Source organism: Zea mays, chromosome 10 (assembly GCF_902167145.1).
Source record: "Zea mays cultivar B73 chromosome 10, Zm-B73-REFERENCE-NAM-5.0, whole genome shotgun sequence".
Classification (NCBI taxonomy): domain Eukaryota; kingdom Viridiplantae; phylum Streptophyta; class Magnoliopsida; order Poales; family Poaceae; genus Zea; species Zea mays.
In genome coordinates, this window is record NC_050105.1 from 145588271 (window position 1) to 145730208 (window position 141938).

A 141938-nucleotide genomic window follows, 5' to 3' on the forward strand; every position below is an offset into this window, starting at 1 on the left:
AGCCTGGCGAGCTGCAGCCGCTTCCTCTGCCCCATGGAGAGCATCCTGGCCTTCTCGTTCATGAGCCTGCCGAGGCCCATGAGCTCGATGGCTGGGCCCGACCTGCTGCCGTCCTTCCCCTCGAGGAGCTCGAACCACTGGACGTTCTCGAGCACCGTGAGCTTCTCTTTGACGGCGTCCTTGAGCGACATCCAGTTGAGCTGCAGCTTGTACTGCTGGAAAACGCCCGGGGAGGTGATGTCGTGACCATTCCAGAGGATCTCCCCCGCCGAGGGACGCGAAAAGCCCGCCAGCATGCGGAGGAGGGTGGTCTTGCCGGAGCCGTTCGCACCGGTCAGGACGAGGGCTGTGCCGTCGTGGACGCTGAGGTTGATGTCGCGGAGCACCGTCTGCGCGTTCCGCATGCACGAGACGTTGTTGAGCAGGAGCCGCGGCGGCGGAGGCCGAAGCGGCGGCATTCTGCCGAGTGGTCGGTTGTGCGGGACCGCTGAGCTAGATGGGGGCGGACGGGTGGGCGCAGCGAGGTCGTTTGGTGGGCCCGTGGGTGGATGCGGCGGCGATGGCGATGGCAATGTGGCGGCGGGCGCGGAGAGGCCGAGGTTGGAAGGACCCGAGGAGGGCAGGTATTGGGCCGTGCAGACTACCGAGGTGTTTGTTCGGCTCAAGAGGGTGCGAGGTAGTTGGGCCTGGGCCGAGACGGAAGGTGAGGTAGTTGGACCGAGTGAGGAATTTGTTTGGGGGAAATCATTTTTGCTCTACAAGCATCTCCAAAATCTACAGAATTACTTCGTATAAAAATGATTATACCAAGCATACAAAATGAATAGGAAGCCATTTTAGTTTTTTATGATAACTTGCAATGGTTAGCTTCCTAAGACTCAAAAACCAGGTAGTAGGGAAGGAAACCCGTGGAAAAGGGGCACATACACTACAGCAAAAGGCAAAAGCAGAACGCATGAACAATTTATAAGTTGAGGAAGAGATTTATCAAGCACTTATCTTCAAAAAGTTCAAATTCTTGTGAATGATATTTTTATTTTATTTTTTCAAAAGAATGAATGAGGGAACTGTTTTAGAGAGCTTTTGGAAATGCTCTAAACTATGGCCATGATCAAGTATTCCTTCTTGAACTTCAAACACCAGACAAACTACCTCTGTTTCCTACTTCTGGATAGAAGTAGTTTTGTTGAGGTTGTTGGCTTTATACTAAAGTTGTTTGTTTGTTGCAACTGTAATCTATAGAGACAAAAACATTGTAAAATTAGTAGAAACCGGTACGGATTAAAGCCAAACGAACAAACTTGTTTTTATTTAGAAATTTGCTAAACACTTAATGATGTTTATAAACCACAAAATGTGTTTAAGCTTGTAAAATGAATTTTGCAGAATTTGTTTTTTTACCTGAATTTTGCAGAATTTATTGTTATCTTTGTTATGGTTTATTGGTTAGCGATGCTCTTATAATCGCTTGCATCCATAGTATTTGTTTCTGTTTGCCAGAGTATGTCATGGAGCTAGCCATGGATAGAATTAGAAAAGAGACCTAGCGGGGAAAATCTTACTTGGTTCATCTTCAAAAGTTTAGATAAGGGTGTGTTCGTTTGTTCCGGAATCATGACCTAGAACCAATCGAACCAGGAATGTTTATCTAATTTGTGTAAGCTTTGATTACCTGGAACCATTCCTGGCCACAGTCAGGGGCGGAGCCAGGATTACAATATAAAGGGGGCCGACCAATTCATCAATACTATATAGTAAAAAAATATTGTATGATGTTATTAATCTTAAGCACTCGATATGAAATAAAAATTCTAGTTCTTTATAAATTATCTTAATCCATGAATCCATTTTCTAGCTAATTGATATATTGAACTAAAGTTGTCGCGGTAACAATACCAAAATAATAAAGTTAACTATATTTGGATCTAGTTTTGTAGTTGTCGGCGTTTCGAGACAGGGGGTCCCTAAGCCGACGAGTGAGTGTGCTGCGTGCCCCAGCCCAGATGGGTCGAGCGCGTGGGCGAGCGCGAAGGGGGGAGAGGCGAGGTGGCCGGAGTCGGGCGTGAGAGAGGTGTAAGTCCCGCGGCCTTCGTGTTCGTCCCGCGCCCAGGTCAGGTGCGCTTGCAGTAGGGGGGTTACAAGCGTCCACGCGAGTGAGGGAAGCGAGCGGCCCCAAGAGAGCGCCTGTCCCGTCCTCGGTCCCGCGCGGCCAACCTTCTCTGAGAAGGCCCTGGTCCTTCCTTTTATAGTCGTAAGGAGAGGATCCAGGGTGTTGTTTGGTTCAAAAAATGTAACGCAAATGGTAATGGTAATGGTTTCGGCTCGATTACTGGCGGTAACAAATTTGAATAGGCTGGTATCAAATTTTAGTGTGGTATCTGATTACGGTTGGACTAAAACAAACATGATTTAACGTTATCCGTTACCCATTACGTTACAAATATGTGAACCAAACGGCACCCAGGTGTACAATGGGGGGTGTAGCAGAGTGCTACGTGTCTAGCGGAGGGAGAGCTAGCGCCCTAGGTACATGCCAATGTGGCAGCCGGAGAGATCTGGGCATCCTGCTGGCGTGATGTCGTGGCTGTCGGAGGTGCGGCGGAGCCTGATGGAGGGACAGCTGTTGGAGCGGTCGAGTCCCTGCTGACGTTGTCCTGCTTCCGTAAGAGAGCCGGGGGCCGCCGTCGTCATAGAGCTTGTGGAGCGCCATCATTGCCTCTCTGACGGTGCTGGCCGGATGAGACGCCGGTCTTGTTCTCCGTGACCCGAGTCGATTCGGGGTAGGATGATGATGGCGCCTCCTGTTGACGTGGCGGTCTGTGCCCTAGGCAGGGCGACGTGGGGGTTCCTCCGAAGCCGAGGTTGAGTCTGCCTTTTGTCGTCGTGGCCGAGCCCGAGCCAAGGGGTCGGGCGAGGCGGAAGTCGTTCGGCCGAGGCCAGGGCGGAGTCCGAGCCCTGGGGTCGGGCGAGGCGGAGTTTCGTCGTCTTCCGGGTCTTATCCCGAGTCCGAGCCCTAGGGTCGGGCGGAGCAGAGTTCACCGTCTTCCGGGTCTTAGCCCGAGTCCGAGCCCTGGGGTCGGGCGGAGCGGAGTTCGCCGTCTTCCGGGTCTTAGCCCGAGTCCGAGCCCTGGGGTCGGGCGGAGCGGAGTTCGCCGTCTTCCGGGTCTTAGCCCGAGTCCGAGCCCTGGGGTCGGGCGGAGCGGAGTTCGCCGTCTTCCGGGTCTTAGCCCGAGTCCGAGCCCTGGGGTCGGGCGGAGCGGAGTTCGCCGTCTTCCGGGTCTTAGCCCGAGTCCGAGCCCTGGGGTCGGGCGGAGCGGAGTTCGCAGTGGCAAGGCCTGACTGCCTGTCAGCCTCACTCTGTCGAGTGGCACTGCAGTCGGAGTGGCGCAGGCGGCGCTGTCCTTCTGTCAGACTGGCCAGTGGAGCGGTGGAGTGACGGCGGTCACTTCGGCCCTGCCGGGGGCGCGTGTCAGGATAGAGGTGTCAGGCCACCTTTGCGTTTAATGCCCCTGCAACTTGGTCAGTCGGTGTGACGATTTAGTCAAGGTTGCTTCTGAGCGAAGCCAAGGCCTCGGGCGAGCCGGTGATGTGTCCGCCATAAAAAGGGGGCCTCGGGCGAGACGGAAGTCTCTCGAGGTCGGCTGCCTTTGGCCGAGGCTAGGCTCGGGCGAAGCGTGATCGAGTCACTCGTGTGGACTGATCCCTGACTTAATCGTGCCCATCAGGCCTTTGCAGCTTTATGCTGATGGGGGTTACCAACTGAGAATTAGGCGTCTTGAGGGTACCCCTAATTATGGTCCCCGACAGTAGCCCCCGAGCCTCGAAGGGAGTGTCAGCACTCGCTTGGAGGCTTTTGTCGCACTTTTTTGCAAGGGGACCAGCCTTTCTCGGTTGCATTTCGTTCCGGTGGGTGCGCGCGAGCGCACCCGCCGGGTGTAGCCCCCGAGGCCTCGGAGGAGTGGTTACACTCCTTCGAGGTCTTAATACTTCGCTTAACGCTTCGGCTGGTCTGGTCGTTCCCTCATGCGAACTGGCCGTAGCCCGGGTGCACGGTCGGGGCCCATGCTCTCGGGCTGGTATGTTGACGCTGTCAACGATTTGGCCGGAGCCAGTTTTTGCGAGAGCAGCCCCCGAGCCTCCGCACGGGGCGAGAGGACGATCAGGGACAGACTCGACTTTTTACATACGCCCCTACGTCGCCTTTCCGCAAGGAGGAGGGGGGAGTGCGCCATGTTACCCTCGATGGGCACCGAACATGGTGTCTACGGTGAGCTGCAAGCGGGTAATCCGAGTGGACGTCCGTGCCCCGTTCGTTGGGGGTCGGCTAGGGGCCCAGAGGCACGCCCAAAAGTACCTGCGGGTGATTTGCCGGACCCGGTCCCCTGGCGACGGGGTCCGAGGGCTCGATGCCTCCCTCCGATGGGATTCTGTTACAAGATCGTTCCCGCTGGTCTCGGAAATGTCCTAGGGTACCTCGGGAGCGCAGCCCGAGCCTTGGTTATGTATCGAACGTACCCCTGGTCATCCCTCGCTCGGTGTCTGAGGCGACTGTGAACCCTTCGGGGGCCAGCCTTCGAACCCCTGATCAGTAATGGGCGCGGAGCCCGAGTAGCCTGAGGCGGCCATGGAGCCCTTCGGGGGGCTGGCCTTCGAACCCCTGACTAGTAGTGGGTGTCGGGCCCACGCGATCTGAGGCGACTGTTGAACCCTTCGGGGGGCCAGCCTTCGAACCCCTGATCAGTAATGGGGGGCTCGGAGCCCAGTTCCTTCGCGGAGAAGGATCCCTTTCGGGGTATCCCCCTTTCCCGGTCCCTGTTGCAAGAGATAGAGAAAGAGGAAAACGAAAAAGGATACGAAATCGGATGACGTGGCGTACCTTTTCTGGCGCGTTTATTACGGCGAAGGTGAAGCGTCGCGCGCTCCTCCTGCCAGGGGCGCCGCGTGTCCCGCCACGGAGTTAATGCGACTGGGCGAGTGGTTGGCGGGGCGGCCGTTGTGCGCGTGCGATCCGTTCGAGGAACGGGTCACGGGTGCACCGTCTTCACGCCGTGAGAGGAGGCTCTCTTGCTGTCTCAGGACGGGACGTGAGCCTGGCTGACGATGTGACCGCTGCGCCCGCTCGCCTGCCACCGCTATTACTGCCGGCCCACTTTCGGTCGCTTTGACCGACGCGCCAGGCTAGCGCTGTTGGGTCGCCTCGAGTCGTGGCATAGGCTTCGCAACCGAAGAGGCGCGATGGTGGAACAAGTGGCGGTACGGTTGCTTGCATGCAGCAACTGGCGCGCCGGTTGCTCGACGCGTGGGCCTGGGTTCCCAAGCTGGCGTGTCAGAAGTCGGAGAAGCGCATCCATCTGGCGCGGTTGCATGCCGCCTGCATGGCTGCCCGCCCCTTCTGCTCATTGGTCTGGGCGAAAATGGGGGGTCGCCTGTAACCGCCGGACGGTCGTGCGCACCACGCGCGGCGGTTTGGCTTCTTCTGCCCTGAGCCGGCTTGCATGACATGCGGGACCCAGCCCCCGAGTCGCAGGGGAGGGCCTTGGAGCGTGTTGGAGAAGACTCAGCCCGCGGCGCCTGGGGGCGCACGTAGGGAGAGTTGCCTTTAAAAGGAGGGAGACTCCTTTCGTAAGGCAACCATGTCTCCTTCCTCCCTCAAGCGTCGTGTCTTCCCATCTTCCAAGCCCCCGGATGGGGGGTATCCGCCGCCTTTCCGCCTCCTTGTTGGAGGAACGCAACTCCATGGGAGTTGGTACCTCTCAGCCATCGTTCGGCTTCAAGGATTTTCATCACGCAGCCCGGTCGCACCCCCTTACCGGCGGTCACCCGAGATGGCGACCTCCAGCTTGATGGTGGGGGAAAGCGAGCCGGGCTGCGGCCTCTGCCCCTTCCTCAGCCTCAAGGATTTTCATCACCAAGGCTGGGGAGGGGAGAGTGCCGAGTTGGGGTCGGCCCCTGCGTGGGCAGTGGCCCGCTCCTTCACTCAGTGATGGGGGGAGAAGCGGGCATTGCCCGTGGCGTCCGGCAGCTGCAGCGTGTCCGGTCTTCAGCCGCGAGTGGCTTCGGGGCCACTTGCGGCGCCGGCGTCTGCCACGGCAGCTGGAAGAGGTTCTTTCGCCGGCGCGGCGGCCGGGACCGGCCATGGGCCGACCTCCAACTCCTACGGCCTTCTGCTCGTCCTTGCCTCACGAGTTTTGGCATGGGCGGGGGCCTCCTGGCAGCGGCATCCACCCTGAGGTCAGCGTTGCCGCTGTTGGGCCCCCCGGAGCAGAAGTCGTCGTCGTCGCCGCTGCTGGAGCAGGTGACGGCGCGCCGTTCGTCGGCCTTCCGTTGCTCCGCAGGCCTTCCCTCTTGGAGTGGGGTTGTTCGTACCTGCGGAGGGGGAACCGGAGTTCCGTTTGTAATGGCACTTCGAATGCCAGTGGGTTTGTTCATTGTGGCTGTCGAGGCCTGAACGTGTATGTAATTTCGGCACAGAGCCGTGTTTTTTCCTCATTTTCGAGCATTAAGTCTCGCCTGTTGATTATCTGAACCGCTTTACCAAGCATGAGTTGCCCCGTGTCAAGGTGACGGGTGAGGTATCCGTATCCCGGAGGCGTAGGAATCCCTCGGCCCGTTCGGCCTTGTTGTCTGGGGCTCCTCTAGCTTAGTTAAAGAGACCCCTCGGCTGCCCTTCGGTGGACCGAGGCCAGGGGTAGCGATATCAGTATGAACAGAGGCGGAGTTGGCTCGAGAATGGGAACCTGGTTGGCCGGAGTCTAGCCGTGTTGTCCGTCAGCGGAGCCGACGCCAAGGTCGATCAGCCGATGCCTCGGGTTGGGCTGGCGCCCTTGGAAGCCGGTTGACCGAGGCCCCAGGGGTAACCGGTTGAGCCGCCTGCTCGGGCCGGATTCCCGGAGGAGTCCCTGGACCGCGGCGCCGCCCGAGGCTGGGTCGGGCTTTGCCGAAGACGTCGTCGATGCCGAGGGTGCTACGGCTTCCTTCAGCGTGAAGACCCGAGCCTGCAGGATCAGATCATCTTGTAGCGTGTGCTTTCTGCGGCCGCCGGGGCCAGAAAAACACACCCTCGCCGCGCTTGCGAAGCTGCGTCTTTTTTCCTCTTGTTTCGAGCATCTGGACTCTGTCGGTAACAGGGATGTTTGTGTGAGCGAGAGCTGCTTTTCGCGGAAGGGACGAGTGAGGTATCCGTATCCCGGAGGCGTGGGAATCCCTCGGCTCGGTCGGCCTTGCGGCTTACGCGTACTTTCACTCGTCCATGAGGCCCTGTCCCCGACTTAGTCGAGAAAGCTTGAAGGACTGCTTCAGCAGGAGAGCTTCCGAGCGTGATGACTCGTTTGGTCCACGGAGTCGCTTTATCCGAGCGCAAGTTACTTATCGCAGAAGGTGATGAGTGAGGTATCCGTATCCCGGAGGCGTAGGAGTCCCTCGGCTCGGTCAGCCTTGGCTGCTTACGTGTACCTCGTCGTTTCCAGGATCCGCTTTCCGAAGTAGTCAAGAAGCACGAAAGGAATCCTGCCAAAAAGAGATCCTTTTTCGAGGAAAAATTCGACGCAGAGGGGGTCTCCCCCCTTTTAGCCCCCGAGGGAGGGTCGGGCTTTGCCGAGGCTAGGCCGACCCTTCCTTGACGACTAAACTTTGCGTAGGTGCGAGGTATATGAACAACTTTGAAAACATCTTAAGGGTAGAAGCGACGTAGCTGTTTGATGTTCCAAGCGTTGTCGTAGATCTCGCCTTGATTGTTGGCCAGCTTGTATGTTCCGGGCTTCAGAACTTTGGCGATGACGAATGGCCCTTCCCAGGGGGGCGTTAGCTTGTGCCTCCCCCGGGCGTCTTGCCGCAGCCGAAGCACCAAGTCGCCCACCTGGAGTTCTCGGGACCGGACCCCTCGGGCGTGGTAGCGTCGCAGGGACTGTTGGTACCGCGCCGAGTGTAGTAAGGCCCTGTCCCGAGCTTCCTCCAGCTGGTCCAGCGATTCCTCTCGGCTAGCTTGGTTGCTTTGTTCGGTGTAGGCCCTCGCCCTCGGGGAGCCGTATTCCAGGTCAGTGGGCAAGATAGCTTCAGCCCCGTAGACCAGGAAAAACGGCGTGAAGCCCGTGGCACGACTCGGCGTCGTCCTTAGGCTCCAGACCACCGAGGGGAGTTCCTTCATCCATCGCTTGCCGAACTTGTTGAGGTCGTTGTAGATCCGAGGCTTGAGCCCTTGTAGAATCATGCCATTGGCACGCTCTACCTGCCCATTCGACATGGGATGAGCCACGGCGGCCCAGTCCACCCGGATATGGTGATCCTCGCAAAAATCCAAGAATTTTTTGCCGGTGAACTGGGTGCCGTTGTCGGTGATGATGGAGTTCGGGACCCCGAAGCGATGGATGATGTTGGTGAAGAATGCCACCGCCTGCTCGGACCTGATGCTGTTCAGAGGTCGGACCTCGATCCACTTGGAGAATTTGTCGATGGCGACCAGCAGGTGCGTGTAGCCCCCGGGCGCCTTCTGCAAGGGACCGACGAGGTCCAGACCCCATACAGCGAAGGGCCAGGTGATGGGTATTGTCTGCAGGGCCTGAGCGGGCAGGTGTGTCCGCTTCGCATAGAATTGGCACCCTTCGCAGGTGCGGACAATTCTAGTGGCGTCAGCCACCGCCGTTGGCCAGTAGAAGCCTTGCCGGAAAGCATTTCCGACAAGGGCTCGGGGCGCTGCGTGGTGGCCGCAAGCCCCCGAGTGTACTTCTTGCAGCAGTTCCCGACCTTCGGCGATGGAGATGCACCGCTGGAGGATGCCCGAGGGGCTGCGATGGTAGAGCTCCTCTTCGTCGCCCAGCAAGACGAATGACTTGGCGCGTCGCGCTACCCGCCGAGCCTCGACTTGGTCGAGGGGTAGTTCTCCTTGACGGAGATATTGCAGGTACGGGGCCCGCCAATCTTGATCTGGCGTGGCCCCGCTCTGCCCTTCCTCGACGTTCAGTGCCCCGCCCTCGGGGGCCGAGGGTACCTCGGGCTGAGCCGAGGGTACCTCGGGCTCGGGCGCGTCGTCGAGCTTGACGGAGGGTTGATGCAGATCCCGGGAGAAGACGTCCGGGGGGACTGTCGTTCGCCCCGAGGCTATCTTAGCCAACTCGTCTGCGGTTTCGTTGTAGCGCCGAGCGATGTGGTTGAGCTCGAGCCCGAAGAACTTGTCTTCCAGGCGCCGAACCTCATCGCAGTAGGCCTCCATCTTCGGGTCGCGGCAGTGGGAGTTCTTCATGACTTGGTCGATGACGAGCTGCGAATCACCGCGAGCATCGAGGCGTCTGACCCCTAGCTCGATGGCGATCCGCAATCCGTTGACCAGAGCTTCGTACTCGGCCACATTGTTGGACGCCGGGAAGTGGAGGCGCAGCACGTAGCGCAAGTGCTTTCCGAGGGGCGAGATGAAGAGCAGGCCCGCGCCGGCCCCCGTCTTCATCAGCGACCCGTCGAAAAACATGGTCCAGAGCTCCGGTTGGATCGGGGTCGTTGGCAGTTGGGTGTCGACCCATTCGGCCACGAAATCCGCCAACACTTGGGACTTGATGGCTGTCCGAGGGGCGAACGAGATCGTTTCGCCCATGATTTCCACCGCCCACTTCGCGATCCTGCCCGAGGCCTCTCGGCACTGGATGATCTCCCCCAGGGGGAAGGATGACACCACAGTTACCGGATGGGACTCGAAGTAGTGTCGCAGCTTTCGCCTTGTCAGGATCACAGCATACAGCAGCTTTTGAACTTGTGGGTAGCGGATCTTAGTCTCGGACAGCACTTCGCTGATGAAGTAGACCGGCCTCTGAACGGGCAATGTATGCCCTTCCTCTTGCCTTTCGACCACAATCGCGGCGCTAACCACCTGAGTGGTCGCGGCGACGTAGACCAAGAGGGCTTCTCCGTCCGCCGGCGGCACCAAGACAGGCGCCTTTGTAAGGAGCGCCTTCAGGTTGCCGAGGGCTTCCTCGGCCTCAGGGGTCCAAGCGAAACATTTGGCCTTCCTTAAGAGGCGGTACAGAGGCAGACCTCTTTCGCCGAGGCGTGAGATGAAGCGGCTCAGGGCCGCGAGGCATCCCATGACCCTCTGTACCCCTTTTAAGTCCTTGATGGGTCCCATGCTGGTGATGGCCGCAATCTTCTCCGGGTTGGCTTCGATGCCTCGCTCGGAGACGATGAACCCTAGGAGCATGCCTCGGGGCACCCCGAAGACACACTTCTCAGGATTAAGCTTGACTCCTTTCGCCTTGAGACACCGGAATGTCACTTCAAGGTCGGAGAGGAGGTCGGAAGCCTTCCGCGTCTTGACTACGATGTCATCGACGTAGGCCTCGACTGTGCGACCGATGTGTTCGCCGAACACATGGTTCATGCACCGCTGGTACGTCGCGCCTGCATTCCTCAAGCCGAACGGCATGGTGACATAGCAGTACATGTCGAACGGCGTGATGAAAGAAGTCGCGAGCTGGTCGGACTCTTTCATCCGGATCTGGTGATACCTTGAGTAGGCATCGAGGAAGGACAGGGTTTCGCACCCAGCAGTGGAATCCACGATTTGGTCGATGCGAGGCAGAGGGTAGGGAACCTTCGGACATGCTTTGTTGAGACCAGTGTAGTCTACACACATCCGCCATTTCCCCCCTTTTTTCCTCACAAGCACAGGGTTGGCAAGCCATTCGGGATGGAATACCTCTTTGATGAACCCTGCTGCCATTAGCTTGTGGATCTCTTCGCCAATCGCTCTGCGCTTCTCCTCGTCGAATCGGCGCAGAGGCTGCCTGACGGGTCGGGCTCCGGCCCGAATATCCAGCGAGTGCTCGACGACATCCCTCGGTATGCCGGGCATGTCCGAGGGACTCCACGCAAAGACGTCGGCGTTTGCGCGGAGGAAGTCGACGAGCACTGCTTCCTATTTGGGGTCGAGCCCGGAACCGATCCGGATCTGCTTGGTGGTGTCGCCACTGGGGTCGAGGGGGACGGCCTTGACCGTCTCCGCTGGCTCGAAGTTGCCGGCATGGCGCTTCACGTCTGGGACCTCCTTGGAGAGGTTCTCCAGGTCGGCGATGAGGGCCTCGGACTCGGCGAGGGCCTTGGCGTACTCCACGCACTCCACGTCGCATTCGAACGCGTGTTTGTACGTGGGGCCGACGGTGATGACCCCGTTGGGGCCCGGCATCTTGAGCTTTAGGTAGGTGTAGTTGGGGACGGCCATGAACTTCGCGTAGCATGGCCTCCCTAGCACGGCGTGGTAGGTTCCTCGGAACCCGACCACTTCGAACGTCAGGGTCTCCCTTCGGAAGTTGGAGGGTGTCCCGAAGCAGACTGGGAGGTCGAGTCACCCGAGGGGCTGGACGCGCTTCCCAGGGATGATCCCGTGGAAGGGCGCAGCGCCTGCTCGGACGGAGGACGGATCGACGCGCAGGAGCTTGAGGGTCTCGGCGTAGATGATGTTGAGGCAGCTGCCCCCGTCCATCAGGACCTTGGTGAGCCTGACATCGCCGACAACGGGGTTGACGACGAGCGGGTATTTCCCCGGGCTCGGCACATGGTCGGGGTGGTCGGCCCGGTCGAAAGTGATGGGCTTGTCGGACCAGTCTAGGTAGACTGGCGCTGCCACCTTCACCGAGCAGACCTCCCGGCGCTCTTGCTTGCGGTGCCGAGCCGAGGTATTCGCCGCATGCCCTCCATAGATCATGAAGCAGTCGCGGACCTCGGGGAACTCCCCCGCTGGGTGATCTTCGTTCTTGTCGTCGTCGCGGGCCCTGCCACCCTCGGCGGGTGGCCCGGCCCTGTGGAAATGACACCGAAGCATAACGCACTCCTCGAGGGTGTGCTTGACGGGCCCCTGATGGTAGGGGCACGGCTCCTTGAGCATCTTGTCGAAGAGGTTCGCACCTCCGGGGGGGCTTCCGAGGGTTCTTATACTCGGCGGCGGCGACAAGGTCCGCGTCGGCGGCGTCACGTTTCGATTGCGACTTCTTCTTGCCTTTCTTCTTGGCGCCGCGCGGAGCAGACGCCTCGGGAGCTTCTTCCGATGGGCGGCCCTGGGGCTGCTTGTCCTTTCGGAAGATAGCCTCGACCGCCTCCTGGCCAGAGGCGAACTTGGTGGCGATGTCCATCAGCTCGCTCGCCCTGGTGGGGGTTTTGCGACCCAGCTTGCTCACCAGGTCGCGGCAAGTGGTGCCGGCGAGGAACGCGCCGATGACATCCGAGTCGGTGATGTTGGGCAGCTCGGTGCGCTGCTTCGAGAATCGCCGGATGTAGTCCCGGAGCGACTCCCCCGGCTGTTGCCGGCAGCTTCGAAGGTCCCAGGAATTCCCGGGGCGCACGTATGTGCCCTGGAAATTGCCAGCGAAGGCTTGGACCAAGTCGTCCCAGTTGGAAATCTGCCCCGGAGGCAGGTGCTCCAACCAGGCGCGAGCAGTGTCGGAGAGGAACAAGGGGAGGTTGCGGATGATGAGGTTGTCGTCGTCCGTTCCACCCAGTTGGCAGGCAAGGCGGTAGTCCGCGAGCCACAGTTCCGGTCTCGTTTCCCCCGAGTACTTCGTGATAGTAGTCGGGGGTCGGAACCGGGTCGGGAATGGCGCCCGTCGGATGGCCCGACTGAAGGCCTGCGGACCGGGTGGCTCGGGCGAGGGACTCCGATCCTCCCCGCTGTCGTAGCGCCCCCCACGCCTGGGGTGGTAGCCTCGGCGCACCCTTTCGTCGAGGTGAGCCCGACGGTCGCGTCGATGGTGCTCGTTGCCGAGGTGGCCCGGGGCCGCAGGCGCGGTGTTGCGCGTGCGCCCGGTGTAGACCGAGGCTTCCCGCATGAATCGGGAAGTCGCGGCATGAGGTTCCGAGGGATATCCTTGCCTTCGGGATGCAGTGCTCTCGGCCCGCCGGGCCACAGCGCCTTCCAGGAGATTCTTGAGTTCTCCCTGGATTCGCCGACCCTCGGTGGTTGACGGCTCCGGCATCGCGCGGATGAGCATCGCTGCGGTTGCCAGGTTCTGACCAACCCCGCTAGATGCGGGCGGCGGCCTGATCCTGACATCGTTGGCGACGCGGTGCTGGAGACCTTGGGGCAGATGACGTATTTCTCCGGCCGGGGGTTGGCCCACCCATGCCTGTCCGACGTCCCGACGGATCGGCTCAAGCGCTCCTGTTCCCTCGTTGAGCCTGGCCTGCGCCTCGCGGACTTGCTCGAGTTGTGGGTCGTAACCCCCCGCCGGAGCGGGGACCACAGCTAGCTCCCGTGGGATGTCGGCGCGAGGCACCGGCCTAGGGAGATCACCATCCTCCGGCATGCCAAGATGGTTGCCTTCGGTGGGATCCCCTAGCTCGATGTGGAAACATTCGCGGCTTGGGCCGCAGCTCTCGTCGCCAAGGCTGCGGCTTCCATCGGAACAGTCGGATAGGCAGCAGTCACATGCGGTCATGAAGTCCCGCACGGCACTGGGGTTGCCAAGTCCGGAGAAATCCCAACCGATGCCGGGATCGTCATCTTCCTCGGACCCAGAGGGCCCGTAGGTCGAGACGTCCGTCAGTCGGTCCCAAGGCGACCGCATACGGAACCTCAGTGGGGTTGCACTCGCCTCAATGAGAGCGCCCGCCAAAACGAGGTCGTTTGGCGGGTTGAGGCCGAGTCGAAATGACGCAAGATGGGAGTTAGTCGTTACCTTTTGGTCGACGAGGAGCGACGTAGTCACATCGGGGACTGGTTGCGCCGTCATCTCTGGTTCGAGGGCGACGTCCTGCAGGCTTTCCGCGAGCGCGCCGGCGTCGTCTTCTTGCTCGGGGTCAGCGTGCCGCGGGGGGACGGCGCTTGCCTCCGTCTTGAACGCGAGGTCAACGTCCGGCGTGCCTTCCGTCGGGGCGTCGGGGGCGTCGATTCGCTCGACGGCCGACGAAGCGCGGCCTCCCGTCAGGCCTTGACGGCCCCGCCTCCTCCTCCGTTGGCGGGGGAGAGAACGGAGCGAGCCCGAATGTTGCTCTTCCACCACGCGGGGAAGACGTCGTCGATTCCGCCGCCGGCGGGCGGGTTGTCGGCCGCCATTGTCGTAGTCGCGCGGCGGTGGAAGAAGTGTCATGTCGTAGCTGCCGTCGAAGGACATGAACTCAAGAGTCCCGAAACGAAGCACCGTCCCGGGCTGGAGAGGTTGCTGGAGACTGCCCATCTGGAGCTTGACGGGGAGCTGTTCGTCAGCACGCAGCAGGCCCCTACCTGGCGCGCCAACTGTCGGCGTTTCGAGACAGGGGGGTCCCTAAGCCGACGAGTGAGTGTGCTGCGTGCCCCAGCCCAGATGGGTCGAGCGCGTGGGCGAGCGCGAAGGGGGGAGAGGCGAGGTGGCCGGAGTCGGGCGTGAGAGAGGTGTAAGTCCCGCGGCCTTCGTGTTCGTCCCGCGCCCAGGTCAGGTGCGCTTGCAGTAGGGGGGTTACAAGCGTCCACGCGGGTGAGGGAAGCGAGCGGCCCCAAGAGAGCGCCTGTCCCGTCCTCGGTCCCGCGCGGCCAACCTTCTCTGAGAAGGCCCTGGTCCTTCCTTTTATAGTCGTAAGGAGAGGATCCATGTGTACAATGGGGGGTGTAGCAGAGTGCTACGTGTCTAGCGGAGGGAGAGCTAGCGCCCTAGGTACATGCCAATGTGGCAGCCGGAGAGATCTGGGCATCCTGCTGGCGTGATGTCGTGGCTGTCGGAGGTGCGGCGGAGCCTGATGGAGGGACAGCTGTTGGAGCGGTCGAGTCCCTGCTGACGTTGTCCTGCTTCCGTAAGAGAGCCGGGGGCCGCCGTCGTCATAGAGCTTGTGGAGCGCCATCATTGCCCCTCTGACGGTGCTGGCCGGATGAGACGCCGGTCTTGTTCTCCGTGACCCGAGTCGATTCGGGGTAGGATGATGATGGCGCCTCCTGTTGACGTGGCGGTCTGTGCCCTAGGCAGGGCGACGTGGGGGTTCCTCCGAAGCCGAGGTTGAGTCTGCCTTTTGTCGTCGTGGCCGAGCCCGAGCCAAGGGGTCGGGCGAGGCGGAAGTCGTTCGGCCGAGGCCAGGGCGGAGTCCGAGCCCTGGGGTCGGGCGAGGCGGAGTTTCGTCGTCTTCCGGGTCTTAGCCCGAGTCCGAGCCCTGGGGTCGGGCGGAGCAGAGTTCGCCGTCTTCCGGGTCTTAGCCCGAGTCCGAGCCCTGGGGTCGGGCGGAGCGGAGTTCGCCGTCTTCCGGGTCTTAGCCCGAGTCCGAGCCCTGGGGTCGGGCGGAGCGGAGTTCGCAGTGGCAAGGCCTGACTGCCTGTCAGCCTCACTCTGTCGAGTGGCACTGCAGTCGGAGTGGCGCAGGCGGCGCTGTCCTTCTGTCAGACTGGCCAGTGGAGCGGTGGAGTGACGGCGGTCACTTCGGCCCTGCCGGGGGCGCGTGTCAGGATAGAGGTGTCAGGCCACCTTTGCGTTTAATGCCCCTGCAACTTGGTCAGTCGGTGTGACAATTTAGTCAAGGTTGCTTCTGAACGAAGCCAAGGCCTCGGGCGAGCCGGTGATGTGTCCGCCATAAAAAGGGGGCCTCGGGCGAGACAGAAGTCTCTCGAGGTCGGCTGCCTTTGGCCGAGGCTAGGCTCGGGCGAAGCGTGATCGAGTCACTCGTGTGGACTGATCCCTGACTTAATCGTGCCCATCAGGCCTTTGCAGCTTTATGCTGATAGGGGTTACCAGCTGAGAATTAGGCGTCTTGAGGGTACCCCTAATTATGGTCCCCGACAGTAGTCTATACGGATGTCCCGGTTGTGACATGTGATTCTGGTGATTGATGTTGTTGGACTGTTGGCGCTCATTCTGTTGTTTCGCGTGATCACCTTCTCTGGACTTTGGTTGTGGGGCTGTGGAAGAGGCAAGTCAAATGGTCGGCGACAATCGATAGCTGCCCAGCCAGATGATAAGATGGATCATAAAGGGGTGAGGTTTAGATATCAACGTCTGCAAGCGAATTAGCTTTGACGTCTCATACTCTCATATCATCGATTGGTTATTTAACGAGTATTTTATTGTATATTATGTTTCTTTTAAACTTTGGTTGACATACTACAATAGAGTTATGGATCATATATTAGCAACCACTATATTATGTCTTTGATTAATTATGCTGCACAAAATCTAAATTATATATATTTAGACTACACAAAATTTAGAGTAACTGTGTGTCCGTAGCCTTGGGCGGGGCCAAGGCCCCTGCTGGCCCCCCTTGGCTCCGCCCCTGGCCACAGTCATGAAGAAAAGAACGCCTCTGGAATGGTTGTTAGCCGGATTACTTCTCTAATTTATATAAATTTTGATGAGCCGGAATGAATTCCGATTCAATCCTGGAGAAACGAACGGGCCCTAAATATGCATGCATTTTGGGCGTATTGCATTAGCATAAATGTAAGGGAAACAAATTAATCATGTAATCTACATAAAAGAAAGTTCAGGTGGTGAAAAATCATTATTATTATTGATGTCAGTGTTCATTCTCCACCATGCCGTTCCTGATTTTTTTGAGGCCTGAGACGAAATACAATATGGAAGGCCCATTAACCTGTATATTTATATGTATATATATATATATTATATACGGCCATGTTCTCCACATTTTGATACGGGTAAAACAATCAATGCTGAACAAGTAGCTAAAAACCATTTTGCTCACAAACAAAGTTTTGAGCGTGAGGATGAGGTGTTGCTGTATATCTGTTTGACGCATGCATGCAAATAATACAACTAGTGGACCAAATCCGTCGTAGATGGGCTGGGGCGAAGGTAAGTTCGTAGTTACAGACTTACAGTTTAGGAGGCACACACGTAAAATAGAAAAAACTAGACCTGGTTTCACAATAAATATAGAGTGTGCTTAGAATTGCTGCATTTTCGAGCTCCGGTGTGGAACTATAAATAATTTTAAATTTTTTAATCTAACTAATAAACAAACTACTTATCTAAATATTTTTAAAGGCCTATATTTTCAACTCGTTTTCTAAAGCACTTAATGACCTGACAAGCTCTACTAAATTTTTTAAAGCTGGAGTTATCCCAAACAAGGTCATATCTACATAGACCCGTTTGAATACTTTAGTCACATGACTAAACTTTGGTCATTAAAATATATTGTTTGGTTCCGGTGACTAAAAATGACTAAATAACATTAATTATTGTACATACATTCTCAGCATTTCATTTTGCTCAACGAGGCCTAAGTTACGTACCTTGTCATCATTTCATTTTGCTCTAGGGTCCTCGCTATCGCTAGTCATGCATAGGTAACGGCGTAACGCATGCATTACATTTTCAGAGATACTTCTCCCGTGTTATGCACATATGTTGTCGTGCCAAATCACAGTGCTAAAAATTTCCATGTGAGGCCTTTATCGGTTATTCCTATATCGTATAGATTGGATGTGATTGAAAAAAATTAGTAGAGATTTTGACTTGCTATGGATTAAAACCCATCCAATCCTTTCCAATCCACATGGATTGGAGAGAAAACGAACAAGCCCTGAGTAATTTTTTTCCTTTACAAACGACGGTGGTATTCAGTAGGGGTGTGATAGATGAGCGCACGTCATTATTAGCTTAGCTAGGCGAGATAGACGATCGACGACGAAGTGGCGGCGACGTAAGCGGTGATGCATGCATGGCGTATGAGACACAGTAGCGAGGTTGAGAGGAAGGGCAGATGGACATGTGGATCCCCCGATCTCTACTACTACCGCTGCTAGCTCTCTACTACTCGTGGATGGATCGACATGAACGAACCAAACGAACGAACTAAACAATGGTCCCATCCCATCCCAAGGATTCGGTCGCTTCAGATCATATCGCTCCTGATCGCATGGGATCCTCGGATTAGCTAGAATGCCCGCGAGGCCGCGCGCCACCACAGATGCACAGACGTGCTCAGCTCCTCTCGATCGTCCCTCTCCGACCCGATCGATGTGACGTGACCGGTGACCGCCGCCGCCGCCGGCGCACCACGTACACATATACTCCGATCTCAATCTTCCCTTAATTTCCCGTTTAATTTCCCGGTGACGTGACCGGTGGTCGTTCTCCAATCGGATCCTCCCCGATCGCTGCAACTTTTCGCCATTATTACGTAACTGCTCTCGGCACCACGTTCGGTCCAGTTCTAAAAACAAGGCAAAAAAGAGGCGACGATCGATGATGTGGACTGGGCTCCTTCAACAACCTGTTTGAGCTGTTCAATGAAGTGGACTGTGGACCTCTCTCGCGCGCTATACCCAAACGTATCATTGCCCGGAGCTGATATACATCCCAACCACCACACGTACGCTTCCTTCGCCACAAAAAACAAAAACTTTCTTCTTCTTCTTTCTTTCTTTCTTTCTTTCTTTCTTTCCTTTTCATTCGAGGACTAAAGAATAAACAATGGAATGCAATGGCGGTTACCATGCATAATAGTCGGTTGGTAGGGGAAAGACTATCCAATGGTATTATATCAAGAAAAAGCTCAATCGACTTCGACCGACAAAAGTCACGAAAATTACCCCCGTGCAGCATAAGGATCGGCTAAATCCTTATTCGTGCTTTGACCCTGCCAGCCTTACACAATGAATTGCCCTCTATAGGCCAGTCCATCTCATGTGCACACGACCAAGGGAACCAGCAAGAGACTACCCATATAGGTCAAATTTTTACTCGTGTTTTGATTCATCTTATCCTTACATGAGCATCTGTCTTCCATAGGCCAGTCCATCTCGTGTGCACACGACCAGAGGATCTAACAAGAGACCACCCTCTATAGACCATTACTCGCTCTTTGAGCCCTCCCAGCCTTACATGAGGATCCGCTAGACCCATCTCATGTGCGCACAATCAGAAGAACTAGCGAGAGACCTTTTGTAACCTAGTTCAACATAAAATTTGCTTCCACTCGGATTCAAACTCAGCACATGAAAAGTGTTACTCATACTCCCTTTATAGTTTCCTATTAGTTGCCGTTTAGAACAGCGACACGGTTCTTAAAAAAATAATTTTAACCAATATTTTTTTCGTTAAAATACAAATAAACTCTTAATACATTTATACTTTTATAAAAAAAATTAAGACAAATCAATACATATAAACATTAGGTTTTAAAACTAAATAATAAAACCGTTATTTGTAGTCAAAATTTTATAAGTTTAACTTAAATCTTTTCCAAGTACCAACTAACCAACTCAGTTAGAGTACCTTTTGCTTACCATACATAACAATAAAATACTTTCTTCATTCTTTTTTAGTTGTCAATTTTAGTTAAAAATGAACTTACGGGGCGACACAAATATTCGAGAACGGAGGTAGTACTGTATACCACTGTACATGTACATATGCGTGCGCTATACTATATACGAATAGCATAGAGCCAGTCAATAACACACGCAACTCACAAGAAGATTCTCAGGGAGGGATTTCTCAACTGTATTCTACTCGCAAACAGTTTAAATATACATACTCATGTGCTGCTGCCGCTGCTACCGACTAGTCGGTTCATCCACTATAGGAGTAATAGGACCTGTATATATATCCACAGACTCTAGCGAACGTTCTTCACTCCCATCCCATATTCCCATCCGGAAAACAAAGCAGCACCAGCACAACAGATCGATAGCAAGAGCTGCCGCTGCAACTCCTACTGTTTCTTCCGGCCGGGCACTACCGGTCAGAACAATGGATAACAAATCAGCCTCCTCCTCGTGCGTCATCACCCCGGCGGCCACGTCCACCATGTCATCAGCCGGCGGCGAGAGCAGCTGGGCCGTGCACATCGCGAACTTCCTGGCCTCCATGCCGCAAGACGACATCGCAACGACGGATGATCCGCAAGCGGCGGTCTCTGGCGGCGGCGGCAGCTTCTCTTCTTCCTTCGATTCCTTTGGCGACGCCGACGCCTCCTCCTTTATCACGTCTCAGCTCATGTGCGGCGGCGACGACGACGAGTCCCTACAGGACACCGCCTGCTCTTCTGCAGCTGGCCAAAAGGTTAGCAAGAGATCATCCTCTTATTTTATTTCAAACAGCACAGCAGACAGCACGGTATGTATATAGCTTGTCTTGTAAGTTGTAACGTGGTTGTAATGGACTCTCCTTGTGCAGATGGCTACCATGGAGAGTTTCGGCTTGAAGCAAATGGCAGCCATGGATGGCGCGAAAGAGTCCAACATGCCCCACCACCTGCAGCTCATGGTATAGTACGCTTGCTCGACCTAGCTACACAGCCCTTTATTATTGCATCTAACTTTTTGGAAAATGGTGGTTATTTCCTCCCTTGCTGTACTCTTACACCTGTTCTACCTTTTTGAAACATTGCAGGCCAAGTACGTGGAAGCTGTGGGTTCAAAACAGCAGGTGACTGGCGTGGGGGATCAACAAGCCATCAACAGTTCAAGTAATAGCGAGAAGGCGCTGCTGTGTGAGAGCAATGAGCTGAGGAAGAGAGGGCTTTGCTTGGTCCCTATCTCTATGTTGATAGACTATCTCGGATGATTCTTTCTCATGTATAGTATACCACCAGCAGTATATTCAATACAGCGCGCTGTTATGGTTCATACATCACGCCCTTCTGTCAGCTGACAGGGACCTACTCCAATATAGCTAGCTGTTGAGCTGTCTGGTCATATATATACCTTTCAAATAAAAGGACAAATTAAAACATATATCCAACTACTATTGGGAAACAACAACAAAAAAGCAAAGCAGGTATTAAAGTTGACGCACTGAGGAAAAACTTCGTATAGCGGACCATACTAAGGGTTGATTTGGTGATCAGGGAATTGGAGGAGATCCATGGGGAGGAATCTCCTTGTTATTCAATTTTAAATAGCAAGGGGATTTCTTCCCATGAATCCCCTCCAATTCACTGGTCACCAAACCAGCCCTAATGTTTCGGTAAACCCTCCAGTGCAATTATTTGTCAGCTTCCATTCCATGCAAGTAACTGATGAAAACATATGTACCTCGTCTCAGCGATTAGTAGATCAACATAACAGCTTAATTAGCGCTAGGGTGTGAACTAACAAAACGAGCAGTTTAAGAAAGTAATTAGCTGCAAGGCTCAGTCGACCAGTCTGCAGTCCACATGGATAGAGGGATGATTCCCTTACGTTACGTCTGTCCACACTCAGTAGTTGTATGTATGGTGACCAACGAACTAGACGCGAGCTGTAATAATACTGACCTCATGTCACGAGGAAGCTAGCAGTTCTTTAATGAGTGGCTGATGCCAAAAAACCCGCTCAATCAGTCAGAATAAGCACAAGGGGCATCGCTGACCTTCCAGAAATACTAAGTCCTGACTAAACCAAAACAAGCAATTAATAATAAGTGCTCATCGAATTAGTTCAGTTCAATAATTTTACATACCTTCTGCAGAGGTTGCAACTAGCCAACGTACGTACTTCTGTAGCAGAATAAGATATTTGCATGTGCTATCACAGGGAGACAGTTAGCATCCACCGAGTGGACCTGGAATTCTGGACAGTGCAAGAATATTCTGCTCAGTGCTCCTGAACCGTATGGTGCATTTCTCATTTTATAGGACGTGAGTGCAGTAGAGACACGCTTCACATTAACCTTAATTATTTGAGAATTTACAATATTTCCGAATCTCTGATGGCTCAGAATGAGGGTGGGCAACTGGCCATCTGCACCTATGCTCACGATGTATTTTCCGTTTTTTGAGGTCTTTGAAAAAACATTGAGCTTTTTTTTCCTGAAAGGAATGTGTGTGTACAGTATACTAACTACTGAAAATTAGCTCAAAATATAGCAAACAAGTGCATCTCTTTAACATTTTAGTGCGGCATGGATTGTGAAGACAAATACATGGCACATTTCTGTGCATTTGTGATCTGTCAATGCACAAGATGCTTATAATACTGACTGTAGCTGGCTGGAAAAGGCACGGTTATTTTATTTGTCAAGTCGTGACTATTTTTCTATTTCATTATATAGCCCTACTCCCTAGTGTTTCCAAATAGTCACTCTCCATAGAGGAACTCATTGGATAATAAGTCTTTATTAATAAAAGGCCACTTGGCATGTCTGACCCTTATCCTCAGTATTCCATCTATTCGATGGAACTTTTCAGTGACAACCAAGCATAAGTTTAAACACCACAGCCGTTGGGCACTCTATCCTAAATGTATCTAGACATAGTGTAAATATAAGTGCATAGCAAAAAAATGCTTTGTATATATAAAATCCAGAGTGTAAATATAAGTGCATAGCAAAAAAATGCTTTGTATATATAAAATCCAGAGTGTCTTATAACTTTGAATAGATGGAGTATATATGTATCAAGAAAAGCTAAAACGACCTACAATTTTGGAGAGAGTAATACATAACCACCTCCAAAATGTACATGGTAATAACCGGCTTAGAACTGAACTTAAAGTTCCAAATATACGAATATTGTGAAGTTTAGGAGATATTTAATAAAGTGGAAATGTATCGTTCAAAAATGAGGAAAATGATAAATGGGCAAGGAAAAGAAGGTAACTATGTTTCCTTTAACTGAAAAATTATTCAGGGCACATGCCAAGTTAGACTCGAACTATTGGCTAGTTCCAAGTTGTAGAACATCATGCATATGATTCTTCTCCATCTCAATAGAATTCATGGTTCATTGCCACATTACTACTGGTTGGGTAATGGAATAGTATTACTACTAGGTGACCTTGATGAACATGCAAGTGAGAATCTAATTAATAATTACAGTACAGGGCAGTGACAGCTGACGATGTCGAACAGCCGTTGCAAAATTTCCTCGCATAATCGATCAAATAGGAAAAAGGTTTACCTACTTCCTTCTTCTAGTTAACCTGGCGACAGACCACCATAATATTCCAGACAACAGTAGTATGATATACGGAGGAGGGCAGGTTCACAGAATGCGGCAGTTCCGGGCCAACCAGAAGCATTTGGAGTGGGCAACGGCTATACGGATCAGCAGCTCCGAAACAGACAAGGACCTATCACCTATATGTGTTGGAACTGCTGCAAAATCATGCGCATAAAACAAAGGAAGAAAGCCTTGCAGTAGTTAGAACTTCGTAACCTTGTGCTTGTGCATCGTTTGAACGAATCTCGATCCCCTCGCAAGTTGCTCCAGGCTTTGTACTTTTCTGGGGGCGCCGCGCACCGCTGGAGCCTGCCGCCGACGCGCGACCATACGCGCTGGCACATGAGTATATATCCCACTGCCGCAACGCCAACGCCGCCCGTCGAGCGGCGGAGCGGTTATCCAATTGCAACATGTAATTGTCTTTCCAAATGTCTTGGCTCTCCACGCAAAATTTTAGTCCCTCCACGTCCCCACTCGTCGAAACCCTAGTTTTTAGCAAGTTGCTCGCCAATCTGCAAGTTTGGTGGCGGGAACAAGTGGCAGCAACTAATCGAGGTCGTCTCATGGCGATACCACGCGAAAAAAAGAAGAAGAGGACATGGGGGAAGAAAATAGGATTTACTGCTAGGAGCGTTAGTGTGGAACTCACTTACGCGCGCCCAGAGATTTCCAGAAGCAGTGGGTGGAGTACCACGCGACGGAGGGAACGCCGGCGGCTTGGCGCGCTCTGGTTCTCCGCAAGACCGCAAGTCCGCAAGATTCCGGCGAGAGAGAAGCAAAGGGAGGGGATTTGGGCCGGCCGGGCCACACGAGCCTGGCCCATCAAAACAAGTCGACATGGGCGGGCGCTAGCAGCTCCAAAAGGTCACTAAGGTCTAAGGGCGAGGCTCCAAAATGCTCGGGCTCCGATTTTCTTCCAATTGCATTGGCTCTGGCAACGGAGCCACTTTCTTGCTGCTCTTGGGAGATAGTCATTTACTGTGAGAGCATATTTCACGGAATTAACGGAGCCGAAGCCGCTGCATTGTTTCTCGCTTGCGCATATAGGCTGTCGGATGTTGATTGGCCGGGAGCTGGAGCTCCCCGGAGCCATCCCAAGAGGCATTAAAACATACCCTAAAACCCATTTTGGACTTGAAAGAAAAAAAAACATCCAACAGCTCTCCTCATTCCCCCAAATCTTTTAGCATTATGCATCCAAGACTTCTCATCCCACAAATTTCCGTGACGTGATTCTTCCTCAATCCTTCGACGCGCGCTGTCATGGTTTCGGAAACCAGAAGACAATGAGACTTGTATCGGGCAGGGAATGCTATCGCGGACTCACTCGACGATAGATCTGAGACAAAAGGTTAATGCATCTGCAACATCTCTTAAGATGTTCCCTAACTTAAAATTAAAGGAAAAAAGAAAAATCAGACCTCCAATAGGTCTCATAAACCTTTCCAATTTTTTCATGGCCCTAAAACTTCACAATATGGAGCTACAAATAGAGGTGGGCATTTTAAAACCGAAAACCGAACCTGAATAGATCGAATTGTTGGTTTATTCGGGTTTTCGGGTTCGGATTCGGTTCCTATATGTGCTATATATCGGGGTATGGGTTCGAGTTCGGTTCATAACCTTTAAAACCCGAATAGACCTAATAACCCGAAATATAAAAAAACTCTTAATATGTGATGGTATTATTATATGATTTATGAACTTATTAGCTAGAAATAATGATATCATTTTAACGATAGTATATATATCGTTGTATGCTAATTTTTATAGTCAGTTGATGTAGTGATAGTACTTTCAATTAATTATCAATTGTATATATTTTAACAAAATATACTAGTCTCTCTACAATTCAGGTCTATTCGGTGGACCGAAGAGACCGAACCAAAATTGTGAGTCTATTCGGGTTCGGTTTCTAAAATATTTTTGAAAATTTCAATTCTCATTTTTGAGAACCCGAAATTTCACAAATCCGAATATACCGAACCAAATTATCCTAATAGACCGAATGCCCCGCCCTAACTACAAACATAGGCTTTTTTGGTTCCCCAAACATTCCCGTCGGCCCATCACGCTTATCCCGCCGGCCCATTCGCCCAGCAGCACGTGCTTCCACTCTGCCGTCTCCATCCCTATCTCCAAAATTTCTCCGCCCCTGGCCGACGGTGCGCCACCACGTCGACGTGAGCAGATCCGAGGAAGAACTCCACGGTGGAGTTCGTAACGAGCGATCAACAGAAAAAGATAAGTGGAATCTATTTGGGATTGTGTTTTCTTCTCATTTCATGCCCCAATCGAAACAGTGCTTACAGTATTTACTAGGTCAGTGCCCGTGCGTTGCAACGGGAACATATAATATCATTATAATTTATATATAAATGTGTTATATTGTTATGAGAAAAGATTTTGTAATCCATTGGTGATCCTGGCTATACATATAAATTTTGTTATTTTAATTTACCTGTTTCACCACTACATTGCAACCATCAATATCATGCAGACATATATATATATGATAGTTAGGTGTCTGTGCGTTGCGACGACTCACAAATTATTAATAAAACGCGAGTGCAATTACATGAAAACAAACAATATATCCACAATCGTACACTAAACTATTCCAACTTATGAAACATGAGTGCTCGTGGCGTTGCAACGGGAACATATAATATCACGATAACGTATATACAAAATGTGTATTATACTGTTATGAGAAAATGTTTCATAATCCATTTGTGATCCTAGCATACATAAATTTAGTTATTATAATCTAGCTATTTCACAACTACATTGCAACCATCAGTATCGTGCAGACTTCGATATATGCCACGATTTGCATGGTCTCATCATTGGAGAGCACGTCCCACACCTATTGGAAGAAGTTATCTCGTACATCGTCAGTCATCAGGCACACACCACCATACGCGCTTGCTTAAAAAAGGCAAGTGTGTGTTTGCGAAGAATATTAAAGGCAAGCGGCACAAAAGTTACCCCGACGGTGGCGAGGATGACAAACTGGTCATTGTTGTCGGTCCTCCTCTGCGTCTCCTCCGGCGCCGAGATGATGCCACGGTCCTTGATATATTAGTCGTCGAACGCGCTCGACATGGCGAGTACATATGACTCTTGGTTGGACTTCCAGACGAAGTGCACCCCGGGCTCATCAGCGAGTTAGTACATCTGGCCGTTGCACCACCGGATGCACTACTCCTCTACATACAACATATTCGAGGAAATTCACACAACGTCAACAACGACCGTCGTCCCATCGCACAAGAATTCATGGTCGGTCAGTAGCGACTTATGTGGCAGGTTGGGCTTCAGGTGGACGATGAGCTGGACGGTGTGATGGCGGTGATGCTGCCCAACTTTACCGGTGGCGGCGCTTCTTCTCGATTTCCTGCGTGCTTGGTGGCTCATGTTGCGTGGCTCACGGAATTGGGTGAGCAGAAGGGCAATGGGCTCGGTCCTTTATATACCCGACACTGCAGGTCGAAGGTCGACAGATGCTCCTCGATTTCCCCGGCGAAGTCAGCATTGATTGTTGGGCAGCGGCGGTGTCTGCATGGAGTAAGGGGGAGGGGTAGAGCGCCGACACTCCAGGCCCACAGCCAGCGAGGCGCGCACGCAGCAGGGCCAATGGCCGAGTCGCTGACCAAGCGGCCCCACCAGTCGGCGTAAAGGATCACACGACCCGGGAGTCTGGGCTGAGCGCGCGAAAGGGGGAAGTGGACCGATAGAGCGCATTGGGCCCAGGCGTAGGTTTGACCTTTCCTTTTCTTTTCTTTCTCATTTTCTTTTCTTTTTTTAAAAATTTCAATATACAAACCAAATTCTAACTTCTGTTTTGAATTTCAGATGCACAAAATAAAACTTTAGTCCGATGTGCAATTATTTGTTTATTTATTTATTACTGCTATTTTATTTAGGTAATGACACCACATTTTCATAAGTATGAGATGTCCACTCTTTTATGTGACTTTTTAATATCTTTAATAGGTGAGTGCCCGTGCATTGCAACGGAAACATATAATAATATAATATCGTATGTACAAATGTGTGTTATACTGTTAAGATGGAGGACGACGTCCGCGACACGTCTGAGATGATGTTGAAGTGAAAATCGGGTCACGGTCGAGCGCATCGGCGCCGCGACATGAGGCCGCCTGTCTGTGAGGAGCTCGGACTTTCATTTCTCATAATTTTAAGAAAAAAGTCATTTCATAAAGATTCGTAACCTATGCTTGTTTACAACAAGGCACTGCATGACAATAGCAGTAGCAGTGTGCTGTTACTGTACAACTACAATAAATCGAGCCATTTCTTTCTACGAAAGATTTTTTAGTACTCGAAAACGAAGAACCATTTTCAAGTTTTTGTTTCAACTATTCTTTACTCGAAATTATTTTTGTAAAAAAATATCACAAGCAAAACACAACTAAGTCCAAAAACAGATATATAAGATTTTTGGTGACACTTTTTTTGTGCTCTACACAGATATTAGAGATATTTCAACTATACTCTGTTCAACGATACAAGGCATGTTCCTGGAAACAAAAGGCGAACAGGCTAGAAAATTTCAGTCAATGCTAACTAATGATCAGTTCCAGTTTGCATTGCCAGCACGGGAAATGAGTGCTGAAATAGCAGCACATGGAACATGCTGAATGCCATTTGAACTTCGAAGCATTTCTGTAACTTTCAAGGAAGATGTCATTCGCACTGGTTCAATATGGATAAAATTTGAGGTACCCAGGACCTTCATATACATTATATTAAGCGAAACTTAGCATCTTTCATCAGCAAACCACTGGATAAATCATGTTCTGTAACCGATACAAAATATATAAAAAGGAAAAGGGGGGAGGAGAAGCAACAACAGGAACTGCAAGTTTGTTGGCTGAAACCACGGTTTCACCCCTCATCATGATCACACACGAAAACTTTTGAAAATGAACATGCGGTAGCCTAGTTATCACTTCACAACCAGAGCACACTCCTTGATTCAATCCTTTTGTGGCAGATGCCAACCACACAAAATTTCGCCTGCTTGTTCTGTTCAGTGGCCGATGCAGGCGTTCTCATCCACCTCCTCAAGAGGAAGCCTCTTCCCTTCGGTGACCTCCTCTTCCTTTACATAATGAATAAAGAGTAAAGAAAGATTCACTAACGACAATGCTGAATGAGTGCACACGAGATGAGTCAATTAATTTCATACCTTTGCAGTAATGATATATTTCTTGTGCGTGGCTTTAAGCTTCCTGAGGCTTATGCTATTATAATCCTGCGGTTGCTGCTTCTGCATCTCCTTTGATTCTACCTCTGGATCCAGGGACTTCACAACATTGTCAACCGCTTCCATTGCTTTTTCAGTAGCATCAGCCTCTTCAGGACCCTCCTCCTCCTGTCCTGTTTTTAAGGCAGACCCATCCAGGGACTTTGCAGTTTTTGTTGCAGATACAACATCATCCTTGTTTTCCTCGAGCACTGGAGGAGCAATGTCACTCTCGGTTTCAGCACCACTGAATATCATGATATTTTCAAACTCTGGTGGTAGGTCGCCACTGACATCATCATCATCATCTTAAGTAGAGGCATCTTCAGCTATCCCGGTTCCCTGCATCAGTTGGACTGCATCAGAGGTGTAACTATCCTCATTGGTCTCATCAGGATCAGATCTTCATCCGTCTCGTCAGTAGAGCCAATTTCCTCAGTGTTCTCATCATCATCTGAAGCCCATTCCTCATCTTCATCGAGATCGTCTTCTTCACTGGTCTCATCGTCTGTGACCCTACAGCATCTTAGCAGCAGTCCCTTCTTTCTCTTCACTTAGGGCATCTTCATCTTCTTCACCTGTTTCATTGTCTACCAGCTCAGAATATTAATACCTATGGTACAGAATTGTTGTATGATCCAATGCCATAACACTACATACCTAGCAACCATCAAAGTGTAAGAAAGCACAAGGTTTCATAAACAAGAAAAGTTCTAGAGATATACTCCATCTGATTGTACATATAGTCGTCTTAGGATTCTTGGCGGTCTAATTTTTTTCTAGTGTGATGCATAAAGAATTAGGTAGATTGAGAACATAAGGTCGATGTTTGTAGATTTAACATGAAGCTAGTTTCATAATATACAACCCTCTTATTTTAAATATATGACATTTTTATGAAAATTGCTAGTCAAAGCTCAACATAGTAGGTTGTATCAATGTACAAATGACATATATTCACAGTTGGAGGGAGTACTTATTAGTTATTACAAAAATGAACCAGAAACTATCTTGAGCAGTTATATCAATACTTGTCCAGGATCAGGATGAGACCATGGCAAAAAGGAGATAAAAAGGTTTTGTTCCAATGTGCGCACAAAATTATATAATGAAAAAGGAGCCCCGTGGGACACTCATCTTATAGAAATTCCAGCAATGCATAGACAAATTGAAGTACCTAGACCAGTTCAGTGTTAGTTCTGAGTAGTGATCGAAAATCCTTAGCAATAGAGGGGTTAAGAAAGAAAGACCTGATTTGCCTTCAATGTGTTCTCAATGAGTTGATGCAGATCATTAACATGCGCTGAAACTGTAAACATGTGATTTGCTTGTCTCTTGTTGTCAAATAGAATGGTCATGAGCCAAATAGCAACTGTCAATTAATATGAAGTAAGCAAAACTGAAATAGGTATTCATAGGCCATATATATCACACACACGTAGTTTAAAATGCCATTGTGTTACTTAATTTTCTGGACATTTCCTTAAAAGTATCACCCAACTAAATTGAAAAGAATGGCACAAAAATGAACTGTTGTAGGTATCACATACATGTAGTTTAAAATGAGCTGTCCCAGCCTCCGAGTGCTCGTGGGACCTTGACCACACGTGCGCCGCCGGGTTAGCAGGGAAGCAACACTGGGTTGTCACAAGCCACGCGACAAAAAAGACAATTTATTAGCTGTTCAAGTTCGGAAATTATGAAGAGAAGTACTCCTACTGGCAAAAGAATAGAACTGGAATGCAGGATTGGCAGGCAACCAGGTTGTCAGGTAGAGATGACCAAAATTGTGTAAAGCGGCTTGGCCTTAGTGGAAAATAATTAGCATTTAGGCATGGAAATATAATGGATGTTAAGATGACAGGGGTATGGAGTGCGTTGTCTTGTAAACACAGGGTTATAAGACCATACATGTGCAGAACTAATCAGCATTGTTTTGTGATTGTAGTTCTAAAGAACTAATCAAAGTTGTCCTGCATAAATGAAAATGGATGTCTTTTGTTTCTGTGTGACAGTGAATAAACCAAGCATATGACATATTGGCTTGCCTACCAACAAATGACTACTTGTAGTTTCCACTTTCCTGAGACAAGATGTGTACTGAACAGAATAACACAAATACAACATGTAATATTGAAATTCCATAGTGTGATTCCTCGGGGGAAAATCCATAGTTTGTTGTCTGTTTCTTTTTATTTAAACACAAAGTGAGAAGCTGAACCAAATCCTATTGTACCAAAGCTTATTAGAGGTACCAATCTATGAATTAGTATATGATTATACCAATTAAATCTAAAACAAAAGAAAAATATTATGTGATTGCTAATAATGACATAAGCGATTCAAAGTGCAGGGGTGATTCACAGATAGAAAATATCCACATAATATCCATAATCAGGATACATGAATTGCCCATATTAAGTATTCAGTTTTATGGTTACAGACCTAAGCTTTCGAGTCTTTGAGTAGAGATCACCAGCTACGCGTTCGTGATCTTTGCCACTACAACCATATCACTTATTTGTAAGAATAATTGTGAAGGAATCAATGAGGGTTAGCTGGAATACATTGCCATGGCGTTAGCACAATCATATACTTACTACCATTCTCATCTGATTTAGGCCACCGTTTGTATCAACGATCAGGTAACCAACAGCTGCACTATTTTCCCCTGGATTAAGCATGTCCTAGTTAAGAAAGTGTAGCTGAATCTGAATCTAAAAGGAAACAGAGCAAAAGATGAGTGGTAGGAAATTACTGTGGTGATTCTTCAGCCGTTCAATGCACTAATGCTTCTCTGTATAATTGACGATGTACTTCAACAACCGATATCCTATGACTAATGCTTCCATGTACAATTGTGCAGAAAAAATTGTAACATGCTAGGATGGATTATAAAACGTGGGAGATGATAAGTTGCTCTAATATTATACGACCGAAGCAAAGCATACATCAATTAAAGAGTATCCTAGGATCGAAATCTAGTGCATCAGTAAGGATGTCACCAGTTCATATCAACCATGGAAGTGAAAATGTTCAAGTGAAACCATACATGACCTGGCTAGCGAGCTCATCAAAACACATGCCACCAGGACAGAGGCAGAGACAATAAGTATTTCAAGTTCTCCAAGGGTATAAAATCTCATGCAGAGATCAACTGAACGTGACCTAGCCCAACAATTGTCAAAATAAATATAAAAAGACAGGACACCAGGAGTATGAATTTGGCAACAAAGATAGCAGAGACAATATGAATTTGGCAACAGAGATTACAAAATGACACCAGGACCAATCCCTTGCTTTATAGCTGTCATACAGATTAGAGGCTGATCAACAGTAATGGAGGAACCGAACAACGAACAGATAGAGACCAACCTTTTTTTACTTTGTGGCGTAATCGAGGAAAGAAATATAGGAAGAAAAAATAAATTGAAGGAAACTTACATAAAACCATGCAGAAATATCTATCGCCTCCACTGCGTTTACCAGCGCACAATCATCATGAGGGGAAGCTAACCTTCATGCGATGATGGCGCGTCAACCAGCAAGGGAAGCAAAGGCAGTGGAGGCTTTAGAGTTTCTTAGTTGTCACCATCTTCATTTTTCTTAGCCGCCACCTACCTGATCTAACACCAGCGATTAATAGATTAGAAAGTTAAAAATAGTTGAGAGGAAATTTAATAACCCTACATACTCTTTATCCAACGGAATGGTTGGGACTTCAGAGTCTGATATTGCTATGCTGCACTGTGCATTCTAGTTAGCTAAAGAACATTGACAATTCTAATGCGATGTTTTTCTGTTTTAGGTCCAGAAAAGATTGTTCCAACTAACAGTTGCTGGGAAAGTAATATCATAAATTGGTGTATCCTCTAAATTAGCGAGCTTCACTGGTTCTATGTCGGGGAAACAGGGGTTGCTGCAATGTTACTGGATTCTGTTATAGTTCTTGAAAATAAAAAAAGTCATTTTTCCAGTTAGTTATGTCTTCAGTTGTGCCGTGATTTTGGTTCACAAGTTCTTCATGTCACACAGCTGTAGGTTTAGGCATTAAAGGAGTAGAGATGGTCTCTATTCAAACAACAACAACACCTAGCTTATAGGTAGAAATGACTTCTTCCTCAACTTCTCAGCCGACCATATCAACTCCAAAGCACTGCAAAACAGGTAATAAAGAATCAACCACATGACCATAAGGACAATAAAAGGAAGAAAGAAAGGGATAAGAAAAAAGCAATCCTAATATGCGGTTCCTAGCCAAGAAGAGCAGCAGCAAGGGAAACAAAAAACAAAGAACAAGAGGGGAATCGACACTGCTTCATGCGTACTGTGTGTCGCCACTTCACCTCACCTGGATGGCTTGCATATATCGATGATGAGGACAGACCGACTCCTCCTGTGCTTCTCATCCCTCGTCTCGCTTTTGTGTCCCAATCCTAGCCAACAACGTTGGTTAGAGTGCCTGTCTGCGCTCTATACGACAGCTCAATGCAGAACTCCCTTCATAGCAAGTAGGTGAGCCATGAATTATCTGTTACTGTTTTCATCAGTTGAAAATTGGAGCGATAGAAGAATGGTCATACCTTGTACACTACTCCGTACTCACCCTGCCAAGTTCTCGTTCAGTTGAAAAATTGCATGTGATGGCTTTCAAAAATTCTATTGGCAAACATATTGGTTCTGCAGTTGGATCCTGCAGCTTCTTCTCCAATTTTTCACATTCAAGTAACTCCACTATCTGTTCCTGATTGCTCAAGCACTTTTATAGAAAAAACAAAGAACATACTTATTTCAGACATGGATGAAGTTCCATTATATTATTAATACGGGAGCTCCAACTACAATTTCTCATAAATGCATCTAGCAGAATACGGAGCGAGCTCTCTTGTGGGCTAGCAAATTGATATGAACTGTTTTGAATGAATCAATAGAAAATTATCAAAACAAATGAGGAATTTAAACAGAGAACTGTTGCACTACTTCACAGAATGTTATGAGTCATTCCCTGCTGCCAAGCTGCACTACCTGCAATTTTATTTTTCGAAGTTCACTTTATCTGTTTGCTGGCCTTAAAAAATTCAGCAGTTTTATCGCTAAGAAGTACAATATAAAATATTGTAAAGAGGGAGCAAGAAACAGGCCTTGAAACAGCGCATACATAACATGGTCATGTGTTGACCCAAATTCCACCCCAAGACCAGGTGCAGATAGATGAGCTGTATCTGCTTCGACGTAATCCACGATCTTGTAGGTTCGAGAGGAGACCAGCGACAATATCGTGGTCATCGACGGACTGACCGATGGACTTGAGTTTATCGGAGGCGGCAGACGCGCTGGACTCCAACGTGCCAGGTAGCAAACAACACTGATCTGTATCCCACACCAAGGCATGTTATTTTTGTTGCAAAGACCAAGGAAATGCAAAGTGAAGAATTTATTGACACTACATCAGTATGTGGTTTCAACAGGTCCAAAACAAAGACAAGAAAAATGTAGAACCGTAGGATAGACTCACCATCTAATCAGCAAGCATTAGTACTATTTTAAGTGAGAACTTTCTGCTACAGTAGTTAAATAAGCCCTTCAGACTTGGACCAAGCAGATCAATCACCATGACATTGTACTGCCCCTCCACCCCAAACCACTTAAGATGTGGAATCCCAGCTGCAAATCAGGGCATAAAAAGAAACAAATCAGTAAAATAACAGTGTAATTGGCTAACCAAATCCTACTGTGGTTGCACTTACTTCCACCCTACAATACTTAGTTTGTATAATAACACATTAATTGATATGTCAATTAATCATGCCACTAACTTAAATCATAAAATGCCATTAGTTTGGCATCACGCTGTAGAGCTAATTTAATGCTTATCTGTCTATGGATAGTGACATTCACGTACCAATGCCCAGTGTTGAAAATAAGAACATCATGGAAGCTACATGCCTCTACCCATGTTTGGTCAGGAATATCCACATCAACTCTGTAACCTTGCTTATATCCAAGAGATTCTAGAGGGACTCCATTTGGATTTCTTGACCACCTACAAAATGAGTGACATTGGGTTTGATAAAAAAATGACCAATAGAAGGCAACAATATCCTACCATGAAAGAAAATGTTCTGAATCAGCATTTAATTAACATAAAAAATCGAAGGAATCAAATAGGCAAAACCTAAGAAACTTTGTGACTGATAAGAGCACAGTTCTATTAACATTAATCCACTATTGCTTAAACCAGGTAGCGAGAATGGTCGACTAGGAGATAGTTCAATTTCAGTGCTTCCAAGTTACACCTAGAGTTCTAAACTGAAAGCAAGATATGCAGAGCTGAAATAAAGTTCTGGCATAAATAACAAAAGTTAAATATGCTTACTTATTCACAATTGCAGGCCATATGTCCGAGTAACCATTTTTTATGCTAGTATTAAATATGCTTACTTATTCACAATTGCACGACACAAATATCAGTAGAATGTATTCGCAGTTCACACTGGTAACCTACACAAAGCAAATGTCGACCAGTAAAAAAGTTAGGTATTAGTCTTCCAAAACTGGCAAAGTACCTCTTGCTGAATCTGAAGCACATAAGGAACAGCAAAAAGCTAAAATGATTTCCCTAGATAAGCTTCTTAGTTATGTTTAGGAAATGGAAACTAAAACATATAGATTCATCAATTATGTTCCCATAGTCACACTATTACATGCCAAAATGGAAAAATGGGATAAAATGGAAAGCAGATCACATACCACTTGTTATATCCTTTAGAGAAGTCCCCTGTCAGGGAGGTCAGGAACCGTGTTAGGGGTGGGCATCGACGGTTTGGGATGCGAGGATGGCAATTGTCATAGAGGCAAATTCGCAGTGGGGGCGCCACATGCTACAGAGGGTTGAGGGATGACCGCTGTCAAAGGTGAGCACCTCCTGATGCTTGGATTTGATGGGTGGGAGGCACTCGACCCTAGGCATACGGTGGAAGGAGATGGACAGGTTGGCCAAGGAGACGCCGGTGAGGAACGACCCCGCAGCGCCCGTGCTTTAGGGAGGCTCGAAGATGGCGGCGATGGCGAGCTGCACTCTTTCCATCATTGAAGCAACTTTTTTTAAGTACTAACCCCAAGAAAACAAGAATTGCGACCAAAAATGCATGAGAAGGAAGAACTCACCCCAACGCCCTCGAGCACGTTGACAATGTCGTAGATCCGGCGCCTCTCCACGCCGAGGCATTTGGCCGCTTCGTCCAGCCCGATGGACTCCACGTTGTCGCGGTTGTAGAGAACCATGAAGCTAAAAGCAGCACAGAGAATTGGGTCAGAACAGAACAGCAAAGAGAACTCAGTAGCTACAAATGTCCAGACGTGGCGAGGCATTAGACAGGAATAAGAACATGCAAATTACATCTGTTTAGATAGGTAGACCTGGTCAGTTCGGTCTTCAGCAATGACATGACTGAAACCATCATTCTTGAGCATCTAGATAATTTGGGAAACAGATGTTTAATTAGATCAAATCACTTGTATTAAACATTAACCACGGACACAAAATAAGATCAGGTAAAAGCTAAAAATCACCTGTCCACAGCCTCCACATCATGGAGATCATAACCCCTTCCCTCCCCTCCTCTATCTTCCTTCCCCTGCTGGATCTAACCTCGGGCTCCACCCACGAATCCAAACCCTAGCATGGACAAATTCGTCTCTTGGTGTGCGGGGAATGTGAGGAGGGAGCGTTGATGGGGGAGGAGGGAGCACGTGATTCAGTGAGGGGCAGGGCAGGGCTTCACCTCGAGCAAGTGGTCGATCTCCTGGTCGGGGCGCTCTCCATCTCCGCGAGGAAGGCCTGGACCTTGCTGTCGTCCTCCTCGGCGTTGGGTGCGTGGAAGGAGAAGGAGATGAGGAAGCTGTCGGCGCCAAGCTAACTACGGATGGGGACGAGGACGCCGTGGGGGTCTCGCTCCCGAACCCGCTGCCACCGCGCGCGTCGGAGTCGGAGTCGGACTCCGTCGCCATGCGTGAGTCCACGTCCATCGCCGCCAGCCAAACTTCACCTCCTGCTGCTCCTAGGGTTTCGCGAGCTAAGCATGGGGTCCTCCACGGCGGGGTAGGGGCACGGTGGAGGTGTGCGGCGGGGGCAGGCGGCGCAGTGATGGGGAGAGGAGGAGGTACGGTGGATCCGCGGCGCCTTCGGGCGAGATCCACGGCGGGGGAAGGGGCGCGGTGTAGGGGTGCGACGGGGGTAGGGGCGCGGTGTAGGGGAAAGGCAGAACCGCGCGCGTCGGAGGGGAGGCGGGGGAACGAACGCGGGCGTGAGCGGGCGAACGGTGTGGATTCACGCAAGCGAACGGACGGTGCAAATTCACCGAAGGCAGAACACAAAAAGGCAGACTACTATTGTTTACTTAATAAGTAGTAGAGATAGGCTCGCCATTAGGCCCGGCCATCACACTAATCTGGCTATTAAGCCCAACAAACTCCCACAAAGCCAAGATTACAGCCCAACAGTTAATCTCCTTTACATTTCACTATTAGTAACTATATCAGTACTTATTGCGCCACCGCCGCGTCATCGGTCTTCCCCCGCCACCCCTTCCACCTTTCGCTGCCGCGACTACTTCGCCTGACGCCGGTGCCTCCACGGCTATCGGCTACTCGGCTCCTCCCTGTTCTGTGTCGATTTTTTGCAAGGGTGTGATGTGTGAACCACATTATATGCAGCAACGATCGTGATTAATTTAGTTAGCCTGACCACGTCCCAGCTGCTCTGGCCATGGACCGTTTTGTTAGCAGGACTGCATTTAATGTCCAGTAAAACTAGATGAGATTCATATTGTTTGCTTCGTATTAAAGTCAGTTGTTGTACTGTTATATCTGTAATCTTTGGAGATAGAAAAATGTAAAAATAGTAGAAACCGGTACGGATCAAAGCCAAGCGAACAACTTGTAAAGAAAACGATCCTAGGAGGATAAGTACATTTCTTAAAAAAACAAACCTGAAATCTAATATTTCCTTTAACTACTGCCTGTTAGCTGAATTATCTTTGTCTGCTGCATTATCTTGCAGGATGAAACTCTGAATTGTTTATGCCTGGTGATAATAATTCAAACTTACCAATTGGTTCGCTATAGACTTGTCGAGCATATTATTTTAAATCAGTCATTTGTCATATTTTTCCTTGTTCTCTGAATGATTTCTGCATGCTAAGGGAAGAGACAATTTTTTGACAAATTTTGGTGAAGCGAGGTACCTGACGGCGCAGAAAAAAAAAATTGACGGCGCAGTAGCCAGCAAAGGCGGCGCAACAAAATAAATGAAGAAGCCTCCAATCTCGTTGGATAAGAGCATCTCTCTAAGAGACTAGCTAAATAGCTTGTCAAACTAAATTTTAGCTAATTAATAGTAAAATAGCTCTCCAATAGACTAGTCATTTAGCTTGCCAAGTTATCCGTCTCTCTAAATTGACTCCCTCACTAGCTAAATTTGGCTAGCAATTCTCTCTAACCAAACTAACTTGCATGTTCGAGATTATGTTGATTGAAATGTTATATATAGAGTTTAATCTTTATGGAGAGATAAATAAAGAGTTAAACAGAGAGTTAAAAATAAAGAGTTTTTTTTTATAGATGCTCTTAATCTGGTAGGTACTCCAACTGAGGAGCGACCAGGCCTTTCAACGTGTTCACATGCCGCTTCATTTTTTTTTTTTGCAAGATGGCCACAACTGGGCCTCCGCTCTTCACCGTCGGCCCAATCTGAAAATTTTCATGTGCTTTTAGGCTAGTTTGAGAGCTCCATTTTCTCAAGGATTACTATTTTTCTAAGAAAAAATAAAATATTTTTCCTTGGAATAATGAGATTCTCAAACTACCCTTACGTGGATTGTTGGAGGTACGTTGGAAAAAACCTCCCTACGTTTTTTGGCTTCTCCCGAAAACAACACTTTGGGGATGATTTTTAAGAGAGCTTTTGGAGATGTTCTAGTTCAAACTTGCGCCCTATTCGAGTGTATGCTTATCGTAATATTACTTGAAGCGTGTTACAGCTGGTGTGCCTGTGTGTAGAGAGGAGATGGCCTTCCCTTTTATATGTCAAGGGACAGACCTTACATTGATATCCGTCTTTAGAGAGGGAGAAAGAGAAAGAAAGAGTCTTCTAGTTGTCGTGATGGGCCCCCCTTTAGGGTCGTGCAGAGTAATGCTTCCGATATGGCACCATCCGTTGCACCTGTTCCTATGGTGAGTTCGTGGGCGACATCCATGCAACAGCACCCGACGGGTCCTATACAACTCAGCCTCGTGGCTCGATTTATAAAGCGTGGCTTTCTCCTATCGTCATGGGCCCTACATCATCCTTCTGTGCACACAGATTTGCCCATTCGGTATGGTGCTCCGTCCTGTCGTTTCTGCCATACTGGCTATTATGGAGACTTCTCGATGTATGCTTGCGGCATGGGTCCAGGACCTAGATTTGCTCGGGGGTACTTGGTTGGCCACTTCGTTTTGCAGACTTGTTCGGCAGGGACTTGGTCGCTCCTCCTCGTGGGATTGCTCGACGAGTACCTGGTCGGCCGCTCTACCTCGCAAACTTGGTCGATGGGGATTTAGTCGACCACTGCACCTCACAGACTCACTCAACAAGGACTTGGTCGCTCCGTCTTGTGGATTTGCTCGGTCATCCCGCCTCGCATACTTGCTCGGCAGGAATTGGCGGAGTGGGTTGGAGCAGAGGTTACGGGCTTACTCTGGGTACCCTGTCCCTAGGTATCCGACAACAGCCCCGAGCCTTTGTGTGACTACTTATAGTTGCGCAGAGGCTTTCTTTTGATGAGTTGAATTTCTTGGCGCGCGCAAGTGCATCTATTAGATGTAGCTTACGAGTAATCCATGAGAATTGCTTGGGGGTTTACATAATTTGTGTGCATTTTCAGGGACGGACCCTTTCTACGATGGTATCATGCGCTGGGCATGAGTCCATTTGTTTTAATGCCAAGTCGTTGTTTGCAGGGGCGGTTCTTTAGTTTGCTATTCATCTTTTTCATGCACACATGTCCCCTCGAATAGGCTTCTCCTTGAAGTCCTTCTTTTGACGAGAGGTCCTTCCTCCTCCTACCTGGTCGACGCGGGGAGGGAGGACGTCGAGCTACAAGCGGGTTATCCAAGTGAGATCCGACCACCCTCCGATAGGGTTAGCCTGACCTCGAGATGATCCATGCGGCCATAGTTGTTGCCGCGCATGTGCCCCTCCCGCGGTGGATACGACAGCTGTCTCTTTGCCGCAGCCGCCACCGGTGGCGGCCGGTGCGCCTGGAGTGGCGGCGCTGGCTGCGGCAACCACCGATTCCCGGACTCCGTTGCCGCCACCACTCATTGTTTCCTCCTCCTTCACTATGGCTGTGCTACCGACGTTTCTCACTCCTGGTCGGGACCTCGGGAACCTCCCCCATTCATCCTCGAGGGCTCGGAGGGGGAGGAAATGGAGGCGGAGGAGTGGCACCTAATCGAGGCGGCTTGGCCGACAGGAGTCTATGGGCATCACATTTGGTCGAGTAAACAAACAATGATGTGGCTTTGTATTGCAGTTGATATACTGCGCCTTTTTAGATTCACATGTAAACAGATATTGCGCCACATCGAATTTTATCGAACTAATTGATTTGGAAAATAAAGATAGAATTTGGGTGTTATGTTTCTTGTAATTTGCAGCACCTTTTGGAAAAGCTAAACACTATATTAGGAGATTGCCGGGCCACTCCAATAAAAATACAAATTGCTACTAACGTTTAGGCTATCTCCAGTAGCTTAATCATTCTCATATCTATATTTAAACTTAACTCTGTGAACACTACAGTCTGCAGTGCAAAACGGTGTTTTTGGGTAAACTTTAGATAAATTGCTGCAGAGGGCCTTAGATATGCAGGAAACCACCAAAAGGGTAATCCTCAGTGGATATGAACGCTAAGAGCTTGTTCAATTCAGTGCTAATGATTAGGTGTGTTTAAATTCATAACAAGTCAAAACCCTTCTTAATTTTTTTTCCGTCCGCTTCAATCTATGTAGGATGAGAATAACCGAACAAGACCTAACTAGGCTGTGAATATCAAATAACGAATTGTGTATTGTATAATAGGTATTTACAATCCATGAAAAAAGGGTCATGGAACGGATTTATTATATACCTAGCTATGTTGAGTGAAGTGATCATTGCAAGCTACGATAGGTCAACTACTGAACTGAGGAATTGTGTATGATCTGACAATGACTTAGGCGCCAAGTCTTACAACCAAAAGCTATCACGTTTCAGTTACTCAATTAACAGTTAAATACTGTTAATGTACATGTAAGAGTTATAAACGGTCTTTGTGTAAAAGAATATGAATAAAGAAAAGCGTGTGTGTGCTGAATGGAGAAACACAACAGAAGCCTTTTCCAAAATCAATATGGCCGGTTGAAGGACCGAATCAAATGGCCAGTGCAGGTTAAATAAAAACTAATCATTTTTTTTTAAAAATGGACACTGCTCAAATAACACTGCAAAATATTAAATCTAACAAGTGAGATGTCCTCCGGTATAGCTAGAGAACACGACGAGACACTCACAACAACGGAAAACCGAACTCTTAAGCGAGACGCTCCCAAACTCAAAAAGGTGACATGTTCTCAACTTCAATCGAATTAAAGAAATAGCATATATATACACTCAAATCGCCTAATCAAACTAATAGTTTGATGACTTGGAGAAGTTCCTAGGGGACTTAAAAAAACCACTAGAACGAACAAATAAATGAACCGAAGAGTAAATCTAGTGGAAGATTATGTTGAACCGACTAACGAGCTTATTAGCTCTGATGAGGAGAGGGTTTGGCACGTCATAATCTCAGTCATGGTGGCATTATTATTCGCATACGTGTCACCCTCGGTCAGCAAGGTAATGAAAGCGCCATGCACACTGTAGCACAGATATGGAAGACCTTGGGTAACATTATCTACTATAGGAAAGGGAATGTGATGGCAATGATGGAGATCATTCAGGGCAAGGGCACATGAAGTGAGGCAAACAGAGCAACCAGTTGAGCCATATGCTAATGAGATGCAATACTTGTGGGGAGAGTTTGGACCACACTGTGCTCCACTCCATATGAGAGATCCACAATACGCTCGAGGTATTTAGAAGTGGGAAGAGGATAGGGTGTGGTGATCTACTACTCATTTCCTAAAGAACTTGGATCCTGAGTTTGAGAGCAGGAGGGCTACCTTTTTGTCATTGATCACTATGATAGGATAGACTTCCTAGCTCCTACCAATCTACCATGGAGGAGACTTCTTCAATTCGAACGACTAACCTTAGGTAAAGTGAGACATAGTTAGCTACAAACCAAACATGCCATAACACCGTCGGCGGCGATGCACAATTCGTTGGTAAACTGTATCCAGACCTCAACCGCGCTATATGATCGATAATAATCCTGTGATTAGTTAATTAATTAATTACCCACCGAATGTAATATGCTCCACGTGGATGCCCGATCCAAGACTCGAACGCCGCATTATTGTTTCAGATCCTATACATGAACACATATAATTTTTTTTTTTTGAAAACTGGCAAGAGAATTGCCTGTTATATTAAAAAGAAGGTGAGAGCCAGCGAGGGCTAAAATATACAAGTACATCACACTAGGGAATGAGACATTAAGTATGGTGACACAAATGTTCCAAAACCAACCCCTCTCCTTCCCCAAAACCTACACCAGCCTTGCTAAGTGTTTTGCTCCTCCTAGAATCCACAGGCGAATTTGCTCCTTAATCATCGCTATAGTCTGTGTCACGGTCTTCTCTTTGTGCTCAAAGATTCGCGAGTTTCTCTCACACCAAATTGTCCAAGACACGAGGATGATGAGGGTTCGCAATCCCTTCACGCTTCTCACTGCGGATGTTGCAAGATTCGACCACCATTGGTGCACCGAATCTACAGGTTGCCAAGAAGAATGGTGGATCTCCGTAATTGCAGCCCAAATACTCAAATCAGCCCAAATATGTCTGGTGAAGCAACATTCAGCAAAAAGATGTAGTCCAGATTCTGGGCATGAGGCGCATAGGACACAGCGCGGATTATGAGGCCATCCCCTTCTTGCCAACCTGTCTGCTGTCCAAACTCTATTTTGAACAGCAAGCCAACTGAAGAATTTGCACTTTGGTGGCGCCCAAGCTTTCCAAATTATACTATTAAAATTCCTGCATGTGGAGCCATAAAATTGCGCTTGGTAGGCTGACTGAGTTGTGTACTGGCCACTCATAGTAAACTTCCACTTGATAAGGTCGGGGGTATTGTGCATTAAGCGAAGCTGATTTACCTCGCACCATAATTGACAATATTCATGTATGTGCGCGGCAGAAAAATCATTGTGATTAAAATGTAGGTCCTGAATCCATCGGTTGTTTGAGAGAGCCTCATGGATGGATCTATTTTTGTCGTTAGAAATGGAGTAGGTCAAAGGGAAGGTGTCTCTAGGTGTCGTACCCCTTAGCCAGGCACTTTCCCAGAACAAAGAAGACTTACCATCCCCCACCCTGACTGAGGTTGCTGCTGCAAACAGTCTCCTGTCCAACATATTGCAAGGTATATCTTTCGTTATCCTCTGAGTATTTAACAGTTTGGCCTCCTGCCACAACCATCTGAGGCGTAAGGCCCGCGAGAAAAAACCAAGGTGCAGAATGCCTAAACCACCGTATTGTTTTGGTCTTGCTGCACAGACCCAGTTGACTTTGCATTTACCGCCGGTTAATCTCTCTGAACCAGCCCAAAGAAATTGCTTACGTTTTGAGTCAATGAAATCCAACACCCTTTGGGGCGGTTTTAGGGCTAGGAGCAGATAGGTGACCTGCGAGGTTAGCACTGCATTGACTAGCGTGAGGCGGCCAGCCGCCGAAAGGTTTTTCCCGCTCCATGTACTCAGCTTTGCAGAGACTTTGTCAATCCATGGCTGGAAGTCCACCCGTTTGAGTCTGTTCATGGACAAAGGTAGTCCAAGGTATTTAAGGGGGAAGGAAGTCCTCGAGGCCGGTAGACCAGATAGAACGTCAGAGAGGTTGATGTTGTTACACTGGATTGGCACTACTGTGGACTTGTGGAAATTTGTTTTTAGGCCTGTGGTTTCACCAAAAAGTTCCAGAATCCTTGCAAGCATAGATACCTCACCTTTTGTGGGCGTGACAAATATGACCGCATCATCCGCAAACATCGATATGCGCAGGTCGGGCGAGCGACCATGGAGCTTGGTGAGCATTCCGAATTCAGTTGCTACTTCGAGGAGTCTTTGCAGGGGATCTATTGCAATGACAAAAAGAAGAGGAGATAGGGGGTCGCCTTGCCTTAGGCCTCGCCCGTGCCAGATAGGGGGGTTTGGTACGCCGTTAAGGATGACTCTTGAGGTTGAGGTGGAGAGAATTGCCGCAATCCATTCCCGCCACCTTATAGGGAAGCCTAGGTGCTCAAGGAGGGTGAGGATATACTCCCAACGTATCGAATCAAAGGCTTTTGCTATGTCCAATTTGAACAAGAGTGTTGGGGTCTTGTTTGTATGAAAACGACGTGCCGCGGTACGCACTGCCAAGAAGTTATCATGTATGCTCCTGTTCTTGATGAAGGCGCTTTGACAAGTGGAGACGATCGCGTTCATATGGGGCTGAAGTCGTAATGCCAGTATCTTGGAAATAAGCTTTATGAAGGAATGTATTAAGCTTATCGGTCTAAAATCACCCACTTCTTCGGCCCCTTCTTTTTTTGGGATTAGGATTACATTAGCGGTGTTGATGAGTGATAAGCTGCCACAACGTAGAGCATGGAAAGCGTTGGCCGCCCTTATGACATCCCCTTTTATTATGCTCCAGCACGTCTTAAAAAATAACCCAGTGAAACCATCAGGTCCCGGCGCCTTGTCAATGGGCAACAGATCAATGGCTCTTTTGATCTCCTCCTCTGAGAATGGAGCAGCTAAAGAAGAGAGATCATGGTGTCGTAATCCAAGCGTCGCCCAGTTGAAGTCTATTCTCGGAGCGGGTGGACGACTCAACATATTTTCAAAGTGAGATTGTATTTTCGCGGCCTTGCATTCATGTGTTGTTGTCGAGCCATTTTGGTCTTTGAGGCAATGAATGAAATTTTTTCGACGCCTAGAAGTGATCCTTCGATGAAAAAATCTAGTGTTAGCATCCCCAAATTTTATCAAATTTAGACGTGCAGCCTGTTTTTTCCGCGCACGTTCGATGACCGCAAGGCCCAGAATTCTTTTCTTAAGTCTGCATCTTAGGAGCTCCTCTCCAGGAGAGAGAGCTCTCAGCTCCTGTGCTATGTCAAATCTATGGATTATCTCCAAAGCCATATGAAGTTGCAGCTTAGCATCCGAGATAGTGTTGAAGCTCCACTGTCTGAGGGCCCTTGCTGTAGCCTGCAGTTTGTGATAGAGTCTGTGGAAAGGCTCCTGGTGTGTGCAGTGAGCGCACCAGGACCTCGACACCACTTCCATGAATCCTGGGAGCATGGCCCAAAAATTCTCAAATTTAAAAGAGCGCGGGCGTCGGGGGCCAGTTTGGTTAGAGAGCAGCAGTGGACAGTGATCCGAGAGCGAAGAAGATAGGCCGTGCAGCACGTGGCTATGAAAAGCTTGGTCCCATTCAGCATTTGCAAAGACCCTGTCAAGCTTAATAAGGGTTGGGTTTGTACGCTCGTTGCTCCAAGTGAATCGTCTATTTTGCAGGTTAATTTCCTTCAGGTCACAACAGTCTAGCATATCACTGAAACGGCTCATTAGGCTAAGGTTCAGACGCCTCTTATTCTTGTCACTAGCTTTGTAAATTAGATTAAAATCTCCCAAAAGCAGCCACTTAATTCCGGATTGCGGTTTCAGATCTTGAATTTCTTGGAGAAAGGCTGTCTTCATGCTATTGCTTGTAGGCCCATAAACCACAGTTAATAGGAAGGCAGTATGGGACGCTGTTAGCTTGGCCTTTCCAGAAATATGGAAATCACCAACTGTAAAATCAGTCAGCTCCACATGGTTGGTATCCCATAGCAATGCAATCCCTCCCCGTGTGCCGCTGGGGCCTCCAGCCGGTTTGCAGAAGAATTTGTCTAGGTGGTGGCCTCCAAGGTGCCAGGCTGTTGTTTGGTCGAAGGAAGACAATTTAGTTTCTTGCAAACAAGCTAAGTGACACCTCGATGAAGTAATTGTCTCTCTGACCGTGTCCTTCCGAGCCTGGGAATTGAGACCCCTCACATTCCAGCAAAAAACCTTAAGGTCTAAGTCTGTCATTGGGAAAAAAAGGAGGTACCCCTTGAATCATAGTTTCCTGCTCTCTCAGCACAGTGACAAGACAGTGTGCATGGAAACTGAAAGGGAATTAGGCTTACACCTAGTTCCTAAATAGTTTTGGTGGTTGAATCGCCCAACACAAACAATTGGACTAACTAGTTTGCTCTAGATTATATGTTTTACAGGTGCCAAAAGTTCATCTATAACTATGCTAAATCGACTGTCCGGAATACCGTAGATTATTCCGGACAGAAGAAGCTTTTTGGAAAAACAGGCCAAGCGCGGACCGTCCGGGCCCTTGCGGCGGACCGTCCGCAACACTAGAATGACTCTCGGACAGAACCAATGCAAAAATACAAGTTTCCATTACGGACTGTCCGAAGGAAAAGCAAAGACCGTCCGAGCCCTCGCGCGGACCGTCCGGCCTTAGGCGCGGACCGTCCGGTCGGTAAGAAACCGAAAAACCCGAAGGTAACGGGTTTGGAGAAATGAATTATAGGGGGCCTCGCGGACCGTCCGGGGTGCACGACCGGACCGTCCGCGACTGGCTCTGTCTGACATCTGACGACGCATTAAATGCAATATAGCCGTTGATATAGCCGTTACTGCTGACCGTTGCATTTTCAGCCGTTGATCTACAGGGGCGGACCGTCCGCACCAGGAGGGCGGACCGTCCGCGCTCAGCAGAATGGCCCAACGGCTAGGAAGTGGTTGGTGGCTATAAATACAACCCCAACCACCTCCATTCACATCATCCAAGCATTCCCACCGTCAACATTCAATACAAGAGCTAGCAATCCATTCCAAGACACATTCAAAGCCTCCATCTCTCCAAGTTTCACAATTGAGAAAAGAGATCATTAGTGATTAGTGGCTTGAGAGAGAAAGTGATCCGTGTGTTATTTGTCGCTCTTGTCGCTTGGCTCTTGCAATCGTGCTTTCTTGATTCCTTCATTGCGATCAAACTCACTTGTAATTGTGGCAAGAGACACCAATCTTGTGGTGATCCTTGTAGGAACTTTGTGTTCCAAGTGATTGAGAAAAGAAAGCTCACTCGGTCCGAGGGACCGTTTGAGAGAGGGAAGGGTTGAAAGAGACCCGGCCTTTGTGGCCTCCTCAACGGGGAGTAGGTTTGCAAGAACCGAACCTCGGTAAAACAAATCCACGTGTCACTCTTCATTTGCTTGCGATTTGTTTTGCGCCCTCTCTTGCGGACTCATTCATTATTACTAACGCTAACCCCGGCTTGTAAGTTGTGTTTATATTTGTAAATTTCAGTTTCGCCCTATTCACCCCCCCCTCTAGGCGACTTTCAATTGGTATCGGAGCCCGGTGCTTCATTAGAGCCTAACCGCTCGAAGTAATGTCGGGAGATCACGCCAAGAAGGAGATGGAGACCGGCGATGACAAGCCCACTACAAGCCAAGGGAGCGCTTCATCTTCATCGGAAGAGTCCCGCACCAAGAGAAGAGAGAAGAAGAAGAAATCCTCCAAGCGGAAGGAGAAAAGATCTTCCTCTTCTCACCATAAGGAGAAGAAGGAAAAATCTTCTCACAAGCCGCATCGGAGTGGGGACAAGCACAAAAGGATGAGGAAGGTGGTCTTCTACGAGACCGACACTTCATCGACCTCCACCTCCGGCTCCGACGCGGCGTCCGTCACTTCTAAACGCCAAGAGCGTAAGAAGTATAGTAAGATCCCCCTACGCTACCCTCGCATTCCTAAACATACACCTTTACTTTCCGTCCCATTAGGCAAACCACCAACTTTTAATGGTGAAGATTATGCTATGTGGAGTAATTTGATGCAATTTCATCTAACCTCTCTCCACAAAAGATTATGGGATGTTGTTGAGTATGGTGTACAGGTACCATCCGTAGGGGATGAGGACTACGACACGGACGAAGTGGCCCAAATCGAGCACTTCAACTCTCAAGCCACAACCATTCTCCTTGCCTCTTTAAGCAAGGAGGAATACAACAAAGTACAAGGGTTGAAGAACGCCAAGGAGATTTGGGACCTACTCAAGACGGCGCATGAGGGTGATGAACTCACCAAGATCACCAAGCGGGAAACGATCGAGGGGGAGCTCGGTCGCTTCCGTCTTCGCCAAGGGGAGGAGCCACAAGACATGTACAACCGGCTCAAGACCTTGGTGAACCAAGTGCGCAACCTCGGGAGCACAAAATGGGATGACCACGAAGTGGTTAAGGTTATTCTGAGAGCCCTTATTTTCCTTAACCCTACTCAAGTACAATTAATTCGTGGCAATCCTAGATATACACAAATGACCCCCGAGGAAGTCATCGGGAATTTTGTTAGTTTTGAATGCATGATTAAGGGCTCCAAGAAGATCAACGAGCTTGATGAGCCTTCCACATCCGAGGCGCAACCCGTGGCCTTCAAGGCAACGGAGGAGAAAAAGGAGGAGTCTACACCAAGTAGACAACCAATTGACGCCTCCAAGCTCGACAACGAGGAGATGGCCCTAATTATCAAAAGTTTCCGGCAAATCCTCAAGCAACGGAAGGGGAAGGACTACAAATCCCGTTCCAAGAAGGTTTGCTACAAGTGTGGTAAGCCCGGTCACTTTATTGCTAAATGTCCATTATCAAGTGACAGTGACAGGGACAACGACAAGAAGGGCAAGAGGAAGGAGAAGAAGAAGTACTACAAGAAGAAGGGCGGCGATGCCCATGTTTGTCGGGAGTGGGACTCCGACGAAAGCTCAAGCGACTCCTCCGACGACGAGGACGCCGCCAACATCGCCGTCACCAAAGGTCTCCTCTTCCCCAATGTCGGCCACAAGTGCCTCATGGCCAAGGACGGCAAAAAGAAGGTAAAATCAAAGTCCTCCACTAAATATGAAACATCTAGTGATGAGGATGATAAAAATGAAGAGGATAACTTGCGTATTCTTTTTGCCAACCTTAACATGGAACAAAAAGAAAAATTAAATGAGCTAATTAGTGCTATCCATGAAAAGGATGATCTCTTGGACTCCCAAGAGGACTTCCTAATCAAGGAAAACAAGAAACATGTTAAGGTTAAAAATGCTTATGCTCTAGAAAGAGAAAAATGTGAAAAATTATCTAGTGAGCTAAGCACTTGCCATGAGATTTTAAACAACCTTAGAAATGAAAATACTAATTTGTTGGCTAAGGTTGATACTCATATTTGCATTGATCCTAGAAATGATGATGTTGATTTGCTTGCTAGGATTGATAAATTGAATGCTTCCATCGCTAGCCTTAGAAATGAGAATGAGAAATTAATTGCTAAGGCTAAGGATTTTGATGTTTGCAATACTACTATTTCTGACCTTAGAACTAAGAATGATTTGTTGCATGCTAAGGTTATTGAATTAAAGTCTTGCAAACCCTCTACATCTACTATTGAGCATGTGTCCATTTGCACTAGATGCAGAGATATTAATGTTGATGCTATCCATGATCACCTTGCCTTAATTAAAAAACAAAATGATCACATAGCACAACTTAATGCTAAAATTAGAGAGCATGACTTAGAAAATGAAAAATTTAAATTGGCTAGAAGCATGCTCTATAATGGGAGACGCCCGGGCATTAAGGACGGCATTGGCTTTCAAAGGGGAGACAATGTCAAAATTAATGCCCCTCCTAAGAACTTGTCTAACTTTGTTAAGGGCAAGGCTCCCATGGCTCAGGATAACGAGGGTTACATTTTGTACCCTGCCGGGTATCCTGAGAATAAGAAAATTCATTCTAGGAAGTCTCACTCTGGCCCTAATTATGCTTTTATGTATAAGGGTGAGACATCTAGATCTAGGCAACCAACCCATGCCAAGTTGCCTAGAAAGAAAACTATTAATGCATCAAATGATCATGCCATTTCATTTAAAACTTTTGATGCATCTTATGTGTTGACTAGCAAATCTGGCAAGGTAGTTGCCAAAATTGTTGGGGACAAACACAAGGGCTCCAAGACTTGTGTTTGGGTACCCAAAGTTCTTGTATCTAATGCTAAAGGACCCAAAACCGTTTGGGTACCTAAGACAAAGAACTAAACTTGTTTTGTAGGTTTATGCATCCGGGGGCTCAAGTTGGATACTCGACAGCGGGTGCACAAACCATATGACAGGGGAGAAAAGGATGTTCTCCTCCTATGAGAAAAACAAAGATCCCCAACGAGCGATTACATTCGGGGATGGGAACCAAGGTTTGGTCAAAGGTTTGGGTAAAATTGCTATTTCACCTGACCATTCCATTTCCAATGTTTTTCTTGTTGATTCATTAGATTACAACTTGCTTTCTGTTTCCCAATTATGTCAAATGGGCTACAACTGTCTTTTTACTGATATAGGTGTCACTGTCTTTAGAAGAAGTGATGATTCAATAGCATTTAAAGGTGTGTTAGAGGGTCAGCTATACTTAGTAGATTTTGATAAAGCTGAGCTCGACACATGTTTAATTGCTAAGACTAACATGGGTTGGCTCTGGCACCGCCGACTAGCCCATGTTGGGATGAAGAATCTTCATAAGCTTCTAAAGGGAGAGCACATTTTAGGACTAACCAATGTTCATTTTGAGAAAGACAGGATTTGTAGCGCATGCCAAGCAGGGAAGCAAGTTGGCACTCATCATCCACACAAGAACATAATGACGACTGACAGGCCACTGGAGCTCCTACACATGGATCTATTCGGCCCGATCGCTTACATAAGCATCGGCGGGAGTAAGTACTGTCTAGTTATTGTGGATGATTATTCTCGCTTCACTTGGGTATTCTTTTTACAGGAAAAATCTCAAACCCAAGAGACTTTAAAAGGATTCTTGAGACGGGCTCAAAATGAGTTCAGCTTAAGGATCAAGAAAATAAGAAGCGACAATGGAACGGAGTTCAAGAACTCTCAAATTGAAAGCTTCCTTGAGGAGGAAGGCATCAAGCATGAGTTTTCTTCTCCCTACACGCCACAACAAAACGGTGTAGTGGAGAGGAAGAATCGAACTCTATTGGACATGGCAAGAACCATGCTTGATGAATACAAGACACCGGACCGGTTTTGGGCCGAAGCGGTCAACACCGCCTGCTACGCCATCAACCGGTTATATCTTCACCGAATCCTCAAGAAGACATCATATGAACTCCTAACCGGTAAAAAGCCCAATATTTCATATTTTAGAGTTTTTGGTAGCAAATGCTTCATTCTTATTAAAAGAGGTAGAAAATCAAAATTTGCTCCTAAAACTGTAGAAGGCTTTTTACTTGGTTATGACTCAAACACAAGGGCATATAGGGTCTTTAACAAGTCCACTGGACTAGTTGAAGTCTCTTGTGACGTTGTGTTTGATGAAACTAACGGCTCTCAAGTGGAGCAAGTTGATCTTGATGAGATAGGTGAAGAACAGGCTCCATGTATCGCGCTAAGGAACATGTCCATCGGGGATGTGTGTCCTAAGGAATCCGAAGAGCCTCCAAGTACACAAGATCAACCATCCTCCTCCATGCAAGCATCTCCACCAACTCAAAATGAGGATAAGGCTCAAAATGATGAAGAGCAAAATCAAGAAGACGAGCCACCTCAAGATGATAGCAATGATCAAGGGGGAGATACAAATGATCAAGAAAAGGAGGATGAGGAAGAACCAAGACCGCCACACCCAAGAGTCCACCAAGCAATCCAACGAGATCACCCCGTCGACACCATCCTCGGCGACATTCATAAGGGGGTAACTACACGATCTCGGGTTGCTCATTTTTGTGAACATTACTCTTTTGTTTCCTCTATTGAGCCACACAGGATAGAGGAAGCTCTCCAAGATTCGGATTGGGTGGTGGCGATGCAAGAGGAGCTCAACAATTTCACGAGGAACGAGGTATGGCATTTAGTTCCACGTCCTAACCAAAATGTTGTAGGAACCAAATGGGTCTTCCGCAACAAGCAAGATGAGCATGGTGTGGTGACAAGGAACAAAGCTCGACTCGTGGCCAAAGGGTATTCACAAGTCGAAGGTTTGGATTTTGGTGAAACCTATGCACCCGTAGCTAGGCTTGAGTCGATTCGCATATTATTGGCCTATGCTACTTACCATGGCTTTAAGCTCTATCAAATGGACGTGAAAAGTGCCTTCCTCAACGGACCAATCAAGGAAGAGGTCTATGTTGAGCAACCTCCCGGCTTTGAAGACAGTAAGTACCCTAACCATGTCTATAGGCTCTCTAAGGCGCTTTATGGGCTCAAGCAAGCCCCAAGAGCATGGTATGAATGCCTAAGAGATTTCCTTATTGCTAATGGCTTCAAAGTTGGCAAGGCCGATCCTACACTCTTTACTAAAACTCTTGAAAATGACTTGTTTGTATGCCAAATTTATGTTGATGATATTATATTTGGGTCTACTAACGAGTCTACATGTGAAGAGTTTAGTAGGATCATGACACAGAAATTCGAGATGTCGATGATGGGGGAGTTGAAATATTTTCTAGGATTCCAAGTCAAGCAACTCCGAGAGGGCACCTTCATTAGCCAAACGAAGTACACTCAAGACATTCTTGCTAAGTTTGGGATGAAGGATGCCAAACCCATCAAGACACCCATGGGAACTAATGGGCATCTCGACCTCGACACGGGAGGTAAGTCCGTGGATCAAAAGGTATACCGGTCGATGATTGGTTCATTGCTTTATTTATGTGCATCTCGACCGGACATTATGCTTTCCGTTTGCATGTGTGCAAGATTCCAATCCGACCCTAAGGAATCCCACCTTACGGCCGTAAAACGAATCTTGAGATATTTGGCTTATACTCCTAAGTTTGGGCTTTGGTACCCTCGGGGATCCACATTTGATTTAATTGGTTATTCGGATGCCGATTGGGCGGGGTGCAAAATCAATAGGAAGAGCACATCGGGGACTTGCCAATTCTTGGGAAGATCCTTGGTGTCTTGGGCTTCAAAGAAGCAAAATTCGGTCGCTCTTTCCACCGCCGAAGCCGAGTACATTGCCGCAGGACATTGTTGCGCGCAATTGCTTTGGATGAGGCAAACCCTGCGGGACTACGGCTACAAATTAACCAAAGTCCCTTTGCTATGTGATAATGAGAGTGCAATCAAAATGGCCGACAATCCCGTCGAGCACAGCCGCACTAAGCACATAGCCATTCGGTATCATTTTCTTAGGGATCACCAACAAAAGGGGGATATCAAGATTTCTTACATTAATACTAAAAATCAATTAGCCGATATCTTTACCAAACCACTTGATGAACAATCTTTTACCAGACTTAGGCATGAGCTCAATATTCTTGATTCTAGAAATTTCTTTTGCTAAGCTTGCACACATAGCTCTTTTGAATACCTTTGATCATATCCCTTTTATATGCTATGACTAATGTGTTTTCAAGTCGATTTCAAACCAAGTCATAGGTATATTGAAAGGGAATTGGAGTCTTCGGCGAAGACAAAGGCTTCCACTCCGTAACTCATGCTTCGCCATCACTCCGAGCAACTCTCTCGTCTTTGGGGGAGAAATGAGCATCAAAGAAAAAGACTTCATCCTTGGGGGAGAGAGTAATAGCTCAAACGCAACAGGACTTCGTCTTTGGTATAATCTTAACTCACTTATTTATGACCAAAGGGGAAGATTGCACTTCGAGGGCTCTAATGATTCCGTTTTTGGCGATTCATGCCAAAAAGGGGGAGAAATGAGCCCAAAGCAAAAGGACCACACCACCACCACCAAATTCAAAAACTTAGTGCTTTCCAAAAGTCTTTATCATTTGGTATCCTATTGTGTTCAAAAGGGGGAGAAAGTAGTATTTCAAAATGACATATCAAAAACCCTCTTGAACACTAAGAGGAGGATCTCATTTAGGGGGAGTTTTGTTTAGTTAAAGGAAAAGCATTTGAAACAGGGGGAGAAAATTTCAAATCTTGAAAATGCTTCTCAAAATCTTATTCATTTGCCTTTGACTATTTGCAAAAGAACTTTGAAAAGGATTTACAAAAGAATTTGCAAAAACAAAACATGTGGTGCAAGCGTGGTCCAAAATGTTATATAAGAAAGAAACAATCCATGCATATCTTGCAAGTATTTACATTGGCCAAATTCCAAGCAACCTTTGCACTTATATTATGCAAACTAGTTCAATTATGCACTTCCATATTTGCTTTGGTTTGTGTTGGCATCAATCACCAAAAAGGGGGAGATTGAAAGGGAATTAGGCTTACACCTAGTTCCTAAATAGTTTTGGTGGTTGAATCGCCCAACACAAACAATTGGACTAACTAGTTTGCTCTAGATTATATGTTTTACAGGTGCCAAAAGTTCATCTATAACTATGCTAAATCGACTGTCCGGAATACCGTAGATTATTCCGGACAGAAGAAGCTTTTTGGAAAAACAGGCCAAGCGCGGACCGTCCGGGCCCTTGCGGCGGACCGTCCGCAACACTAGAATGACTCTCGGACAGAACCAATGCAAAAATACAAGTTTCCATTACGGACTGTCCGAAGGAAAAGCAAAGACCGTCCGAGCCCTCGCGCGGACCGTCCGGCCTTAGGCGCGGACCGTCCGGTCGGTAAGAAACCGAAAAACCCGAAGGTAACGGGTTTGGAGAAATGAATTATAGGGGGCCTCGCGGACCGTCCGGGGTGCACGACCGGACCGTCCGCGACTGGCTCTGTCTGACATCTGACGACGCATTAAATGCAATATAGCCGTTGATATAGCCGTTACTGCTGACCGTTGCATTTTCAGCCGTTGATCTACAGGGGCGGACCGTCCGCACCAGGAGGGCGGACCGTCCGCGCTCAGCAGAATGGCCCAACGGCTAGGAAGTGGTTGGTGGCTATAAATACAACCCCAACCACCTCCATTCACATCATCCAAGCATTCCCACCTTCAACATTCAATACAAGAGCTAGCAATCCATTCCAAGACACATTCAAAGCCTCCATCTCTCCAAGTTTCACAATTGAGAAAAGAGATCATTAGTGATTAGTGGCTTGAGAGAGAAAGTGATCCGTGTGTTATTTGTCGCTCTTGTCGCTTGGCTCTTGCAATCGTGCTTTCTTGATTCCTTCATTGCGATCAAACTCACTTGTAATTGTGGCAAGAGACACCAATCTTGTGGTGATCCTTGTAGGAACTTTGTGTTCCAAGTGATTGAGAAAAGAAAGCTCACTCGGTCCGAGGGACCGTTTGAGAGAGGGAAGGGTTGAAAGAGACCCGGCCTTTGTGGCCTCCTCAACGGGGAGTAGGTTTGCAAGAACCGAACCTCGGTAAAACAAATCCACGTGTCACTCTTCATTTGCTTGCGATTTGTTTTGCGCCCTCTCTTGCGGACTCATTCATTATTACTAACGCTAACCCCGGCTTGTAAGTTGTGTTTATATTTGTAAATTTCAGTTTCGCCCTATTCACCCCCCCCCTCTAGGCGACTTTCAGAAACCACATATCTGGTGAATGAGGTGCGTCGAGACATTGATGGTGCAGGGAATGCAAAAGGACCATACAAGAGGTGTTCACGCCATACATCAAACACATGCAGTCTGAAGCCTCCGCACACAAGCGAGGCAGGAATTCAAAGCCTAAAGTTAACATGATAGAAGCAAAAGACCCTTAAGCACAGATCACTGGCTCATGCTGCTGACTGCAGCTCCTCAACGCGCAGACTCCTGATGCCATCTTGCAAGTCTGCAACTCCGTCCCCCATCATCGCAATCATAGCATCCTCGAAGCTCTTCTCTGTCGACCCTTCGAGGTTGAAGGCGGACGTTAGGGCTGCAAGTGTCTCCTGTGGCAGAGTCCCCTGGAACATGGTTAGGAATTTTTGTAAGGCGGTCTCAAAGTTATTTGATTCGTCATTTAGCAGCCCGAGCTTTCTACAAAGGTTTCGTTGGGCACGCTGGATTACATGCATAGGACGAGATTTTGCGAGTCGGACGCTGCGTCGTACCGTGGTCGTGCTGGCCGGATGAAGTCGACGACGCAGTGCCGGGGTTGCCTTGCTTGCTTCTACTTCAGTGGTTACTGTCTTCCTTGTCTCTTGTATGCCTGCAGTAGTCGTGCTGGGCAGAATCGCCCGCGCGGGCGTCCTAAAAAGGCGCTGCAATATCTTGTCCGCTGCCAGGTCAACAGAACGATGCTCACCATGATCAGTTGCAACATCCAGTAACGGCAATGGAGGGCGGGCATCAGGATGCTGCTGCTGTACGCCTTCTGCACCCCTCTTCAGACTCCTAGGATCAGTTGGAAGAGAGAGGCGCTGCAATATCTTGTCTGCTGCCAGGTCAACAGAAAGGCGCTCACCATGATCAGTTGCAGCATCCAGTAACGGCGATGGAGGGCGGGCATCAGGGTGCTGCTGCTGTACGCCTTCTGCACCCCTCTCCATACTCCTAGAATCTGTTGGAAAAGAGGTCCAAATTGATTTGAACACATCTTGTATTGGAATCAAGCACCTACCAGCAGAATCATTGTAGCAATTCTCTTTCCTAGATGGGTCAGGGCGCACATCACTCAAATCATTTGCAGGTAAATGCATACCAAGGTTATTGTCGACGTGCTGCGCGGAAGCCTCTTGCAGTTGTGTGGTGTTCACCATTTCTGTGCACAAATTTGGGTCAGCACGCATCCTTGGAGGTTGTGGAGAGGGGTGGTGGGTGTCACCCGTGCCTTCGCTGCTCCCCGGGGCAGTTCGGGTCAAACGACTGGCGCGCGTAGGGGATTTAGAACGGCGCTCCACACGTCTCCAGAGGCGACGTACGCGGCTGCGGCCTCGTACCCTGTAGGAGCTGGCAGCAAGCGTCGAAGTCGCGGCATCGCAGCGACCTTCCCAAGCTCGGCGACGACCTGGGTGCTCGACGTCGCGGCGGCGACCATGGCGCGATGACGAGCGGCATCGCTCACTAGGAGCGCGTGAGAGGCTCCTGAAAAACCTGGCGCTCCAGGTGTCTCCCTTGCGGCTCCTACGACCGCGACGTTCACTGTCATAGTCATCACCATCCTCATCATCTCGACGGTGGTTGTCGAGGCGACTTGATGGGGGTGGGTCGTTGCGGTCCCGTGGTGAACTTTCACCATCCACGATGCCATACTTCCAATCGAAGCGACGAGGAGCACGCATACGCCCATCACAACTGGGCTGCTCCTCCACCAGGTCCAGGTGCACAAGGACCCTAAAAGTCAGGCCACGTCGGGGAGCAGGGGCCATGCCATCGCGCGAAGACGCAGATCTGCATGTCAATGTCAACCAGGTTACCTTGGGTATGCGTTGAGGGTCTGTGGTCCAGGCCCACATGTTTAGTGTCCTCGCATCGCGACGTTGAAGGGAGTCAGCGTCGATGTAGTGGAGGTCGCAGGAGCTTGCCACCACGCGCTTGGCGATGCTTTCATTCCAAGCGTGAAGTGGAATTCCTTCAAGGCACAAACGAACATGGTACTTGAGGTCGTCGTGGTCACCATGTATTGGCAGTTGCCACTGCCTGACTCGGATGTCGAGATTGCCGTGCTGAAAATCTCTACACGCCACTGCTGCATCTCTGTGGTGACGATGGACGAAGGTGATGAAGAAGTCTTCTGGGTAGTGTCTGGCCACCGTGATGTCAACCGGCAGTACAGCAAATCTAGAGCAGAAAGCTTTCTTGATGACGTCGATGCCGATCGCCGGTCTGTCTCGCCCCAGCCATGCCCAGACAGCATGAGAGGCCAGATGATCCAACTCAATGTCCATGTCGCCGCAAGAGTGCGCCACAGCGAAAGACTCCTCTGGGCGTATTGCGGTGCTGCTTCTGAAGGCCATCGTCCAATTGCCAAGAGGCGGGAAATTGGAATGATCCGAGGGAGGAGGTGCTTGTGGCTGTACTGAGGGTGGTTGTGGAGTTGTGGTCTTGGACGCCTTGTAGTTCTGAGGGCAGTGCCAGCTTTTATGGCCCGAACGACCACACTTGAAGCATTTCACCGGGTCCCTGCACTCAGTTGCACGGTGACCCCGAGCAAGGCAACGAAAGCATTTATCCTGCATGCTTGCCAGTAGCCCGCTGGTTGCTCGAGGGATTTTAAGAGAGGCGCTGGTTGTTGGGCGTCTTGAAAGTACCTTTGAATTTGATGTAGGTAATGCTTCACCCGCCGGACGGAGTCTGCGCTTGTAATGAACAGTTGTCCACCTAGAACCGGATTGGTCGGGCAGAGTGGAAGGAATTGAATCCCCGGGAGCAGCAGCGGTATGGTCAGCGCCGTTCACTGCAGGAACATCCTGCCGCCCAAATCTGAGGCAGGATTTGGCCGGTGGCGGGGAGTGAATGCTTGCAGGAGAGGATCCCCTTCCTCTGACGAGATCAGCAAAGCGCACGCGCTTGATTGACGACTGTTGATTTGTCGAGCGCAGGATTGTTGCCATCGAAGCAGCCGAACCATTCGTGGCGTGACAAAGGGAGGTGCTGTAGCCGGCTAGGCTATGATGCTCCACGCTGTGAGCATCAGGGTTCAGATCTGCTGAAACGGAGCCTACAAGAAGCTGTAGATCCGCGACGGGACCGCTGCCTGGGAGAGGTGTGGGTCGGCTACCTTGATTGGATCTTGACTTGCTCACCGCCGGAACAGAGTGGGATACGAGGGACGGAGACGGGGGCAGCTTAGCGGGTGGTGGATGTGGGGTCCTCTTACATACCTGCTCGCCGGGGAGGAAGTCCCGTTTGCTGATGGCGGAGTGGTCGCCAGTGCCGCCGCCGGTAGCAAGCGCCGCCATCCTGTTGTTAGGCCTCTAACACACATATAATATAGTGCTCATGAAATACTGATCCCCAGGCACACACGATCGACTAGTTTAACTCCAAGCTAGCTAGCAGGCCACATGCATGCATGGTGGACATGATCACATCACATCTCGAAAAATAAAGAATGCAACTTCAAGGCTGTACGTACATCTTGGCTTCTCTATCTGTAGCCACAATATATACCAGTATACATACACTGAAGAAAATGCATGGCTGCAGGCTTACTGTCATTTATGTGCAAGCCAAGCAACTGAACTATAAAGCAGGCCGGCTGCAACAAGTTCGAGTCGTTCACCCCACAAATCAGCAAGCAAGAGAGCAACTAACCCTACCCTACCCTCGCATTAATCATCGTCATGGTCTCCAGGCTTCTCTTCGGACTCGTCGTCCTTCCTCTCTCCCTACAATATTCCTCATCGGCGCTATCCAATCCACCAGAAGAGTTCGGCGGCGGCGGGCTGCAACAACCCTCGCCGCCGCCGACGTCGTCGGGGCTGCGGGTCGGATTCTACCAGTACACGTGCCCGAACGCGGAGGCCATCGTTCGCGACGAGATGGCCAAGATCATCTCCCGAGTCCCGAGCCTCGCCGGGCCCCTGCTCCGGATGCACTTCCACGACTGCTTTGTGAATGTAAGCGTACGTGCATGGTCATGCTCATGCATCGCATGCATTTTAGTACGTCTGTTCCTGACGACGGACGAACTGCTAGCAGCTAGTTGCTTTATTCTCAGCCGAGTTCATGCATGCATGTGTTTCCGAAGGATTGTTCTGAAACGACGACGTACTGAAGAATTATGTGTGATATATGCAGGGATGCGACGGTTCCGTTCTTCTGAACAGCACCGTGCCAGGGCTGCCATCCGAGAAGGAGGCGATACCGAACCTCACCTTGCGAGGCTTCGGCACCGTCGACCGCGTGAAGGCGAAGCTGGAGCAGGCCTGCCCTGGAGTGGTGTCGTGTGCTGACATCTTGGCTCTGGTAGCCAGGGACGTCGTTGTGCTGGTAAGACGAAGCTCGTAGGACGATAGTCTTGATCCTTCAACTAACTTAATTAGGATGATTATTGGCGTTGGCCTAATTATTGTTTCCTCTGCTACTGTGTACGTGCAACGTACGTACGAGTACGACAGACCAAAGGGCCTCACTGGGATGTTCCAACAGGGCGGAGAGACGGGAGGAGATCGGTGAAGCAAGATGCTCTGGACAACCTCCCCGCGCCCTTCTTCGACGCTGGTCGGAACCTGTACCAGTTCTTCATCCCCAAGGGCCTCGATGCCAAGGACCAGGTTGTTCTGCTAGGTAAAAATTCCAGGATATATATGCCTTGATTGCATTGGTACTGCTGGATCTTTCTCGCCTGGTCGTTCTTGTAGACCATGCAATGCAAATGCAATGATTCTCTTTTAGAAACCTGTGTCATCAGCAACATTCCCCGATAAAGGCGACCATCTGTAGTTTAGTAACTAAGAAGCAACTTGTTCGTGTGAAAGAAGGCAGCATAATTAACAAGTCAACTAAACTAAACTAATACTAACGTGCATGGTACAGGAGCGCACACTCTGGGGACCTCCCACTGCTCGTCGTTCGCGGACCGGCTGTACAACTTCAGCGGCACGACGGCGGCGGACCCGTCCCTGGACAGGCGCTACCTCCCGCGGCTGAAGAGCAAGTGCGGCAGCCCCGGCGACACGACGACGCTGGTGGAGATGGACCCGGGCAGCTTCCGGACGTTCGACGCGAGCTACTACCGGCGCGTCGCCAGGGGCCGGTCGCTGTTCGCCTCCGACCAGACGCTGATGAACGACCCCGCGGCCCGGGCCTACGTCCAGCGGCAGGCCGGCGCCGGCGCCGGCGCCTACCCCGCCGAGTTCTTCGCCGACTTCGCCAAGTCCATGGTGAAGATGGGCGCCGTGCAGGTGCTCACCGGCGCGCAGGGGGAGGTCCGGAGGCACTGCGCCGCCGTCAACTAGCTAGCGCGCGCTGCTAGCCGGACGCCAGCTGAGATGCATGCATGTATATTACGTCGTATATATGTAGCTCCATCTCCGTTGCTTTGCTTAATCATTAGAGTACTGATGTGATGCATCTGTAAGGAGGATTTGTTGGTGATTATTGCGTATTAATTAGGTAGTGCTCACTTTTTATTTCTTCCCATGCATCCATGTGTAGAAACTGCTAATAAAGGTGCATGTGAAATCAGCTCGTTTACAATATTTCCATGGAATCAAATCAAATAAACTTTTTTGATTCGTCCAAATTAATCCAGACACTCAGTGAATGATATAGTATATTTTATATCAGTCCAAGTTAATCTCAGGTGTTTAATTTTAGCTACTGATCGAGCATCTGTATCAGCGTGTTTAAAAATGTCGATTGACCGGCTGCGTGCAAGAGTAGGGAAAACCTGAGGATGAAATGTGCTTTCTGAATTCTGATGGGGATGAAGCATGCATATAAGAACACGTTACGTACACATGCATATGCGTCCAATGGTCAACTGCTCAACCTTGCCTCGCACTCTCCCCAGCTGTGTTGCACTTTCCAGCCTGTTTTTTCTTGCTAACATACATCCAGTAATCCATCGGCAATTCGACGCGTACGGTTACTTTTCGCTGTGGACGCCACCATGAATAATGGTAGTACAAGATAAGATGTGCTACTACACATAATTGTGGCGATGGTATTATGGTGTTAGAGAAAGATTGTCTGGCCTGATGATCCCTGGCCACCAAACCAGCCATATATGTTTCCTATGCAACATTGGACTGAAGTAGTAGCTCAGTTTATTCTTTCAACCGCGAGTCCATTTGCAACGAACTGGTATAGCCACTAGGGATGCTATTCCAGAACCAGAAGTGTCCAAGATCACCAATAAAGCATGCCTGCAACATTACAATTAGCTTAGCTCTGTTTTGGGCCGCAGATCTGCAACTACATCTGCAACTACATCGAGCAACTGTACACACATGGAACCAAGTCAGGTACACCTACCAAACCTCTGAGGGCCTGTTTCTAACGCAGGAATTTCACAGGATCCACCACCCAATCCTGGCTGGGGACTGGATCCCACTGGTTGGGAGCCAGGACCATCCCCTGAACAAAACTGCATCCCATCATTGGTTGTTCAGAGTTCAGGGTACACAATCTGGGGTGCCAAGTTTTCTGGGCCAGCAGCAGCACGTCATGTATTCATGTTTATAGGCAAAGATGCAAGGAACAGAAGTTCCAGAGCCATATCGATAAACAGAGCACAGTATGACCGTAACCGCTTTATCTCATCCAATCTCGAGTGCAAACAAGTGCCTCAATGGTCTTGATGCTTAGCATGCTGTGGTGCTTTGGAATTACTGGTCCACTGCTTGTGAACGCTGCTTCTGATGGAACAGCAGATGCTGGCATCGCCAGGATGTCCTGCACGATAGCCGCCAGTGTCGGGTACTTTGTGGCGTGACACATCCACCAGTTCAGGTTATCGAAGTCATCCTTCCTTGGAACCAAACCGTCCGCAAGGTAGTTATCGAGTTCCGTGGATTTCTGACTGCTCGCTTGCTCATTGAGGTGCTGGTCCCAATCTTCAAATGAGTCGTTGTCATCTAGACTAAAAGATTCGCTTTTTGGCACACGCACATTCGGCTGATCCACTGGACTGCAGTATTCATTGAAGAGTTCCTGGAGTGTTTCACGTATGCCAGATAAGTAGCTTGCTGATTTTAATCCAAAAGCTCGTTTCAGACGGAACTCAATGAAACCGAACTTGAATCTAGGGTCTAGGATAACAGGTATGCATAACCATAAGTATGAATGTTGCCAGTACTCATTGAATGTTTCCTGCATCTCTGCGACCATCGCAGTGATTTCTGCATGCTCACTTGATGCTTCTTCTTGCAAGACTGTTCTCACTTTCCATATCTCATTGAAGTACATGTTTGCTGTCGGAGAACTAGAGGCAGAAATGACTTCAATAACACGATAAAACGTCCTCAAAATCTTGCAAATAGACTCAGCAACTATGACATGCTCTGGAGATGCTGCTTCTTCAAAAGGAAATGGCTTATTGAAATGCAAAAAAACTTCAAGCCGAAAATAAAATTTGTACCACCACTTAGCATCTTCTTGTGGACACTTCAGACTCATCTGTGAAATGACTTCCATAAGCTGTTGTTGATTCAACGATGAAGATGTATGTGCAACAAAAAACTCTGTTACCATGTCACCGACAAGGTGAATGATATTTTGCTGCACTTTGGAAGCAATAGTGTTAAGGACATCATCAACACAAGCAACATCATATAGCTTGCCTCTGATAGGAAGGCATTTTTTCTCCACAAGTATTTCCTTCAGCTTTGAGGAACTTAAAGCATTCCTAACCTCACCAACAGAAGTCAAGCTCAAAATCTTCTGATCAAGATTCCAATCTCTAATGGCATCCCATATGACATTATATGCTCCACATTCAGACTCTGGTACACAAGCCTCCTTATGATGTACCATCCTTTCCACATCAGTAGGTGAGGACCGAAACATGCCAAACTTGATTATCATTCGGTGAACTTTCCAGTTTTTATCAATAAAATGTGCTGTCAAACAAAGGTAATTTACTGTTGGTTCGGCTCCCTCAGGAGTCCATATGCTTGCTGACAAAGAGACACGCCGGGAGGAAAGGGTCAATTGATCTTTAAGTTTTGCCTTTTCCTTCTCAAATAGAGCACAGCAATGTCCTTCTATATCATTGTGTGAGACTGCATCTGCATGAATCATAGGGTTGAGGCTCTTTACAAATCTTCTCATTTCTTCATGCTCTACAATTGATAAAGGATAACCATGCGAAACTATCATCCTGGCTAGTTCTTGATAAGCTGTTCCTTGGTCAACCTTCCTTATGTCACTAGTTGTGGTTGTAAATGAGGTTCTCTGTTTCCCCAGGCTTGGAAAATCTTGTGATGGCAGAGGTTGATGCGCCGACACTTGAATGGGCCGGACAATAGGGGAAGTGTCAGCAGAGCTACTAGACCAGAGATGTTTGCTGGAGTATCCTGCTATGTGAACCTTCCCATTTGCCAAGGCAGGTGAGAGCTCATCTTGCCCAATGGACTTCAAATCAGGAACACTAGAAGGGTAAAGCGTTCCCTTCTGATTATTGTAGCCCCTTCGTGCCTGACAGGTCTGCAGATGTCGACTCAGATGGCTTCTTCCCCCAAACTTATTTGCACTGAGGCGTTTGCGGCAATGCACGCAGTCAGCAGCCTGGAGCTTACCCTCAACATAGATAGGTGAAAACTCTCTCCACACCTTGGATTTGAATCTATTGGGAATTACTGAACTTATGTCGTCAAGTGTCTCTGAAATAATCTGATTCACCGAATCACCTGGTGTAACCGGTTCACTCTGATTCACCAAAACTGCATAAAAAATCTAGATGCTTACAGACATGCGACAAGTAAATTGTTTTTAAGTATCTATGCAACTAGTACATGTTAAAGCTACACCATGCTAACTGAAACAACATACTAGATGATGTGGTGCATCTTAAATCCATTCCTCAAATTTGGTGGAATGACTCCATTCCTCGTACTAGTACCAGTTAATAGCATGTGAGGAATAAGGTGATAACGGATCAACCCATCCCATTCCACAATCCAAATAAAAAGGGAGGAGTAAGGAGATGCTGGACTAACTCATTCCTCAAACCAAACGTCCTATAATAGACTCAAATCACTAAGGAGAACGTCATGAATCATCTAGGAACTAATGCACGACTTCTGAATATGCAAAAGCGAAGCATACCACATGGGAAGTAGGAATCCTTGAGCCGCCGAAACACCACGTCCCTCTTGCCAGGGCAGATCTTCTGGTGCCGCCAGAGATGGCTCGTTCCATTGGAGTCCTTGCAGCTCATGCGGCTGTGGCAGTACAGGCACTCTGCAAACTGAACCTTCCCGTTCAGGAAGATGGGTTTGTACTCCTCCCACACCTTGGACCTCTTCTTGTGCTTGTACCTGAAAGTGTCGTGATTGTGCACCCCCTCGAATGCCGCTTCTGTTCCCATGCCATCCTCCTCCTCCTCCCCCTCATGCTCTCCGACTTGCTGAATTATATGGTGCTCCATAGCTGAACACAGTGCAACATCGAAGTATGAAGTAAGTGGATATCATCGCCAGCATGAGAATAGCTACTGAACGTCCATAGCAGAGCAAGAAATCTCGAACGAAACACACTAGACAGTTAGAGGAACAGCAAGATCTGCGTACGCATAGCACTCCGCAATATTCACCAAAAAAATACCGGATCGCATCACAAGCGGCGGGCGGCAAGCCCAAATCGTTCACAAACACGGGTATACATGCCGCTTGGCGAAGAAATCAGCTGAAAAATCCTACGGGATCGAGGCGGAGGGGTCACCTGGAGATGGAGAACCTTGGGGCTTGGGTCCTCGGTCGGAGGGGAACGAGACTCCGGTGGGCACGGTTAGGGCATCGAGCTGGGTCTGCGTGCGGGCGGGCGGGCGGGCAAGGGTAACCCATCCGTTAGATTGGGCCGGGTATCGGGCTGATTCGATCTGGATAGGGTTTTCACTGGCCTCGGGTCCAGTTCAAGTACCTAACCTGTTGTGTGGGCTTTGGCTCATATTAGACCGGCCTTTTTCACTGTTTCTTAGCTCTTTAGGGCTTATTTGAGAACTTTGTTTCTCAAAACAACAGTTCATAATACTATAGTTTTAAATTTATGTCATGATATAACTGTGTTATATTTTATATCAGTTCAATCAGCACTTGTTTGAAGACATAATATTTTAGTTATAGGGTAGGAGAAGACTGTAGCTACGTACAAGCAAAAAAATAATTTTGGTCTGACCCCAAAAAATACCACGACCGTGGTATTATCAAAATCATGGTTTAAAATACAAAATTCTTGTATATGCTCCCAAACGACTTTTGGTATAAAATACCATGGTATGATCAAATATCATAGTATTGTCTTGGAACTAAGAAAATATTTGTTCCCAACATACCCTAAGAAAATACCATGCTCCCAAACAGACCCTTAGTTTTTTTTCTTGCATTTGCTAATATATTGCAAAGACTTCTAAAAATGCTAATATATTGTAGGATTAGGGTGCTCATTAATCCTATCGATATATCAGGGACGAACCGCATAGATGAAAATATCTAAGTGCATAGATGAAAATATCTAAGTTATGCAGTCACTAAGACACTACTGCTGACAAAAACGGTTGATTACCTGATATCTATTCCGAAGAGGAACTCCACTAATTTTGAGAATTTTTAATTAGTTAAAGTGATTCACCTACTATGGAACATTTCAGAATGGAACACGTGCAAGTTTTATCTTGATATCGATCTTTTCTAGTTTATTAATTTTGTCTAATGATTAATTGTGAGTAAGAGGGTTCACCAGGTCCACTGAATATTTGACAATACGGCACGGCAAGAAACACTTCGATAGTTGACACAAGTGGCATATAAACACTTCAGTGACTTAGGAGGAACAAAGTTTTTGTGCGCGAAAAGCACGTTCTGTGCACATTTTATACATACAATGATATAAATGGCACTGCACTCTTCTTAGTGACCCGTTTGATCATATGATGCCGTGCTACAAAGCATATTTGCCAGTACCAGCTGCCTACAAAATTTCCTCCAGCTGCCTATCAACCGATTATTCCACCCCCCTTAATCTTTACACACCGCCTCCCAAGATATATAAATGTACACAAAAGAATAACTCAACCAGCCACCAGGAAGCAGCATTTGCCACTTCCGAGTTTGAACAGAACGACCTTGTGTACTGTACACAAAAAAAACCATGCACAACTCAGATAGTCAGATCAAATGATCAAAGTTCTCAATCGTGTCACCAACGATTGCATGCTCTCGAGCTTTTCGCTAAGCTGCCTGATGTCCTCGGCACGGTTTTGATCCTCAGTGCTGCTTGCCTGAGAAATCAGTGCCATACATTTGGCCTTGGATTCGGAAATCTCGCCTTGTAATGAGGAAATAGTTGCTTCCAGTGTGGTTTTCGAACCCATGACGTCTGCAATGGCTTGCATAGTTGGAGTCCGAGGAGTGCCTATGCTACCAAAACTGTTCTGCCTGCTGAGCCTCCTGGGTGAAAAGATATTGTCCATGCCTCCACTTCCTGTAATAGCACAATTCATAACGAAATTTGAATCCTCTAGGAAAGGATAGTTGTTGAGCTTTTTTTTCTCGGTAAAATGTTTCCAGTATAAGGGGAGCGATAGAATAGAAACAATAAGCATCGATAAAGCTATAGCACTGAGAACAACGAAAAAAAAAGTTTGCAGTATGTTCTTTTCAGCATAAAAAAGCATGTCATGCCAATGTTCTGAAAACATAGATTTTCGACATGCTTGCAAAAACCATACTGAGCATCGTTTTTCTTTTGGTGAGAAGAGTAGAGACCAACATAAAATGCAACAGTGTTACATGCCAAACCTCGAATAAATAGCAAACAGCTACAGAGGACAAAACTAAGCTGAAAAGAAAATTCTGGATCCCAGAGAATGTACAATCATATCATCTAGATTACTTTAGGGGAGCTCCATACCTAGGTTACGTAGTTGTTCTATAGTTCCTTGCCCAAGAGATTTGTCAAGTTTAAGGAGACGAAGAATTCCAGCAGTGATCCTCCCCATTGCATCAGCCTCAGATCTGCAAAGCATCACAAGGTGCTCTAGTTCTTCTTTTGTTGCAACCGCCTCGATCTGCAAAGCTCAAATGGATAAACAGTTCAGAAAGCAGATTCAAATTGACAGGTTTAGACAATTGACTAAAATGAGCTCATACTGGTTCTTTGACAGAAAATTTGACATTATCCATTGTCCATTTGGCACCCTCAATCTCGTCTTCGCCAATGACCATGGTAGCTTCGACATCAACTCCATGGTCACCAACAGAACTTGAACTATTAAAATCTCTGCCCATCTCATGATTGTTTGATGGTCCTTTTTTAGTGCACTGATCTCTCAGACGAGGTTTTATTGCCTGCAAACCTTCAATTCCAGCCTGCAAGCACAGAACATCAAACAATTAAACGAGAGAGTGCCAAGCTGAAACACAACATTATGACAGTCATGTATGTTGTACCGTAAAGCGTTCCACTGGAAATGCCTTTTCGGGTGACACCTTTCTTCTGCCTCCCAATTTAAGTCGGTCACTGCTCTTGCCAGAGATATGTAGATTCCTGAAGGTTGAATGCCAGCATTTTTCTTCTCTACTGATACCATCACCTCCACGAGGAGAAAAAAGGTATCCTACTTCTTCAGTTCCTTCAAGTGCAAATAGCCAATTTCTAAGTTCAATTGATACATCAAGATCATCTGGCACCCCGAGATCAAACTTTGAATTGTGATCATCAATTTTGGACCTTTCATCTGTAATGTCAGGGAAAAGAAAAGAAATCCATAATTGATGTAATGGAAATGCAGCAAACCAAAAGGTTGAGAAACTTGGTCTGCATCTAAAATAAAGATAAAGCATTTTCTTCATAAATTATTTTTTTCTCGAACGACATAGTGGAGCTGCGTGTCATTTCATTTAAGGAGGAAAACAGCGAGAAAAGGTCAAGCGACCCAACCCAGGTACATTATATGGCCATGCAAAACACTGTTTTTGCACTGATTTATACTGTAGACTGCACTATTTACAGAGCGAAGTTTGAAATGAGAGATGATGATGAGCAAGCTGCTGGAGATAGCCTAAGAGGGTTTACGTAAAAAGCAACATAAACGACCAGGACTTCCAGCACCTAAACAGCTGGGTTCAGCAACCTACTAAGAAGCTCATGCAACTTAGAAGCTCCAGCGGCACACCAAAGGAGACCCTCACTTCATATCCTATGGAGAAGGAGTTGAACATTTGGCTGGGTGCCCTCAAACACACAGGTTTCTGAATTTCTAGATTGCCCAGACATCTAAAATACAGAGAGTGTTAAACCCCTTCCGGACTATTTTGGGCACCAGCTTGACAGAGCGTGCCCACCAGGAAAAAAAACGTGAATCAGACACTGAGGGGGCAATGTCAGCCAAGTTCAAAGATTGCAGAATCAAGACCCAGATCTGCCTAGAAAAGACAACCGATGAGAATGTGTTTGTGGGTCTCATCAGCTTGGTCACACAAGGGACAGACCTCTGGGTGAGGGAGACCACGTTTGGCAAGACGATCCGCTGTCCAACATCGATTATTCTCAGCAAGCCATAGAAAGAATTTGCACCAAAAAATGCCCAACTTTTCCAATTCTTCTCCATGGACCGAACTTAATGGATCCCACAAAGAAAGCAAGGTATGCTGATTTGCTGGTGTAGCACCCAGATTGGCTAAACTTCCATCCATGCTGACCAGACCCCTCTTTAAGGACCACCTCTTCCACCAAGTCCCAAATCTGAAGGAACTCAGCCAAGAGCTGCACAGTGATGGCTCCCCCAATATCCGAAACCCAAGCTCGAATGTGAAGAGCCTGGATCATCTTCATACACTATTTCAATAGTAATAGTTATTTATACTTAAGCATATTTCAGTTAAAAACGGAAATACACTTGGACTGAGGTGCAGACAATCTATGGACGGTGGAAGTGAAAATGGTTATTGAACTGAAATCATCGGTTTTGTGAATTAAACATAATCATATTGTGGAGAAGTTGGTCAGCTCATGCTAAAATATGTAGCTAGAATTATCATGGATACCCAAGGGATGTTGGATATACCTATCACATCTTAAATCATGACACAGGCAGTTTCCCTGAATTATACAACAAAGTAAATGGCACAGTTGCGAACACTTTACCTTCCTTTTCAGTGAGGTGAGAGGATTTAAACAGCTTCGCAAGTGGGCCTGAAGATAAATCCTTCAAACCCCTCAAGAGACCTTCCCCTGGACCGCCATCAGGACCCAGGATACCAAATCGATGCAGTAAAGACTCAGTGTAAGAAATTCCACCCCCAAGACGAACACCAGATACCTTAGCTGATACATTCAAGCTATGGCACTCCATATCCTGGATATCGTAAGGCATTACATGAGTGATGTTTATATCAAGGAACTGAGGTTCTTTAACCTGGTGTTTGCTCCTATGATCAACCCAAAAGACAGCTCTCATCTTGGGGTGCCCATTTCCATGCACTAAAATGCTGTGTTCACCAGTCACTGCAGTGCCATGCTCACAAACAATAGCACTTTCTCCTTCTAAACAGTTCACCGAAACAGTTGTCCACATCAAATTAGTCGTGACTGCAAAGGCACCACCTAGAGTGCGGTGAGAAACTTTCAGGAACAGATCCCCTCCGCCAAACTGAACCAAGGGCATATGTACATCACTTGCTGACAAAGATTCTAAGAAATTGAGCTGGAGATTATTCATAGTTAAACTCACAGCTGTATCACTTGGCAGTTTATTCTCCGACTTGTCAGCCGATGACTTCACTGACTCAGACTTGTTAGCGTTGCTGACCTTTGAGATACGTTCTGCTACTTGACCAAAGTAAGTATAAAAACCTAACACAAAAAACAATTGCTCAACTGAGGTGTTGGACTTGAACTGTTGGAAAGCAACACCAATTCTTACAACACCCTCTGGAGGTGGTACATCCAACAAAGGCCCACCATCTGCTGTAACCATAGCTACCTCAAATCGGATATCATCTAGTTCAATACATTTCCACAAATTAGAATCACTGACTGCTCTCTGTCCATTTGAAGTGCTAGAAGTTTCAAGTGAGAGACTTAGGTGAGAAGACCAAGTAGCCCACTTCATCTGACTCGCATCAACAGGTTGATATTCCCACAGAAGGAAGCAAGCTGGATCTCTGTCAAGGTTTAGCAATGGACACTTAGTTGATGGTGACTGGCAGAAGTATAGGTCTTCCACATGCAGTCTTGCACCCGAAAATGATGATTGGGGGTTAGTATTCTTGGTTCCACTGCACCTTGCGATTTCATCAGTATCTAATGGAACAGAGAGATCAAACTCTTTAAGTGAAAATGTCAGGCTGTTGATTGAAGACTCTGGCAATATGGCACCACGATTGGGTACAACTCCATCAGCCAAGAATGAAGCAATTCTTAAGCACGATTGCTCCTGGAGGGTTACCTAAGAATGAAAATCACAGGCAATATTTAATTGAGCAGAAAAGGCCAAACAAATATGCTTCACTGTGATGTAAAGGCGACGAACCATGATAGACTGGCATGTGATGACTGTTTTTGAAGCAAACTTCGGAGGTGATGGAGAAGGGGTGGTCTGAAGACAATAGAGGGAAAACAAAGGAACTCCAGCAGCAAAGTCTAATAGTTGATTGCCAAATGGATATATAGGAGGGCAAAAATTTTGACCTGATAAAACCATCAAGATCAGAATCAAGCCCAAGTGGATATCTAATCTGATAGAAGAATTACAAATAATTTACTCACCGAAGTCAGGCACAGGTGGAGGTTCTTGTGAAACTGCTTGCATAGACGGCTGTATCAATGTGCATGGAGGGCGAGAAAAGGTGTCTCTGCAGTAACATGAATACATGAGGCCCGTTGAAGGTTCTTGAATCATTGTGATAGCTCAGTTAGATCCCAAATTGCCTTGTTTTAATTCAAATTAATTTTTGAATTATCCTGTTTTCAACATCATATGCACCTTGAGTAACCCAAGTAATACAGTCTGGTGCATAACCAGCATCTAGCCACCGTCAAGCACATCTTTCGCTACATCGTCGGCACAGTCAACTACGGCTTTGTCTACCCCCAAGCGCTACAAGCCTACAACACCGACAGCAGGCTGACAGGCTACATGCTCACCAGGTACATGGACAACAACTTGGGGGAGACATCGATGAGAGGAGAATCATCTGCAGTGTTGGGGGACATTACCGGCATCAAAAACAGAAGATGGTGGCCCTTTCAACGTGTGAAGCAAAGTATATGGTGGGCATGGCTAGAGCATGCTAGGCTGTGTGGCTCGTGTGGTTGTTGGGGGACATTACCGGCATCAAAGTACAGCCACGGCTACAAAAGATGGACAATCAGTCCACAATTGCACTCAGCAAGAACCATGTTCTTCATGATCGAAGTAAACACATCGAACTAAATTTCATTTCGTTCGTGAATGTGTAGAGAACAGGAAGATCTACGTGGATCATGTGAGCACTGAAGAACAGCTTGCAGACATTCTAATGAAGTCACTCGGGTGGGCACGGTTCACCGAAATTCGTGACAAGATTGGCATTGTCAAGGTCAAATAAAACGAGACAGGCTTAGAGGAAGATTGTTGCATAACCTAGCTCGGTTTTCTTGTTTCCTTCTTAGTTGATTGGTTAGTTTCCATTCTTAGCTAATTGATAGTTGATTGGTTAGTTTTCTTTCTTAGCTAATTGATTGTTGATTGGTGCTGTGATTTGTGGTCGTGAGCCTTTGTAATTGTGTATACAATCAGATCAATAGAATACACCTAAGGCGGCGGTGTGGTTTGGTGCTCAGTGTGTCCTTCTAGTGTTCGTGTTGATTTTGTGAGCGCTTGAGTGATACAGGGATCATCTTCTTCGTCTCCGGCAAGGCACGCCAGCATGTAGAAGCAGTGTTATTAAAACTACGTTTAAACGTTGTTTAAACTACGTTTAAACGTCAAAACTCTAATTAGAGGTTGAAATCACGTTTTAGCGTTTTGGCGTTCTAAACTGTAAAACGCAGTGTTTTATGCATTTTAGACCATTAGCTATTTTTGGCCCTTGTCTATTAGTTACTTTTAGGGTTCAATCCAGCTCATGGGTGAAGTTTTGGTAAGCCACTAACCTCTCTGTTTTGGTATTTAACTTCATATTATTGTCTGAAATTATGATATATTGATATTTTTCCTATATTGTTTAAAACTACGTTTAAACAAAGTTTAAACGTTTAAAAGTCAAAATTTCACCGATGAGCGTTCCAACGTTTTATCGTTTTAATAAGCTTGTGTAGAAGGCTACATTCATTGTTAATGACGGTTTTATGCCATTTGATACTTTTGACACGGACAGTCCCAATATCCTATATTCAGAACCGTCAGGAACCTCAGTTATGCCTTAACCAAAATAATATTGGTCTAATGCCATTCAATACTTTAGGCGTGAGGGGTCACAATGCCTCAATTTGTAAGTGAATGACAACCATCAGGACTTGTGTAGTCTTGAGTAACAAGGACAGATATAGTACCTCAGAAACATCCCGCCGACCTTGATGCAAGATAAGTTCTTTGAGCATTCGCCGTCTGAAATGCTTGCCTTTAAGATAAAGAAAAACTTGTAATTAAATCCTCTATGAGGTCATGCATTCTAAATCAAGCATATCATCAGCGGACTGTACTAACAGTGAACAAATCATACTGTAAAGTATAACAGCAGTTGAAGTCTTGGAGAAAATTACCCGTGAGAAGAACAAAGACTGCATGAGAAGTTCAAGTTGAAACTCTGTTTGCACCAATGATTTAACAAACAAGTCACCGTAGCAGGACAAAAAGGTTGATATCTGAAATTGTTTGGCACTACTACTAACCAGTATCTTTAATGCAGAGGAATATGTGATCTACGATAATGGACACCAATGAAGATCCTGCTGCTTCTGCAAGCTGGCAGACAGGTAGAGTAATAAGGAAAGAAAATGGAATAAGGATATAGACATAATCTATCTTACTGCAGGCAACACAATATCAAAAGCACACAGAAGTAAACCTGTTGAGCTTTTGGATCTATATCTCCCCTGTTTAGGCACACAGATACCCCAGTCATAAATCGAAGAAAGGCCCGTAAGCCTGTCAAAAATATTAGTTTAAGTTCAATTTTTTGCAAATAGTAATTGAAGTATTGAACCGAATGGTCAAGCTTCATAGATAGGAACTGGTTACCAGGTTCACTTAAGGCAGGACAGACAGCTTCTGTAATATGTAGCTGAACCTCAAGCCCAAGTGGATTATTCTGTTCTGTCCGCTGGACCGTGATCTGACGTTCAAAGCAAAGTGTGAGCCAAGAAACCCAGGAAAAAGGAAGTTCAGCAAAAATGAACAAGTTAATAAGTTACACAACATGTTATAAAAATAAAACTCAAACCACTAACGTTAGCCTCTCCAGATATTCCTTCCAAAAATCTTTCACCACCAAAAAACATTCGTTTTGCACCATCATCATCTCTTTTGTCGTCTTGACTACTAGAAGAGTTAAATCTTGCATCGGCGAACATATCAGGATGAGGCAACAGATCAACTGACAGTGATTGCCACTCCAGTTTCTGTGCATTTTAATAGATATATGTGAGATCATAAATTCTTTGAGCTTGACAGTCTTAGTTTGCAATAACCACGAAACAGTAAAAGCAGGTATTAATCTTCTGGAAGCAAGTCAGGAGCTTCAAACCTTAAAGACATACCTTAAAAACATAAATGAACCCTTTGTTGTTGGAGAAATCTCTTGCTTCTTTCAAGTTTACTACCTGTAAACATGGCACTCAAATCAGGCAATGCCATATAAATTGTTTACTAAATTAATTGTAGTTTTGCAATCAGAATGAATACCTGCCATTTTTCATTTGTTGTGTACAATACAAGATCACGGAATGTGATTGCTGCTAGTGGCGGTGACCTGAAGTTAGAAGAGATTAGCATTCATTTTTCCAAGCACAAACATTGCAGCGAACTATACTTGGTGGGATAAGTTTAAGACAAACAAACAAGAACCTAGATATGCAAAGGACTAATAAAAGTAAAAAATGAGCTAAATCGCTGAAATATAGGTAGATACCATGTTGCATCCCCTTGACGGTGAGCCCCTCCATGTGTTTCCAGTAGCAGGTTAACAATCCCTACTTGCACTGTCATTCCGTCTGCAATCTAAGCCCGACATATAAGGTTAAGTTCAGTTCTTGCAAGTGTATATATTACTCAAAGTATCTATATAGTCTAAAACATAAATAATAGTAAAATGGCAGAATATCAGAGAAGAGGTATAATCACAGAGAAAACGGGTAAGTTGAATTTCAGCTATCATGGAGCTGGCATTCCAGTAATCAGTTATCACAGAGCAAGCATCAGGACATTGTACATGCATAAATATGTGGAAAGCGTGTGTGCTAAACATTTAGCGCAAGGAAACATACCTTGTCAGCGTAACCATATCCACTGCTCTTAGTTGCTGATGGAGATGATGCAGTGCTAAAAAGGTAATAGATAGAAGTACGATTACAGAATGCTCACACGGTAGTTTTAAATCGCAACATAAAGACATGAAATGCACCTGCTAGGGCTGGAAAGATTTTCAGAATCGTCCTTCTCTACAAGCACGAGATCGAGCTTGTCAATGTTCACCTCAATTGGCTCTACTTGCACATTTGATAGAGATGGTAACTGCAGTGGTGAACAGAAGAAATCCGTTACCAAAACTAACAAAAGCAAGGTTATTAACCACACTGTGACGCCTAAGGATTGCAAATTGAGCACCAAGTGTCAAAATCTAGCCGAGGCGACCCCCTGGCCACTACATAACTGTAAAACATCTAAACTAGAAAAAAAATACCAAACACCTCCTTTCTAACTGTAAATTCCATTCCATGATTCTAAAAACAGGTCAAAAATTAACACAAGTGCAGCAAATGTAACATGGATGCGGAACTAAATACAAAGAATAACTTCGTAGAACCATCACATTACTCTAATTTGCATAGATGAGAGGATAATCCATCACTACGACAGTCAGTCACAAGTCCAACGCAATTACTGCTTCTACTGCCCACGAAGTGCAACTAGAGTAAAACAAAATTCACCGGAACATAACAAACGTTAGCAAAACGACTGCAGCATGGGCAAGAATCTGCCACCAATGCGGCCCATAATCCCCGACTCCCCGTGTGGAAAAACAGCAAGGCAGCTAAAATACAGAGAGCTACGAGCGGGAGAGTGGCGACATCTTACTTACCGTGATCTGGAGCTTCCCGACACGCGCTGTGTCGACGGCGAGCGCGGGAGGCAGCCCCAGGCTCGCGTGCAGCGCATCGCCATTGATATCTGGTACCCCCGCCAAATCACACCCAGAACCCCAAAAAAAAAAACTCAGCGCCCGAATCAAACACAAAAAAAAGACGAGATCTGCATCCGGGTGGAAAGCCTCAGCGGAGAGAAGGCAACCCACCGAGGTTGGAGAGCTGCGCGGTGCGGCCCTGGAGCTTGAACTGGTCGCGGGAGAAGGACTTGAGCCAGTACTTGAGCGTGTACTCCAGCGCCCGCGCTATGATGGACTCCATCCTCCCCCGCCTGCCCGGACGGTTCCCCTGGAGCGGCGCGGCGGTGGGACGGGTCGCCCGGTGTCGGCGGTGGCGGGTGGCCGGATCGGAGGCGGGATGGAGAAAGCGGAGGGGGGCACTGGGGAGGGAGGTGGAAGGGGACAGGGGTGGAACTGCGAGGATGTGAGAAGAGACGGTGGGCCCTTTTAGGTCTGAGACTGAGACTTCAGGGGTGTTTGGTTTCTAGGGACTAATGTTTAGTCCCTTCATTTTTTTCCATTTTAGTATATAAATTGACAAATATAGAAACTAAAATAAAATTTTAGTTTCTATATTTGATAATTTTGTAACTAAAGTGGAATAAAATGTAGGGACTAAAAATTAGTCCCTAAAAACCAAACACCCCTTTCCTTTTGGTTTAAGGTTTATTTTTACTTTCTTGATTTTACTATTATTAGGAAACCATTTATATCTCCTTTCTGCTGTAGGAGGACTGCACGGGAACTGTGGTGTGAATTGTAAGGGTCTTGTTTCAAATCTCTAAATTAGTTAAGAGATTTAAAACAGGTCAACTAATTGTTAGCCTCTGAAATAGCTATTATTCTCTCTATCCTAAAATATTTGTCGCTATAATATTCATGGTGAGGAAACTTTATTAAGTTTAACTAGATTTATAGAAAATATTAGCAACATCTGTATCTCTAAATAATTTTAATAATTTTACTAAAAATATGTTTAAATATCTATCTAGTAATTTTAGGAGCTAATTATTCGATGTAGTGCATTCAAAACGCTTGAGAAGCACGTTCTGTTTGGTTATAACATGTAGCTCAGTCAATTGAGCAGCGATTAGTTTGATTAATCACGTGGACAGTTTATGGCCCCTTTTGTATCGTAGAGAAAATCCTTATTCTCTACTGTTTTCTCTGAAAATGTGGACAATTCGTGTAAAGAGCAGATTCACTCTACCGACACAGACAGGTTGGCCCTCGTGGCCACACACGCGATTCCTACTCCTACGTGTCCTCTCACACATGTCACTTTTCGACGCATGCTTTAACAACTCAAAATCAAACAAATCTACCGCGTGCCCATGTTACCCGTCCTTGCTAGTGGTGGTGTACAGTAACAGCCGTCACCATCAGCCCTCTATTATATCTCTATTTTATCTTTATTTTAAAATTTCATTTTATAAATAATATTATCTATAATGTGACGTCCTATATTTTACACGACTAAGGGGGTGTTTGGTTCTGTGGACTAAAGTTTAGCCCAGGTCACATCAAGCGTTTGACTTTCAAATAGGAGTATGAAATATAGACCCAACCAACTGTACTAGATTCGTCTCACTTTTTAATCTTCGGCTGAGAAATTAGTTTTATAATCCGACTACATTTAATACCCTGAACGGAGGTTCAAACATTCGATGTGATAGAGGCTAAATTTTAGCAGGGGCAAACCAAACACCCCCTTATCGAAGATAACATTCAGACACGCCGGAAAATAGTTACCGGAAACCTTAAGTCGAAAGTAAGTTAATTCCGAAGCAATGAATCGTGGACGCGTAAATGGCAGTCGCTGGTTCTGCACGAAGCTTCACCTCACGGTAAAGGCGCTGGATCGATCGGCCTCGGAAGTCGGGACCCGCGCGCGAGGGGAGCGGCAGCAGGAGAGACAGATCTGGACGTTTGTTTCCGGTGGGAACACGAACAAACAGCCCAACGCATGCTTGGATTGGATGGGACCAGGCGACCAGTGAGAAGGGATTGGACGTTTGTTTCCGGTGGGAAACAGCAGCAGCACAGCGCATGCTTGGACCAAATTTATATAGAAAAAAAAAGTATATGTAAAATCATAATACAGTGTAAGTGCCATTTAAATTTCTGTGGCTTATATTTTTGAGTTTTGACTAATAAGGACGGTAATATTATACTGTGGAGCATGGTATGTCAGAGCAGCAGAGCACCTTTCAAGTGCGTGCAGAAACGAGCCAAGTATCCTATGCAACGGCGTTTTTGCTTTTTGCTGCGGCCACGGAAAAAAAACAAAAGAGCAAACGGACATCTGCCGGAGACGGAGAGGATGCAAAGGTTGTGGCAGGTGGTGGTTTAGCAGGAATTGCCGAGCCCCAGAGAGTCCTGGCGTAAACTGCTACCGCGCGGGCGCCGCACATGACACGACGACGGGCAGGAAACAACGCCTGCTCGTACTCGGATTCTTTTTACACGTAGATCTATTAAATTTATGTTCGACGACCAGACCCACTATTTTCGTATCTTAAAAAGGCTTGTTCTAACCATAAAGAGCTAATTATCAAGTGTTAGCCCGCTAATAAGGCCATGCTCTAAATCTAACAATTAGCTAACTTATTAACTAACTAACTAACTAACAATTAGCTCTACAGTTTTGGAGCCTAAGTTGTTAGCTAGGTTGAGACATCTAACAATTATTAATAGCTATTTGATGGATAAAGCTAATAATTAACTAGTTTATTAGCTGAGATGTTCTAAATCTCTAACTAGCTAGCTAGTTAATTAGCTCAGTATTAGTGGTTCGAAGTAGTGCATAAATTTATTACTTCATCCGCTTCGTTTTAGTTGTCGCTCCAGCGACAACTAAAACGAAACGATGTGAGTAGTTTAATAGCGCTCACCGTTTTCCCAACCCAAAATTGTTAGACATTATAGCTAACTATGGATCTGCTTAGTTTGTGGCTAATTATGTTATATTTTACTTAAGATTAGTCAATTGAATTGAAGACAGAAAAAATTAGATAAACTATAGCAAGTTAAACAATAAACCAAACATACTCTATACTTTTCTTTCTCTTTTTGCTATGATCTTTTTCGCGCAGCGCCTCCCTCTGACCGTCCCCATGGCTGACGCGTCGCTGCCCTATAGCTCACCAAGGCCGCGGGCCACTCGCGCTCGTGCCTACCCAATTCCAAACCAAACCAAGAAAAGGCCCAATTCTTTCCTACCATGGGCACGTACGTGTTTATCCATCTGTATCTAATTCCAAACCAAGCCGAGAAAAGGCCCACGACCGTAATGCTCTACCCGTTTGCGTCCTGCGCTGCTCAACGGAGGAAAGCTCCAGCAGTCGAAGCCCGCCGCAGCCCGCATGGGACGGCCACGGGCCTAGGCCATCGGGCCCGCCACATCCGCCCACTCCCGCGTTAAACACCCGCCATCCGCCTCAGCAGCATTCGGCACTCACTTCTGAAGAATGACAGCCGTGGCCCTGGCGCTGCCCACGGACGACGACAAAGACGGCGGCCGCCGAGGCGTCGACCACTCCCCGACGGCTCCCGCGCCCCCTCCTCCGCCGCCGCCGCCCCAGGAGCTGGTCATGGTGGCGCGCGCCGTGCAGCGGCTCGTGGCGCGGAACGACGCGGTGGTGCCGCCGGCGCCGGACGGGCGCGGAGGAGGCCGGAGACTCGGGATGCGGGCGTTCGAGGCGGCGGAGGGCGCGGCGGCGCCGCGCATCGGCGTGCCCGAGTACCTGGAGCGCGTGCACCGCTACGCCGCGCTGGACCCCGAGTGCTACGTCGTGGCGTACGCCTACGTGGACATGGCCGCGCACCGCCGGCCCGCCGCCGCCGTCGCGTCCAGGAACGTCCACCGCCTCCTCCTCGCGTCCCTCCTCGTCGCCTCCAAGGTTCTCGACGACTTGTGAGCGCCTTTAAATCTCTTCCTCTCGTTCTTATGTTTCCTACCAAAACCTGCACGTACGTACACGGTGTCTGCGTGTGTCTCGAGCTCCAGATTCGTTCTAGACGTGGTGATATATTCTCGTCGGTGACCTTGATCGAAGACGGCCGGAGTACAAATGGAATGGATTCGGGATTCCAAACCACTTTATCTTCAGCATCAAGAGCTGTCAATGCATAACAACATCAGTAGCATGTGTATACTAGCCTAGCTAGTAGGATAACGTCAAGTGCAGAGCGCGCCACCACGACCACGATAAAAAAAATGAGAAGAACTACACACTGCAGAAACAAAAAAAATGAATAAAAGCATCAAAGAAAGCAAAGGATGTCTGAACTTCTCTGTTCTCAAATTGTCATTGTCAACACAACAGCAAGCAGAAAACAAATTGCAAATCAGTTATCCTGGGCAGAATTGTCAACACAACAGCTACAGCTACATGTGTACTTTGATAACGTCGTGATCTCAAGGGTAGGGTAGAGCGCGCGACGACCACCACAATTCGACGAGAATTACGCACCGCAGAAAAAAGAGAGTGATCGAAATACTAGTGATGAACTGAACCGGGAACAAAAAGGAAAGGTGCCTTTTCTCCATTCTGGATTGGTTCCGGCCTGTCACATTAAGATTTATTGGCTTCTGGCTGTTGTACTCTGACAACGACATGAAACAGTCTGGTGCTACTGGTATATGCAAAAGCATGATAGCTACCCCTGCTGCTTCACGGTTTTTTTCTTGTTTTTTTTTCTCTCTGTTTTTTTTTCTTGTGTGTGTGCCTGTGTGGTGTTGGGGGTTCAGAAAATGCTAAGCTACTAGTACTAATTACTGACGTACGATTACTGCTACTGATAACTGTCTGTGCCATGCATGCATCTGCAAGGTAAAAAAAATTTAAACTAATTAAAACTTTCACGGTGGTGAATGGTCTGCTGCATGGCTCGCAGCCACCACAGCAACGCCTTCTTCGCGCGCGTGGGCGGCGTGAGCAACGCGGAGATGAACAGGCTGGAGCTGGAGCTGCTGGACGTGCTCGACTTCGCGGTCGCGGTCGACCACCGCGTGTACCGCAGGTACCGCGAGCACCTGGAGAAGGAGACGACGCTGATGATGCTGCGCAGGGACGACGGCCACGGCCCGCCCGTGCCCGTGCCCGGCAGCGGCGCGGCGCCCACCAAGTCGAGAACGGCCGCGTCGTCGGTCGTCAAGCCGCCGCTGACGGAGGATCGTCGCCGCCCGGCCGAAGCTGGCGACGCCGACGGCGGCGGCGAACACGACGACCGGCGGAAGCTGCCCAACAGCGCGACGGCGGCGGCGTCTCTTCGAGAGCTGTGGGCCTTCGATTACTAGCCGTAGATTGTTGCATGTCCAAGCTGAAGCCTGCAGTGCAGGCAAAGAGTGTGTCGTGTGTTGTCGTGCGTGCTAATCCAACGACAGGTAGTGTAACTGGATGAAATCTCAAGCTGTTGAGCGTCATTGACGTACTGTTCATCGAATTGAAAACTATACTAGTTGCCTAGTTCACAATCTATTCCTAGCTACCTGATCCAGATCGGTCTCTCACCAACACTTGCAAGGGGAGAGTAAAGACGATGGGTTAGGTAATTTGGTTGGCGACTTTCTCTCTCCGTCTAGATAAGGTCAATGTCGCCCCCTAGGCCCTGGGCACACACTCAGGAGGTGTTTGCGACGGTGGCCCAGCAGCCCGGCTGCGCTGCGACGTGGCCCAGCAGCCCGGCTGCGCTCCTGGGATGCAACTGGACGTGTTTGCGTGTCTGGCTCGCTTAAGAGCACAGTCGTGTGTGCAAAAGCGACGGCTTCGCTTGGCTCCCTGGAAACGGCGCTGAGGTTCGTTTTTCGGGGCTCGGCTGCTCGCGGTGCAAGGCATGAAAATATCACGTGATGGCAGGTGCAGGTGACTGAGGGGTGGCAAATAGCATCTCGTCTTGACCAGACTCATTTCGTACATGGACGTAAATACGGTGAGTTGCAGCTGCAAAAGCAAGCCAACTGATCATGTTGGACGGGCCGAGCGGTACAAAATCATAACCCCACCCCCGCCCCTAGGCCTCAGGGCACAAACACTTTAAAGTGAGATACATCGGGGTATTTAAATTTTTTCTATCCTAAGCTCCTACATTTTTCTACCCTCATAAACTCCAGAAGCAAGGTGTGGTGAGTATTATGAAAGCCAAATCTTGTGATAATCTAGCTAAATTATTCACTAAGCCTTCACCGACAATAATATTAAGAAAAAAATGTGTGCACATTATTGTCACGAGACGTATGAGAGATTTAAAAGTAGGGGTGGGCACATTTTTACCATAAACCGAAAACCGAACCGAATTTTCGGTTTTTTTGGTAGTTCGGTTCGGTTTCGGTTTTTGTATCTAAGAAGTTCGGTTTTTGGTATCGTAATCGGTTTTCACCGTATACCGAACCGAAAAAACCGAATACCAAACTTTATCAATTCTCAAATTTGACTATTCGATTATGTGAACTAATTGTGTGATACAATTAAATTGTTATTCACTTATTTGTATGTGATGTATGATGTATATCTAAATATTTGTACTTATATAATTTTTACTTTTTAAAATTATGTGTAATCTATCATGTAAACTTGTTGTATGTATTGTCTTGATTATAAGTTTGGTATTCGGTTTTTACCGAAAAACCGAAGTAAAAAACTGAAACCGAACTTCTCGGTTTTTCATTTTCTAGAAAACCGATCGGTTTCTAATGTTTGAAAAACCGTAGTTTTTTAAAACCGAAAAACCGAACCGAAGTTTAAAAAAAACCCGAATGCCCAGCCCTATTTAAAAGGGTTAAGGGGATATACCTCTAATGAGAAGTCCGAGTTTAAATCCAGAAGATCTTAATCCAGTAATCCTGGAGATTACTATACCATGAAGAGTAATGTCGTACTCTTTTTTATATGAGTTTTTTTCTAAAGATTATTAGAATAGTTTTTAATGAAACAAGTTCAATAGCTCTTGTGAAACTAAGCACTATTTCTCTATTTTTCACTAGATTTTTGGAGTTTTTAATGAGGTGTAAGTTTGTCGTGGTATTACCGTGGAATTCATCATAAAAGTTATGGTCGGTACCTCTTTAACATGGCTATATTTTTTTTATAAATATGCACTCCCTCTCATAATAAGAAGAGATAACAAATCCACCTAGGTCTTTATATCTTTTATATGCTCTCTACATGTATGAACTTCTTTCAGAAAAAAAAACATTAGATCGTGGATCAGATATAGTATATAGCAGTTAACGTTCTCCTGACAATATTACGGCGAGAAATCTAGATACCGTTACCAACCAAATCAAAAATACAAAAAAGCCCGGACTACCAGGGGCTCTACAAAAATACTCAGAGTCCTGAGGCTCTCGACTGCAAATTGCGCGTCTCCTCCGCCCTTAATCCTGACAAAAGGAAAAACGCGAAGCAGAGCTCCCTCCCTCCTCTCTCCTCTTCTTCTTCGTCGTGGTGTTGGTGTGGGGCATCTCGCACCCCACCCATCCCTGTCCTCCCGCTCGCCGGTGCGCGCGCTTTTCTAGGGTTTCCGCTGCCCCAGCCGCCAATCCCGCTCACCTCTCGTCACCGGCGATGGCGTCGGCGTCGGTGTCGGCCCCGGTGGCAGGGGCAGGGGCCGGGGGCGGGAAGGACGAGGAGCTCGCCGATCTGGTGCGGCGCCTCATGGACGCCCTCGCTCGCTACGCTGATCGCCTGCCCTTCGACCTTGATCGCCAGGTTCGCGCTCGGATCTGTGATCTCCACCTGCGGTCTGTTGACGCCTTTTTGACCAGTCCATGCCTCGTTGCGTGGGATTTGTTGGGTCCGGCCGCCCAAAGACGCCGCCTTGTTTGGGAAAGGCTTTATTCTGAGTACTATTGTCTAGGTAGTGTTGTGCTGTTCTCGGGTAAAATTCTAGGTTCCCAATCATCGTCGATATAGTAATGTTTTTTTTTGTTGTTGTCGCGGATGCTTGGGCTTCGAATGTATAAGTCGATTAGGGTTTAAGGTTCTTTGCCAAATTGTAAACTTATACATCAAAATCACAGGATACGAAGGGTTTGGGGGAATATATGGAAGCAAAGAACACAACAAAAATTCAGATGTTATATGCTTCCGTAAACCCTAAATCCTAACCATATGTGTGTATATATATAGGAAAAAACTGTTGTACAATTAAGCTTCCCGTGCTATTGGTTGTGCTTGTCCAATCAAATACCAAAAGTCTTGAAAAATTCTCGAAGAAAAAAAATCTATATATACTTCATTATTTACTCTATCAATATATCAAATTTAAAGATCTAATTCAATTAATGTTAAGAGACATAAAAAAGAGAAAAATTCTATCTGGCGTCACACAACAATATATGTAAAACAGCTAAATGAGTTTAAGTGAATCACTTACTGAAGTGGAACATATCTTTAAGAAGATGCAAAACTCTCAGTTGTTTCATTTATTTGGCGTTGAGTAATGGTTTGTCTTTATGATCTATCATTGAATTAGAATGAGAATTGTTTTCTGTCAGTATTTTCTTTCCTTGTCACTTAGCCTAATGTGTTATTAAATTAGTTTTCCAAATACATTAGTTACTAAGGTACACAACATTTTTCTTGCAACGCTTTGCATGTTTGTACCACAACAATTTGAATTGCACAACACATGCACTTGATTGTTTGATATGGTTGGCTTGTTTGGCAGCATTGTGCCGTAGCTGTTTTAACAGTCTATAACCAAAGAACATGCTCACATGGTTCATTGAAAACTGAAGCAGTCTACCAGAATATATTGTAAAACAAATCTAGCATCTCTCGCATCTGGGCTGATCGTTTATTGATGGCAATGTTGCCTTGTCAAACAAAAGTTCATGCCTTATTTAGATACAAAAAGAAGCGTAATACTGGCATGTTTATGATGTATTAATTTGAGCGAAAGGGCCTCTAGAGTAATGGTTAAGGCTTCCGAGTAGCACCTCCAGGTTCGATCACCTCGGGGGCGAATTTCTGGCTTCGTAGAAAAAATCTCCTCGCTGTGCCCCCCCCCCCCCGCTCCTGGGTTACGTCTTGCACGCCACCCTCCGGCTGGGCCGTTGCAGAGTGGATGGTGACGACCTACTAGTGGGGGGGCAGAGTTTGGAGTTTTTCCCTCCCTGGCCGAGTTTTTTTTATGATGTATTAATTTGAGCCATTGTTACAAGAATTACTGATTTTTCATGGTCATGCTCCAGAAACTTCGTTCACTTACTACACTTGCTGCGATCTCGATCACACTTCTGTTTGCCTGGAAAATGTTGAGAGCTCCTCAAGAGCAACCTCGGAGGCCTCGTAGGAGAGCTGCCCCATCATCTAGCAACACCAGCACTAGATCGCGACCAGGTGCTTTAACCGTAGCAGATGCTTGTTCATCAGCAGATTCAAGAGCACACGAAGCAGTCAACCAGCTTTTCCAGCCAGTAAATGTATTGATTGATTTCATTTGTTAAATACCGAGTTGATGCAGCTGTTTTGCTAGAACTCTTTGGTTTGATAGTTGCTTGTTTCTTCTGCAGCTGACTCTTGAGCAGCTTGTCAGGCATAAGCTAAGCGAAGGGCGAAGGGTACTTTGTTATGGCTTCTTCCTCACAGCGCTTACCAGATTTATAGAGTAATGCTGAATTGATTTTTTTTTTCAGTTCACATGCCGCTTGCTTGGTGTGATTTTAGAAGAAACAGCTCCAGAGGAGCTTCAGGTGGGCTGTAACCTGTAATGATGTTGCATTGATGCCAAAGCTAACTCCAGTTTACACTAGTCAACTAATGGATCTATATCTTCTTGCAGAACCATGTCACAGTGAAGCCTTCCGTGGTGGAGGTTCTCCTTGAGATTGCAAAATTCTGTGATGTGTATTTGATGGAGCGCATTCTTGATGATGAGAGTGAGGCAAGTGCTGAGTACCAACATATTTCTTCTTCTTTTGTAGTGTGGGAGCACATGAATCAATAGTTCCTTCGGTCAACAAATTTGGATGTCATAGTGTTTGCATTATTCTATATCTACTACCTGTTACCAAATTTAGAATTCGAATGATGTCTGCAGGGAAAGGTTTTATCGGCCCTGAGTGAAGCTGGGCTTTTTGGTGGTGGTGGCTTGATAAAAGATAAGGTAGGCTGCAATGATTGATGTTCTAGTATTGCTTAAGGGGGAGTTTGGTTTCTAGTCCCTCCATTTTATACCATTTTAGTCTCTAAATTGTCAAATACAGAAACTAAAATAGAGTTTTAATTTCCATATTTAGCAATTTAGAGACTAAGATGAAATAAAATAGAGCTAGTTTGAGAACTCCATTTTTCCAAGGAGTTTTTATTTTTCTAAGGGAAAATGAACCAATTTCCCTTGGGAAAATGGAAATCTCTCGGAAAATGGGGTCCCAAACTAGCCCTAAATATGAAACCTAACATTTCTTTAAAATACGCAGGTTCTCTTCTGTAGCACGGAGAATGGCCGTACATCTTTTGTTCGGCAACTCGAGCCTGATTGGCATATCGACACAAGTCCTGAAGTTGTTCACCAATTAGCTGTAAGTACACAAATAGCCGCAACAGTGTAGTAACGGACACTTCATTAAGATAGTTTTTGATTTGCTATTTGTCTATCCATTTATTTGACTTGCAGAGGTTTATCAAATATCAACTGCACATCTCCCCGCAGCGACCTGAAAGAATAGCAACCAATGTTTTCACCGCTCCAAGCTTGGAACAGTATTTTGGAGGCCTAGACCAGAGATAAAGAGGTAGAGACACATGTGCCCTTTGTGTCCTAACAATCTGTAAACAATTTGAGGATGAAAGATGATAACATGGATCTCCAGAAGAAATACCCTAATTTATCTTTAATTTCTTTACCTGCAGGTCAAACTCCATCCAGGAAATTGGCGGCGGCGGCGGATTAGTGAGAAGGGAGGACGTCATTGTTTTTTCTTTTCTCTGCTCGAATGATGGAACTCGTTTTTTTTCCTGTATCATGTGTAAAAGCCTGTGCTATGTACCAGTAATCCATTGTTGTGCGATATGTAGTGCCTCAGAATCTATTCAAGGGAAAACATATGTAGTAGCATACTTGTCGAATCAGTTGTGTTAATGTACAACTACAACCAAAATAGCATAGTTGCAAGTGCCAACCTCCCTGCTATTGCCATTCGCTCTTGTGTCTGTTTGTCACATCAAGATTCGCTCTTGTGTTGTCACACGAGTTTGCCGATTACGGTCTCAGTTTTTTTTCCTTAAAGAAACGAGGCTAGTCACATATTCATATTTATGTGACAATAATATACTCTCTCCGTTCCAAATTAAAATTTGTTTTACCTTTTTAATGAATTCAGATAATAATTAATGTATGTGTTTTATGTGTCTAGATTTAATATCATCTATTTCAATATAGACACAAAAATCAAGAGCTAGAACGACTAATATTTTGGGACGAATGGAGTATATACCTTGTCAAGTTACAACCGATCCAACCTTTCGAAATTACCTAGTAAACTAAGGTATACCCTATTCGTTTGGCTTTAATCTGCATCGGATTCTACTGCTTCTATAGTGTTTTTGTCTCTATAGATTATAGTTGTATCAATTTAAACAGTTGACTTTAATAGAAAAAACAACCTATTATATGATGGATATGGATGTCACCAGTGAACTAAATTATATGATGGGTATAAATGTCAAAAGAAGACACAACCGACGGCCAAAAGAAGTCAACCGCGTTGATGTTGTCCGATATCAACGATCTATGATGATATAAGAATATCTCTAGCAGATTACTCATTCTCACCTCCTATTTTAAACTCCACTCATTAAACAAGTAAAACGGAGTTTTGTACGACTATATCTACTAGTCATAACCTAAGCGAGATGTTTTTTAGATTACTCATTCTCATCTCCTATTTTAAACTCCACTTATTAAATAATTAAGACAGTTTTGCACGGCCATATCTACGGGTCATAACCTAAGCGAGATGTTTTTGCGACGGGATCATGGTCCCTAAGACCTTTTTGGAGTGTGTTTTTGTTGCTTCCTTTTGGTTACCGGTAACAAACCGCCGGTTTTTAAAACATCACAAATTTGAAACTGAATCTTAGCACTAGACTGCCTCAGTTTAGGCCATCTACTATTTAAAGCTAGCAAAGCAATAGGAGCCAAATAGTTGCCAACACATTACACTTAGGTGCTAATGTGGTAATAGATCACGATTCAAATGTTTCTTCACTATAAGTTTTTTTCTCGAAAAATGCAGGAGAGTTGCACATCTTTATATTAAGAAGAGAGGCATTTAAGGTTCAAGAGGACCGGTACAATAACCACCCTATGGTGGCCAACAACAAGCATAAATAAAAAGATCCATAGGAAAAAGATACAAATAGGCGACCAATAAAAAACTAAGTCGAGCTTGCTACGCCTAGAGCAGCAGCAAGGCCAAGGCTTCCAAGGTGTTTGGCACCAGCTAACACCCATAAAGATAGCTCATCAAGGAAGCTACTATGCACATTGCCAATGTTTGGCGATTCTCCATCGATGATAACTTTGTTTCGATGCACAATCTGCGGGTAAAATTGCACCCACGGATTCAGATACGAAACAAAAAAAATTCGTATCATAAACAGAACCCTAACTTTGGTTCGGGTTCAGATACGAATTTGTACCCACGGATCTTGCGTGTACCCGACCCGTGATAAAATTGTGTCGGGTACGAATATTTTTTATCGCCCGCGGGTTACCCGTGGATATCCATAAAAACTAAAAAATTAGTGAGCATGTATCATGAAGACTTGAAGTGTTCCATATTATGTTCTGTATGCCTGTGTTGATGAATAATTCATGAAGACTTGTTTGAAATGTTCCATGTATGCATAAGTTTTCTGGATTTTTTGCTGGTTATGATTATATTTTTCTGGAATTTTTCTGTATTGTTTTTAGATATATGTATTTACCTGCGGGTACCCGATACCCGACGGATACGGGCACAGGTACAATTTTTGACCCGGGGGTACAGTCGCGGCGAGTATTTATTATACCCGACCCGCGTCCGACCCGTTTCCAACCCTAGTTGGTTTGATGTCCCTAACCCACAACATGTCCTCCAAAGCTTGATCCACCGTCCTGATAGAGGCTACATTTATATCCACCTTTGAGAGCACTTCAGGTGCCAGCTCCGCGATAGAGCTTCCATCCAACCATCTGTCCATCCAAAAAAAGTGTTTTTGCCATTGCCCACATGGGTGTACATCGAACTGGCAACTAGCTTCATAAATTGTGACTGAACAGGGAGATCCAAGCCACTCCAAGGCCTATTCGGATCAGTATTAGTTTGGGATACCAAGTCCTCCAAGGTCCAGAGGTCTGGTGACTTTATCCCACGCCACAAGGTAATGTCCTCCTTTCACTTCTTTTCTACCATTCCACAAGAAATCTCGCCAAATTTTGTCGATAGCACTAATAACCTACTTGGGAACATTCATGGCGATGAAAAGATATACGAGAATTGCTAAGAGCACAAACCGGACCAAGGTTGTCCTACCGCCAAGGTTTAGAAGGGAGGCCTTCCAACTGGGCAGCCGGTTAGCTATCTTGTCCACCCACTGCAAGAGGTCCCTCCTCCCCCAACTTCTTATTAGAAATAAGCAGTCCCAAATAGTTGCATGGAAAAGAAGTCGGAGTGCACTGCAAATTGTTATAGTTGTCCTGAACAATCTGAGCATCACAACTGATAGGGATAGCGCAGTTTTTGTGCAAATTCACAACTAAACCCGAGGCCTCTCTAAAGCAATCCAGGATCATCTTGACACAAACTATATCTTCTATAGGCTTGACAAAAGGACCACATCATCTACATAAATAGAGAGCCTAAATTTCACATTCCTGATGGCCAAATCATGCAGCAATCCTGTGTCCTCAGCATGCTTGAATAAGCTACTAAGCACATCCATCACGATTATGAAAAGCATAGGAGATAAGGGGTCGCCTTGGCGCAGTCCCCTCTGGTGTCGAATATAATCATCCAGAGTTCCATTCAATAACACTCGTGTGGAAGTGGATAACAGATTGGAAACAAGGCCACACCACCTGAGTCCGAAGCCAAGATGAGATAACACTTCTAAGAGAAAGGCCAAAGACACCTTGATAGAGTGCTATGCAGGGCCTTGATAGAGTGCTAAACCAATATATAGTTGTCATGAATGAAACCACCCCTAACAAAGGTACTTTGATTTTTAGCCACCAAATTCTGAACCCTTAATTAATTTTAGTTAAAAAATAATAATAGAATCCGATCCTAATCGATCCTAATCCGGTCCGATTCTTAAATATTAGTGCAAAACCTAGAACACATTACCACCCTTAATTACACTACACACCCTAACCACAACACCGAAGGCCCAGCGACCCACCCTCTCACGGTTTCACCCCTTACTGCAGGAAAGCTTCAATGAAATTACACAAAGAAAGCAATTACCAATTAGTTATTAGTTAGACATAAAAAGATGGAGTGAAATGCATCCTTGAGAAAGAGGGAGAAAGGGAGACAGAGTACATGATATTTTTTTTTACCCCAGTTGAATATAATAATAACAGGCAATGAATAATAACACACGCCTTGTACATACAGACAACAGCAAAAAAAGGAATATTGCACATCACATACAGGTATCCGTTTTTTCGTTTTCAGAGTACATTAGTTAAATACCCGCGGCAGGATTGAAGCTTAGCCACTTGGAGTGGGTATCAACGCCAGCATTTGGTTCTTGATGATGCCCATGCACATTTCGATCTCTCTGAAGATCGGGATGTTCTGGGAGCTGCACGGTTGTACGCTTGACAGTGCCGAATCGAGGATGTGCGCGACTTCAGCAGGGTGATACTGCTTCTCCGTGCAGTTCTGGTGAATGGAACAGATGGAAGCTTTAGACCACACTAGGCACGCTGGGGGTTGGAATGCAAGTGTAAATAACATGTGGAGCTTGGGTGATTAACCTTTATCATAAGCATCATAGCAACGCAGGATGATATCAACTCTTTGGGAAATTGAGCTTCCGAATCACAGCCGTTCGGCAACCTTGAACTGCTGTTTGCTGCAGGGGCCGCTGTGCAGTCGTCATGATAAGATGCATTTGACTGTCCTGAATCGGGAGGTATCCGTCTTATGCCAAGTATACTTGAACCAGAGCCAGTACCGCGGCTATTCAAGTGATCTAGTGCTTCCCCTATTTTTGAAAAAGCATTCTCTCCTTCACTCACTTTGCACATAGCCTGGTAAAAGGGGGAAAACCGCAACATTTAAACAAAATAACTTTAAAATGTGAAGAAGGGAAGGCAATACTTAGATGTATGTAGCACCAAAAATGGGTCCATAGAATAAAATAGGTAATGCTTCAACCAAAAAGAGAAATTCCAAAACTATATCGAACCTCTAATCAGACAATAGACATAACAAACAAGAGTTTGACACATGGAAGCTGCCCCAACAAGCTGACATCGCATCTCAAAAGCAAATGTCCAATTAGAAGCCATAACAAGTTCATCATTAACTTAAAGAAATATCAGACAGAGGTGATTGGGTAAAAAAGGTCCAAGGTTCTATGACTTCGACCATGAACTCAGCAATTAGTATTTATTAGACAGGTAATTTATATTCCAGTAAATAGGAATTACTGAGTAGTGAGCAAGCACTACTGAGTAAGTTTATTGATTTCCTGTCAATTCAAATATTAAATTCAAAATGTTATTGTTTGCCTCAGAAAGAAACTTGAAAAGCAATGCTCATTCAGTTCAAAATATAGAGAGAAAAAACAATTCAAATTATATATAAAAAGGGCAGCCCGGTGCATGTGCTCCCACTTGCGCAGGGTCCAGGAAGGATCGGACCCATTTGGGTACGCAGCCTTTCCTTGCATTTGCAAGATGTGGTCACAAAGGCAACGGCTTTACCACTGCGCCAAGGCTCCCCTTTTAAGTAAATCATTTTTTGCAGAAAAGAATAAAGATCATTCTGGCCAACAGACCTGGATAGCAACATCAACCATCATTTTTGCCCTGGACTTTGAAGTCTCGATAACTTCGATCACTTGAGAACCAGACTCTGGATTAATATAACTGAAAAGGTTATACGGATCTGGTGCTCCAGCAAGGGCTATGCCATTTTCCATAGATTTAGACTGCCCTGAATTCCCATGATATGTATTGCGTTGGCGAAGCGAAAGCAAAGCTGCAGCCACCTGAGTAAGAAAAAGTGGTGTCATTCACCTAAGTAGGGAAAACCAAGTTATTGAAGTGATACTTAAACTGGGGAAGGTTACTTGATCATTAGAATCTCTTAGCTGCACAAGCACCATAGCATATTGCTTTCTGAAATGCTCCAAGTCTTTAATAATTTCTCCATCTTTCTGCTTTCCAGACACTTCTTCATTCATGTGCCTCAACTCCACCAGCAAAGCTTCCTACAAGAAGATTCATTCATAGTTCATTGTAAACCACTTGAATAATCTGAAATTCGATTGTGTATATATTCAACAAATGATTATAAGAATGGCCAATATGTCTGGTGGCAACATACAAACAACAGACTAGCAATGATCTTTACAACGATTACAGTACTCTGTAGCCATATCCTGATCTGGGAACAAGGAACTCATCTTTCATACAGGACGATCAGATTATCCCCATTTTATAGTTAATACTCTGAGACTATGACCAGTAGCCCATTTCAAGTGTCCACTGTTCACCTAGACACATGTCTATTGTCTAGACTACATCTTGACACTAGTAAAGGCCCTCAAGTCTAGTGTCTAGAGAGCATGGGCACACAATCAGACCATCTAGATGACAAGTAGTCGAGATTAAGTGTTAGTCATGGTAAGAGTTTTTGCTTTGTGCTAATAGAGTTGTTTTGCTATTTTCTACGTAAGATAATCTGCTGCATCATTTGATTCTTTTGCTGCAACGAGTTGGCAATGGGTCAATTCCTGCCCTTAGTAACCGGGAACTGGGAACGTGGCCACGTTCCTCGTTCCGGGAACGTTCGTTCTGTTCCGGGAACGTGGGAACAATCTCGTTCCCGTAGTGTTAAAACCTAGTTATAGTAGCGTACCGTGTACCACGTTCCCGTTCCTCGATCCCATCGATCCAGGAACCTGGTTACTAAGTTCCTGCCTATCATTTCCCTCCCACCTTATTGCTGTAGGTATGGCAATAGGCCACTTAGTCATGGTGTACCTCAGTAATGTGCGGCGTAGTACGCCACCTCGCAGCGCCCTACTCATCGTAGCAGATCAGGGTTGTGGAATGACGAAATCAGACTGTTGTCAACATGGTACGAAGCATGGTGAATGTGAAGCAGGTACTGACGTCCTCAACCACGCGCTGACGAAGCGCCTGAATGACATGACACTATTCGAGGCATGACATGGGAGGAAGTCTGACATCTCGCTCTTGAGAACGTTTGTGTGGCTTAAACATGTCAAGGCATCAAAGCCGCACCTATCAAAGTTGGAAGACGAGAGCACGACGATGATGCTACTGGGTACAAGGTCCGCGACAAGGCATATCGATTGTTCGATCTGCACGGAGGTAGGTGGTAATCTCGCAAGACGTGTTCGATGAGAAGATGCCATGGGTACTTGGGTAGGGAAGTCCGAGCGCAGCAAAGTCAATGAGGTGCACGACACCTTCGTCGTCGAGCACCTTGTCATCCATGGTGGTGGTCACGCGGGCCATGAAGTGCCAACTGCGGGCGCGACAAGTCCAGAGGCAACACTAGCCCATGATGGCCTACAAGCCCGCCCCCAATGGCTAGTGAGAAGAACTCCACCACCATCCCCTATGTCAGCAGAACAAGGGATTCCTCTGTCGAGCCCAGTGCAATTCACGACTCCACCACATGTGCATGCCCACGTCGGCACCCACCACCAGAGCAAAGAAGTGTTTCCGCACCATGGAGGGTCTGATCGGCACTGCTGCGAGTCTGCGACTCGAGCATGGCAAATAAAGTGCCCGACAATGAGTTTGCTGCTCATGAGCGTCAAGGAACACCCACCTTCATTGACGCTGAGTGCGATCAACACTGGCGGCGGGCTACGCTCGAGAAGATGAAGGCGATCAAAGACAACGAAACGTGGGAGCTCATCGATCCACTGCTCAGGTGGAGGCCAATTGGGCATAAGTGGGTCTTCAAGGTGAAGCACGACTAGGGTGGCGCCATTGCCAAGCACAAGGCGCAACTTATCGTCATGGCCTCCATCTTGCGAGAGGAGATCAACTTCAAGGAAGTCTTTGCACCAGTGGCGCGAATGGAATCCATCCGTCTCTTGCTAGCACTAGCGGCGACCAAAGACTAACACGTACAACGCATGGACCCGCTTTCCTCAACACGTACACAGAAGCTGGGGAGGGACTCCATCACCTTGTGCTAACACGCGTTCATAGAAAAGCTGCTAGAGCGAAGTGGCATGGCAAATTGCAAGTTGTGTGCGACGACGATAAAGGCTAAAGCTAACATGATAGCACGACGACGAAGGTGGACGCAACATGCTACTGAAGCATCGTCGGAGGGTTACGCTACCTAACTCACACAGCCGGACATCTTGTTCGATGTTGAGTACGTGAGCAGGTTCATGGAGGATCCCCGATAGGCTACATCAAAAGGATGACTAATCAAGGCTTAGTCTTACCCAAGACTAGCGGAGCAGAGTTGTGGATGAAAGGCCTTAACAACGTGGACATGGTGGGCAACATTGATGGGCAGAAGAGCACCTTTGGTGTGCTCGTCTTCCTCAGATCGTCCCCTGTCACGTGGTAATCGCAGAAGCAGATGGTGGCACTGTCGACGTGCGAAACAGAGTACATCACAACGCCCATAGAGGTGTGCCAATGAGTAAGGTTGTGCCGGCTACTGGGCAAGCTCAGGAAAAAGCTCGTCGACCGACTCCGATGGTGAACAATCAGCCCTCCATTGCCCTTGCAAAGAACACTGTCCTCCACAATCGGAGCAAGCACATCAACATCAAGTATCACTTTCTTTGTGAGTGTGTCGATGAAGGACTTGTCCTCGAGTTCGTCGAGACCATCCGACAGCTCGTGGATATCCTCACCAAGCCACTTGGGCGCCTTTGGTTCTCGGAGCTGAAGAGCAAGATAGGCATGGTGGATTTCAAGATTAAGGAGTAGGAGCAGGATTAGGGGAAGAATTATAAAATAATCTGCTGCATTCTTTGATAGTTTTGCTGCAGGGAGTTGGCAATGGATCACTTTCTGCATATCCTTTCCCTCTCCCACCTTACTGTTGTAGGTATGACAATAGGCCACTTAGTCATGGCTTACCTCAACAATGTAGAGTAGTCTAGCTGGAGGCTGATCTCAGCCCAGATACCAGTATACATTGTGCAGTTGGTAAATTCCTGCCACTACTTGTATATATACCACATATGATGCAATAGAAAGGGGCAGTTCAGTTGCTGCACTTGTGTATGTTGTGTTCTGTGCTCAAGTCATACGTCTAGCCAAGTGTTGTGTGTGTGAGGGTGAGTTGGTTGCTCACCTGTGAAGGGAGGTCAGTTGCCAACATGCTAGTATTTGCTTATATCAACCAGAGGCTGGAACTTGTTGTAATGGATGAGTGAGAGGGAGAGAGAGAGAGAGAGAGAGAGAGAGAGAGAGAGAGAGAGAGAGAGAGAGAGTGGGATGAAAACAAGGCACAAGCCTTGTTGCACTTGCCTTTTTATCAAGAGCACGTGATAGCTCACCAAGAGCTCTTATATCAGCTTCTCTTTCCTGTATCTGCGAAAGTGTGCATGGTTGATTGTACATTGACTGTTGTGTCGCAACTGCAACCTCATTAACTGCCGTGTTGGCCTGTGCAATAGAATAAACTGAGTCACTCTCGCACAAATTCCAAAAGGAATGCAGTTAGCTTATTCTACATTGACTATAGAAAGGTAAATAGCTTCCACATCAAACATGCTACCTTTGCTTGCTTCATTAAGGTACTCATCGGATGACCAGAAGGGGTATAGAAGGTTGCATCGGTACCATTCAAATTCGATGTGGATCTTGCTGCACCTCCGCTAGCCAACTCTTTCATCTGATCCTCATATTTTGCTTCCGATAAGTGGCTGTAGTATCCATTGATGGCACTTTGATGTCTGAGAGATTCAGGAAAATTTTCCAGAGGATGTAGGGGCATGCAGTCGATATCCTGCAAAACAAGTTCTTTTCAGCCACAGTTGACACGCCAACACTTTCAAGAGTTTCATCATTGGACTGATATTTGATATTTACATTTGAATGGATCTGAAACATCATTCACAGAGAGACAAGTAATCATGCATATGCATTTCCCTAATTGTGTTGCAAGACATAGGCATAAAGGAAACGAGTACAACTGTAGAAGGAACACAAGCATAGATTAGAGGATAATGGACCGCATGGATCCCATTGAGGCAAATTATTCCCAACTAAAAAAGTAATGTCATGGTTTAGCATTTATGGTGGATATTACAATGCACATTTCTTCCATCATTTTGGATGCACAATTTATCCCTTCCCTGTACCCCGCTCATGTGGGAGCCTCCGGCACCGACTCTGCCCTTTGATGTATTACTGCCGATGTAGAATCCTATGCAATAAATTAGATTCCACAATATGCACAGCAACCAAAGAGGACAGTAAAACCAAGAACACTTGGTTGAAGTATATGTGATATAACAAGGAAAACACAAGGAACAAACTACAGAAAATCACTCAAGAGTCATGACATTCACGTGCAGGTTCTTCTGTGAAGATGTAAAGCCAAAGAGACTCCAAGGCTAAAAAGGGTCAAAAGAGAAGAGATTAGGAACCCTTTTATTCATTCCCAGTGTTCTATAGGCTCTAGGCAAGCAATGGAGCATGTACAGACAGTACAGTGGAGTTATTACAAGTCATTGTGGTATCTGGAGTACAGGTAGTAACAATGAGCTGAAAGCATTAAGTCAAAAGACATGAAACGAAACTCCCAATAAAATGATCAGAACATAAGTGAGATAGCAGCTGATTACCTTCACAAGCTCAACACCCAGTTCAGGTCGATCAAACTGAACCCGGCACTGATTATGATCGACAGTAAGAACATTCCCATCATGAAGTTCCCTTGTTCTAGGATGGCAGGCTATAACACGCTGCCCAACTGCTAGAGGTCGCGCAAGATCGGTTGGTAGACCTTCTCTAACGCCAGATAGAAGTTCAGTATAATGCTGCCTGACTGAATCACGATACTGCGCAAGCTTCTCTCTCTCCTCGTGCAAAAACTGCTTCGACAATCGACGGGGCTTTCCAAGAGAACTGCAAAAACATTACATTTAGGGGGACAAATACAACTAAACCTAACAAAATATTTGAAGATTACGAACCTTCGTATGACACCCCACTCGACATGAGTCAGTCTTGGAACATGACCTAGCTTGACATGGTTCAAATACTCAACAAATTCACTCTTTGCAAACCACGGGTAATCAATTGCACTATAGAACCACTCAAACATGCACCATCTACGGAGCAAACGTGATGATAAGCAATGAGAGAGTTTGTCCTGCATTAGGTTAGAGTAAATTGACTTTTCACCCATGCCAAGTAATGAAACACTACCAGTACACTAAACAAGATAGAAAGAAATACCTTGAGATCAATAATATTACTTAGTGAGTAAGACAATTTATCACTTCCAGAATCGCCAGCACCCTCGGCAGGTTTACATTCTTGAGTTAGTGATTTTTGAATGCCTAGTTTACGACGGCTTTTACCCTTTGCCATCAAGTCAGCATGCAGAGTTGTTGCAACTTGTGTAGTTGTCTCTGCGATATCCATGGCTACATTCACAAAAAATTAGCATGTGCAGTAGAACATCCCTGTACTATGAACTTGTTTTGTAACAAAACTAAACTAATATGGTTATTCTTACTTTTGTTAGAAGATGTCTTCTCTTCTTCAGGAGAAACCTATAATATATAGATACAACATAAAAAAATTATGTTGCATCCCAGCAAGCATACATAGGTATGTAGGAGGGTAAAACTTGACTGTGCATGAGTGAGTGACAATTTGAGAAAACTAAAGAACTAAATAGTTATTCAGTGAAGACTAGTACTCCATACAATATAATGGTGTATAATGAAGTAATGCATTAAAATGTTCTGATATAAGCAAAGTCCCTTTTTTTCTTTTTAATACAATGATATGCAGCTCTCTTGCGTGTTCGAGGAAAAAAACATCGTTTGCATGTAAACAATATGAAATTGTAACATCAATCAAGTAAATATGGATGGTTTCTCAAGATATCAAGCCTTTACAGGAAAACAACAATATCAAACACAAAAAGGAAAGGATTATACTTTTTATAAGAATGACAATTATGACAAACAGCTGCATAGCAAGAAGCTATGGACAGAACTCACAGCTTATACTTAGCAGGCTGTCTACAAATCAAAATACATATGTGATCTAGCCTACACGGTTATGCAGCAAATGCAACAAGAAATAATATTTATCCCTTCAGAGCAGATTCGGTATAACCGAACCAAGCCTTTACAACTAATAGTCATCCAATCAAACTAAGGCCCTGTTTGGCGTCACAGTTTTCAAATACCATAGTATTGAAATACCACAGTTTAAGAATTGCTTTAGCATCAATACTATGGTTTTCAAATACCAGAATATAACCATGGTATTTCTTATTACCGTGCATGTTTGGTTACAGCAGCAAAAGGCTGCTCGGGAGGCAGGAAAACAGTGTATGTGGGCTCGCATGTTGGCATAGAAGAGGAAAACTTCAGTCCCAACCTAAGCATCCAAAACTCCAAAAATACTATGGTTTAGGTCGTACCATAGTATTTGAAACAAAGTTTTACAAGCACCAACCAAACACCTTTCAACCACAAATACTACGATATTCACAAATACCATGGTTTTATCTTGAAACTCCAAAAATACTGAGCTACGAAACAGACCCTAAATAGGTTAAGATTGACTACATCGCTCACCACTATAAGCAAAAATAAACTCTTGACAAGATTTAGTTGAGAAATGGACGAGATCAGTATATTACCAGCTCATCTCTAATAACTAATAAGTACAAGGCTAGGGGGAGGCTACCTCATGAAAATTACAAAGTGGACCTATGATACACATTTTTTTAGGAAATTATGATGCACAAATTAATTATAAGGTGGTGGTTCTTCAAACAAATAAGCATAAATGCATAAGAATTGAATGCAAAGAGGAAATAATCAGATCAGTTGGAAAGTTGAAACTTGAAACTGAACCCCCATGAAAAAGTTATCAGGAGCAATAATGAAAAGACAGCAATACAAAGGACTAGTTACCTCAGTCTTCTCAACATCTTTTGGCATTTTCTTTTCATCTTTTAAAATCTGCACATAGAGTAGAAGTTATGCACACCATAAATGAACTATAGCAAGAAATTAAATAGCAGTGGTAGAAGATGAAACAGCAGTAGTGGTTCAAGGCATTAATATGAAATATAGCATTTTGTTGTTTTGGAAAGACCTGTGGCTGTACGGTCAGCGTCTGTCTGACCTGGCATCCAACCTGATTGCCACGATACCGAAGCATGCGGCATAGCAACAAAAAAACAGTCCATGATAGGCCTTGGGTTGGGCTGGAATTCCCTATTCAGCAGCATGTCAGGAAATTCTTTGCTTCTTCAGTTATTACCTTGGTTGGTGATGGGTCTAATACTCTATTTTGGACAGATAGGTGGTTGGATGGGTCCAGTATCAAGGATCTTGCCCCTGCTGTAGTTGCGAATGTTGGGACAAGGGCTAGGTCATCGAGAACGGTGGCCCATGCTCTTGAGAACTGGCAATGGGTCAGCGACATAGAGACCCCTCTTACTTTGCTTGGGCTTCATCAGTACCTGCAGCTATGGGACGCTTTAAGAGAAGTGGTGCTTTCTCATGACTCATGAGGCTGATAGACACCATACTTCCTCTGGGCAATTCTCTTCTAAATCTTGTTATAAGGCTTTTTCATGGGTTCGATTACCTTTGAACCATGGAAGAGGTTATGGAAATCTTGGGCTCCACCCAAATGCAAATTTTTTCTATGGTTGGCAATAAGGAATAAATGTTGGAAAGCTGATAGACTGCAAAAGAGAGGGCTGGATCATCCAGAGGTCTGTCCTTTATGTGATCAGGAGCCGGAGAATATCCAACATCTCCTTTGCAGTTGCATTTTTGCTAGACAGTTTTGGCTTTGCATTCTATCACTGTTGGGGGCTTGCTAACCTTTCTCTTGCTTCTGATGAGATTTCTTTTGCTGAATGGTGGAGGAAAGCGTGTAAGCAAGTGCACAAATTCAAAAGAAGAGGCATTAACAGTGTTATCATCTTGGGGGCTTGGTGTTTATGGCTTCATCGTAATAAGGCGGTTTTCGATGGTCAGTCCTTCCATAAGCAGAATTAAAAGAGTTTTCTTGGAAGAGTTAGATTGCTGGGGTTTAGCCGGTGCCAAGCATCTTGAGGGCTTAGGTCTAGGTGCTGCCATTATTAGGTCCAGGGAGTTTGTGGGTGAGTAGTGAAGATGTGTGTGTGGAGCCTGCTGGCACTTTTGCTGTTTGCATCCTTGTTTCGTGCTGTTTTTCATGCGCAGAAGGCTGGGGCACTGTGCTCAACAGGAAGTTGATGGGTCTGTTTGTTCTGCCTTTTGGGCTTTGTACTTTGGTCCATTTTGGACTCTTTTCTTCTCTTAATTTAAAGATGTGCAGCTCTCCTGCGCGTTCCAGAAAAATGAGGCGATTATCAACTAGCATTGGACCAAGAACATCAGAGGCCAATTCTGTTGCAGCACTCTCTAAATACCTGGACATCAGGGACCTTCTGCAAGAGGTGGAGCTTCACTGGCACCACAGCAGCCCTGGGGAATTTTTGGTGTTTTACAATGGCTTTGAACCAGCAAAGAGACTGCAGAAGTCGTGGGTGCTTGTGTGCTACAAAATTGTCATGTGGGGGCATGGCTAGTAATTTTGAACAATGTTGGATGGCAGACAGATCGGCTAAACATGAACTACCACACGCGGCCTGTTGCCCCTTGTGCGACCAAGATGACGCGTCGGAGAGTTGTGGCACCCTTCAACAGGTTCTGCCTGCAGGAGCTCACGCTGAAGTCCTGAGGACATGTTCTTTGCCCAATGGTGGCACAGGACAGAGGGGAGTACAGGTGGGGGGACTTGCATAAGGGATTCAAACACCCTAGTCATCCTTGGTGTCTGGATGCTCTGGAAGCAATGTAATGACATCGTTTTAAACAATGGCTCTCCATATGTCCAGGCACTCCTACGAGCAGTGAATGATATATATATATATATATATATACTGTATTTATATATTACACCTGGGTGCATTCAATATAGAGAATGCACCCAGGCCGAACCTACGCGCCAGGAGCACCTGGTCCGAGCCAACCGCTCCAACCAGGCCGAACCGACGCGCAGACCCTGACAACTTCAGTCTGCACCAAGACCAGCAGTTGCGATCATTGTTTTGTTTAAAAGATTTTTGGACATAGTTATATAAAAGTTGCAATCACACTAGACCAGCAGTTGCAATTACACCAGACAACAGTTGCAATCATTGTTTGTTTAACAGATTTTTGGACATAGTTATATAGAAGTTGCAATCACATCAAACCAGCAGTTGCAATTACACCAGACAGCAGTTGCAATCATTGTTTGTTTGACAGATTTTTGGACATAGTTATATAGAAGTTGTAATCACACCAGACCAGCAGTTGCAATTACACCAAACCAGCAGTTGCAATCATATTTTTTAACAAAATTTCCCAGAGTTATTCAGTACTTGCAATCACATCAGAGCAACTCAGCAGTTGCATCCACACCACACCAGCAGTTGCAATCATTTTGTTTACAATTTTTTAACAGATATTTGGATAGAATTATACAGCAGTTGCAATCACACCTAATGCGGGGTTGCAATCACACCACACCAGCAGTTGGAATCATTTTTGTTTAACAGGTTTTTTACAATCAGACCAAAAAATGCTAGAGGATCGGCCCCTCCAGCCACAACAATCTCCAAGGATTTAGGGGAGGAGCATCGAGGCGATTCAAGGTGCGGCAGCGACGGTGGGGCCATGGATCTAGGGATAGAGGATCGAAGGAAGGAGAAGTCGGTGGGTCAGGGAGGCGTGGCGGTGGGGGACAGGGAGGCAGAGCGGCGGCGGCGGGGGGCAGGGAGTATTGGGTCTGTGCATCCACAAACTAAAATGCACCCATGTGCATTTTAGTGCCGCCGTATATATATATATATATATATATATATATATATATATATATATATATATATATATATATATATATATATATATATATATATATATATATATATATATATATATATATATATATATATATATATATATATATATATATATATATATATATATATATATATATATATATATATGCTAGTGCTAATAGTCTGGTGGCATTCGGAGCCCGTAGGGGGTAACTAGTAGGCTATGGTCATTCATGATTAAAAAAGGCATATGTAACCTAAAACTGCAACTGCAAGAGCAGATGTAACAAACTCCATTCTCTCTAATGCCAAAACATACAATTCGCTTGTGTGTTACGGAAAAAAAAAGTATTTTGGTATATAGCATCCAATACATAGTAGTGGTGCTTTCACAGTGAGAGCCGATATTGTGGCCCTGCCAATACTTCAAACTGTGTGTGCAAATTTTATATAAATATCCACATTAATTTGATGAAGGACAGGCCTGGCGCAGTGGTGATAAGCCTTCCCACTGAGCCAAAGGTCCTGGGGTCGATGCAGCCTCTGCAGAATGCATGGGTAAGGCTTGCCTCGGTTATTCCTTCCCCAGACGGCCAGACCCCACTCATGTGGGAGCCACCAGCAATGGGTCTATCCTTTATCCACATTAGTTTGATATAAGATAGACATAGATCACATAATACACAACCATAATCATAAATTATGAGCACTTGTTTTTTTTCTCAAATGGGCACGAGAGCTGCATGTGCATGCCATTTCAAAAACAGAAAAAGGTAACAGAGCACCTAAAACACAAGACAAACACGCTAGTTAATTATAACAATCGTGCCAGGAGAGAGGCAACCACTAGTACTACGGAACCTGGGGAAGGAAATAAACTAGACAAATCTCAAGACAAAGTTCCTGACATCCCTAGCCCTGCCAGCACACAATCACTGCCCTGACCACCATATTCACTAATGAAAGGCATTATTGAAGATGCAATGGTTAAAATACTAAGAGAATTACCAAATGAGAATATAGCAATCAATACCAGCATATAGACTACACTGAAACCAATCCCTAAAATACTACTTGCAGTTTATAAACATGACTACAACATTTTTTTCTTTTTACTACCACGCAAGCACTACTTGCAGAAAATGTTAAACATATATAATCGTTAAAGTACCTTTCCCATGGAAGATTTCTTCTTTTTTTCTGTTTTCACACCACATGTACAAGCTTGCTGTTTTACTTCAGAAGTGGTGCTCCCATCAGGATGAGTATCTTTAGCAAGTTTGCCTTTTTTCCTAGTAACCATATCAGTGCTTGCCATTTCTGGCTGCCTTTTGAGTTTCTTTGATGTACTTTTGGAGTTATCTTTCTGCTCATACACCGATACAGCTGCTGCAGGTATACCAGGCTTTCCATCAGAATCATTGTCCCTTTTTTCATCCTTGATCTGTGCTGATGATTCTGAAAAAATTCATTAGGGGCACCATTAATAACACTACAATTAATAGAAGCAATGTCATAAAAAGGGAAAGGCAAGCAGAGGTGTGGTGCCTGCTAAGCAGTAGATGAGCCACCTCTAAAAAAGTGAACAAACATTTAAAATTATTGATGGTTGCTAATTTTGCAACACACAGTGTTGATTCTTTGGTTGAGTGACAGTACTAAATTCCAGAAATGTGGCCATTAAATTATCAGATGACAAACATTTGAAAGACAAGGGGATGTGATAGATGGTTCTGATAACAAATGCAAGATGTTTATGTGGCTGGCTGTCAGAAATAGATGTTGGACATCTGATCGACTTGCTATCTACCTCATCCCGACAAATGTCCCCTCTGTGATCAAGAAGATGAGACCATCCAACATCTGCTAACTTATTGTGTGGTTGCCAGACAAGTCTGGTTTTCCTGTTCTCTACTCTGAACATCTCAACCTTAGCCCCCAGACAACAAGATAATAATTTTGTTGAATGGTGGAGAAAGGTTTCGAGAAGAATCAGTAAGGAGAATAGAAAAGGATTGAACTCCCTGATCATTTAGGGGCCTGGAGAGTATATGCCAACATAGAAATGAGGTTGTTGTCTTGTCTCTTGGGATATAATTACAAGGCCTTTATATCTTGGTGGCCTTGGGATTTCTAACTTACTTTACCAAAGTTGGGCGCTGCAGACTAAATGGTTATGGTTGGAAAAAACAGATCCAAATAGGCCTTGGGTTGGGCTGAAATTCCCTATTCAGCAGCATGTCAGGAGATTCTTTGCTTCTTCAATTATTACCTTGGTTGGAGACGGGTCTACTACTTTATTCTGGACAGATAGGTGGTTGGATGGGTCTTGTATCCAGGATCTTGCCCCTGATGTAGTTGCTAGTGTTGGGAAAAGGGCTAGTTCTTCCAGAACGGTGGCCCATGCTCTTGAGAACTGGCAGTGGGTCAGCGACTTAGAGACCCCTCTTAATTTGATTGGGCTGCAGCAGTACCTACAGCTTTGGGACGCTTTAAGAGGAGTGGTGCTCACACAAGAGGCTGATAGACATGTGTGGATTCATTCTTCCTCTGGGCAGTTCTCTTCTAGATCATGCTATAAGGCTTTTTTCATGGGTTCGATTACCTTTGAACCTTGGAAGAGGTTATGGAAATCTTGGGCTCCACCCAAATGCAAATTCTTCCTATGGTTGGCAATAAGGAATAAATGTTGGACAGCTGATAGACTTCAGAAGAGAGGGCTGGATCATCCTGAGGTCTGTCCTCTATGTGATCAGGAGCCGAAGAATATCCAACATCTCCTTTGCAGTTGCATCTTTGCTAGACAGTTTTGGCATTGCATTCTTGCACCGTTGGGGCTTGCTAATCTTTCTCCTGCTTCTATTGAGATATCTTTTGCTGAGTGGTGGAGGAAGGTGTGTAAGCAAGTGCACAAATCCAAAAGAAGAGGCATTAACAGCGTCATCATCATGGGGGCTTGGTGTTTATGGATTCATCGTAATAAGGCAGTTTTCGAGGGTGTCAGTACTTCCATAAGCAGAATTCAAAAAGTTTTCTTGGAAGAGTTAGAATGTTGGGGTCTAGCCGGTGCCAAGCATCTTGAGGGCTTAGGCCTAGGTGCTGCCATTATTAGGTCCAGGGAGTTTCTGGGTGAGTAGTGCAGGTGTGTGTGGGGGGCCTGTTGGCACGTTTGCTGTTTGCCTCCTTTTGTTGGAGGTTGGGGCACTGTGCACAGCAGGAGGTTGGTGGGTCTGTTTGTTCTGCCTTTTGGGCTTTGTACTTTGGTCCACTTTGGACCCTTTTCTTCTCTTAATATAATGATGCGCAGCTCTCCTGCGCGTTCAAAAAAAATGCTTGTATTTTTAAGGCTGCATCTGTCAAGGGCGTCGAGCCCTTGGGTGGCCGGACCGCGGCTACGCAGCTCGTAGCCGTCGGCCGTCTTCTCCGGTGAGGTTATTCCCCTCAACCGTAGGCTTAACAGAGAAGGAGAGATTTGGGATATAATTCCTGCCTCCTTTATTAAAAGAACCGCCTGCTTTATATATAGCCAGGCCAGCCAAACCAACTCCTATTTCTTCTCTATACTTATCTTCCTAAACAACTTCTTAACAACTTATCCCTATTTGCTAGCAGCGGCCAGCTCTGATCTGTTGCTGGCCGTGAGCTTATCTTCTAAACAAACCTCCAATTTTCTAGCTACTAGCAACTGCAGCTATTCCTGCGCCCTGATCTGCTGCTGGTCCATTGGAACCTGCGGTTGTTGCCTCTTGGGCGTGTTCAGCGCGCTCACGCGCACGCCGTATGTCACGGGTACGCCGTTGCCTGACGTAGGGGCGGCCGTACATGACATCTCTCCCCTCCTCGAAGACCAGCTCGTCCTCGAGCTGGAACGCTGGATGCCGGGTGCGGAAGTCGTCGACGTCCTCCCAAGTCGCAGACTCGGCCGGCTCGCCGTGCCACTGAACAAGCACCTGGCGGACACCGCGTGCCAGGCGAGCCCGCACCACCCGGGCTGGTTCCGGCACCACCGCACCCCGGCCAGGGCCTGCAGGGAGAAACAGGGGGCCTCACCGTCAGCGTCCGGAGGCTCGTCGTTAGTGTCTTCAATCTCCACGCCCTCCATGAAAAAAATACGTCTGCAAAACCGGTTGTGGCCACGCGTGTACTTTTCATTGCAGTTAAAACAGAGGCCCATGCGGCGCCGCTCCGCCATCTCGTCGGGGGTGAGGCGCCGTTGATTTTCCTCGCCACGGCCCTGCTGGGTGGCCCTCGGTGGTGCAGGGAGCGCCAGCGGCTGCTGGGGTGCTGGAAGCGCTGGACGTGGCGCCGGTGCGGACAGCAGACCGCGCGGGGGCACCCGAGGTGCAGGCTGCACCAGCCGGTCGGCCTCCATCAACTCCACTTGGCGCGCCAGGCTCATGGCTGATGCGAGCGACTCCGGGTTGTGGATGCGAACGGCATGGCTGAGTGGTGGCAGCAGGCCGCCGGTGAAGAGCTGGACGCGCTGGTGTTCGTCGAGACGACCGGCGCGAGGGAGAAGGGCCTGGAATCGATTTGCATACTCTTCCACGGTCCCTGTGCGCCTGCATTCTGCGAGCTCGAACAGCGGGGCCGATCGGAGGGGAGGTCCAAACCGTAAGTTGAGGAGGTCCCTGAACCGTCCCCAGGTTGGCGTGCCCTCGTCCTCCTGGAGTTGGATGTACCACAGCTGCGCGACATCCTCCAGGTTGTATGAGGCCATCCAAACGCGCTCCTCCCCCATGGTGCGCTGCTGGCGGAAATACGACTCACACTTGTTGAGGAAGAGCATAGGATCGGACTTGCCGTCGTAGCGTGGGAAGTCCAACTTCTGAAATTTAGGTGGGCGATCCAGATCGCGCGGCATCTCTGCGCGTCCCCCGGCGCCGTAATCCGACGTCGACGCCGACTTTTCCTTCATGGCGGCCATGTCAGCCTCCATGGTGGACATCTTGGTGGTGATGGCCCTAAGCATCTCCATCACGTCCTGCATGGACGGCTCGGCCATGGTGGCTGGTTGCAGGGCCGAGTCGGTGGAAGATTGGGGTGAAGGTGGAGGGCTGGTGTGGGTTGCAGCGGCTGTGGATGAAGGATTGGAGCGAGTGGGAGAGGATCGCCGGGATCGCGATACCAAGTTGTCAAGGGCGTCGAGCCCTTGGGTGGCCGGACCGCGGCTACGCAGCTCGTAGCCGTCGGCCGTCTTCTCCGGTGAGGTTATTCCCCTCAACCGTAGGCTTAACAGAGAAGGAGAGATTTGGGATATAATTCCTGCCTCCTTTATTAAAAGAACCGCCTGCTTTATATATAGCCAGGCCAGCCAAACCAACTCCTATTTCTTCTCTATACTTATCTTCCTAAACAACTTCTTAACAACTTATCCCTATTTGCTAGCAGCGGCCAGCTCTGATCTGTTGCTGGCCGTGAGCTTATCTTCTAAACAAACCTCCAATTTTCTAGCTACTAGCAACTGCAGCTATTCCTGCGCCCTGATCTGCTGCTGGTCCATTGGAACCTGCGGCTGTTGCCTCTTGGGCGTGTTCAGCGCGCTCACGCGCACGCCGTATGTCACGGGTACGCCGTTGCCTGACGTAGGGGCGGCCGTACATGACAGCATCTCCCTCTGTTAATCTGATTTTAACTAATATTAGGGATGAGCACAGCCTGTGGTGCCTGGCAGGATCCAAAAAACTCCAAGCCTTAGGCATATGAGGAACTAATTAGTTCCTGGGTAGGGTAGGGTAGGGTAGGGTCGGGTCAGGTGTGTTTTTTTTTCTGTTAGTTAGTCCTAGAGGTGTGTGTTTCCCTTCTCTCATACATGCCCCCCGTATGAGAGAATTGGGGCTGTATGAGGGCATTTTTTCTCTCTTTGAACAATGAAACACAGTTCTCCTGCACTTTCCAAAAAAAATAATGATGGTTCCAATCCATATTTGCCCTGGATACAGGTCAATAGATCATCTATATGTTCGAACAACGCATGTGGATGCTGGTTAATATCCCATCCAAATAGGGCCTACCTCCCTTTTTTGTGGGTGTGTGACTGTGTGTGGACTTTGGGAGGAGAGGCGCTGCATTAATTGACGCAACTCATCCATCCAGCTATTCAAGAAAGATAGAATACTGCATCGTCCAAGTTTAATCCCTCTGACTATGTTTATAGAGTATAAAATTTCCAAAGCTCTACGCAAATTAGAGGCAGAAGAGCGACAGATGAATTTAACCGCACAAACTGAAACACTGCACCTGCTACAATACAACCATGGCATTGTTCTGCCATCTTGCCATTAAGTACGGGAAGAAAATAATATGGTAATGGAACAAAATGAGTTGCATCAAAATGTAGTATTTAAAATATAACACAAATTGAATATAGTATAATATAAGACTAACCAGATTCAACAACAGAAGATGGTTGTAGGATATTCACAGATAGATCAGCTAAAGTATGTAATGCATCTAGAGCCAAACTTTCATCTGCAAAACAAGGGCGGATTGATGGTTAGTACTGTATATGTAAAGAAAGCGAGAACCAGGTTATCCAAAACTAAATAAGCATCACACTAAAGTATTAGAGCATATGAGTGTTTACCAAAACCAAATGACCAAGCTAAAAAGAACACTTAGAACATACTTATGGCAAGAAAAACTCAGTATGATACCTGAGAAAAATGTGTAGTTCAATTTATGTTTTCCAGGTTATATATTATAGTGCAATACACATATAAGACAAACAATGTCCAAGAATTTGGAACATGACAAAGATGACTTGAAACAGTTTTCTTTTCTTCATCCCACATTGGAAGTACCCTACACTTTATAAATGCTTGTTCACTATCCTGAAACTTTTTTCACACTAGAAGGAAATTCTCATTCCATAATATAGGGCACATTTGCTTTAATACTTTGTATTTCTATTCTACAGCAACAACAACAAAGCCTTTTATACCAAGCAAGCTGGGGTAGAGTAGAGTTAAAAACCCAATAGAACTCACAAGTCAAGGTTCACATGCACTCTTATTCAAGGCTAAATTTTTGGGTATATCACATCCTTTCAAGTCTCCTTTTACTGCCACTTCCCACGTCAACTTCGATCTTTCTCTTCCTCTCTTCTCATTGCTATCAAACCTTAGGATCCCACTACGCACTAGCACCTCTAGAGGTCTCCGTTAAACATGTCTAAACCATCTCAACCGATGTTGGACAATTTCCTTCAATTGGTGCTACTCCAGCCTATCACGTATATCATCATTCCAGACTCAATCCCTTCTTGTATGGCCACAAATCCAACGCAACACAAGCATTTCCGCAACACTTATCTGCTAAACATGTCGTCTTTTTGCAGGCCAACATTCTGCATCATACAACATACCAGATCTAATTGTTGTCCTATAAAATTTAGCTTTTAGCTTCTGTTATACCCTCTTGTTATATAGATTACTAGATGCTTGACGCCACCTCATCCACTCTGTCTTGATTCTATGGCTAACATCTTCATCAATATCCTCGTCTCTCTGTAGCATGTAACCTAAATACCTAAAGGTGTCCTTCCTAGGCAGTAGTTGACCTTTCAAATTAACATCTCCTTCCTCATGTGTAGTGCCGAAATCACATCTCATATATTCTATTTTAGTTCTGCTGAGTCTAAAACCTTTGGATTCTAGAGTCTCCTGCCACAACTCTAGATTTCTATTTACTCTTGCCCGACTTTCATCAACTAGCACTACATCGTCCGCAAAAAGCAAACACCAAGGGATATCCCATTGTATGTCCCTTGTGACCTTATCCATCACCAAGGCAAAAAGATAAGGGCTCAAAGTTGATCCTTACGTAATGCCGACAATGAAAAGAAATTAAACAAATTCATTGCTGAATTTCAATTCATACATGACAAAAGAGAATGCTGACATGTATTGTTAATTTGTCATTTTGATATTTCAGAGCTGATTTACAGAAAACATACCATCAAAAAAGAGTTGGCGACTTCTTTTATTTGATGTGCTAGATGGCCATGCAGTTTTGGTTCCCAATGTCTCCAGCTCTGGTTCCTCTTTTGCCTTTTTCATGCTGCACCCTTCTTCAGTACCACTACAAGCCTCTCTATCATCCTCAAACTGATCATCCGTTCTGCGTACAGCTTTTTTTCTCCTCTTTTGAGGCCTCTTGACTTTCTTCTGAGGCTTGCTAGATGGAGATCCTTTGTTGGCTATCAAATAGGATGTGCCTTTGGTATAATCACCAGTCTCGGCTTCCCTACTTCCCAAGCTACCTTCAGGGTAATCAGCATCCAACTGAAATCCATGGAGCTTTGAGCTTCCCATCTCTGAATCAGCGTTCTGCAAATGCCATACAGGTACCTTGATCATGCAATTACTTTACTATGAGTGACTGACCAAAATGGGGGAGGCATATAATTCTAGTTTCTTACTTTTCTGCCACTACTTTTAGCAGGAGACAAAAACATATGATCACCAGATCTCCGAGGTGTATGGGAAATCTGAGGTGAGCCTCCTCTTTGATGTACCTCCGCCAGAGCAAGTGCAGCTACATGAGCTCCTTCATCATCACCATCATTAGCATCCGGTTTAGCTTGTCTATTTGGTGCACCCCTGTCATCTCGATGGTACATGCTTGCAACAGGTACTCTTGGAGTCCTTTTCCCAACAGCACGTGGCCGGTTCCCTACAAATAGGTCTAGAAAGATTTCAAAACAACAACCCCATTATCAAGATTTGAAAAAAGCAAAGCTGTATCATCTCTTCAAAAAAAAATGTTATGCAGCACTAGGTGATTCATTCGATGAAAAGTAAGTACTTCCTTCTTAAGTTCAGTTAGGCGAAAAGCTCATGTTCACAAGCAATTATCAGTTCTTGATATTGAAGGAAGATAATGCAACCACATAAATCAGGTGCAAACATGAAAGGCTTTACAGGCATGAAAAGGGAGACAAAACAAGTATCCTTGGTTAAGAAGAAAACAAAATGAACTTGTGATAAAATTCATTTTGCTGAAAGAGCCACAAATCTCATTGCAAAAAGGTAGTGCAGAGAAACTTGCAAGACTAATAGCAGACTATATTGACACCAGGACTGGCCAGATTAAGGAATCAGATGTTTCTTGTGCTCTAGAATAAGTTGCAGAATTTTTTTTCTCGAACACGCAGGAGATGAATAAGTTGCAGAATTAATTTAAGGATAATAACTTCATGGTATAAAAAATAGATGGTATGTTCATGAACAAGAAAAATAGACATAACTCAAATGCCTAGTAAATAGTAATAACAAATCAAAAAGAGATATTGCAAGACTAGAAGATCAGCTATCTGCATGATTGGTACTTGGCAGAAAACATAGCTCTAGCATCAAGATTGTTATCTGAGGGGTGTTATATCAGATATATTCAGGTTCATGATCATCAAAAGATATTCATAATACTGGCTTCAAAAACAGGATAGTAAGCATAGCCATAGATTTAAGGTACTACTAACTCCATACTATTGTAAATCCAAACTTAAGATAGATGTGTGTGCAGTCAAGATGTCAATTGACTGATACTTTGCTGCCTAAAAGCATAGTGTGCGAAAGGGCCTCTAGCGTAATGGTTAAGGCTTCCGAGTAGCACCTCCAGGTCCTGGGTTCGATCCCCCTCGGGGGCGAATTTCTGGCTTGGTTAAAAAAATCCCCTCGCTGTGTCCCGCCCGCTCCCGGGTTACGTCCTGCGCGCCACCCTCCGGCTGGGCCGTTGCAGAGTGGGCGGTGACGGCCCGCTAGTGATGGGGGGCCAGGGTTCGGGGATTTTCTCGGCCGGGACCATGTTTCGATCTCTTCTTAATATAATACCGGGAGGGCGGTCTTTCCCTCCCCGGCCGAGTTTTTTTTTAAAAGCATAGTGCCAAAATGACTAATGGGCTGAGCTTAACGAAGAAATCAGAATCCACAACTGCTTTATCTGCATTCTGGTATTGAATAGAACCATGGTACTGTTTGGTTCACAAAATGTAACGTAAAGGGTAATGGTAATGGTTTACACTCGATTACTGTCGGTAACAAGTTTGAATAGTCCGGTATCAATTTTTAGTACGGTATCTGATTACGGTTGGACTAAAACAAACATGATTTAACGTTATCACTTACCCATTACGTTACAAATATGTGAACCAAACGGTACCCATATTCTTCTGATTGAACTAAATTGTGTACTCCAAATTATAGCAACCAAAGCATTTCAAAGTTGACTACAAGTTGAGTGACAGAAGAAAAAAAACATTGGTTTTCATTAGTATGCTAGAACTAGCTCCCACAATATTGCATTTGTGCAACCAAACTATCCTTCCATACAATTCTGTATATATCAGATTCCCACATATCCAGGTAATATAATATCAAAGATTTTGTATGGTTTCCTAGTTGTACAAAACATCACTACTGTCCTGTTACAAAGACCAGGCATATGTACATAGGAATATGTCAAATTACCTCCAGAACGTTTTTTCTTCAACAAAGAAAGGCATCCATAGCTCGATGAAGCAGGCTGAGGTTGCAACAGATCAGTAAAATGTGTATCAGATGTCTTAGACACAGATTGAAGTTTTGCACGACCACGCTTCTGTAGCCTCCTAGAAGCTTTTGGTGAATCACTGCTTTCTCGATCACTGTTACTTCCATCCTACAGTCCATAACAGATTTCCTTGTAAGTATTTTCAATAAATGTAACTGATGCATGTAGCATTATTTTGTCACGGCTGCTGAAATCGCTTGCCCATCAAATAAGGAGTTGATCCCACCAAGGCAATTTGATTCATTGACTCATGTGCAACAAATAGTTCTAGATCGCATTTGTGTGATGCGGAACTAATTACAGATTTTTGCATAAAATGAGAAGCAAAACAAATGTTTTTGGGGCAGTGCTAAAATTGTTACTCTTGATCCATGGTCACAAAGATGCACACAGAGAATGAGAAAAATGTATATTCACACGATTTTTCACATATTAGAAAGAGAATTAAAGAATATTATGGAAATAGTAACCCCTATAGTGTTTGACCACTTAAATATAGTCTCACCAGAATATTATAGTGATCGGTCATCATTGCGATTAACCCCGCAGCAGTTGCTGTTCCCTCTGGAAGAGATAAATATGCCTGGATATGCCATATAATAATTTAGCATAATAAAGTGTATATACAAAACTATGAGACCAAGCAAACAAACCATTGCTACCTTGATCAATTGAACTGATCTAGCGAAATTTAGGTTATCAAATGGAATGGGAGCAGGTGCATAACATGACCTGCCCAATATTTACCTTATTCATGTTGTAAAGAGCCTTCACCATATCAGATGTTCTATCGCGGATAGTGCCAGCAACCTAAAAAGTGAATGAAAATCATTATATTGAAATAGGTATCAGAGCAGATAAATTAATGTTCTCACGTTAACATGTTGAATATAGGGAAAGTGCAACTCATATTGATGCCTTTGCCTTGTATCAGCTGTCTATAAAAGATTAAAAACAGACCTTTCTCCAATCTTTTCCATATTTTCTGTAGGCACCATAGAAGCGCTCGAGCTCATCTTTGCTCCACTGAGACCCAAGCATGTCCGATAACTTTTTCTTCTGCAAATGAGTTTTTCTTTATCAGTGATCAATGGCAACAGAAAGGTACTGCTAACTACTTAAATCAATGGCAGCACCAAAAACCATGCTTGAAACAACATTTTTCCTTGAAAACATAAGATATCCAGAAAAAATTATTAACTGGCAGTCCACAGAATACTACAATGTCATATAATCACATGGAAATAAGTTACATTCTTTGAAGAAAAAGAAAAGGAAGAAAAATATGTATGTGAGAAGAAAAATGTTGATTTTCACATGTACTTACTCGCACTTTACTTTTAGGTACACTTGGTGTATCTTTATCCTGCCAGTCTTCATTGATTTTGGCATAACGCTTATTCGCGTTTCTTACTTTTCTTGCTGAAGCCATTTAAAATCACTAATACTACCTGAAAACACAATTCACTGGACTTTATTACTGAGCTCTTCAGTAACAAAGGGAAGGAGACAGTCAATGGAATAATTTGAGTACAAGACTATTCTGGTATATGTACAATCGCCATAATCAAGTGTGCCTCGAGATTGATACAAATTCTCAAAAAATAAACCACCATCACATCTTCTAATCATTGCAATGTAGGATAGTATATTAGTATGTGCCTACATGTACGACAGTACGAATGTCTTGGATTTTTTTTAAAACTTTGAGAAATAGTGTACAAGCCAACAGCACAAGGATTTAGTGACAGGCTTGGCTCTTGACATTTCTCAGTGAAAACTGGAAGGACTGTTTATAATGTATTGGATGTATTGCATTGAGCTCTATAGTGACATAAATAGAGCACAAGACTTGGTCAAGACGTCTCCCCAATACACATGACAGTACAGGTTTAACAATATCCCTAACTACCAAATATACTATTAACACTCAGCATTCATTGCATTGTAGAAAATAACCCTCTAACTCCACCATTGTTATAAAAGTAACAATTAGTTGTGAAGAGCCCTGTGAAGGTATGGTGATACTCCTTCCAACACCACAAGTACACACAGAGCTGCAACAGCCCATCCTAGAGTAGTGGTGGAGAACTGGAAACTATGACGGCACCGAGGTTGGCTTCAGTGATGTCACCCATGGGCCATGGGGGACAAGAAGGAAGAAAATGTCCTCTGCTGAAACCATCTTTATTAAAAGAAGGACTTCATAGATCTCAGCTTATCTGTCCCAAGTAAATTCCTTCTCTTTTGGCTAGGGCCTTAGCCTTGAATAGGAGCGAATGGAAAACAGCTATCCATGTGCCTGAACCTTGAATTGTGGCTTCTATTGGGGTTTCACTAGGCTACCCCAACTTGCTTGGGACTAAAAGGCTTTGTTGTTGTTTGTTGGCTAGGGTCTTTGCAACTGGCAACTCAAAACACAAACCTCTATTAACATCATAGGAATATCGCATCGTCAATAAAGATTGGTACAATCAAATCTTTGAAGTATTATATTGTCAATGTTTGGTTTGTTTCACATTACCGCAAACCACTTTAAAACGTTTTTCAAAATTTTTATACACCTTCATGGTGGGGTGGGGGGTCATGGTAAGTAATATAATATTCACGCATTAATTCTCAGTACTATCAATCGGTAGATGGCTATGTATAAGTTGAAACATCGACATAGGAAAATATGCATGCTTGGAAGGCTTTAAATATTGTTGAACCATGAAAGTTCACACATCTTATCTATGGTCATCACTGGCACTAAGCACTTTCCTTTCATCAATAGCTCAAAAAATCTAAAACAGGTGGATGATATTTCAAACCACCTCAATTTTTTATTTAGGAATTAGGATAACCATATGGCTCAAGTACTCAGTATAAGATGCACCATTATTCCCAGAATACAAATTAAAGGCTGCTTTTTCGTAATAAATTTCATAGTGCCTGCAGAAGGTGATGCCATGATTATAAAAAAAATCTCATTTCATTTGGCCCCCAATCTATCAGTTTCCTCATCTCCTCGAGTAATTTTATTTTCAGTGATCTTTGAGTTCAGTTTCAGCATGGACAGGCAAAAGATATGATAGGGTATATCAATGCTACTAAATTTAAAGATGCAATATTATTCTGCGGCTATGTAACATGTTTAACGAGAACAGAACGAGTATAATACATTATATAGAACAAGTTGGCGCTTTGGGGCTTTTTAACATGCCACAAGAAACCTGGTGGTCCTAAATCGATTACCATGATTTAAGCATTGAGCTATCCCCAGTATCTTCTAGTGTGGTGAGAATCAAAATGTCCCAAGGATGAATCTATGCCACTACATTTAACCCTAACTATATCCAACAACATTTTTTCTCGACAACGCAGGAGAGCTGTGTATGTAAGAAGAAAGGAGTAAGAGCCCTTACACAAAACACACTCGGAATCAAAACAACGATATCTAATAGCATTGACTGGCATACTATTTCAAAATCCAGCAGTAGCTATATTTTGAAGGAGTGCTTTTTAGCAATATGTCATTCTAACAGGGCATGTCATTTAGGGATTTCCATGTAACTTTCTGCAAGGAGACACTGCAAGATAGGTCAGGATGCCATTTGAAATTTTGAATTCTAAGAACCTAAGCACATTTCCTTAAATCCCAACGGCTTGTAAATTGTTCTTATGTTTCGAATACTTTGTTACAAGAACATTTAAAGCTGGTGCCAAAAAACTTGGTGCATGTTCAAACTGCAAAGAGCCAGCAGACTCAGGTGTACCCGCTAGAAGCTAAAATGCACAGCACAACCCTTACTACCAAAAACACGCCACAGCAGTAACAAAATGTATCAGCAGCGCTGGCTTGCAAATCAAGTAGAGAAAAAAAAGGTATTATCATTATCCCCATGATGTGAAACACAACAGCCTGGAACAACTACCAGTTACGGTCCAAGACAAACAAGCAACCATGAATCTGGGTAACCCACACCACGGCACACAGAATAGGGTTGGGGTGGGCGTGACGTGACACGAGGCAGCAGTGGTGAACGCAGGATTTGAAACAAGGTAGTCCTAGCCAAAATTTTCATATGCAATATGATAAAATTAAAAGAACACGGTATACATGACCATAGATTAACTAAATTGTGATAATACATGTAAAATAAATGTAATATTTGATATTTTTTGTTTCATGACTCGGTCCTGTCATGTCCAATTTTATGCTCTGGTTTATAGTCCAGTGCTAACTATCATGTCCAGACCCTAGCTAAAGAAAATCACTCACCAGTCACCACCACAGTGTCTACCGGTCCAGGGGCGAGGATCAGCAGCCTGGGCCGCGCCTCCTGGAGCCCGCGGTGTCTTACTAGAAGAGGACTTGATCCTCAGCAGCAGGCGAGGAAGGGAATCGCGGGGCCGGAGAATGGAGTACCCGGAGGCGGCCCCCGACGGAACGAAGACGCGGTTCCCCCGGTCGCCACTCGAATCGGGGTCGTGTCGTTGCCTCCCGTAAGCAAGCGAGGGAACTCGAGACCACGACCAGCGGAGACCGGAGAGGTGGGAAGACGGAGTGACCGAGGCGCGTCCGTGCAGACCTCGGCGCGCCGCGTCGGAAATGGAGGGAGCGCCTGGCTGGCGGAGTGGTAGTGACTGGTGACTTGGTGAGCCTAGGAGGGGGGATGGAGGAGGGTGTTGGGAAATGGCGAGGGAGGAGATACAGTTCGCGGTCGCTTTAGAGCCCTAGAGGAGGGGAGAGAAATGGGGAAATTTGCTGTCCGCGTTCGTACCTTTTTCATTCTCATTCATATTTTTAGTATGGTAAGGGATGTTTGGTTTCTAGAGTTATGGGGTGTTTGGTTTTTAGGGACTAATGTTTAGTCCCTAGATTTTATTCTATTTTAGTTCCAAAATTATCAAATATAGAAACTAAAATTTTATTTTAGTTTCTATATTTAGCGATTTATACACTAAAAAGGAATAAAATGAAGGGACTAAACATTAGTCCCTAGAAACCAAACACCCCTTAGTCCATTCATTTTATTCTTTTTTAGTCTATAAATTGCTAAATATAGAAACTAAAATAAAGTTTTAGTTTCTATATTTGGTAATTTTGGAACTAAAATGAAATAAAATGTAGTGACTAAACATTAGTCCCTACAAACCAAACACCCCTCTAAATTTCAAAACGATACTGTGAACTGAAATGTTAAAAAAAATGCGTGTCACCGCTGTTCCAATTATAGTATCTGTCTCTACTACTATACGCCTCCTTTGAAACCCTTAAATTTCACAAAGATAATATAGAATTTTCACATAAATTACTTTAAAAAACACAGAAAAAATTAGGATTCACGAAATTATCATTTGATCCAAAGAAGACCTAAAGCACTAGTTTTTCTGGTTTCTATCGTCATTATTTTAAAAAAAAGCATATACTTCTTTCTAATCTAACATGTGGTTCAAACATTAACGCCCACGTCCATGGTTATGCAAAAAGTAAGTTAAAATTATGCACAAGTGTAGGTTCAAACCTTAGTTGTTGACTCAATATTACACACCGTCTGACAAACGGAACACATATTATTTTGTTTTATTGAAACAAAGTGTCGGTGTCGATCTAGTCGCCAATCACTACGAGTTGTTCCGCCCGGCGGACCCTCTGCGTCGTGCATACAGTCTGTGGTTTAAGGCCAGACAGTCCACGACTTAACAGCAGGAGCGGGGATTCCTGCGCTGAGTTGGACGGTCCGCGTCTGGTGGTCGGACGGTTCGCGTGTGCGCTGGGTGGCAGCGTTCGCCAACACGACACGTGGATCTCGGCCCCTAGAGGGACAGTGTCACGGAGGAGAGATCTTAGGGTTTGTCTTGGGGTAGGCAGGCCACCCAAGAGGCCTCTAAACGACATAGAGAGGTGAAGATTGAGACGAAGAAGGCTACGTTACTAGATACTCCTAAGGCAATAAAGTAAAAAAGAATTGATAAATGGATTGGTTTGTTCGATTGATGGTGTATACGACCAGTGTGCAGAGACCTATCGATGAGCTAGTAGCTTGCGTTATTCCTCTTCAAGATGTTGAAATCCCAGTGGGTATCGCGCTACAACTGAGTCCTTTGGTTCCTTCTGCTTTTGAGTCACATCCTCCTCCTACTTTGTCGGTAATATTTTATTCTGTTTGTTACCTTGTCTTTCTGCAGGCTAATCACTGATTTGTTGTCTTCTCTTGTAGGATATTCTGAAACAGGTTATCATGTCCTGGTTGCAAGCCGAGAGTGAAGTAAGGAGGTGTTATGATTAGCTCCATGAAGGGCACTCCTCTTCATTGTAGTCTAAAGTGGTGATGTTTAGGAGGAAGGTAGCAGACCATGAAGTAGCTCAGGCTACACAAAATTTGAGCTTGTGGTTTGCCTTCTGTTACTAACTTAAGTCATGTCTTGCATCTGCCTCCAGGAGGAACTCTAACCTTGAGGACAAGTTGGCGTGTTCCTAGGATGAGTATCATCAGGTAACTACATTTTTATGGTGCTCGTGAGGCCAATAGGTCACTTCAGTGGAAATTTGATGTGTAGAAGAAGAATCATGAGTTACATCTTCACGAACTTTAGCTTGCTTACTCCATGTTGTCAGTCTGATATTCATAGTGTTTCGATACGCAGGGTGAAGTGCAAAGGCTAGAGGCGGAGATTGGTCGGCAGAAAGAGGAAAAACAAGTGTTATCTACCTCCTAGGATAACTTGGATGGGTTGTACAAATATGTAGTTTTTTATCTAAATACTCTCTGAAGTAGCCACAAACTGACGATGACTAAACTTGACAAGAAGAGGGGTAAGTTGTCTCTCTTACAAGAGTCAGTTGATGTGTTGCACGAGTGTCACACCCGGTTTTGGAAGGTAAACCGAATGCGAACCATGTACGTGCCAGGATCAGAAGCTCACGTACACAGTGATTACATAATTGGACATCATCACACAATGCTCAAAATAAATAGCGGAAAGGTACTTTATTACATCAAGATGTCCAAGACATCCACAGAGTCTAATACATAACCATTGTTCAACATAATTATCAAAGTGCGGAAATACGAAACGTAGATGCTAAGCCTACACAGGCAGCTGACTGGGGGTTTGTCACTAAGAAAGACTAGAACTCGTCATATTCCTGGAACTCCTCGAAATCTTCCATGTTGCCAACATCACCTCCTGAGCACTGAGAACAGTGGGGACAACCTGGAGTGGGGGTGGTGTGTAAAGCAAGGGTGAGTACACATCAACGTACTCAGCAAATGTCCTGTTTGGCTAAAGTGGACTAGCTGCATGTGGAGTTGAGGTCAAGCAGTTGCTTTAAGCTAGTCAAGTATTTATTATTAGTAGTAGAGCCAACTTTTAGTAATAAACCCAGTTATTACCCAAAAGTACCTCCTCAAAAGAGGAAATACCAGAGATCAGATTTTATAATATCCTTGTTAATCATCAACATAAAGATATCCAAAGTTCTTCTAATCAAAGAGGATCCCAAGGCTGCTCTTAACCATGAGCTCAGCTGATATACCAGTTTTTAACACTCTGCAGAGGTTGTACACTTTACCCACAAGTCGTGATCCCTTTCCAGCCTGGGTTGTACAGACCCGATCTTCACTACCAAGGTGAATGACCAGGGATACACTACGTAGCCTTTACAAAGACTCCCCTGGTGCATAGCTGCTAGTTAGGTTTCGCCAGTTGTACAAACGCAGTACACCTCCCCAAGGTGGGTGACTAACAAAACTAAATCGAAATAACCTCTGCACCCCAACCTTGGCAGAGCGAGCACTACGCCCCCGCCCCCATTGACGGCTATCCGGCAAAGCCAACTACACCCCAGGTTCATCTAATTAATCAGCTAAGGGCGTCTCATTCCACCCTCATGGTTGTACTGTTATCCAGGATTGTCACTCCACGAACAGGTCCTTACGGAGAGGCACTCAGGAAAAAGGCCTGAGTCCCCTAAGGTATCACAAGATCATCCACAATATCAGGATAACAGTATCGTATCATAAATGTTCACATCATGTTCATTGATTAAGTTAAGGCAATAGCAACATGCTAACCATGGTAACCCAAAAGGTAAACAAGGATAAGTGAATACAAACTAGTCAATCCTTAGGTTTCATAAAGTAATGCGGGACAGTGAATCATAAAGTATGTAGGACATAATGGGTCAGAGGACACTTGCCTTCACCAGGTTGCTGCTCAGGGAGGTCTCTAACAACACACTCAGGAAACTCAGATTGCTCGTTGTCTAAATAAAGCGAGCATGCATTCAATACATTTGGAAAGTACAAATGAACATCACACCAAACATGTATAAACATTGGAACACATCTTAAAAAGACACAATACTACATGAGGGATAATGAATTCAGGGTATAACATAAACTATGGCATAGATTAACTTTATTTGACAATAGATTATTATTTCCCTGAGTGTTATCTACAAGTACATAAACATAGTTCAACATATTTTATTGTGACCTAAAATTTATAACAAAGATGAACTTATGTAATACATATTATTAATCTCACAAGCCTTAAACAAGTTTAAATCTCTAAGGTTCTCCTTTTATTTATTTATTAAATAAATAAAACATACACCTATATTAGTTCATATTCAATCCTAAAAATTAGAGTGTGCAGACAGTGAGTGAACCTATTTTATTTAAACAGAGAATAATTCTATGAACATTTTGCAATTTGAATCACTAAATTTGGAGTTCATATGCAAAAGTTATGAAATAAACAAGTTTGGAAATTCAAAACATGAAACTAGGGCTAATTCTGTGATTAAATAAAAGTCCGGGGGTCTAATTAAAACAAACCAGGGACCTATGCGCTAAAACAGAGGATGGTGGGTTGATTTCCTAAAACCAGGGGGTTTCTTAAGCAAAACAACCACGCGAAGGGGTATCGGGTGGATCTAACCGTTAGATCAGAAACCGACGGCCAAGATTAGATCTGCGGATAAGGGCGCGCGCGCGGGCACGCGAGCGCTGACAGGTGGGACAGGGAGTGTCAGCGACAGTGGGGGAGAGAGCGCACTGACCGAGCTGGGCCAGGGCCAGAGGGGAAACGGGCGGCTACAGGGGTCCGAGCCGTTCGATCGAGATCGGACGGGGAGGGGTCCGAACGGGTCCGAACGGGTTCGAGCCGTTCGATCAAGATCGGACGGGGAAAATCAGACCGGGGCGGATGAGCGGCTGCGGGTGGCGCTGACACGCGGGCCAGGGCGTCAGGCACGCGAGCGCGAAGCGGTATCCCGCGGTCCGAGCCGTTCGATCTGAATCGGACGGAGGGGATCAGACCGAGGAAACAGACGGCTGCAGGCGGCGTCGCTCCTCTCCGCGGTGGTGAAGTCGCCGGCGTTGAGGCTGGCGCGAGCTAGGGTGGCTCCGGGGTCGCTGGAGTTGGGCAGAGAGGAAGAGAGCGCCACGACGAACTCAATGGCGGGGAAGAGGCCATGAATCCACGGGCAGAGAGGGGAGAACGGCGGTGAGAGAGTATCGGGCGAGTCGGGGAAACTCCGGTGAGCGATTCTGGACACGGGGAGGGGACTTAAGGCGCGCTAAGTCCTTGGCTAACTTTAGCAGAGACAGGGGTGACACAGGGAAATACTCTGGTGAACTAGACCAGACTAAATCGGCCGGCCACCGTGCGAGCACGGCGGACCGCCGCGGTCTAGGGGCGAAGCCAGGATAATTTTTACCGGGGTTCATACTAACACTAAGTAACTAACTTATAGCTTGATAAATATAATATCATACACAACATCAATAATTTATAAAATAATAAGCTACATATTATGACAAAATAAGATTTTACAAAAATAATTGCATACCTTTTATATTTTTCCTCTACGGTTACGGTCCTCCATCTTATGGAAGCGAACTATCACATCATCAATTGGAATTGTGGCTAGAAATCCTGATTCCACGAAGCATATGATACAATCATTCATAAATCCATCTCCAATACGATTTCTCAACATCGTCTTCACAATTTTCATTGCTGAAAAGCACCTCTCCACTGATGCAGTGGCGATTGGAATAACCAATACAAGCTTGACAAGCCGATAGACCAAAGGAAAAGCCATATGTTTTGTTGTATCCACCATCAACTTTGCAAGCACAGAAATAGAGATCAAGCTAGAAAATCTTTCATCGGCTCGCACATTATCAATAAAAAAAGTTAAGCTCACGATGAAGATCCTTCATTTGTGTTGAATCAAAATCATGAAGGTATGACTTAGCCAACTCTACCAAACTCTCAACTTTGAAAGCCTCAAAAGAATTCTTGGGGTTGAAAGCAGCAATCTGAGTAAGCAACTGAGAGTTTACCTCATTGAAACGACCATTAAACTCTGTAAGCTGCAAGTCAATAATTGGGTTCAAGCAATCATATCTATAATGCTGGTAGTTTGTGCAGTTAGTCTTTTTTCTTGGCTTATGGCGATCAATATAGTCATCATCCATATCCAACTTAGGAATTCCATGTTCTTCACAAAAGGTGTGTACAACTTGCAACAAAGAATCCCAACCATCATCCCTAATTTGCTGAAATTTCTGCTTTATTAATTTCACCTCTAACTTGGCCTCCAAGATGTCTTTATCTTTCCTCTGCGATGATAAGGACAAACAATTTGCATGTCCTAAAATAAGCAACATTAATTGCAAGTGGAACACAAAGTCAAAGTCCTTGAGATAATCTAGTAGACCACGTGCTTGACGTTTTTTAGAATCATTTGGACCTTCCTTTTCAACATATTGGAGAACTTCAATAACTTCAGGGAATAGATTACTTAGGCTCTTGAGAGTTTTATAATGTGAACCCCAACGTGTATCTCCAGCTCTTTGGAGGGATTGTTCTTGATTTAATCCAGTTCCACTGCTTAGTTTTCCACTTCTTATGGCTTTGCTAATTCTCTCTTGTTGATTTTCTCGGATCATATCTTTACGCTTGCAAGAAGCTCCAGCCACAGTTAGCAATAGTGATATCATTTCAAAGAAATCACTAGAGTCATCGTTCTTTTTAGCTACGGCAACAATGACTAACTGTAACTGATGAGCAAAGCAATGTATATAATATGTTGAGCTATTCTCTCTCAAAACTAAAGCTCTTAATCCATTGAACTCACCTCTCATGTTGCTGGCTCCATCATAGCCTTGTCCTCTAACTTGTTTTATGCTCAATCCATACTTAGCAAATAACGTATCAATATTAGATTTGAGACATGAAGCCGATGTCTCTTGCACATGAACAACAGCAATAAGGGGCTGTTTGGTGCGTGCGCTAAGCCGCCACGGCGCGCCGTAGTTTTGCCGCCGCAGGTGTGGCGGCCGATTCGGCCGCCGCGGCTTAGGCACGCCGTGGCGCCCGACGCGCCGCACCAAACTGGCCCTAAGTCTCTCCTTTATTACCCCAAGCTTGTCAACATACCGCAAAACTACTGCCATTTGTTCCTTGCCAGAAACATCAGCTGACTCATCTACTAATAGGCAAAACACATCCCCATCAAGTTCCTCAATAATCGATTTCACTATGATCTGCACAAAATATAACAATTAATTAATATTCATGGACAAATAGAGATAACATAACATGTGGAACAAAATAATATGTCAATCTTCTATCCTTCTCTTACCTCAGCAAAACAATTTGCAATCTCTTTGGATTTCAGGAGCGATCATCTTATTATTTTTGGGAGCTGTACTTACAAATTTTTTTACTTTGTCATTTTCCTCTGCCAAAAGCTTTACTAATTCTTTAAAATTTCCCCTATTTGTAGACTCCTCTGATTCATCATGGCCACGAAAGGCCAAACCTTGATGCAGCAAGTAACGGACAACTTTGATGGAAGTCTTTAATCTAATCAGATGCTCCTCTTTAGCGACATTTGTCTGCTTGTTAAAAATATTACCAATTGATTGTCCGGGCTTCAAAAGATTGTCACATCTCTTCATAGTTGTGTTATGAAAACTATCACATTTGCTGCCTACATGATCTTGAAGCCTATCAGATTTGTTCCAGCCATCCCAACCATCTATTACAAAATGCATCATTCCCACCTTGGCCTTTGTTGCAATCTCTAAACAAGTAGCACTGTAAACAAAAACACTTATCCACCTTCTCACTATACTCTAACCAACCATATGTAGTGAACCATTCAGCTTGACAGCGACGGGGATGACCCGCTATGATCGCCTGTGGAAACTTAAAACCAGGTGGCGGTCTACAAGGACCTCTAGTCAAATACTTTCGCCTTATGTCATCTTGTAGATCCAGGCCTATATAATCTGATATTCTCCTTCTATCAGCTGGATCATATGGAAGTTCATCGAAAGTTACCTCATGACGTGAGACTCGTGAAGAACAATGAATAGGACGATTGGTATTTGATCTATTGCCATCCCTTCTTGAAGTGCATCCTTCTAGATTGTCATTATCATTTGCTGGGGGTATTTTCCTTTTCAAGAATCGTTCCAATGTGCTTTGGTTGCCTATAAAATTAATGAGTATAATTAAACAGTACATTGGATATATCTACAGATCTACTACGTACATACATATATTTAAAAATGATAACTTATCTTACTTGACATTTTCCTTAAATAAGAGCAACCTCTCTGCTAGTCTGCTTGACAACCGACGGTCAATCTGATGAACTATAAATCAACCTATCAAGAGGTTCTAAGGCTAGACTATTATTCATTTATTTGCCAATTGCAAGATTATGTTACCTAAAGCCGATTGTGGTTACTTGCAGTTGCAGCCTTGCACTTGCAGCCTTGCACTTGCAGGATGACCTGACATCGCTGGGAGAGCCTCATGATGAGAGAACGACTAGAACGAATGAACGAGGAGTCAAGGAGACGTCGAGATGAGGACGAGTGGACGTCGCCGTGTCGTCGAGAGTCGAGATGTCGCGTCGATGACGATGAGTCGATGCAAAAACCGCCGCCAAGCGTTGGGAGAGGAACCGTCAAATTGTTTTGCGTTCTGGTGCCTTGTGGCCTCCTTGATCAGGAGATTTTTGGGCTGCTGCATTACGTACGTGGGCTTAGTGCCTTAGTATTTTTGGGCCCCTCCTTGGAGCATGTAGTACGTGTACTGGTGTACAGGTTTGAGTCGTTGGACTGCATATGTTGGGTCATATTGTCGCTGTGTCGCAGGGCTGACGGGGTCACAATTATTTTTTGCCGGGGTCTTGGCCGGTGGGAAATCATATTGTACAAGATGCTACGACAAAGTCATTGGGGTCGGCTGACCCCGTCTCCGCAACATAGCTTCGCCCCTGCCGCGGTCGAGCACCAGCGAAGGCAAAATTGGACGAACACAGGGCACAATAAAGGAAATTGGGCATGGGGACAGGTGTCTCACCTCGGGGCGGAGCTCAGGGAGGCTGGGCGCGGTCTCCGGTGAGCTGGATGGCCGGGAACACGGGCGTGGGTCTCCGGCGGTGGCTGGCGGCGAGGGCAGAGCGCGAGAGGGGGTGAAGCTGTGCGAAATGAGGCGAGGGGTGTGCGCGGGGCACTAGCGGTGCTCTAAAAAGGGAGCTAGGCGCGTGGGCGGGCATCGTGGCCGAGAAACCCGGTGACGTGCGCGAGTGCGCACGCGCTGGTCCACAGCGAGTGCGAGGAAGGCAAAACTGACAAGGCAGGCCCACGACGCACAGAGAGAAAAGGGGACACGGGGGGCAACGGCTCGCCACTGGCGATCCGGGCCCACGAAACAGAGAGAGAGGGGGAGCGAGCGGGCGAAGGAAACTAGCGCTGATAGGTTGGCCCCACTGGGCAGCGAGAGAGAGAGAGCACGCGAGAGAGAACTGCCACTGACAGGCGGGGTCCGCCTGTCAGGCGGCGCAGGCGCACGGGCGCGTGGCCTGGCTGGGCTTAGTGGGTCGGTTGGGCTGCTTTCTCCTTTTCTTTTTCTCTGGATTTTCTAATTCCTTTTTAATTTCTTTTTCTATAGGGTTTTCAAATCTAAATTCAAACTAGGTTTCAAATTCAAATAAATTGAAACTTGTGCAACACTTCAAAGAATATTTAAGCTCAGCATGATGCAACATGTCATGACTCATAGGGTTTTGACAAAAATAAATAATTAACCTCCACTAGTTTAAGCTATTTCTAATAAAAAGGAAAAAGGGAGAAAGAATCTAGAGAGAGAAAGCCTAGAGTGAGAAAAGAAAGAGTAACACATGATTTTGGGTGATAATTAGAAAGAAATTTTATACCCCCAAAATCAGGGTGTTACAACGAGTCATTGTCTTCCAAGGATTCTGTGATTAATGAGTTATGATCCTTGTCGAGGTCGCAAGCGAAGAAGATGGACGTCCTGGAGCATAACGTCGTCATCTTGAAGAACAACTGCAAGTTATTGAAGGCCTCTTGTGATAAAGCCATGGATAAGGTCATCTGTGCCGGCCGGTTTCTCATAAAGAAACTTGACGTTGTCGTTCCTAAGGACATTGTTACTGATATGCTATTGCACCTAGTGTAGCGACTAGAATTCCTCCGAGCGATTCTGGATCGACACCTACTTGATCTTGTAGCCCAAACTTTGTGATGAACTTGATCGCCTTGTAGTTGCAGTATGAGGTCTATAACACATTTGAATGCACTCGATGATGTTTGAGTTAAGTATATGTGCCAGGTTGAGTAGTGTTCAAGTTACTTTCATGTGCTGTCAATGTAGGTTAGAATGTAACCTATGATAGGTGTCTCGTTAAGGAGGTTTAGAAATCACCCCCGGTGTTCATGCATGAGCATGTAGCACCGACTTAAGACGATCTCTGTCCTAAGCTGATTACTCCATTTGCAGGGTTTGGAAACACCCTTTAGTTTGTATTGCGTGGGCATGTAACAGCAACCTGAGCCAGTCCCCTGACTTAGGTCGATTGCCCCATTTACAGGGTTTAGAAAACACCCTTCAGTTTGCATTGCGTTGGCATGTAACACCAACCTGAGTCGGTCCCCCGACAGGTTGATTGCCCTGTTTACAAGGTTTAGAAAACACCCTTAGCAACAAAAAGACATAAATAAATATGTGTACGAGAAAAGTTATTTTATTGATCACGTGTCCCAGAGTACAAGCATTAGTTTGTCATTCTAAGGTCATGACACCACTAAGGATAGAACTTGCGCATGTGTTTGATATTCCATGAATTGCCAATTAGGGTCCCATCTGTTTGAGATAGGCATTAAGATCCTGGTCGAGTGACCTCTGTGACAATGTATGGCCCTTCCTAGGTGGGAGATAGCTTGTGTCTGCCCTCTATTGACAGTATTCTTCGGAGCACTAGGTCTCTGACTAAGAAAGCTCGGAATTGAACTGCTCAGTCGTGGTAACACAGGGTCAGTTGATATATGGCTGAGTGAAAAACTGTGCTAAGCCATTCCTCTTCAATCATATCAATTTCTTCGAGCCTAGTAGCTTCTGCCTTCGATATGTCTTTGAAAGACAATCTTAGTGCCCCAAATGCCAGGTCTGTAGGTAATACTGCCTATGATCCATGCACTATGAAAAATGGAGTTTTACCTTGCAACGCCCTGTTAGGTTGAGTTCTCAGGCTCCAGACAACATAGGGTAACTCTTTGGTCCATTTCCCAACAAGTTTTTCACTCTTGTCAAAGACTTTATTAGTGCTTCCAAGATCATTCCATTTGCTCGCTTGACTTGCTCATTGGCACTAGGGTGGGCCACTGAGGCATACTTGACAGTGATGCCCTCTTGCTCACAGAACTCGAAGAACTCTGCCCCCGTGAAGTTGGACCTCAAGTCAATGATGATACTATTTGGTATTCCGAACCTAAAGATGACCTCTTGAATGAACTCTGCTACTTTGGACGCTGTCAGCGAAGCAATTGATTTGTACAATATTAACCTAGTGAATTTGTCAATGGCAACCAGCACACTCAAATGGCCCGATCATGTCCAGTCCCTAGCATGCGAAGGGCCAGGAAACTGGAATGGTCTAAAGTTCCTATGCCGAAAAGTGCTATTGCTTGACCAGAACTGACATGACTCACACCTCTAAACCAAATCTTTTGCATCTTTCTTCATGGTTGGCCAGTAGAATCCTGCTCTGAAAGCTTTTCCCACAAGTGTTTTGGAAGCTGCATGAACACCACATTCCTCAGCATGTATCTTCTACAGCAAGCGCTTGCCCATTGCTGCATCGATACACTTCATCAAGGTGTCGGACGCCCCATGCCGATACAACACATTACCTATGAGGGTGTAATGAGCAGACTGTCAAGCAAGGTGCTAGGCATCTGCCTTGTTCCCTGGTTCTTCCTTGTTTCTGATATACTTGACTATGGGGATCCTCCAGTTGTTTGGGTCCAGTTCTGTTACCTTGTACTCTTCTACCGAGTCTGGGGATATACTTGGGTGGTGTACCTTTTGCACAAACACATATGGAGGAGCTTGAGCTCTGCTCGATCCGAGTTTTTACAGCACACCAGCTTCCGTGTTGCGGTTCCTTTTCACATGGTGGAACTCTAAGCCTTGAAACTTATCTTCTACTTATGTGACAACAACACAATACTTGCCCATTGACTCAGTTAAATAATCCTAGTCTTTGTTTATCTAGCTTGTCACCACCAGTGAATCACCATACACCATCAACCGCTTAATTCCGAGTGAAACGACGGTGTGTAGTCCATGTACTAGTGCTTCATACTCCGCAGCATTGTTTGATACCGGAAAAATAAGTTGCAACACAAGCTTGAGGTGTTCCCTTTGGAGCGATGAAGAGGACCCCGACTCCAGCTCCTTGCAGCTTCAATCATCCATCGAAATACATCTTCCAGACTTCCATTGGCTCAGGATTTTCTGGAACTTGGTTCTCCATCCACTCCGAGACAAAATATACCAAAGCTTGTGTCTTGATGGCGGTACGAGGCCGAAACTCGATGTCATGTGCTCCCAACTCGCACGCGCACTTGGCTATCCTTCCTACCGCTTCCCGATTGCGAAGTATATCCCCAACTGGGAAACCAATAACCACTATAACTTTGTGATCGTCGAAGCAGTGGCATAACTTACATGCAGTGAGGAAGACTGTATACAACAGCTTTTGAACTTGCGGGTACCTGATCTTGGATGGCCCCAGGGCTTTGCAAAGTAGAGTGGGTATTGGATGGCTTGCACGTGCCCTTCTTCCTTCCGCTCGACTACCAACGGTGTACTTACCACGTGAATCATGCATGAGATGTATAAGAGCAACTCTTCAGTAGGCTGATCAACGATAGCTCGATTAGGTGGTTTGAGCACATGAGGGGTTGTTAGGAACTTCTTGAGGGCTTCTAGTGCTTCGGCGGTCCACTGAAATCTACCCACCTTCTTGAGCAGCTTGTAGAATGGTATGCCCTTCTCACCGAGTCGTGAGATGAAACGGCTCAAGGCTGCCATGCAACCAACCAACTTTTGTACCTTCTTTTGTGATCTTGGTGGTTCCATCCAAAGAATAGTGTCGATCTTCTCAGGATTCGCTTCAATTCCCCGGTGGCTGATGATGAAGCCGAGTAGTTTGTTGTAGGCCATCGATGAAGTTCGCTGAGTCTTTCTTCTTGATCACCGCACCATCAACGTAGGCCTCCACGCGCTTGCCCCAGTGATCGGTTAAGCATGTTTGGGTGGTCCGTTGGTAGGTAGCTCCAACATTCTTCAAACCAAAAGGTATGGAGATGTAGCAGAATGCCCCAAAGGGTGTGATGAAGGTTGTCTTCTCTTGGTCTTCTTGTGCGAGACTGGTCTTGTGGTAGCCCAAGTAACATTCTAGGAAGGAGAGCAAGGAGCACCCCGTAGTGGAGTCAACTATCTGATCTATCCTAGGGTAGCCCGAAGGGATCCTTTGGGCAGTTTTTGTTCAGATCGATGTAATCAACACACATACGTTCGTCTACCTTATTATTTTTAGTACAAGAACAGGGTTCGCAAGCCACTCGGGATGCAAGAATTCTTTAATAAAACCTACTGCTACCAGTCGGGTGTCACACCCGGATTTAGGGGGCCAAACTCAGGCACGATTCACATGTGTGCTAAGATCAAGTCTCACATATATGATGACTCATGGTATAGAACGAATGTCACATCTTTACTATATAATGGAGTTCTGTACAAAATAGTTAAATAGTTACATCATAAGAGGACAACGATCCAGCAACCATAGTTGACTGGGAGACTGAAAGTCGTCTAGAGGGGGTGAATAGGCAAATCTAAAATTTATAAACTTTAAGCACAACTACAAGTCGGGTTAGCGTTAGAAATAAAACCGAGTCCATTAGAGAGGGCGAAAACAAATCAACTAAAGAAATAGAGCGGATGACACGGTGATTTGTTTTACCCAGGTTTGGTTCTTGCAAACCTACTCCCCGTTGAGGTGGTCACAAAGACCGTGTCTCTTTCAACCATTTCCCTCTCTCAAACGGTCACCTAGAACGAGTGAGCTTTTCTCCTCAATCAATTGGGTCACTTAGACCCCACAAGGACCACCACAACTTGGTGTCTCTTGTTTTGATTACAAAGGTGTTGAGAACAAGAATGGAGAAGAAGAAAAGCGATCCAAGCGACAAGAACTCAAATGAACACAAATGTCTCTCTCTCACAAGCCACTAAGTATTTGGAATGAGTTTGGGACTTGGAGAGGATTTGATCTTTTGTTTTGTGTCTTGGAGTGAAGTCTAGAGCTCTTGTATTGAATGCAATGGCTGAAAACTTGGATACCTTGAAGTGTGGTGGTTGGGGGGTATTTATAGCCCCAACCACCAAAATGACTGTTGGGGAGGTTGTCTGTCGATGGGTGCACCGGACAGTCCGGTGTGCCACCGGACACTGTCCGATGCGCCATCCACGTCACCCAATCGTTAGGGTTCCGACGGTTTCGACCGTTGGAGCTCTGACAGATTGGGGCACCGGACGGTCACTGTTCACTGTTCGGTGCGGCTTCTGACGCTCCTCTGACTCTGCGCGCGCTGTCCGCGCACTGTTCACGTTCACTGTTCATTTTTGCAGACGACCATTGGCGCAGTAGCCGTTGCTCTGCATGGCACACCGGACAATCCAGTGCTTCACCGGACAGTCCGGTGAATTATAGCGGAGTGGCTCTCCAAAACTCGAAGCTGAGCAGTTCAGAGTTGATCTCCCTGGTGCACCGGACATTCCGGTGCGCCAGACCAGGGCAGCCTTCGGTTGGTTTTGCTCCTTTCTTTTTAACCCTAACTTTAACTTTTTATTGGTTTGTGTTGAACCTTTGGCACCTGTAGACATGTAATCTAGAGCAAACTAGTTAGTCCAATTATTTGTGTTGGGCAATTCAACCACCAAAATCATTTATGAAAAGGTTTGACCCTATTTCCCTTTCAAAGACAATGACCTAGACCTCTCATGAACTCATCGTGACATCGTTCATACTCCTCATCTTGTAGTACATGTCCTTGACCTGGGGGGGATTTCAGTACAACAAGGGTGAGCTCACATACGTTCATCGCTCAACAAGTTGTGGGGAATAATGTGCATGAGCTCACTTATGGTGGGGGCTCATGTGAAGTGTAAGGCTTACAAAAAAAGATGGTTAAAGCTGAGCATTGCTTTTGAAGTTGGTCAAAATTTTATTAGCAATTACTAAGTGTAAGTAGATACCAACCCAAATAAATAAGAGATCACAATTAATAATAACACTCACGATGCAATGCATGTGATAGATTAAGTTTAGTTCCATAAATTAATCATGCGAGAGTCCTGAGTCGCTCTTGACCGTGAGCACGACTGATATACCAGTTTTACACTCTGTAGAGGTTGCGCCCTTTACCCACAAGTCGTGTTACCCATTTGCCAAGGGATCGTGACTTCCCATTCATCTCTGTCGAGGAGACGAGGCAGGGTAGCACTACGAGGCCTTTACAAAGTTCCATAAGCTTCAGAAAACCCGCTATGGTTTCTGAGAAGGGCAATATAGTAATCCCTCTTTCGAAAAGCCATCGCGGTATGATCGACCCGAGAATCTCCCTATACGCAGCTCCTCTACCGCCCTTGCCCCTTTCGGATAAGGTAGTTCTCCACTAATTTTCCTAATTAGTCAGCCAAGGGCGTCCCATTCCACCCTCGTGGTAGCACGGTTATCTCAAGTTAAGCTCCATGTTCCAATTAACATAATGATCTTGTCATGAACAATAATTAAAATAACAACATAATTGGAACATGATCATAATTCAAATGTAACATTAATCCCAAAACCAGGTAGAGCAATAACAAGTCTACCCAATAATTCATTTGATTGTGAGGGAAACCTATTAGGTCCCATCAAATTATCCTGAGCATGTCATAGTGATTAACATAGAACATTATTAGGTAAAGAAGAGTGATCAAGGGCACAACTTGCCTGTGACTTGAGAATCCAGATACTTCACCAAGTTGGTCTTCGGTGAGTCATGACCTCACTGCTATTCATAGCAATACATACATATAGACAAGGAGTAGATAAAGATATCAGTACACCAAACATGAGAACAAACAACGTAAGAATATTCTACGCGCTGTTATGAGAATGTAGGTTCAAGAACCACTAAAATCGGAGTTATGATTATAAAGTCATGATTTTTTAAATGTTTATGTGTCAAACATAAGCTAAAAAATAAGTGTGTGATTTGACAACATGTTACATAATGTAATAAGGTTACTAAGTTGTATCCAGTATTAATACGAGTCCAACGCAACTGGAACGAGTTAAAACAGAATTATATTACTTAAGTTATCGATTTATTAATGTTCACTAGATTACTGTCAATTTCAAAATAATTTCTGAATAAAATCAGGATATAACTACTAATACGATAAAGACCAGGGGCTAACACATAAGGTCTAGGGACCTAGCTGTGAATACTTCTAACTGCCAGGGGACAACGAGTTCATTTATAAAAATCTCAGGGGTTCTTTATGAAAATCCACACGACGCACGAGATATTTGCTTGCTCTAGTCGTTGGATCGTGATGTCAATGATGGGGGAGCTGAAGTATTTCCTTGGATTTCAAATCAAGCAACTTCAAGAGGCCACCTTCATCAGCCAAACTAAGTACACTCAAGATATTCTTAAGAAGTTTGGAATGAAGAATGCCAAACCCATCAAGACACCCATGGGAACCAATGGGCATCTCGACCTCGACACGGGAGGTAAATCCGTAGATCAACAGGTATACCGGTCAATGATAGGTTCTTTACTCTATTTATGTGCTTCATGACCGGATATTATTCTTTCAGTATGCATGTGTGAAAGGTTCCAGGCAAATTCTAAGGAAGTTCACCTTAGGGCCATAAAAAGAATCATGAGATATTTAATTTATACTCCTAAGTTTGGGCTGATGCCGATTATGTCGGATGTAAAATTGACAGGAAGAGCACATCAGGGACTTGTCAGTTTCTGGGAAGATCCCTGGTGTCTTAGGCTTCAAAGAAACAAAACTCAGTAGCTCTATCCACCGCCGAAGCCGAGTATATTGTTGTAGGACACTGTTGTGCATAATTACTCTGGATGAGGCAAACCCTCAGGGACTATGGCTACAAGTTGAGCAAAGTCCCTCTCCTATGTGATAATGAGAGTGTAATTTGTATGGCGGATAATCCCGTTGAACACAGCCGCACTAAGCACATAGACATCCGGTATCACTTTCTGAGAGATCACCAACAAAAGGGAGATATCGAAATTGCTTATGTTAGTACCCACAACCAATTAGCCGATATCTTTACCAAGTCACTAGATGAAAAGACCTTTAGCAAGCTTAGGAATGAGCTAAATATACCTGACTCTCAGAACTTTGATTGAAACATTGCACACATAACTAATTTATATACTTTGATCAAGTCCCTTTCATCTAGTACAAATGCATATTTCTTATTCTTCTTGTGCCAAGGCTAAGACTAATATGCTTTCAAGTGTACTTCTATGTTTAGTCTTAAATTGAAAGGGAAATGGAGTATTCGACATAGGCAAGGCTTCCACTCCAACTCTGACAGTATCATTTATCCTTTGCCTTACTCATCTTAATTGGTATGACCTTTCACTCATATACTTTAATTACAAAAAGGGAAGTGGCCTTTAAAGTTTCTTCGTTTTTGGCGCTTAATGCCAAAGGGGAGAAAGTTTTAGGCCCAAAGCAAAAGGACCGCACCACCACATTTTCAAAAATTCAAAAACTATTTCACAAAAAGGAAGAAATTATTTCAATCGGTATTTCATTTAGTTTCAAAAACTCACTTGGTATAATTTCATCTGATATCTGTTTCAAAAACCCTCTTGATAAGCTAAGGGAAGAATTTCTTCAGGGGGAGTTTTTATTTAGTCAAAGGAAAAGCATTTGAAACATGGGGAGAAATTTCAAATATTATAAATGCTTCTGGAAATCATATTCTTATACCTTTGGCTATTTGCAAAAGAATTTGAAAAGATTTTTCCAAAAGATTTGCAAAAACAAACAAGTGGTGCAAATGTGATCCAAAATGTTAAACTAAATGAAGCAAACATATATGCTTAGAAATGCTTTCATTTCAAAGTAACTTATGCACTTCTGTCAAAATGCAAACTAGTTACATTTCTACACTTTGTATTTGCTTTGGTTTGTGTTGGCATCAAAATCACCAAAAAGGGGGAGATTGAAAGGGAAATGGCCTCAACATTTCCTATAATCGATTTTGGTGTTTGACGACCATCACAAACCTTATGGACTAACTAGTTTGCCCAGTTGATCATTTGTCAGGTGGATAAGTTCATCTACAACTATTCTAAGTCGACTGTCTGGAATACCATAGATTATTCTGGATAGGAGAAGATTTTTGGAAAAACACCTATGCGCGGACCGTCCGGGCCCTTGCAGCAGACCGTCCGCGACACCAGGGTGCGCCTCGGACAGGAACACTACTAAAACACAAGTTAACACTATAGACCGTCCGATGGAAAAGCGAGCACTGTCCGAGACCAAGCGCGGACCGTCTGGCCTCAGGCGCGGACCGTCCGATCGGTGAAAAACCAGAAAAACCCGAAGGCGACGGGTTCAGTAAAATGCATTTTTAGCGTTCTCGGGAACCGTCCACGACTGCTTTAGCTGACATCTTAAGATGAATTAAATGCTCTATAGTCCTTGATATAGCCATTACTACTGACCATTGTGATTTGTCGTTGATGTGCAGGGGCGGACCGTCCGGACCAGGGGCGCATACCGTCCACGGTCGGCAGAATTGGAGCAATGACTAATAAGTGGTTGGAGGCTATAAATACAACCCAACCACCTCCATTCATAACATCCAAACATTCCACTCATACACATTCAATACAAGAGCTAGCAATCCATTCCAAGACACATTCAAAGCTTCCAACTCCAAGTTCCACAACTGAGACAAGTGATCATTAGTGATTAGTCACTTGAGAGAGTGTGATTCGTGTTCAATTTGTTGCTCTTGTTGCTTGGCTTTCGCAATCATGCTTTCTTCATCTCATTCTTATTCTTCTAAGTGCTTTGTAAAGCTAGCAAGAGACACCTAAGTGTGTGGTGATCCTTGCGGGGTCTTAGTGACCCAAGTGATTAAGGAGAAGCACTCGACCGGTCTAAGTGACCGATTGAGAGAGAGAAAGGGTTAGAATAGACCCGGCCTTTGTGGCCTCCTCAACGGAGACTAGGTTCTTTGGAACCGAACCTCGGTAAACAAATCACCGTGTTCACTCGTTGATCTTGACTTGATTTGTTTCCCCTCTTTCCTCTCTCTAAAAGTTCTCTCGCTAATATTGTTTGAGTTTGCTCCCAAACGCTATCTGCATTGATTGAGCAACTCTAAGCCAAGAGAACTATCTTTTGTACTCCGATTTTATTCTAACGCTAACCCCAACCTTAGTTCGTGTTTAAAGTTTGTAAATCTCAGGTTTCACCTATTCACCCCCTCTAGGCGACTTTAAGTTATGTGTGGATCCATGAGAGTAAGGGTTGCGACAATGGCGCTGCCTTTGGCTAGCGAGTTGCATCGTGTGCTGGCCGTCGGGGGGGAAGGAGATTAGCCCCTGGTCATTGATCACGTTAGGAACGACTGGGATTAAAACCTCGAATACCCCTTAGCATAATTAAATCATGGACGTCTGATCGGATCAGATGTTTGGAGATGGTGTCTAGAGTGGGGGTCTCGCGGACCGTCCATCTTCGATCGTGTGGTCAGCATAGGATACCGTATCGTAATCCTACTAAATTCTTCACAAGTTGACTTATTTGTAGACCTAAATATAATATCATCAACATAAATTTGGCATATAAACAAGTCTTTAGCAATTGTTTTAGTGAAGAGAGTAGGGTCAGCTTTCCCAGCTTTGAAGCCATTAGAGATAAGAAAGTCTCTCATACATTCATACTATGCTCTTGGAGCTTGTTTGAGCCCATAAAGTGCCTTTGAGAGCTTATACACATGTGTAGGATACTCAATATCTTCAAAGTCAGGAGGTTGCTCAACATATACATCTTCCTTGATAGGGCCATTAAGGAAGGCACTCTACACGTTCATTTGATATAACTTAAAGCCATGGTAAGTAGCATAGACAAGTAATATACATATTGACTCAAGCCTAGCTACGACTGCATAGGTTTCATCGAAATACAAGCCTTCGACTTGTTAATAACCTTTTGCAACAAGTCATGCTTTGTTCCTAGTCACCACACCATGCTCATCTTGTTTGTTGCGGAATACCAACTTGGTACCTACAATGTTTTGGTTAGGACGTGGAACTAAGTGCCATACCTCATTCCTTGTGAAGTTGTTGAGCTCTTCTTGCATTGCCACCACCCAATCGGGATCTCTTAGTGCATCCTTTATCCTGTATGGCTCAATAGAGGACACAAAAGAGTAGTGTTCACAAAAATGAGCAACTCAAGATCTAGTGGTTACCCCCTTGTGAATATCAATAAGTATGGAGTTGACGGGGTGATCTCTTTGAATTGCTTGGTGGACTCTTGGGTGTGGCGTTCTTTGATATTGAATTTCTTGACCATATCCCTTGTCTTGATCATCTTCATCTCCCCCTTGATCAATGTCCTCCTCTTGAGGTGGCTCATCATCTTGATCTTCATCCTCTTCTTGTTGAGCCATGTCCTCATCTTGAGTTGGTGTATATGCTTGTATGGAAGATGATGGTTGATCTTGTGCTTGTGGAAGCTCTTCGGATTCTTTTGGACACACATCCTCAATGGACATGTTCCTTAGCGTGACGCATGGAGCCTCTTCATCATCTAATTCATCAAGATCAACTTGCTCTACTTGAGAGCCATTAGTCTTATCAAACACAATATCACAAGAAACTTCAACTAATCCAGTGGACTTGTTGAAGACTCTATATGCCCTTGTGTTTGAGTCATAACCAAGTAAAAAGCCTTCTACTGCTTTAGGAGCAAATTTGGAATTTCTACCTCTTTTAACAAGAACATTTGCTCCCAAAAACTCTAAAATAAGAAACGTTGGGTTTTTTATCGGTGAGGAGTTCATATGATGTTTTCTTGAGGATTCGGTGAAGATATAACTGGTTGATGGAGTAGCAAGCGGTGTTAATCGCCTCCGCCCAAAACCGATCTGGTGTCTTATACTCATCAAGCATGGTTCTTGCCATATCCAAAAGACTTCTATTATTCCTCTCCACTACACCATTGTGTTGAGGTGTGTAGGGAGAAGAGAACTCATGCTCGATGCCCTCCTCCTCAAGAAATCCTTCAATTTGAGAGTTCTTGAACTCCGTTCCATTGTCGCTTCTAATCTTCTTGATTCTCAATCCGAACTCAATTTTAGCTCGTCTCAAGAATCTCTTTAAGGTCTCTTGGGTTTGAGATTTTTCCTGCAAGAAGAATACCTAAGTGAAGCAAGAATAATCATCCACAATAACAAGACAATACTTACTCCCACCGATGCTTATATAAGCGATCGGGCTGAATAGATCCATTTGGAGTAGCTCAAGCGGCCTGTCGGTCGTCATGATGTTCTTGTGTGGATGATGACCTCCAACTTGCTTCCCTACTTAACATACGCTACAAATACTGTCTTTCTCAAAATAAACATTTCTTAGTCCTAAAATGTGTTCTCCCTTTAGAAGTTTGTGAAGATTCTTCATCCCAACATGGGCAAGTCGACGATGCCAGAGCCAACCCATATTGGTCTTAGCAATTAAGAAAGTGTATAGTTCAACTTTGTTATCATTAAAATCAACTAAATATAGCTGACCATCTAACACTTCGTTAAATGCTATTAAATCATCACTTCTTCTAAAGATAGTAACACCAACGTCAGTAAACAGACAGTTGTAGCCTATTTTACATAATTGAGAAACGAAAAGCAAATTGTAGTCTAAAGAATTTACAAGAAAAACATTAGAAATGGAATGGTTAGGAGATATAGCAATTTTACCCAAACCTTTGACCAAACCTTGATTTCCATCCCCGAATGTGATAGATCTTTGGGGATCATCATTTTTCTTATATGAGGAGAACATCCTTTTCTCCCGTGTCATGTGGTTTGTGCACCCGCTATCGATTATCCAACTTGACCCGCCGGATGCATAAACCTACAAAACAAATTTAGGACTTGTTCTTAGGTAACCAAACGGTCTTGGGTCCTTTGACATTAGAAACAAGCACCTTGGGTACCCAAACACAAGTCTTAGGACTCTTGTGTTTGCCCCCAACATATTTGGCAACTACTTTGCCTGATTTGTTAGTAATCACATAAGATGCATCAAAAGTCTTAAATAAAATGTTATGCTCATTTGATGCATTTGCATTTTTCTTTTTAGGCATTTTGATATTAGTTGAATGCCTAGAGCTAGATGCCTCATTACTATACATGTAAGCATGGTGAGAAACAGAATGAGGTTTTCTAGCATGAATCCTCCTAATCTTGTGCTCAGGATAGTTTTCAGGATATAATATGTAACCCTCTCTATCCTGAACCATGGGAGCCTTACCCTTAGCAAAATTAGAGAGTTTGTTCTTGGGAGTAACAGAATTAGGTTTTCTAGCATGAATCCTCCTAAGCTTGATGTTGCTTTGGCTCCCTTGTTGGAAGCCAATACCATCCTTAACGCTAGGGCGTCTCCCATTATAAAGCATGCTTCGAGCAAATTTAAAATTTTCATTTCTAATTCATGCTTGGCAATCTTAGTATTTAATTTAGCTATGTGATCATTTTGTTCTTTAATCATGGCTAGGTGATCATCCATAGCATCAATATTAATATCTCTACATCTAGTACAAATAGTGACATACTCAACAATAGATGTAAAGGGTTTGCAAACATTCAATTCTTCTATCTTAGCATTTAAACTAGCATTCTGAAAGTCTCCTAGAAGGGGGGGTGAATAGGGCAAATCTGAAATTTACAAACTTTAAGCACAACTACAAGCCGGGGTTAGCGTTAGAAATGTAAACGGGTCCGAAAGGGAGTGCAAAAACAAATCACAAGCAAATAAGGTGGATGACACGGTGATTTGTTTTACCGAGGTTCGGTTCTTGCAAACCTACTCCCCGTTGAGGTGGTCACAAAGACCGGGTCTCTTTCAACCCTTTCCCTCTCTCAAACGGACACCTAGACCAAGTGAACTTCTCTTCTCAATCAATCGGGACACTAAGTCCCCACAAGGACCACCACACAATTGGTGTCTCTTGCCTTGATTACAATTGAGTTGGAAACAAGAGAGAATGAAGAAGAAAAGCAATCCAAGCGCAAGAGCTCAAAAGAACACAATTGTCTCTCTCACTAGTCACTATTTGATTGGAATGATCTTTGGACTTGGGAGAGGATTTGATCTCTTGTTTGTGTCTTATATTGAATGCTTAGCTCTTGTATGAGGTGTGAAGGCTGAAAACTTGGATGCAATGAATGGTGGGTGGTTGGGGGTATTTATAGCCCTAACCACCAAAAGAGCCGTTGGTGGAGGCTGCTGTCGCATGGTGCACCAGACAGTCCGGTGCGCCACCGGACACTGTCCGATGCGCCAGCCACGTCACCTGGTCGTTGGGTTCTGACCGTTGGAGCTTCTGACAGCTGGGCCACCGGACAGTCCGGTGGTGCACCGGACAGTCACTGTTCACTGTCTGGTGCGCCTTCTGGCTCTGCTCTGACTTCTGCGCGCACTGTAGCGCATTAACTGCTCGTTGCAGACGACCGTTGGCTCTGTGTAACTGTTACTCCGCTGGCACACTGGACAGTCTGGTGCTACACCGGACAGTCTGGTGAATTATAGCGGAGTGGCTCCTAGAATTCCCGAAGGTGGCAAGTTCAGAGTTGGGTTCCTTGGTGCACCGGACACTGTCCGGTGGCACACCGGACAGTCCGGTGCGTCAGACCCGGGCACACTTCGGTAGTCTTTTGCTCTTTTTATTTGAACCCTTTCTTGGTCTTTTTATTGGTTTGTTGTGAACCTTTGGCACCTGTAGAACTCATAATCTAGAGCAAACTAGTTAGTCCAATTAATTTGTGTTGCGCAATTCAACCACAAAATTTATATAGGAAAGGTGTAATCCTATTTCCCTTTCAATCTCCCCCCTTTTTGGTGATTGATGCCAACACAAACCAAAGCAAATATAAAAGTGCAGAATTGAGCTAGTTTGCGTAATGTAAGTGCAAAGGTTGTTTGGAATGAGACCAATAATTATTTTTACAAGATATGCATGGATAACTTTCTTCTTATTTAAAATTTTGGTCCATACTTGCACCACTTGTTTTGTTTTGCAATGTTTTGGAAATTATTTTTCAAAAATCTTTTGCAAAAAGTCAAAGGTATATGAATAAGATTTTGAGAAGCATTTTCAAGATTTGAAATTTTCTCCCCCTGTTTCAAATGCTTTTCCTTTGACTAAACAAAAACCCCCCTTAATGAAATCCTCCTCTTAGTAATCAGGAGGGTTTTAGATATTAATTTTGAAGAGGGTATACCAATTTGAAATTATATCGCAAATAAGATACCAATAGAAAAACACTTCTTTAAATACAAATTGAAAGACTAAATTTTTTCAATTGGTGGTGGTGCGGTCCTTTTGCTTTGGGCTAATACTTTCTCCTCCTTTGGCATGAATCGCCAAAAACGGATACTTGTGAGTGAAATATAAGCCCTTTTAACTACTTTCTCTCTTATGGTAAATAATATATGAGTGAAGATTATACCAAATTGGAGAGCGGTGCAGAGCGACGACGAAGGATGAATAATTCGATGGAGTGGAGTGGAAGCCTTGTCTTCACCGAAGACTCTAATTCCCTTTCAATCTATGACTTAGCATGAAATGCACTTGAAACCACATTAGTCATAGCACATGAAAGAGAGATGATCAAAGGTACATGAATGAGTTATGTGTGCAAAATATCAATCAAAATTCCTAGAATCAAGAATATTTAGCTCATGCCTAAGTTTGGTAAAAGTTTGCTCATCTAATGGCTTGGTAAAGATATCAGCTAATTGTTCTTTGGTGTTAATATATGCAATCTCGATATCCCCCTTTTGTTGGTGATCCCTCAAAAAGTGATACCGAATGACTATGTGTTTAGTGCGGCTGTGCTCAACGGGATTATTCGCCATGCGGATGGCACTCTCATTATCACATAGAAGAGGAACTTTGGTTAATTTGTAACCATAGTCCCTAAGGGTTTGCCTCATCCAAAGCAATTGCGCGCAACAATGGCCTGCGGCAATGTACTCGGCCTCAGCGGTAGAAAGAGCTACAGAATTTTGCTTCTTTGAAGCCCAAGACACCAGAGACCTTCCCAAGAACTGGCAAGTCCCTGATGTGCTCTTTATATCAATCTTACACCCTGCCCAATCAGCATCGGAATAACCAATTAAATCAAATGTGGATCCCCTGAGGTACCAAAGGCCAAACTTAGGAGTATAAACTA

At 45.6% G+C, this 141938-nt stretch overlaps 8 protein-coding genes, 1 long non-coding RNA gene and 1 other non-coding gene across 19 annotated transcripts in view; 4 read left to right on the forward strand and 6 right to left on the reverse strand.

Annotated features, from left to right (window-relative positions):
• Window positions 1-629, reverse strand: part of LOC103642079 (ABC transporter I family member 1-like) — a 12775-nt gene extending 12146 nt beyond the window's left edge. For 5 of the 6 annotated variants that reach the window (XM_020545235.3, XM_008665399.4, XM_008665397.4 and 2 more), the window contains exon 1: window positions 1-629. This exon is cut by the window's left edge and continues 703 nt beyond it. In XM_020545235.3, the coding sequence (XP_020400824.1) occupies window positions 1-458 (458 nt within the window). In that variant the 5' untranslated portion in view covers window positions 459-629. 6 annotated transcript variants of the gene reach the window in all.
• Window positions 630-19537: 18908 nt separating this feature from the next.
• On the forward strand, window positions 19538-20529 carry LOC100275937 (uncharacterized). The gene is made up of 3 exons (NM_001149865.2): window positions 19538-19961; window positions 20076-20165; window positions 20292-20529. The coding sequence occupies exons 1-3, from the start codon at window positions 19650-19652 to the stop codon at window positions 20463-20465; spliced, it is 576 nt and encodes a 191-aa protein (NP_001143337.2). The 5' UTR covers window positions 19538-19649; the 3' UTR covers window positions 20466-20529.
• Window positions 20530-20609: 80 nt separating this feature from the next.
• LOC109943081 (uncharacterized) lies at window positions 20610-24063 on the reverse strand. 3 transcript variants are annotated; one of them, XR_004853427.1, is made up of 3 exons: window positions 22780-24063; window positions 21342-21451; window positions 20610-21274 (listed from the first exon to the last, which is right to left on the reverse strand). It is a non-coding gene; the product is annotated as an uncharacterized lncRNA (long non-coding RNA). The 3 variants fall into 3 exon arrangements; XR_002265701.3 differs by having other exon boundaries at window positions 20610-21270; window positions 22780-24060; XR_002265702.2 differs by having other exon boundaries at window positions 20610-21270; window positions 23038-24059.
• A 9584-nt stretch (window positions 24064-33647) lies between these two features.
• On the reverse strand, window positions 33648-35756 carry LOC103642083 (uncharacterized). 2 transcript variants are annotated; one of them, XR_002265680.3, is made up of 7 exons: window positions 35672-35756; window positions 35519-35572; window positions 35267-35387; window positions 34850-35171; window positions 34476-34600; window positions 34002-34142; window positions 33648-33763 (listed from the first exon to the last, which is right to left on the reverse strand). It is a non-coding gene; the product is annotated as an uncharacterized protein (transcript). The 2 variants fall into 2 exon arrangements; XR_002265679.3 differs by having other exon boundaries at window positions 35499-35572.
• Window positions 35757-58406: 22650 nt separating this feature from the next.
• On the forward strand, window positions 58407-60417 carry LOC103642084 (peroxidase 1). The gene is made up of 4 exons (XM_008665403.4): window positions 58407-58785; window positions 58967-59158; window positions 59287-59455; window positions 59705-60417. Exons 1-4 carry the CDS (start codon window positions 58510-58512, stop codon window positions 60124-60126), a joined length of 1059 nt encoding a protein of 352 aa, XP_008663625.1. The 5' UTR covers window positions 58407-58509; the 3' UTR covers window positions 60127-60417.
• A 160-nt stretch (window positions 60418-60577) lies between these two features.
• On the reverse strand, window positions 60578-64647 carry LOC109942969 (zinc finger BED domain-containing protein RICESLEEPER 2). The gene is made up of 3 exons (XM_020545581.3): window positions 64439-64647; window positions 63941-64264; window positions 60578-63555 (listed from the first exon to the last, which is right to left on the reverse strand). Exons 1-3 carry the CDS (start codon window positions 64446-64448, stop codon window positions 61427-61429), a joined length of 2463 nt encoding a protein of 820 aa, XP_020401170.1. The 5' UTR covers window positions 64449-64647; the 3' UTR covers window positions 60578-61426.
• Window positions 64648-65620: 973 nt separating this feature from the next.
• Window positions 65621-75633, reverse strand: LOC103642085 (uncharacterized). Its single transcript, XM_008665404.3, has 20 exons — window positions 75328-75633; window positions 75115-75203; window positions 74437-74546; window positions 74300-74354; window positions 73945-74033; window positions 73719-73785; window positions 73574-73636; window positions 73265-73435; window positions 73056-73149; window positions 72883-72962; window positions 72707-72779; window positions 72578-72621; window positions 72368-72435; window positions 70601-70686; window positions 70365-70522; window positions 68978-70280; window positions 67282-67568; window positions 66982-67200; window positions 66743-66899; window positions 65621-66313 (listed from the first exon to the last, which is right to left on the reverse strand). Exons 1-20 carry the CDS (start codon window positions 75437-75439, stop codon window positions 66003-66005), a joined length of 3636 nt encoding a protein of 1211 aa, XP_008663626.1. The 5' UTR covers window positions 75440-75633; the 3' UTR covers window positions 65621-66002.
• A 2992-nt stretch (window positions 75634-78625) lies between these two features.
• LOC100284747 (cyclin-dependent protein kinase) lies at window positions 78626-80675 on the forward strand. The gene is made up of 2 exons (NM_001157642.1): window positions 78626-79093; window positions 80077-80675. Exons 1-2 carry the CDS (start codon window positions 78648-78650, stop codon window positions 80477-80479), a joined length of 849 nt encoding a protein of 282 aa, NP_001151114.1. The 5' UTR covers window positions 78626-78647; the 3' UTR covers window positions 80480-80675.
• Window positions 80676-82577: 1902 nt separating this feature from the next.
• Window positions 82578-86302, forward strand: LOC100276098 (uncharacterized). Its single transcript, NM_001371530.1, has 9 exons — window positions 82578-82889; window positions 84377-84607; window positions 84698-84745; window positions 84821-84877; window positions 84967-85068; window positions 85225-85290; window positions 85604-85705; window positions 85801-85918; window positions 86037-86302. The coding sequence occupies exons 1-8, from the start codon at window positions 82746-82748 to the stop codon at window positions 85912-85914; spliced, it is 864 nt and encodes a 287-aa protein (NP_001358459.1). The 5' UTR covers window positions 82578-82745; the 3' UTR covers window positions 85915-85918; window positions 86037-86302.
• A 3304-nt stretch (window positions 86303-89606) lies between these two features.
• Window positions 89607-116789, reverse strand: LOC100272535 (uncharacterized). 2 transcript variants are annotated; one of them, NM_001358365.1, is made up of 21 exons: window positions 116295-116376; window positions 113358-113481; window positions 112991-113089; window positions 112778-112840; window positions 112536-112613; window positions 111949-112138; window positions 109902-110167; window positions 109437-109809; window positions 107867-107950; window positions 102651-102937; window positions 98529-98576; window positions 97109-97145; window positions 96826-97016; window positions 96561-96739; window positions 96210-96492; window positions 95138-95368; window positions 94888-95025; window positions 91476-91616; window positions 91182-91394; window positions 90154-90429; window positions 89607-90058 (listed from the first exon to the last, which is right to left on the reverse strand). In NM_001358365.1, exons 2-21 carry the CDS (start codon window positions 113460-113462, stop codon window positions 89885-89887), a joined length of 3456 nt encoding a protein of 1151 aa, NP_001345294.1. In that variant the 5' UTR covers window positions 113463-113481; window positions 116295-116376; the 3' UTR covers window positions 89607-89884. The 2 variants fall into 2 exon arrangements, with proteins under 2 accessions (NP_001345294.1, XP_008661546.1); XM_008663324.4 differs by having other exon boundaries at window positions 89630-90058; window positions 109902-110155; window positions 116295-116789.
• Between the last annotated feature and the right edge of the window lie 25149 nt (window positions 116790-141938).

Coding starts and splice junctions, on each gene's coding strand:
- LOC103642085 (XM_008665404.3), bottom strand. CDS start 75,439: ATGGAGTCCATCATAGCGCGGGCGCTGGAGTACACGCTCAAGTACTGG. Junction 73,150..73,264: donor GAATATCTGGAGAGGCTAAC/GTTAGTGGTTTG, acceptor TTTGAACGTCAG/ATCACGGTCCAGCGGACAGA. Junction 66,900..66,981: donor AATTTTCTGTCAAAGAACCA/GTATGAGCTCAT, acceptor TGAGCTTTGCAG/ATCGAGGCGGTTGCAACAAA.
- LOC103642084 (XM_008665403.4), top strand. CDS start 58,510: ATGGTCTCCAGGCTTCTCTTCGGACTCGTCGTCCTTCCTCTCTCCCTA. Junction 59,159..59,286: donor CCAGGGACGTCGTTGTGCTG/GTAAGACGAAGC, acceptor CGAGTACGACAG/ACCAAAGGGCCTCACTGGGA. Junction 59,456..59,704: donor GGACCAGGTTGTTCTGCTAG/GTAAAAATTCCA, acceptor TGCATGGTACAG/GAGCGCACACTCTGGGGACC.
- LOC100272535 (NM_001358365.1), bottom strand. CDS start 113,462: ATGGCTTCAGCAAGAAAAGTAAGAAACGCGAATAAGCGTTATGCCAAA. Junction 110,168..111,948: donor GAAGAAAAAACGTTCTGGAG/GTAATTTGACAT, acceptor AAATCTTTCTAG/ACCTATTTGTAGGGAACCGG. Junction 90,430..91,181: donor TGGTTGATGTTGCTATCCAG/GTCTGTTGGCCA, acceptor CCCTTTTACCAG/GCTATGTGCAAAGTGAGTGA.
- LOC100276098 (NM_001371530.1), top strand. CDS start 82,746: ATGGCGTCGGCGTCGGTGTCGGCCCCGGTGGCAGGGGCAGGGGCCGGG. Junction 84,608..84,697: donor AGCTTTTCCAGCCAGTAAAT/GTATTGATTGAT, acceptor TTTCTTCTGCAG/CTGACTCTTGAGCAGCTTGT. Junction 85,291..85,603: donor GTGGCTTGATAAAAGATAAG/GTAGGCTGCAAT, acceptor TAAAATACGCAG/GTTCTCTTCTGTAGCACGGA.
- LOC100275937 (NM_001149865.2), top strand. CDS start 19,650: ATGGATAACAAATCAGCCTCCTCCTCGTGCGTCATCACCCCGGCGGCC. Junction 19,962..20,075: donor CTTCTGCAGCTGGCCAAAAG/GTTAGCAAGAGA, acceptor CTCCTTGTGCAG/ATGGCTACCATGGAGAGTTT. Junction 20,166..20,291: donor CCCACCACCTGCAGCTCATG/GTATAGTACGCT, acceptor GAAACATTGCAG/GCCAAGTACGTGGAAGCTGT.
- LOC109942969 (XM_020545581.3), bottom strand. Junction 63,556..63,940: donor GGATTCCTACTTCCCATGTG/GTATGCTTCGCT, acceptor TTTTTTATGCAG/TTTTGGTGAATCAGAGTGAA.
- LOC100284747 (NM_001157642.1), top strand. CDS start 78,648: ATGACAGCCGTGGCCCTGGCGCTGCCCACGGACGACGACAAAGACGGC. Junction 79,094..80,076: donor TCCAAGGTTCTCGACGACTT/GTGAGCGCCTTT, acceptor CATGGCTCGCAG/CCACCACAGCAACGCCTTCT.